General features: G+C 34.5%; 13 protein-coding genes across 13 annotated transcripts in view; 7 read left to right on the top strand and 6 right to left on the bottom strand.

Annotated features, from left to right (window-relative positions):
* Positions 1 to 1,262: 1,262 nt before the first annotated feature.
* On the bottom strand, positions 1,263 to 19,851 carry LOC144453402 (phospholipase DDHD1-like). Its single transcript, XM_078144687.1, has 15 exons — positions 19,684 to 19,851; positions 19,066 to 19,617; positions 17,473 to 17,637; positions 15,754 to 15,882; positions 15,220 to 15,367; positions 14,100 to 14,328; positions 13,083 to 13,348; positions 10,779 to 10,857; positions 9,926 to 10,075; positions 9,453 to 9,690; positions 8,772 to 8,884; positions 8,291 to 8,531; positions 5,966 to 6,106; positions 3,637 to 3,669; positions 1,263 to 1,423 (listed from the first exon to the last, which is right to left on the bottom strand). Exons 1-15 carry the CDS (start codon positions 19,781 to 19,783, stop codon positions 1,263 to 1,265), a joined length of 2,745 nt encoding a protein of 914 aa, XP_078000813.1. The 5' UTR covers positions 19,784 to 19,851.
* A 170-nt stretch (positions 19,852 to 20,021) lies between these two features.
* LOC144453542 (small integral membrane protein 12-B-like) lies at positions 20,022 to 22,355 on the top strand. Its single transcript, XM_078144854.1, has 2 exons — positions 20,022 to 20,421; positions 21,384 to 22,355. The coding sequence occupies exon 2, from the start codon at positions 21,391 to 21,393 to the stop codon at positions 21,667 to 21,669; it is 279 nt and encodes a 92-aa protein (XP_078000980.1). The 5' UTR covers positions 20,022 to 20,421; positions 21,384 to 21,390; the 3' UTR covers positions 21,670 to 22,355.
* Positions 22,356 to 24,516: 2,161 nt separating this feature from the next.
* Positions 24,517 to 25,613, bottom strand: LOC144446983 (uncharacterized). The gene is made up of 2 exons (XM_078136863.1): positions 25,561 to 25,613; positions 24,517 to 25,014 (listed from the first exon to the last, which is right to left on the bottom strand). Exon 2 carries the CDS (start codon positions 25,008 to 25,010, stop codon positions 24,555 to 24,557), a length of 456 nt encoding a protein of 151 aa, XP_077992989.1. The 5' UTR covers positions 25,011 to 25,014; positions 25,561 to 25,613; the 3' UTR covers positions 24,517 to 24,554.
* Positions 25,614 to 28,353: 2,740 nt separating this feature from the next.
* LOC144453307 (serine/threonine-protein kinase Nek2-like) lies at positions 28,354 to 35,187 on the bottom strand. The gene is made up of 8 exons (XM_078144562.1): positions 35,072 to 35,187; positions 33,801 to 34,018; positions 32,455 to 32,692; positions 31,632 to 31,714; positions 31,195 to 31,321; positions 30,537 to 30,754; positions 29,937 to 30,016; positions 28,354 to 28,613 (listed from the first exon to the last, which is right to left on the bottom strand). The coding sequence occupies exons 1-8, from the start codon at positions 35,165 to 35,167 to the stop codon at positions 28,369 to 28,371; spliced, it is 1,305 nt and encodes a 434-aa protein (XP_078000688.1). The 5' UTR covers positions 35,168 to 35,187; the 3' UTR covers positions 28,354 to 28,368.
* A 433-nt stretch (positions 35,188 to 35,620) lies between these two features.
* On the top strand, positions 35,621 to 43,734 carry LOC144443436 (ataxin-3-like). Its single transcript, XM_078132916.1, has 8 exons — positions 35,621 to 35,645; positions 37,209 to 37,257; positions 37,734 to 37,849; positions 38,706 to 38,836; positions 39,572 to 39,726; positions 40,146 to 40,430; positions 40,955 to 41,039; positions 41,569 to 43,734. The coding sequence occupies exons 1-8, from the start codon at positions 35,622 to 35,624 to the stop codon at positions 41,828 to 41,830; spliced, it is 1,107 nt and encodes a 368-aa protein (XP_077989042.1). The 5' UTR covers position 35,621; the 3' UTR covers positions 41,831 to 43,734.
* Positions 43,735 to 47,745: 4,011 nt separating this feature from the next.
* LOC144453532 (ectonucleoside triphosphate diphosphohydrolase 5-like) lies at positions 47,746 to 59,941 on the bottom strand. Its single transcript, XM_078144845.1, has 10 exons — positions 59,429 to 59,941; positions 56,916 to 56,995; positions 54,802 to 54,945; positions 51,769 to 51,880; positions 51,203 to 51,371; positions 50,591 to 50,655; positions 49,644 to 49,907; positions 48,807 to 48,863; positions 48,377 to 48,483; positions 47,746 to 48,003 (listed from the first exon to the last, which is right to left on the bottom strand). The coding sequence occupies exons 1-10, from the start codon at positions 59,763 to 59,765 to the stop codon at positions 47,935 to 47,937; spliced, it is 1,404 nt and encodes a 467-aa protein (XP_078000971.1). The 5' UTR covers positions 59,766 to 59,941; the 3' UTR covers positions 47,746 to 47,934.
* A 772-nt stretch (positions 59,942 to 60,713) lies between these two features.
* On the top strand, positions 60,714 to 63,779 carry LOC144453615 (large ribosomal subunit protein mL66-like). Its single transcript, XM_078144939.1, has 5 exons — positions 60,714 to 60,882; positions 61,402 to 61,433; positions 61,912 to 62,013; positions 62,757 to 62,880; positions 63,273 to 63,779. Exons 1-5 carry the CDS (start codon positions 60,714 to 60,716, stop codon positions 63,341 to 63,343), a joined length of 498 nt encoding a protein of 165 aa, XP_078001065.1. The 3' UTR covers positions 63,344 to 63,779.
* A 1,675-nt stretch (positions 63,780 to 65,454) lies between these two features.
* LOC144445986 (1-phosphatidylinositol phosphodiesterase-like) lies at positions 65,455 to 66,351 on the top strand. Its single transcript, XM_078135652.1, has one exon. It carries the CDS (start codon positions 65,455 to 65,457, stop codon positions 66,349 to 66,351), a length of 897 nt encoding a protein of 298 aa, XP_077991778.1.
* Positions 66,352 to 67,737: 1,386 nt separating this feature from the next.
* Positions 67,738 to 71,282, top strand: LOC144451866 (radial spoke head protein 9 homolog). Its single transcript, XM_078142782.1, has 5 exons — positions 67,738 to 68,078; positions 68,559 to 68,724; positions 69,554 to 69,683; positions 70,201 to 70,350; positions 70,735 to 71,282. Exons 1-5 carry the CDS (start codon positions 67,852 to 67,854, stop codon positions 70,893 to 70,895), a joined length of 834 nt encoding a protein of 277 aa, XP_077998908.1. The 5' UTR covers positions 67,738 to 67,851; the 3' UTR covers positions 70,896 to 71,282.
* A 2,058-nt stretch (positions 71,283 to 73,340) lies between these two features.
* Positions 73,341 to 74,418, bottom strand: LOC144453570 (histidine protein methyltransferase 1 homolog). Its single transcript, XM_078144891.1, has one exon. The coding sequence runs from the start codon at positions 74,304 to 74,306 to the stop codon at positions 73,371 to 73,373; it is 936 nt and encodes a 311-aa protein (XP_078001017.1). The 5' UTR covers positions 74,307 to 74,418; the 3' UTR covers positions 73,341 to 73,370.
* Positions 74,419 to 75,473: 1,055 nt separating this feature from the next.
* Positions 75,474 to 78,512, top strand: LOC144453808 (uridine diphosphate glucose pyrophosphatase NUDT22-like). The gene is made up of 4 exons (XM_078145168.1): positions 75,474 to 75,932; positions 76,575 to 76,798; positions 77,617 to 77,710; positions 78,266 to 78,512. The coding sequence occupies exons 1-4, from the start codon at positions 75,474 to 75,476 to the stop codon at positions 78,374 to 78,376; spliced, it is 888 nt and encodes a 295-aa protein (XP_078001294.1). The 3' UTR covers positions 78,377 to 78,512.
* Positions 78,513 to 81,597: 3,085 nt separating this feature from the next.
* LOC144449020 (bromodomain adjacent to zinc finger domain protein 1A-like) lies at positions 81,598 to 105,382 on the top strand. The gene is made up of 25 exons (XM_078139424.1): positions 81,598 to 81,937; positions 82,094 to 82,369; positions 85,326 to 85,472; positions 88,860 to 88,982; positions 89,321 to 89,408; positions 89,842 to 90,043; positions 90,299 to 90,531; positions 91,019 to 91,114; positions 91,504 to 91,642; positions 92,048 to 92,200; positions 92,983 to 93,084; positions 93,469 to 93,693; positions 94,278 to 94,443; positions 94,693 to 94,824; positions 95,477 to 96,554; positions 96,922 to 97,145; positions 97,806 to 97,966; positions 98,429 to 98,605; positions 99,212 to 99,459; positions 100,035 to 100,190; positions 100,239 to 100,303; positions 100,763 to 100,983; positions 101,310 to 101,660; positions 102,214 to 102,371; positions 102,646 to 105,382. Exons 1-25 carry the CDS (start codon positions 81,825 to 81,827, stop codon positions 102,925 to 102,927), a joined length of 5,316 nt encoding a protein of 1,771 aa, XP_077995550.1. The 5' UTR covers positions 81,598 to 81,824; the 3' UTR covers positions 102,928 to 105,382.
* Positions 105,383 to 106,508: 1,126 nt separating this feature from the next.
* LOC144453074 (beclin 1-associated autophagy-related key regulator-like) overlaps positions 106,509 to 111,805 on the bottom strand; it is a 10,069-nt gene continuing 4,772 nt past the window's right edge. Inside the window, exons 6-11 of the mRNA XM_078144351.1 lie at positions 110,946 to 111,096; positions 109,921 to 110,117; positions 108,875 to 109,025; positions 108,150 to 108,240; positions 107,941 to 108,026; positions 106,509 to 107,508 (exon numbers count right to left, since the gene is read on the bottom strand). Coding sequence (XP_078000477.1) covers positions 107,145 to 107,508; positions 107,941 to 108,026; positions 108,150 to 108,240; positions 108,875 to 109,025; positions 109,921 to 110,117; positions 110,946 to 111,096 — 1,040 coding nt within the window. The 3' untranslated portion in view covers positions 106,509 to 107,144. The remainder of the gene's footprint in view (positions 107,509 to 107,940; positions 108,027 to 108,149; positions 108,241 to 108,874; positions 109,026 to 109,920; positions 110,118 to 110,945; positions 111,097 to 111,805) is intronic.

Below are 111,805 nucleotides of genomic sequence, written 5' to 3'. Positions count from 1 at the left end.
TGGAACAAAATTTGACTGGTAAAAATCATAGACCCTGGATTCTATGTAAAACTTATGTAAATGAAAGATTAGAATACAATTATATTGTAAAAAAGTTCAAAATGTCTATGCTGTAAGTTTGTCACAGCTGATTTGATGTTGTAAGTTTGTGTTTTTATACTGTTTACCAATCTGAATGGTTTAAACTCATTCAAGTTGGTATACATAACTGTTCACTTGACCCTGAGTTCAAGTGAATTTAAATAGATTTCAAGGTTTAACAGCTATTAAAGGATTCAATGGAGCTATTGTAAGCTGACAAGAATTCCCTAACCATAAGGTATAATGACAAGAACAGACTAATATTCACCAATTTCTGGTGATTAATTTGGGTCTCAAGAATAACCTTTGAGTATTTAATTATTCAATTTCAAAGGTGTTTTAAAAGTGAGATGAAATGACAGGAATTTCATGTCAGCTAGTAAGAGTTGAAATCTGTACCAAAATATACATGTTTGAATGATCAACTGCACTGTGATTTTGTAAAATCTTGTAAATAATGGGTGTGAAATAATGTACTCTGTAGTACCAGTTTCAACATCTAATATGTTCTACTTGTAAATAACTATCAATGTAACTACAAATTTAAAACTACTGAAAAAGCCTACACTGTCAAAAACAAACAAAGTTACACTAAAAATATATAAAGCATAAAAAAACATACTCTTCCTGACTAATGCCTGTTTGTATTCTCTCTACTTGAAATAACCAAGGACAACTGACAAAAGACCTTCAATTCAAATTTCTTATTATTTTTTAGTACACTGTGTCATAAAAGTTCTCAATTTATGGTGATGATATGAGGGATATCAGAGGGAATAGATATCACAATATATTTCTTTTTGTTTTTGGTGTAAGTTCTGATTGAAAAATACAATTTCAGTATCTGATAAATTTAGTGACTTTTTATCTGTATAAGAGTTGTGGTCAATGATGATAAATATATTTGTATCTGACTCAATAAACTGGTCCCTGCAAACACATTTCATACCTATTAATGTTAAGACTGTAAGATACATCATGCTGCAATGGCCTTGTTTTTTTACATTGGCCTACGTGTGAGGAAGCCCTTACATGGTGTACCTTACAGACTACTATTAAACTTGTGTTATACAAATTCGATGTTGTACATACATGAAACATTACAGTTGCATGTTGTTTTAGATCAAAAGTCACATTCAGTGTTTTTCTGTTGTTACTGAATTGTTGGCATTTTGCAACTATCATGACTCCCAGGTGGATACGTATTCAGGATGCAAATGTGAGAGGACAAATAAGGCAACATCTGTTGATGTCCAGTAAGCAGTGTGTGATGTCACAGCTGATATGTAGGCATTCTCCATTGTTCCTTCCCTCAACTCATAATCAATGCGATGCTCCAGTTCTAATTGATGTTAGCATAGAGAAAAGAAAAAGATACTTTAATTGTCAGTGTGTATGGAGATGATGTCAAGGATGTATGTTGGTGAAGAACTATCATGATGTTTTAATGATTGGTTGCTGTCAAACATTATGGTTCCGTATATATATAATGAAATTCAAGGTGGGGGGGGGGGGGGTTACTCATAAATCATACCAACTATACTTCATTATTATAACTATTTATAATAAAGGCAAGCTAAGTTATTCTTCTTCAACTGTTTTCTAACAAATCAGAGTGAAACTTTTGAAATGCTTCATGTTATATCCAGATGTCCTTTAAAACATGACTGGGGGATTTAAGACCATAGCAAACTTACTGAGATGGGTTCAACATTATTTAGTACACATTCTTGACAAGTCTTGCCTTTTGGTTGTCATTCTTTTTAGTGTGATGTTTTGATACATTTGGGAACAAAAGTAGTTACAGGAAAAGACCTCTGTGGGAATTCATATAAAGTCAAAAATTAACACCCCAAACATAGTTACTCCATACTTGTCTTGAGTGGTCAAACAACTGAAAATACAGCAATTGTCACAACACCATTGAACTTATTCCCACACACACTTATGATATGTGTGACAAATGGTTAAACAACACCCATCAAGAAGGCATTGCTTGTAGATTTCATCAGAAAACATGATATTTGTCCATGTTTCCACCATCTTTATTATGCAGTCTCTCTAATCATGCACAATTCTATGTCATCTGTGAATCTGCTTAACAAGTTCCATGGTGTTGTGCATATATTACTGTAATTTACAGTTTTATGGAGGCTGACAAGGAAAGTAGAGTGTACTCTGACACTAAATTATGTATTACATATTTTGATTACATAATGATGATAAAACATGGTATTATTTTATGAATAATGATGGCAATTGAAAGACAGAATTATGGAAGAATTAGTCTCAAGCAGACAGAAAAGACATCTACAGAGATAGATTCAGCTGTTGGTTTATTAGTGACAGACACTTTTGCCTGCATCATGCATGGTCACTATTTTTAAGACAGATTCCTTTGGTTATTACTAGCACATGTACTCTTTCATCACTAGAAAAACTTTAATATTCACTTATCTATCACCAGATGCTACTTGTATTCAGACATAGAACACTGGTAGATATGTGTCCAAAATATGTGATTTTTTGTGAGGCTATTGAAAACAATGTCTGTGACGCTGTGAACTATTACCGCTCAAACAAAGTGCATGGGTACAAAGACATTTTTGCGGTTGTTGTGTCTCAGTAAACTTTTAACAGTAGACTCAGGAGACTTTCAAGCAAGGGTACATAGAAGGGACTTTTGTTGCTATTGTTGTACCTTCTCAATAAACTGTTTTGAAAATTTTGTGAGACTTTCAAAACAAGGCTACATATAAAGGAAGTTTTGTTGCTGTCGCATTTTCTAAACGGTTTTGCACTATTTGTGAGGTATTTCTCATCATAACATCACTCTATTTCTCAATGATTCGTGTTGGGTTGGGTCATCTAAACTTCTTGTATTTGTTTTTTTCTTTTTTGCCCATACGTAAACCAAACACATTAGATTTGTTGGTGATCTACACTGTCAATAGATAGTTTTACTCATAGAGCTTTCTATAACAGTTTACTTGTAAAGTCACTTCAATTACAGTTTTTACAACTGGCATAAATCAGTGAGTGAATGAGGTCACAAGCCTGGCAACATTGGAATGTATCAAATGTCACTACAGCTACACTGTACAGACAGCAAACTCAACATTGAGGGCTCCCTCCAACCTTCTGATGGTGAAAGAGTAACACTAATGCTGAGTGGACAAACTCGCCACTGGGGGCTCCTTTCTTTTAGTTGCTGCAATTACTGAGAGGTACTAGAAAATTAGATTTCTTTTCATATCTTTTGGAGGGTTTTGAGGGAGATGAATATCACAATTATACCATTGCGGTTTATTTCTCTATGATAGATATCTATTTAAACTTTTAAGGATAATCGATTGGTTTCTGTTCTTTTACATCGAAAGTATTTCAACACAGGCCTTTCTGAACATGATCCAACAAGACAAAACTATGAAAACTGAAAAATCAGGATAGGTGTAAAAAGGAAAGAAAAGAAGACAGGATAGATGTAGGAAGAGCTGAGCTAAGCTAAGCATGCAGAAAAAAAATGGGATTACATTAACTGTACTACTGAATTACCTTGATACAAATGGGCATCCTTGTATATTGAAGCTACAGGTGTACATTGAATGGATATGCAAATAAGAAAGAAAACATTGCAAACACGCACATTTTAAAATGAAATACAATATAATGGGATACTACAATACAACAACATAATTACACAATAATTATAGGGTAGGACTTATAGTTGGCATATTTTTATATACAAAAAAATGAATTTACCATAAACTAATGGTGTCTGGTGAAACTTTTAATAATGGTTTTTACTTAGATTCTGTGTATAGGACTAAACAAGATCGCTGCACTTCAGTAAAATTTCCTACAACCAGACTTAAATTCTACAGTGATAGGTCATGCCACTGCAACTCTCAACAGGTTGCTAATCATACTGTACCTCATATTGGAGCCTTTAAGAAACTACATTAAAGTGCCAGTGAGCACTAACAGTGGGTACTACTAGGCACTATGTAAAACTTGTTTATCACATCAAATCATGTCATGTCATGTCATGTCATATCATATCATATATATTTACTAGTTTGTTTTAGAACCAAACACTTATTGAAGAAAATCCAAAGAAGAAATGCAGTTTTCTTAATGGATGCAATAAAGATTCTATTCTATTCTATCATTTCATAAACTTGTCTGCCTTTTCAGGGTAAATATTCCATTTATCTAATTACATGGTACTTTAGTCATTAATATATCATTTCACCTACTGTTAAGTCAAGTAAAAATATGCCTTTTATATTTTCTCTTGTACTCTACATAATGCATGTTTTCTTAAACTAGGAATTTCAAGAGAACATCATCCTACAGTATACCACATATATATAACAGTCATATACGTATTATGAAAAAAATTATCAGGTGATGTCTTAGAAAATAGAACCTCAATATCTATTCATTGTTCTGAAAATATCTAAAAATTTGTTGACCATAGAACACTACACAAAAAAATTTGGCACTGTGCAAGCGATGCAAGTTATTTTGTATAGAGAGATAGCAATAAGTGCAGCATTATTGAAAACATCAACTGAGACTATGTAACATTCCATCTTTGTGTCGGCTTGACAGAAGTAAGCAAAATTTATAAAATGCAATCCCCGCTAAATGTAAAATGATGCATTAGTTTTGTGAGAAGCAAGAGATAACTTTGAGGACAGGTAATCTAAGAATATCTCATTTATTTAGTTATGTTAAACATGTTATCATCCAATATTCTGTTATATCCTTCCACCTCCTCCAGCTTGATTGTAATGTAATTTAATTTCTGTAGGGAGTACAACATTATCTGACAGTGAAGGCTCTCATCTTTATAACATGTAATGGGTTTAGACTCAGATGATCTTTATTCTTAAATTCAATCACTTTGGTATTTAAAGGAAGACAAAAATGGAATTGACTTGGAATAGGAATCATCACAGCATGGAAAATACTTCATCAACCTATTTAGTAGCTCAATGAAAATTCATGTGTGTTGGTAAATCATAATATCAAATTAAACTTCTGTTCCAAACACAATATTGAAATCTATTTAGTATTTGTAAAGAGTCTGTGGCTAGACATTGATGACACTTTTGTGTCTATCCTGACTGAAGTACTTTCTGCAGATAGTCAATAAAATTGAAATTTACATCTAAATGTTTTAGTTCCAGAGATATATGTAATATCTAATATATGTAATATCTAATCTGACCTACTACATTTCCTCAACAAATTTATCAAATTTTAATTCAAATGATGTTATCTTCTCATTTTTTTTTTCAATTTTACAAGGTTTTCGTTTCAAAATAACATATGAAATAAGTTTTTGTAAGCCATTATGCTTTTTTTTCCAGCCATTCTAGTTAACTCATTAAAATAAGATGCTGTTCATATATTTATAATTAATTTCCTTGATTGAATGTTTGGTTGTTGTAGGGAGGTACTGATTACCTTGACAACTGGAAACATACCGGTATATGTGAAATCATTAGGCTATTAAAGTATGAAGTAAATTTTGTTAGTCATCATTCTTTTGTTCAGCATGTCTAGCCAACTCATTAAAAGTATGATGCTGCTCAAATTTTTACATTTTAATCTCCATGATTGAATCAACTTTTCAGCAAGATGACACTGATTGCATTGAGAACAGGTAACATGTTTCTATTTGAAGTCATTGAATGAAATAAAGTCTTTGGCAGTCATCATGCTTTTCTTTAGAAAATTCATTTATATAAGACATTATTATTTGCATCTTTTTTTTTATTTGCATCATCTAATTGCAATGATTGAATTAACTTTTCAGCTAATTTGATATGATATAGCTTGAGGACTTTGTAACCATAGCAATTGTACTCACCAACACTTTCCATACTGACTGGGATTCCTTTCTCATTTCTTACTTCTCTTTCATCATTTGCTGCTATTTCTTTCATACTTTCCAACACTTGTAGTTCTGGATTTGTCTCATCTGTCTTCTTGGTAAATTTACTCCAAAAACCTGACAAAAATTAACACTACATTAATTCTTGGTAAAATTACTTCAAAAATCTGACAAAAATTAATGCTACGTTAATTCTTGGTAAAATTACTCCAAAAATTTGACCCATATTACAAATGTAACACTACATTAATACCATGATAATTCTATCATCAACAGTACACTATGACACAGATGGCAAAACTAAAAGTAGATGTTGTGTTTCCAATAACACCCTACAAAAATATGTATTGTCAGTATTTTTAGTTGTTTAAACTGTTTCTATTTTGGGGTTATGACATAACAAATAGGATTCAGTAACCTGGACACTATCATTCCGTGGCTTTACTAGATATGATTCATAGTCAAAATATTGTGTACAAATCACCATAAATGTCAAATCCTTCATATAATGCATATTTTAAATTCTGCCTCTTACACCTATTGTGAAAATTTTAACCAACGGGGAGGCATCAATTTAAGTTTATTTTCTCAAAACTTTTCATTTAAAAGTATTACCCCTTTTGAATTTATCCTATTTGATATAGTCAATCTCTTAATGTGCTTTCTAGCTAAATTCTTTTATTTTTTTATAGTGAATTCAATTTTAGTCAGTTGAATGTTTAGTATACATACTGCTATGAATTGGGAATGTTATCTTTGTGGTTCAGATAATAACATCCATGTCAACCTTCTCAATGATAAGGTGTGTGTATTACTAATTCACATATCAACCATGTCATGTCAAATTTAATTTTAATTTGACCTCATTCAAAAACAATATAGAAATATTACAATATTGATGATTAAACACTTTTTGAAAATATATGAATTCATATTCAGGAGTTTTCGACAGCAAAAATGTTGGTATTATTAAATCAAGAAACTGAATATGCAAACTCTGGTCTATAACTTACCTAAATGTGAATATAAATTATAGCATTAATATTTTTTTTTAATACAACTATAATATCAAAATAACAAAATTGACATGGTCATTTTTTTGCTCCACTGTTGTCCTTCACTGCATAGAGCAATTAATTATAGACATTTGAGTTATGGATAATTTTGTTAATCAATATTTATGATTGGCCACAAATTATTGTTCTATCTTTCCAGTCGGATTCACGTAATTGCTTTGGCAATAAACTGACATTATTATAATTTTTTGACAACGATGTAATGAGAAGTAGCAGACAGTAATATTATGTGCATTCACTTCTTTTGAATTTATGTGATAAATCACACAGCAAACATGTCTATATAGTGTGCAATTTACATACATCTATTTCCTGTCCTTGACACATAACAGCACTTGAAACATTTGTTTTACCATTTCAATACATTATTCATTGAAATTTATGATCAAAGGCAAAGAGCTACACACTGACAGAATCATTATCAAAAGATATAAAGAATTATTTCCTCATTTGTAACATCTAATGCTGTCCCAAAATGTACAAGCAAGCTATACACTGAGAACTTAAAACACATATTGCAATCGACAAGCATATATACACAGCAGGAAAAAAAATTCAATGCTGATTTCAAGAAATGTACACCACATTGCTACAAAAGATGAGATGAAAGTAAAAGATGAAGGAAACCAAAGTCTTGATATGAGGGGATGATTCATTATAGATTCCTGCAAATGAAAATATAATTCTTTGAACAGCAAAACCTAAAAGAACTGAAATAATTATGTGACACGAACTGAGTGTTATACAAAGAATAACAGAGTATGTAAATGTATAAACAAATATTATTTGTGCTGAAGGTTACAGTATTCTTTATCACATCTACCACTCACAAACATTCAATAAGTGTGTATAGACAACAAGGTACAGTGCACATTGTTTACAATATAGTAGAATACTTTATTTTCGTTTGGAGCAATATTTCCTATTTTTTGGCTCTCTGTTTTCAATTGCGAATTCAAGATGGATTTACCAACACCTTCAATTCATCTCTTCATGAGTCAATGAGTATAATCGCCAAGAAGATTTAAATAAACTGCAAGCAGATTTTGGTTTTGATGATTTTCAGTGAGAACTGAGGTACATTCCTTTGAAAATAAAGTATTCTACAGTGGGTACACTACAGCTGAAAATATTGCAGAGCAAGCCACACAAATACAAAAGACAACACAATATTAGACTATACACCAAACAGAGAACACAAGTGGAATTGTGTTGATTAGTCTACCTGTAACAGATGCAGAGATACTAGCTGACATTTCATCATAGACAGAGGAGAGGATGGGATAGGATGAACACTGCTTCAATGGACTACCATTGACAGTATACAGACTAGAAGCCACAGATCTCACAGGACTGATGGGTGATTTTTGTGGACTACTACTATCTTGACTAGCTGTACCAGGACTTGAAGCATTGACAGTGAAGAGACTAGAAGTGATAGATCTCAGCGGACTGACTGGTGATTTCTGAGGACTACTACTATCTCTACCGGTAGTCATTGCCACACTAGAAGCTAGGGATGTCTGTGGACTACTATTATCTTGAACTTTAGCAGGACTGGAAGAATTAACAGCAAAGATACTAGAAGCAACATATCTCACAGGACTGATGGGTGAGTTCTGTGGACTATTATCACAACTAGCTGCAGCAGGACTGGAAGAAGTTAGCTGACTGCTTATTATACAGTTGTGACTAGTGTTACAAACAGTGAAGGCAGTAGAGGTAGTAGAAGAGATGGCTGTATATGTGTTGTCAGGGTGCTCATAGTCATAGTATTCAGAATGGTCTACATCTTCTAGGTCAGAACTTGTCTCCTCGTCTTTCATGAATGAAGATTAGGATAAAAAGTTGGGTGGAAAATGATGGTTAGAATGCAATAAAGGTGTCAGACAAAGATACAGATCTATTATAACACACAGTTACTGAGATACAAAATCTATTATAATACACACAATATCAGTCACACACACATGCCATGCTATATATTTGACCACAATCCTTGTTGATATGAGACATTTAAATCTATCTATCTACATGTATCTACATGAGTTGCAAAAGTGCTAGTCAGTTAACAGTAAACATGATCAGTTGTCCTATTTGTGACTTGTCCTCCAAGTCATATTTTTTCCTATGTTCAGCTTCAGTGATAAGCAATACCTATATGTTTGTTTTGTCACCATCAAAGTTGTGTAATGCTAGTTTTGGGTATCTTCTGATTGACTGAGTGACTGACTATTTCTTTCTGAGTCTAGTTCTATGTTATCATGCTCTTACACTACTTTAGATGTGAGAAAAGTTATGTAATAAAATCACTTTCATTGTACGATGCAAAAAATTACTGAAAACTGTCTTAACTATTGAAATGTCATTCCTAATTTAGTGCTTACCTGATGATTTAGGAGATTTCTTGCTAGATGTATCGTCATGATTACTAGCTGCCAGCATGTCTGGCATCTCTATGCTTCCTCCTTGTGACTGCATTTCTTTAGGTTTATCCTTAGCGGATGGATATGCCATCATCATCATGCCTTCATACTTCTTTTGTTTGCTTGAGTCACTGGAGTTGATCTTCAAAGGCATTATTGTATGATAGTGTTTGATTAAAAGAGGTTCTATCCTATATGCCTGCAGAAAATCAGAAAATTACAACAACAGAGAAGAAATGTTATAGATAATAAATGTGGTTTAGCTCTGAAAACAGCACATCATCAAGGCACCAAATGAAAGGTTGTTGCAGCAAAAATATTAGGTTCTAATGTTGTTATCAAAATAAACAATATTAACTAAATTGATATTCACAAAAGTTAATACAGTTTTAAAGACTTTCCTAATATAAAACAACATATTCTCCTGTACTCACCACTGGGTCTGCTGGATGATAGATGTTAAAAAGTCTTTTACACTGAGATTTTGGAAGGATAATGTCTTGTTTGCCTCTACCCTGTGGACGTATTCCTCTCATTGATAGAAACACTGCCAGAGGGGAACCCAGACAGAACAGATTCTCAACCTGCAACAATTAACAATATTCATATTAGAAAGACTCTCATGAAAAATTACCTTCAATAATACTTTTTATAAACATAGTATAGAATCTGATCACCTTTTTTTCAGCAATTTTTCTGACTGAGAATAAAGTGCTACTCTCAAAATAAGTCTTTTCTTTCATGATAATCTTTCCTTCTTATCCATGCTCAATAAGATTAAAATCCGATGTAGATGTCGGCTAATCGTTCATTGCTATTTTACCTTCGTTATTTTGCCTGAATTGACCTTCTTGGTACATGTTTACATTTTTTAGCCTCATCGCCTCCTCTACATCTGAGATGGCACCCATTCAAACAAATTTCTACTCAGTGAGAGACACACAGCCGATCAAGTTGCGTCTTACTTGGGGTAGGTAGTTTTTTATTTTATTTTATTATATATTTTTTTCATGTGTGAGTGTCTAGTTTAGGTTTTCCATTGTTTTCCAAATGGTCTCTGTGTTGGTTATTTCTTCCTATCAGATGTATGGCCATTACAGTTGGAAGAAGAGTTTTAAAGTATCATTTTAAGTTGATGACAGTTTCCGCATCCACTATTTCTTGTGAGACTTCACAATTTCTGTGATTTTATTATTTTTCTCTTCAATACATAAAAATAAGTTTCGGATCGGCAGTGAAAAGCTTGTTGTCAAGTAACCGGAACCAAACAATTATTATATAACTTACTTTAAAATTGAGAATAGGCATTCTGGCAACAGCTGCAACTTGGTTGGTACTCAATAACTGTGATTCCAATTCATCCACTCTGAAAAAATAAATGACAAAGAATTGTGACATTGTCTGCACATACAGGTAAACCAGCGAGGGATTGCCAAACGACTATGTGTATCATGCACATTTTATGAGATAAGATTTAGAGAGATAAGAAAGAGGCTTCCCACAGACCACTCATTACAAATATAAACAACTCCACATTCCTGCCGACAAGCAGGCACTGTATGTGTACAGACATATCACTTGTAACTTTGAATCAATACACATGTATGTGTCAAAATCTGAACCTGTAATGCAATAACTTTCAATAGCTTGTTTGTTCCAAGGACGATGTCTGTGTGTCTGTGTATCAGTAGGGGTTGGTTGATGTTGTTTATATTTGTATTGAGTGGTCTGTGGGAAGCCAGTTTCTTATCTATCTAAATTGTTCTTAGGGAACATAAAATGTGTATGATACGCACAGTTGTTCGGCGATCCCTTGCTATTTTACCTGTATGATAAGATTGCTGTTCATCCACTCTCATATGCTTGAATTGATCAAAACAACACACTTATGTTGCGTAGTAATCTACATCTAAACAAGATTTTTACATGTCTCTGTCAATACAGTGAATTCAGTTTTCTGTCCACTGGAATTTGGTATGTGTTCTTTTTTTCTTGAAATAACTAAATAAAATAACTAAATATTACTTTTAAAAACTAAATACATATTTAACTAAATAAATGAACAAACATATAAAAAAATAAAATAAATGAATGAATGAATAATGAAGGAATGATTAAATAATAAATAACTTCAATGCAAAATAACAGTTACAAAGTTTGACTTTACAAAGCCTTCCTTGCATTGACATGGAAATTGATGAAAAATACATAATTCATGAACAAATTGGAAGTATGTAATCTGTTATCTGAAAATAAAATTAATTTCGATTAGTCAACAGATGTTTTTCAGGATATCAATTTGTATTGAAATTTCTAATAACAAGTGAAATGAGATGAGTATAAACTGTCCCTTCTGCTGGAAAATTCATTGTATTTCTTGCCTCAATATTAAGGAACCAGTAGTGAGATTAGCATTGACGTGATACAGTCCTAAAAGGTCATGATTATTTATTTATAGATGCTAGAAAGCTAAAATAACTGAGCAATCTGAGGTGAGATGAATCAGAATAGTGAACTCTAAAGACTACAATGAATATGAAGTAGCAGTGATTGATTTGGGCTGACATTTACATCTCTCTATAGACATATAAGGCCTGTGGTGAATACTAAGTGTGGTGTCCTGACTACTTAATTAATTATTTTGAAATCATATAGATTGTAACAGCTTTAAAGTAATAAATGTACCGGTGAGTATTAAGGTTGTGTGAGATGAGATCTAAAATAACATAGGCACTGAAAGCTTTACGGGGTATTATGAGTTAATCACGAAGACATTTATATTCATATAGCATTAACTATTGAATAATTCTTTATGGAGTTCAAGCATGCTAAAAGACATTTAGAGAAAGCGTTACAACGAATGTAAAATTTGAAATACGCTTTGTAACTATGACAGAACTCCTACAAAGAGATATCAACACATAATCATAACTGCAATACACATGATAATCTAAAGCTTGTGAAAATGTTAAAAATTTCATGTTTTCCATGAAAAATTGAGTAGTTTGAACAGTTTTCTGCAGTCTGTCTCCGATGTCTATTTGTTGGGTAACTAAATTTTCATTAAAGTATTATTACTGAAACAGTGTTAATTTTACAACATATAAACAGACTGGTATGATACACTATAAATACAATACACAAAGTGAGGCTATGAATATTATTATCCATTTTATAAAAAATCATACCCGAAATTAATCTGTCTGAGAAAGTAATTTGACTAAAATCTTAACCCCATACAGATGGTCTATTGTACAAGTACATACCAATACATGTACTCACATCTACTACAGATAGTTATTTCTGTTTTCTCATTAAACAGTCAAAGTTATGAGTTCTTGTACTTGACAAAATTTGGACGAGACAATCCTGACTACAAAAAGTGATGGATTAAGAAGAGAGACATAAGTATCGATTTCAAGTGTTTGAACTTCAGAGCATATGTGTGTACTTCACACAGTCTACATTATCAGATGTGTGTGTGCAAATAAAGAGACAAATCAATATCTCTAGTGATTAAACTTCAGAATTACCCTTCAGGGGCTTCACCTTTCATTTCCCAATGAAAAAAAGAAGATAACAATTTATTACCTTTTTCTGAGACTGTTGAGTTCTTGTGCAAGTGCTTCATGCTGTGGATCAAGTTCGTCTATATCAGGATGTTTCCCCTGTTCATGCATCAGATACTGGTCATATAGATGAATTGGATTCCATCCTGTGATGATGTCATATGTTATAACACTACCTAGAGAATGGGATATGACAGACACCTTGCCATTGTTTGCTTCAAACCCTTCATTTCTCTCACAAAACATTTTGTACAGTCGGTTCAGTTCTGATTGTAATCCTCGCACAATCTGAAATATAACATGACAATATCATGTTACAAGATAAATTCTGAGGAAAACTCATTTGTGTACATTTTATGGTAAACATTATATACTTCAGTCAAAAAGGCCTAAGGTGAGTATATCAAATGTTTGCGTGTGGGAGTGATGACATGTCTGATGATGACAGCAATAGCATGCACAGTAAACATTTATTCATGAATGACATGTCTTCTCATAACATCCTATCCACATCTGTAATCTAAAACATTATTCACATGTCTGCAAGCTATTTCATTTACATGTGTATGTAGGTAGATGTGGTAGTTTTACCAAAATTGCTTTTGAATGATAGACGGTACATAGAGGCAGAAGCTGGGAAGCCTTGACTTAAACATAAGATTTCTAAGTATGAATTATTAACATTATAAAAGATTATCTCTTCAAATCTTATAATAAGATACTATTTTTATAACACAGAAATGTTAGGTGAGTACATATTTAATGATGATTGCATAGACTTTTGATTGAGGAACAATTTTTCAACTTATATTCATATAAACTTTAAAGGAGTTCTACGTTTTACAATTCAAATGAAAATTTTGATGTGCATAGGATTTAAAAAAAAATTGATATAAAAATATTCAAAACTTTATATTAAAATGAATGTACCTTTTTATATATGTACATTATATTAATTATTCAGAATTTCAAATGATATCTTGAAAAGTTACCAAAAGTTTCATTGTAATATACAAGGAAGGCAAGGTTTAGCACCTACTTCAGATCTGTACAAAGGACCAGTATAGTACATAATATCCATTGCACTTGAGTTGAGAACAGCACGTAGACCTCTCAGTCTATGAGGTGTAACTGCCTCTACCATGTCACCATCCAACCTGAGTTTGGATCGCCACTCAACAGGCAGAAATTCTACCCTTTTAGTACACATGGGATCAAAGAGGCTTGGAAGATGTTTGTTGATCATTTTGTTGGATGTTGCTCTCAAACTGTACGGAAATGGAAAACATGGAATACACCTGAACTGGAGCAAGAAACTTTACAATCAAAGTGGGGGGTGGGTATATATCAGTTCCTACGTGCTACAACATAATGTGATTGTGATGAACCTTGTTAAATACTCTTGGAAACTTAGGTAAATTTTACTCACTTATTCCTCTCTTTTAACAAATAAACCCTCATTATTGTGACAATTTATGTAAGGACAATTCTTTTATACATATGAAGGTTTTAGTTCACATTTTGTTCCTTATGTAATATGTTTTATAAAGTTGTTGAAAACATGCTTTGGTAAGTGATAATATAAAATATCACCTGACAAATTGTCTACATCTTATAATGCATCTTATCCTAAGGATGTAGCCTTAATCAAATGTCCTTATCATGACGTTTGAAAAATGTTTATTGCAGATATTCAGTACAAGAAGAGAAAAGAGTTTGGGAAATTAGTTTGCTAAAATAATGTGCCCTATAATTTATGACTAAACTGAAATATCATGATTGTATTTGTTTGGATTAGGTACTAGACTGGAAATCAAGCAAGCTGATATTTTTATCATCTACTCAATGGATTCAAATCATGAAAGAATGGCATTATCCATTTCACATACATATTGTATGGTTATTTTATTCTAATAGTTTTTCTTCTTTATTTTCAGACATCAGTTTGCTGTCATTTAAGTGCATTTATACTCAGCAAGGAACATAGAAAAAGATGTACTTGGAATCTAATGTCACAAAACAAGGAAAATGCATGAAATAGTTGACAATGTAGTCCTTCAAACATGTTGAAGGCATACATGTATCAATAACATCTTTGTTTATATGATATTAAATTGTTTATAAACAGATGTCAAGAATGTACTTATTTTAATACTCACTCAGCACAACTCTTGACAATGCTGCTAGAATCCATCTTCTGACCAATACCATGAACAACAAACACTAGATGTGATATAGGAGGTGGTTTGTCATCTAATGCAGCTTCCAAACAATATCCACGCCTTAGCCTGGTACCACTAGATGAAGCTGATTATCAAATCAGGTGAAATACAAACGTAATCAATGGAAAATATGCTTTCATCAATTCGTATGGAAAAATTCTACATTGTATGTGTCAAAAAAACATCAAAAATCTTGAAATATTAATAGGTAATATCTTTCTACTTCACTTATATACCAATCCTAAGACATTTACATTTTTCTATATTGTAAATAGGACAACATAGAATAAATGTTAATGTGTACCGATGTAATATTTATGGAAGTAATTGCAAATTTCTCAAGTTGTACACGCATGTGAGAAATGTAAAACACACAACAAATCTAAGGGAAACACAAGAATTAATACTACATCCAAAGAAATATTTTATCTAGTAATTTCTGGTAAACTACATATTAAAAGTATGACTTACATTTTGATAATCCAAAACTAGTACCAATGGATCTGGCTAACTTGGATCTCGTAGTGTCACTGTACAGGAATACATCCTGTATACTGTTCCAGTCAACATGTGTATCTTTCATTTTGAGGTGATGAAGTACTGAAATTAAAACATAAACCAGTCATTATCTAAAACTGACATTATCTGACAAACTGCTATATGTCCAATTTTTTTATAAACAAAACAAAACAAAACAAAACAAAACAATAGGTTTGAATGTATGCATAATTATATTTACATGTTATTCTAATTCAAGTGTTAAAAGTTGGAAGTAAATATTGAATTTATTTTTATTATTAAAATCACTAGATGTCATCATTATTTTGTAACTAAAGGTGTCGATGAATAATTTTTGACAGAGTGGTATTAACAAAAATAGTCATTCAAAAAGCCTCCAAGAAAAACATTCATTCAAATGAAAATGACATTACTTTCTCTCAGAATTTGTCAGGAATTTGTAACTTCAGCGTACATATTATCTGCTTCATATCAGCTAGTCACAACAATATAGTGGTTGGTTATTTTGTCTAGATTCATAGTGTAATTTACATAATAGTCAAGCTAATTTTGTCGACCTCATCCCTGGTTGTATAACATTAAACAAGGTGGTACCAATCCATACAATTCATGGATTAACGAAGGACGCATGTATAGTGTACAAACTCATTCTGAATCGACAGTTATGATAAAAATTTCATGTTTAAGAAAATTACACCTTGTTGAATTATCATAATTATCAATGAGGAGTCAAAGGGCATATGAATTAATAGTAATGGAATTTATTCAAGGACTTTGATTAGAAGGAAGGCAGCATATGGTACCTTAAAAATAACCCTACATTAAGTCTGTTTGACTTCATTCCAGACAACCTGTTCTCATGCAATTATTAAATGCACCAGATGGACTGAAGTAATGGTACTTTGGTGAATTCAGAATGTCTATTTTATCATTATGGCTGTGATTGTCATGTGACAATAATCATTACACATTGTGTGTATCTTAAATAATCATGAATGTTATAACACATTGGTATTTTTTTTTTTAATTGTACATACATGTGGAAACCTATGCTGAGACTTATAGCAAGTTTTCATAAATATATATTTTCAAGTGAAAAAGCCCATATGAATAAAGTTTTATAATTTCTCATACCTGAAATAGCATTTTACCTCATGCTATAGGGTCAAAAATAGAACAAGATGGTTGACGTATTCTCAAGTGTACATAGCAATGTATGTGTAGTGCATGGAGTGGAAATTATGGTGTCACAATCAATCAAATTATTATTTTCATGATGCAACTATGTTTTAAAATTCTATTTCAGGTAATGAAAACTGTTTCTATTCATTTATTCATTTTCTATTTATCTTTTGATTTACTGCATTTGAGTCATTGTGTGATTTAGAACAGTTACATAAACTTTAGGGTTAAAGGTACACATTTTTAAAATGCATGCTTACACATGTTATCCAAGTATATCGCATACAAACATATTCATACATAGTGACAGTGATAGGGACTTAATTATTGAGATTGTTGCATAAGCAATGCAAATTAAGCTTCTTCATGATTGGTCTTCAACCAACTCTGTTTTTACTTTCCCCAGTAAAACTTACTTCTTGCGACTTATGAAAAAAATTTGTGAAAAAAATAATTTGCTTTTTCAGTGATAAGGCAGCAGACACTTACTTGGTTTATTTCCCTTTATGTTGAGTGTTTCAGGTGGATTATGCTTATTCTGTCCCCGAAATTTTTCAAGGTGTCCTTCTTCTATCCCATTTGCTAGACTTTCCTCTAAAGGTTGCAATGTTGCATCATAGAACCATGTTCCTCGCATAACATCAACTGCTTCAGCTAGACAACAATAAAACACAACTTAGATATGAATAAGCAATGATAAAAAGAATGACAAGAGTAGAATTGTGATGGATAACACAAATCAGCTTTATGTTATGGGGCCTAACTCTGAACTACCCCTAACCCTAAATATCATTCCTTTGTATAACCAAAGTTTAAAGAACATACATTGTAATAGTGATTCCTTCCACAACCCCCAACCCCGACTTTAGGACCACTTGCATATTGTCATTTTTGTTAAATTAGTTCAAATGTTCTAAAAAGGGCATGCCATTTCAGTTCTAAATGTAATATATCAGTACCCAGAGTACTATAATCTGGTATTAGGGCTGCAGGCTGTCTGAACTAAAATAATTACCATCATTCTGAACTAATAATGCAGAAATAAGTGAACCTGAACAGATAATTTTGAAATAAGAAAAAAAAATTGACACATTTCTAGACAAATTTAGTACATGTATACAGACATCTCAAAGTATTACTAAATTACATATCTGTAAATTAATAATGAATTGTTAATTTTTCATAATTGCTTTTGTCCATTGCTTTACTAGCATATATGTTATTGAATATGTGTATGTTCCCTACACCAGATTTAAGATACATGTTATGATGTACATATTTCTGGAAAGTTAAATATCACAGTAATTTTTTCCATGTACTATGTGTCAATATGCATTATAAGCTTGAACTAAAAAAAATAATAACAGTTTCATACCACATAATGTCTGCATTTTAAATTACTCATAGAATTACTTGTGTATATAGATAGAGTTACATTTGAACAACATTTGTGCAAAATTTCACTCAAATTACAGTAATATTGTATAACATCTTTCCATTTTCACCCTTCAGTTGTTTTTTGTAATGGTCAGGAAGCATACTTTACTCTACCATAAATTTTAAATGAATGAATGAATGATGGCAACAAATAATACAATGTGTGCTGTGTTGACTGAATACCATTATCAAAATTAATGAGACAGCTGAACAATTACACAAAATATGAAGAGTGAATGCAAAACTAGCGCCACAATCATAACGGTTAGAATTTCATCAATTATCTCATTTATCTTGTCTGCAACATCAGCTTACGGTAGCTTTAATATCAAAATACCATTAAATTTCATGACCATTTGCTATTAGAAAATACTTATATATAATCATAGCATTGATAGTGGAGTAAAAATATTATCTCTAAATTGCAAATAAATAATTAATTACATCAAGTATTAATATTAAAGTTGGCCGAGTCTGGTGGCTAGGGAGAAATTCCCTGCTCTAAAATATGTTTGAAAATATTATGCAAAGTATGCAAGTCAGCATACATAAAAATATGCCATTTGAAATTAACTATCAAGATATACAAAAAAATATATAAATAAATAAATAAAATTTTTTTTAGCTTGACTTCAATATACTCACCTTCCCAGTATATTGGGTAACATTTTTTCGAGACAACATCAACTTCATAAAGACCCCCTCTGACAATAATCATGTCAACATTGTCATCATTTTTTGCGCTATGAAAATGGATTTGTCTGTACTTCCATTCAATTTGTAATGAGTCATAACCAATAAAATGGCTCCATTTTCTATCTTCTTTCGATTCTCTGTAATACCAACGAACCTCACCGGCATTCAGGTCTTGCACTATGTCTGTAGGTTGTTGGAAATTGATTTTAGTTTTTGCCGGCAATTCAATCGAAGACTCTACTTCAGTATTTCTGTCGTCTGCTTTATTATCTTCCTTTTCTTGGTCTTCACCTTTCTCCTCACTCATATCACTTGGTTCATCTTTTTCAAGTTTTTCTTCTTCTTCTTCTTCCTCTTCTTCTTCCGTACTATCTTCAATGACAATAACATCATGTTCCGCTACTGCCTCCGATATTGTTAATTTCCCGGCCGCAACTTCTCGTAGTTCTTCCCCCTGCACCTCCACTTCAACGGGTATGACTTCGTCGTCATCATCATCGTCTACGATAACAACGTCATCACTGCTAATGCTATCAATTTCTTTGCACGGACTGCTATTTTCTCCACTGACGTCCACCTCCATCGTGGCGTCCGTTGATTCCATCGAGTCGTCCTGAACATAGTCATCTTCTCTGGTCGCTTGATCTCCTGGAGCCGGGTAATCCATCTTTCGTCTTAAATGAACTCAGGTATTCATTCCTACCCTTCCAGCACACACCCACCTGCTGATACCGATAATCGCGATCGTTCGCAAAATTTTATCCGTCTCGCGTATGTGAACTTTGACCCCTTATTGAAATCGCGTCGTGTGCGAGGTCTCCAATCATACACCTGCAGATGGCTCTAATATATTTTGTAAAGCTTTGTGTGAGAACAGAACAGTGTACAAACCATTTCCAGTTATATCTAGTTGGTAGAGGGTAAAGAAATCGAGAATATTGACATCGAAATGGAAAGTTTTATGTACGAGATTTAACGTGACTAGCATTTCTGCACATGCGCTCACGTTGTAACTTTCGTCGTGTGCTGCAATCCTGTAGCGTATTACATGTTATAAAGTGTACTATATATTTTTTAAAAGAAGCGTAGACTATTTTAATGGATGGTGGAAATACGAGTTTACTTGTCTCTGATTTCACGATTCGTGTTTATCATATACGTTTGGAAGTGGTGCGGGCTCTTTGACCTCTCATGAGTAATAACTACACCAAGTTGTGACCAAGACAACTCTGAAGTTTTACATTTGAATTCTGAGTCTTTACTGGTGTGCTGCTTTTAAATACAGTTTTAATTAGTTTGTGTATGGTAAGTGGAGTAGAAATAGTAAAACACCGTGACATTACTAATAGATCTATACTGATTTCATTCAAATTCATGATATGATTGTTATATTTACACTAAATTACAGGTGTTAATTAGTTAGTAGATATGTAAATTATTTAATATATATTATAATTTAAAATATTTCTTACTTACCCTCATCATGGTTCGTCATTACATTTTCCATCTTAATGCTCAGTGGGTCATGCACTGTGCATCTTCTGAGATGTTTACAAAGAGTTGACACAAAAATTAAAAGTTTTGTGTGTTTTTTCAAGCACCAAGTGTAATTTCACGGTGTATCTTGGTTTGATCTGTTCTCACATACCAATTTGCTTCACTTTCTGTCCTTTGCTTCTCAGTAAACATTCCATTGTGTTGACTGTGGGGTACCCCAGACATGGGCACATGACTTGGATGACAGTGATTTTACTGAACAAAAAGGGATAGAAAGAGAAGCAAATCAGTACAAGAGAACAGATCAAACCAAGATATACCTTTTGATTACAAATGATGCTTGAAAAACCAGAAACAATTTTGTGTCAAATTCTTGTTTGTAAACATCCCAAAACATATGCGCCCTGGAAGATACACTGCACATGTCCCCAGTGCTTTAAGAATAATCAATGTATGATTTAGTAATTGCAAAACTATAGTCAGAGGCAACACTGACCTGAGTACACCCCTCTTCAGGTCAAGTCCATGTAAAAGACAATAGCCGTGGCAAGATTAGGGGTATGTACTGAGTCAGGTATGTTTGGAGGGTCTGAGAATGGAGTCACGCTGACCAAATATACTTCAGAACTCGATCAAGTCAGAGTTGCCTTAGGCAAATGACAACTATACTAGTTTTATGTACTATCTATGAAATATATATCAAATCACATTTATTTAACTTAAAATGGAAATAATAATATTGAACTCTCATGCTTTCTTCATTACTCCAGCATCATCATGTGGCAGATAATATTGGCAGGTGCCAGAACATATGCACCGTACATCACATTCCCAGTTGCCCTTGTTGTGGGAGTTATAGGATACAACATTGAAAGTTTTATTCGAGGTGACAAAAATAAAGGACCACAGACAAACCAGATAGTAGAGAAAAGGGAAGAGAGGCAGCTGGAAGAACTAAGCAAAGATGATTTAACGCAAGTTTCGTCTCTTAAAGAGTACAAAGGCAACCCAAAATTTCTCTATGAGAAAACACTACGAGCTGAGAGAAAAGATTAAAAAGAACACACTTTGCACCAGTTAACAGTGGTTGGAATTGTCTATGTAAAGTCATATCTGGCATGAGAGACAGTTCTATGCTAGAAAAGCCAGAATATCAGTTGTTGGTGGTAACTGGATATTTGTGACCATGGGATGTATGGACTTTTTTTTTGAATAGTGAACAGAGATGTGACTCTTTGAGATTTGATAAAGTTATGAGACATGGATTGTGTGACCCTGAAATATTGACACCAGTTTTGCACTTGAAGGAATATGAAATTTAGCAACTTAATTATATTTGCAACAATTTTGAGCATTTGTTGAAATTATATTCACCACACAATGTAATGAAATGACATATCTAATGACTTATTTCCACAACAATTAGCGGAGTGAAAATGTGATTGCAATATTTTTCTGGCAAAAAAGTTTTCCAATAAGATATAAGTGGTAGAGAGCGGAACAGATGATAGCTTTGCAACATTCTGGTTTATGGTATGTTTTTAACCAAAGTCTGGATATTTCACAATATTCCAACTATGTTCACAATACTAAACCATATGTTCCCTTTCAGTGCTGTTAATTTGGCTATTTCATGTCCTGAAAATACACATGAATGTCAGCTAAATACTAGTATAATGTTGTTGCAATCCAGATGAAAAAATTGCCAAAAATTATAGGTTCTTTTCAGCCTGTGCATTTACTGCTGGAATTAGTAAATATCAGATAGTGACGTTCTCACCTTGTTGTGAATCTTGTCCTCATTCAACTGTGTAGAAAATTACCATCATATATAGTGGCTTGGTAATTTCTTTGACACTTTTAAAAACAAATAAAATAAAATGAAATGGTGAATGAAAATATTGTCATGATTTTTACTTTATTTCTAAATGGATATCCCTATTCCAAACCATTTCTATAAATCGTCACTGTATTTTTGTGAAACAATATCTGGTGTTTCCCTTTAGAAATACATTGATCATAATATGATACAGAAACTGGAAAATTACCAAAGTTTTGAGTAATATGTTGTACAGTTTTTGTTAGGGTTTATTGACATACAATACAAACCACTTCAGTAACTGATAGTTTTGGTTTCCATCGATTGTTCCTGAATGTAATACCATAGAAAATACTGATATGGTTTACAATGAATATGTTTCAGTTCATGTTTTGAAGTTGGCTTCATTTTGTAATTCTTCAGTATGAAATAGAAATCATAGTTCGCAGTAGTAGCGGCATGTGGATTACCCCTTTACCCTAGCGTGTTCAAAATAAGAGTGGCCAATGCATACTGTGGCTTGCAAACATTTGTAGAAATTTGTCACTCCTTTGATTCCACTGTATCATCATAAAACCACAAGCCTCTTTATGGCCTGTTGCATCAGAGGAAAAATTATACTCTGACTTGCGAGAATGATTCCACTCTTGCATTTACACATACCAAGTAAGGCAGGTGTACAGAATGATTCCACCATCGCATTTACACATACCAAGTAAGGCAGGTGTACAGAATGATTCCACCATCGCATTTACACATACCAAGTAAGGCAGGTGTACAGAATGATTCCACCATCGCATTTACACATACCAAGTAAGGCAGGTGTACAGAATGATTCCACCATCGCATTTACACATACCAAGTAAGGCAGGTGTACAGAATGATTCCACCATCGCTTTTACACATACCAAGTAAGGCAGGTGTACAGAATGATTCCACCATCGCATTTACACATACCAAGTAAGGCAGGTGTACAGAATGATTCCACCATCACATTTACACATACCAAGTAAGGCAGGTGTACAGAATGATTCCACCATCGCATTTACACATACCAAGTAAGGCAGGTGTACAGAATGATTCCACCATCGCTTTTACACATACCAAGTAAGGCAGGTGTACAGAATGATTCCACCATCGCATTTACACATACCAAGTAAGGCAGGTGTACAGAATGATTCCACCATCGCATTTACACATACCAAGTAAGGCAGGTGTACAGAATGATTCCACCATCGCATTTACACATACCAAGTAAGGCAGGTGTACAGAATGATTCCACCATCGCATTTACACATACCAAGTAAGGCAGGTGTACAGAATGATTCCACCATCGCATTTACACATACCAAGTAAGGCAGGTGTACAGAATGTAACAACTTGGGAATTGATTTGTTGTCCAATTGTCGAAAATGAAGACAAATTAACTTTTCAATAAACAACGCTTTTCAAGTCAGCTTAGACATGGGTATTAAATAGAGTAGAACTAGAAGGGCCCAATATATTGATGCATCATTTTAGCTGTATAGCCAGGATATCAGATCCACACAGGACTATACCTTCATAAAGATTTTATAGCTGCTTTGGTAGTTTTATTATGATTGATTCAGAAATAAATTTGCAACCAATTCAAACAAAATTTGACAGAAGTTTCTTTATTAGATTACAAAATTCTCCATCTTTAAATAAAGTGTTCTGAGATATAAAAGATCAAATTGTCTCGATCAAAAACATTCTGCAAGCATACAGAATGATGAGGACAAGCTCAGCAGAGTCAGTCTATTGTTTCATCTCTCCTGGTACTAATACTAAGTACTCTCTTAGTGAGGAAATAATGGAGAAGACATGTAGTTTGCTTTACCTTAACTAATGTATTAAGTATTGTATGTTGTAATTCATTTCTGCCAAAACTGTCCTCATCTACAAAGATACATGTCATCCAGATGATGTCATCAATGGGCAAAATGTAAACAGTTTTACTTTTAGTGCATTTAATATCTGACAGCAGTGTCTAAGAACCAAATCTTACGTTGTATATATTCAATACTTCTTATTATAATACGGTAGTCTGTCAACTGGGTCTGTAGAATTTAGAAGCTAAAATTTACAGCGTTTTGGAAAACTAAAATTCAAATGCATCATCATCATCATCATCTTCCTCCTCCTCAATCTCTGACTTTGAATGGTGAATAGTCATTGCACCAACACAAACATAACAGTTTCTTCCAAGAAATGATTTGTTAAAATATTTTCCAATATATGATTCTGCCTTTGTATCAATGTACATTTCTTCTGTGTCATACTGGAGTGTCTCACAAGACAGAGTACAATTATCACCTCTCAATTTCATGACATTTTTGATGAAGTTCTCTTTCTTTCTCTCATGATCAATGACTGTGATGTTTACAAAATGGGGTTCTTCATCAAAACAACACTCATGGTAACTACCCTTGGGTGCATCTGTGGTTTTTCCAATCAGTCCATATTGTTTCTTTTCTGATGTGATGAGAATTCCATGAAAATAACTACCATCTTCCAGAAAACATAGTGTTGCAATTCCATCAATGGTCTTTGGCATGATGCTGAAAAATATTAGAAATGTGTTGCTTTTGAACTTGTAAATCTAGATTCCCAAATAACAAAGTGTGTCTTGATTACAATAACAGCAACTGAATATAGATCAATTTAAATTTTTTCAAATTTGTCAAACATATATCTGCAGTTTCCACTTTCACAGAAAACTATTTGAAAGTCATCATCATCATCATCATCATCATCATCATCATCATCATCATCATCATCATCATCATCATCATCATCATCATCATCATCATCATCATCATCATCATCATCATCATCATCATCCAAAATGCCAAATATATGAAACTACAAATGAACACTACACATGCACAAAAAGTGGAATTTTGATACATATCTGCATCATACCATGATTTATTTAAAAAGTTGTATATAAAGTGTGTACACAATGTATTAAATTAAAGTTATAATGATGAACGAGAAAAAGCATCCTGATACTATGATCTGACGGCAGCTAGGGTGTCTTTTGATACCGTGTAAACATGCAAGGATACTTGAAAACTCTTTTATGGAACCAATGCCTTGCTTACCTGTCTAGTACTGTATTTCAAGTTCGCCTTGCCTAGCCTGTTGATAAACCACACAAACAGACAGCTGGATGTGGCAGGTCATAAGGTCAAAATCGTGCGCATGCGTACCTACTTGATTTGCGACAGGCAGCCATATTTGATTTGTTGAAGAGCTGATAGACCGAAAAGTGGCTGTCGAAGAATAGCCTGCAAATATCGTTTATTTGCCGTTGAACATTTCACAACTTCGGAGAAACTTACATAGGTAAGGCTTTCTCACGTTTTCATTCATAAATATCCTCATTACCAATGTTAAAAAACATTATTTTCGTGACATGATAGTTGATACATGTTGTTGGTGTGAGACTGAGAATCTTGGCTTGACAAGCGTGTCCAAGTGAATTAATCAGAAGCATGTTTTAATATTCTATCGATGCAGGACTTTAAAAGCATGTTTTAGTTGTACATGATATTATTGAGGTATGTGTTTAGCCATTGTATACTGTATTATGAATGTTATTTATGTATATAGCGCCACCAAGTGTCATCTTTTGAAACAACAAATACAATACCCATGTAATATGTGTATCATACTATCAACCAAAAATTGCTGTTACTAGCCCATGTTAATACCATGTCAGAAAACGAAAGGTATTGAAACAATCATCTGACTGTTTGTGTGTCTGTACACATCCTTTTGTTATCACCCACAACCATAAGACTTGGCCCACTGTGACAGTATAGGGCAAGTAGTCCAAGATGACAGGCTGACTGGCTGGAGTAAGCTTAGCTCTGGACATATGCACTATGATAATGCTGACACATCCCTGTTCCTCACAAAGGATCCTCCCGCAAGGAAAACGCAAGACTGTGCATTGTTTTCATGTGCAAAGATTTTTGGTAACAAGGCCACCCATACCCTTGCTATTGACTATAAACATGATAAAAAATACTGTAAATCATTAAATTCAACCTACATCTTGTCTATTGTCATTTCTTGTCTAATGTTCACTCGAGTTGCAAAACAGACAACTAAAAGTCATGCAAATAGACTAGCTCAATGTTTCCCATGCACACAATCTTGTGCACGTTTACTCTGTGGTCTTATCGTCCGATGGGGAAATCAAAATTCAAAATCCCTATTCTCCTGGATTCAAGGCAACTTATTCATTTGTACTGAAGTTGTCGATGAAACACTGACAATATATAATCTTGCAATGTACAAGTAATACTGATCTCATGATTTCATTAATAATGATGCCCAGGGAAATCATAAATCTTAATTATTGTCATGCTGAGCTGACTGATTAAAATGAAAGCTATTGTACATACTACCATTAGCCTTACACTCTAACTAGGTAATGGAGAACCTTAAATCAAAAATAAGTGCTTTTATGCAGGTTTGTTACTCAATCAGCAGTATTAAAGTTGTTCACAATTGACACTATAAGGCCCACAAAAAAATAATTGTTTCTGGTCATGACATTTTGTCTAAAGTGGTTCGTCAACATGAATTTTTTTTTTGTAATTGTCAAACCATCTACTATTTATGGCAGTTACTGTTCTTTTTTTTAGTACTTTAGAGCAAGTGTGTAATTTGCTTGTTCATGATTAGCGCTGCAGTTGTCTTCACTGAAGCAGCAATGAATGTAATGAGGGTTATTTGTATTATCCTCAGGATCTTCAGACTGCATGGGCTGGACAAACATGTAAAAAAAAATCAAGTATTTAAGTGTGCACACACAGTCACACTTACCACAAGCAATTCTTTTCTTTTTCGGCCTAGTGGTAAATAAATAAATGTAAAGCATTAAAGTCACTATTTTAATTCTTGCTCTGGTTTTACAGAGACAAGGGGCACTGACTACATTTTTTTCCAATGTAAAGTTACGGTTGTTTTGGGCATCGATTAAACAAGACAGTTTTATTCTTCAACAAATAACGTTAAAATGTGCTATGACTTGGTAAGATCATTCCAACTTGATGTGGTCGCTATACATTACATAATGTAAACAAGATATACTCAATAATTGAGAACACTCTTATATTACAGACATGGTTCTCCAGTTTTTCCAGAAGTGGTGGTGGGTGTCGATCACACCTATATTTGCAAGTTTTGGCTACTATCTGGATAGGAGAGAAGACCTAAGATTCAGTCGATTCAAGAACAAGTCAGTGTTGTATAGGAGAGAGTTAAAACCAGGCGAAGAAGCATGGAGGTAGTGAGAATCACCAAACGTGATGCTGCGTGGGTGTTACAAAAACAGTTAGAGAATGTTTGGAACAGTTTATAGTGGTTCATCTACAGCATGCAAGAAGGAAAGTTTCAAGAATTGAGGAGTTATCTAGATGATGCTGTTTTCTGAAGATACCTGGAATGAAGAATATCAAGGACTTGCAAATGTTTTGATTTATTGTTTTGTGTTTATTGGTTGATCTTGAAAAGCATTTAGTATATACAGGCACAAATATAAAATAGATTATACACATCAATACATTTTTGTACTCTTGATTAGAATTTCTCCTTATTCAGTAAATGTAAAGCAAGCTTATTAATCAGTAAATTTGTGTAATTAAAATTATTTGTCATCCTGATTCTTGCTTTTTTACACACAATACAAGTGATTTCTTTGTCCTGGCGCATCTTTTTCCTTCAACTTGAGTTGTACATTAATACTCCCGACGTTGTAAAAAACAAAGAAAACAACTTGAAAAAAATAATGGCAACTTTGGCAATACAGATATTACATGCAAAGAGCATATATACATTCTCATGATAAATATCACATTGTCATGAAGTATTTGTTCCTTCTCCTTCTGTCATTCTCCTCATCTCATTCCCAAGAGCTGCCTGCTTTTAATTCTGGAGGTAAGTTCAACATTTCTCAGTTCGAGTCCTCGCATTTTAGCCTTGTAGAGTCGATCCCTCAAGTCAATCATCTTGCAAAGTTTATCATCACTTTGCAAACTATCCTGGTGTAAGTCATTTTCTTTGCCCAGAACTGGATATCTTTTCATATTCGTCTTGTTAGAGTCAAGTCCAAAGCATGCTGGATGTATTTCTTCTGCGAAATCTGCAGTAATGGAGGAAAATAAGAGTGTTATGGAAAGTCATTTCTATTCCAAAAGTGTGAGTGTTTCAGTAGGCTTGTCACTTTTCAATGAACCAGTCACTGGTTGAGAACTATGGAATATATTGAGGGTATAAGACACATGGTTGGTATCTTTTCCCATTTGTTCCATTGTGGTGCTACAGCTCTAAAGCACAAGCTAAAATTAAAGAATTTGAATTCATCGTTTGGACAAGGCATAATTTTCAAATTGTAGTATACATTGAGCAGGTTGCAACACTGATGAATAGGAACTGATAAGCAAGGTGACAACTACTAAATTTGAGATCTGTGACAACTTCAGTCTAACTGATCAAGAACAGCTATGAATGGTAACTCAACAACCTATGGTGTTAGAGAGATTTTATGAAGGGGAGAACACATGGTTGTTCAGAACAGCATATCTGCCAGAAACATTCCATAACGTAAATCTTTTTTTGAAACCACATGTTACCATAGCATAATGTATCATATGATATGGGAGAATTGTCCAGTTATGATGTCCAAACCCAAAATATTGCAGCATCAGTCAACTGGTCCAGTCAAATTGGATAAATAAAGGAAGCATAAATTGTTTTTTTAATTTTTACATCTTTATTAGCATATATGCAAGTTAATTTAAGTACATGTTTCTAAACAAAATATTGAACAACATGACATACAACAAGCAAAAAACTGTAAGGTGACAGAACACAATTGAAATGAAGAAAAGGTGACAGAAAAGACATCTGTATACTATACATTCATCACATACTGTGACGCTGGTTGTGAAGAGAACATTTCACCAGGTCTGTCATACATTTAGCATAGTGTACATACAAGTAATGAGTTGTAAAACATTCTGGCCTGTTGCCATCAGAAATGAGTGATATGTACATGATCAAAGGAAAACATTGTAAGCATTCCTGAGTTCCTTTTCTAGTGTGTACACAGTACAATGGTTTGCGTGACTGTGAGGGCAGTCTTTATCATCAAATTTGACTAAAAATAACAGTCTATTACCTGTAAGCGGTTACATAAATTTCCTTGACATGGCATAGATTAATGTATATTATTACTTCAATATTTCAAAAACAAAATTTGTAACATTTTGCTGGCAACACAATTGGCATAGTCTATCAGTTTTTGTTTTTATGTTCATAAATGTGAAGTCATGCACTGAATACGAGAGGATATTTGCCATATTTCTAGTATGAAACAATATCTGTATCTAAACTTGGGTAAATTTTTTACTATTTTCTTTATCTTTTGGCATAACTTTACTATGTTTGTTTTTAAGAGCTGTACCTTTTTCTGACTTTAGTTCTTTGACACGGTTGTGCAGTCCAAGGTTGCTTGGATCCTTCAGTACACCAGATGCCTCCGCTCTGTAAAAGAAAACAACAAAAATTACATACAAGGAAGTGGAAAGGCACAATTTTATGTGTAGAGTATTTTGTTTCCAGTGTTTCCACTCCTACAAAATATCCTCCATTTTGGTCATTTGATTGTTTGCCCTTCAAAATTAATTTGATACCACATAGTAGTTCTCTGTATTTGTACTTCCAAGAGTGTAACAGCAGAAAGCACTGCAAGTGTGAGTGTACATGTATAGAATGACTGCATGCTCATTTTCATAAAGGTAGCAATAATGCTTTCAGTATTGCAAAAACTAATAGTATGTGTGCCTATCAATGGACATGATCACTGGTACATACATCATAATATGTAGACTTTCAATAGTAGACTGCAGCATATGAGCCAGGCTGCCTAAGCATGTAAAAGATCTTTAAATTTACATACTTGTACATATGTAAATATCGCTATCAGTTTGACAATGAATTTGGGCATCTTGCCAAAAATCATTCCTCCTTGGGAACAAAAATTTGACAGAATTTGATCCTTTACCTGGCAAGTCTCTCTTCTATAACTTTCTCTCTCTTGCACAGTTCCCTTTCTCTCCTCTCTAGTTCTTTTTCTTTGTCTTCAAGTCTTTTCTCTTTGGCACTTACAGTTTCTTCCCTACGTGTGAGTGAATCTCTTCTTTCAAGACTATCATGCTCTTTTTGTTTTGATGAAAGAGCTGGTAACCTGAGGAGTTCCTCAATACTGGGTCTCATGACATCCTGTAAAGAAATCAGTATGGTGTACAGATGTTTACAGTGTTATAACCGTAATAGCCAAAACCTATGGATTCTACCTTAAGCGGTTGTTCAATGGTAAACATTTCACTTGCAATGTATTTTATAATAAACTTTCTAAACAATAATATATACTTTATTGATCCCATGAGGGGAAATCAAGAAAGAGTCATCAGTTAAAATTACAATTCAGAAAACAATACAAACCTGATGTGGTCAAATACATGTATAGGTATAAAACATACTGTAGAATAAATAACAAACTCACTCAGCATTTAATTTCAGACAAACATAATTCATTTCATATTTTAGGCATATATTACATAAACTTGGTGTCATTATGAAACACAATTTTTGTCAAAAGTTCATAAACATACATATAACATCACCATAAAATTACAAAGGAAATAAAGGAGACTACTTACATTGACTTTCAACATATCAGAAATAATACCATTGAGTTCATTTCCATATTGAGACGGTATACGACGAAACTTTCCTTCTCGTATTCTCTCAGACAATGCTCTCTGGTTCAGAGCTGTAAATGGAGGACTATAAACAAACACAGGGAAATCATGGAATGATTTACGTGTAAACCTATTATCAAAATACTTTATCAATATATACACAATAAACTTTTTTGTAGAAATGCCAAATGAGAGGTATGTGGTTGATTTCAAAAATGGATTTCTTTTTTGAAATGAGTGGCATTGTTAGACTTCACGATAAATTACTAGTAGCAGTACATGTACTAGCAGTAGTACATTCATCTTTGACTCTAGTTTGTAGCAAACAATTTTGTCTTGTAGATATGAGGTGTATAACCCTAATATAAATGGAAATTGCATCAAACTGTCTTTACCTTAGAGCACATATCTCATACAGAAGACACCCCAAGGACCAGATGTCAGACTTATCATTGTAAGACAGGTGGTTTACTTGTTCCTATGAAAGAGACAGAGAAGGAATGACATTATTGTGGGTTTGTGCCATGATATAATTTCAACAATTTACATGTTTGAAGCTGTGGAAGTTGACATTGTGATACTAGTTGGTACTTCTAATGATAATGAATGATTTGGTTGATAACACATGAAGCCTTTCGAAGGTACATTCTCATTGGTTAGAAAATAATGGAATACATGTCATCTATTGCCTGCATTGATTATTACAATACAAGAAAATATAGTAGTTATATATATGTCAACCAGTGGGAGCCTTCTGATGATGGCTTAATTCATACCAGTCAGTTCTTGTAGTCATTTTCAATTAAGAATGATGTATACTATATAATAAATTTATGATAATGGTTGTAGTTTATCATTATTGAAATCTCTATCACCCCTAAGTATATATACTTGCCATAAAAGTATAATATGCAAATAGGACAGCATATGACTGCTACTTAATGTGTTGTTGCTTGTATATTATATGTATATATGTGTGTAATGACACAAAAAAGTTTTTTCATTGGCATATGGTAGACAGTTTATGGTTACATTTATATGAAATATTTGTAAGAAAATCTGAATAAATACATGGTAAAAACAAACACCCCCCCCCCCCCTTCAGTTTTTCTTTTTTCCCATTTTTGCATAAAACATGACATCAAAGTTTACGCCATGCATTTTTTTCAAATCCACAATGCAGCTTTTGTTAGTCTCAGGCTCTTTTCAAGTACTTACAGGTGACATGTAGTATGGTGTACCAACAAATGTTTTTGCAAAGCTTGTGTCATTACTGAGAACTCTTGCTAGACCAAAATCACCAAGTTTGACATTATGTTCTTTGTCAAGGAAAACATTTGCTGGCTTCAAATCACGATGTACAATAGCTCGTCCTTCTCTACGACGGTGACACTCCTGTAGAGCTAATGTCAGCTGTAGGAAAATCTTCCAGATAAAATCTTCTTCCAGATATTTCCTGAGTAGATGAATTCAATTTAAGTTTTAATGTATACACATCAACACACGGAAATGTCAGAATATATAGTACAACTGTAATATATATGTACTGTAATACACGCATACTAAAGTGAAACTGTATGTTGCTGTAGCTGTACATATTATGTAGTAACTGCAATTGCAATATTCTTTTTGTATGAGTTTCATTCTTATTTTCTTTCTTATGGTGTTGTACTTGCTGAATCATGTATGACTGCCAAGTGATCACTTCACTTCAGCATCCCACAAAATAATAATTTGTTTACACATGGACATCAAGTCACTGCATAAAGTGCATTATTGCCTAGTAAACAAGTAATTAAGTCATTTCGAAAAATAAAATCTTTTCTTGTAAAAGGTTGGTATATTTAAATATTTGGTATTTTCAAAAATTAATGAAAAGTGGTCAGAGTTACAATCACAAATTCTCAACATAGGATTTTGAAATAGGTACTACTAACAATAGATACATGCACCAGACGATGATAATACGACCCATTGGGTATATTACTTGGCATCACCTTGTCTTTACTAGATACAATATCGAGTCTGAAAAGTCTGTTTGACAATTAAAGCTCAGGATTTGTCTTTTTTTTGTTTTGTATTGACATCACAAAAGTCCTCAACAAAAGAAGTTTTGGTTATGCAATCTATTCTATCAATGTTCTGGCAAGCACACAATTTGATTCACTACAAAAGACTACAATGACATCCAGTTTCACAGTCCAAATACACAGTTTCACAGTCCAAAAGATTAGCAACTGAGGAACGAATGAAGTTGTTATAACTTGTTTACTAAGAGGATAGATGACTCTGTCATTCTATCATGGAACAACAGTTGCAGAGTCACTTGTCCTGCCCATGGAAAGCTATAGAACCTCAGAACAGAAAAATGTAAATGAGTGGATTGCTACAGTAGGCTAAATTTTTCCTCTTTTCAATCTTTGCGACACTTAGATATTGAACTGGCTTCACTTGCCTATCTTAGTGACATTTCTTAAACATCAGACAGGCCAAAGTTAATTACCTACATTTGTATCTTTAGTCAGATTTTTGAGACATTTAGATATGAAACTGACTTCACTTACCTATCTTTGCGACATTTAGATATGAGACTGGCCAAATCACCACCTTCACAATGCTCCATAATTAGATAAAGTTTGGTGTTGCCTTTATCAATGATACGATCATAGTATCTTACTATGTATTTGTGTTTCAGTTCTCGGAGTAAATTAACCTCAGATACCAACATCTGTTTTTCTGATTCTGTCATCTTCCCATAGTCCATCTCCTTCCATACCAAAATCTAATAAATTGACATAAAAGTCACATTAATTCATTATACTATTGCAATCAAATTTACATTGCATTATACAAGATATTTATTATCATATAATATGTAACTTTCTCTAGCAACTTATATCTTCACAATATTTAATAAAACCTGCTATGAGAGATTCATCTGTGTTTTCCTTGTTTACTCACTTTCTTACACTCACATTTGTGTACCAGAGGCTTCCATGGTTACGACTGTCATAAACAGTTTTAAAAAAACCACACTATATACATGTCTACAAGTATTGGTTTGGATTTACTTTCCTCTACAATATCTCATACTAAAACTAGTACCACGGATGTATTAGGGACTCCCTGATACATCCAGCTTAAGTACATAACAAGGTGAATGTCAAACCATACTATCTCATAATAATAATAATATCATATGTAATACATCCATGGTCAAATCCAGTTCAATGTTAGAACACAGACGGCTATTCCGAGCTCTTTTATGAATAACTTGTATAAATAACTTGGAAACTATCATGATAGCTACAGGATACTTCATATTGCCGATTTTATAGAGAAGCCTGTAGGATCAGGAGTAACTTGAATTACATGTAAATACAGAAAGTCCACCAACTTCAAAAATTTGAAAATCAAATAATATACACCAACAACGGCCATTTTAACCGTTTCTCTACTGTCTTCAATGCAAAGGGAAACTTTATCCCCGACAAAGAAGTATAACGGTGTCACAATGGATAAAATGAAAACAGATACATAATCACTCATTGTTTGTGGTACTGCAGTGTGACAAGTTCATTTACATATTTCGTTCCTTTTAAATTGATTAGCAAAAATCTGTATAAATGCCTACGGAAATATTTGACTATGAAATATAATCTAAGTTATCGTACACAGATTTCTTGTGGTTTTTAAACGATTGAATGACAAACGGTGTATCATTTTCGTGAAGGAAAGAAAGTCTTGGGTCAACGTTAATTTGTAACTATGCTATGTTTTGTCCTGGCATGTTGCAACGAAAACAGACAAGTTGGAAACAAAACAAAGTACTCACCTTTCCATCACTTTTTCGACGGATCTTTTTGCATTTTCCATAGGAGCCTGAGCCAATTGTATACAATTGCTCGTAGTTTTCCAGCTTGGACGGCATTTTCTCTTGTCTTCCTATCAGTATCTCTACGTCGTCGATAATCGAAACAGTTGTCCGGTTCGCTCAAATACGAGTTGTTTACCTTCCTACTGCACTGCACTCAATGGTCCCTAACCTAGGCCTTCACAGCTAGCACCGGGGTCCACCTTCTTACACTTGCTCCGGCTTCGATAATTCTGGAGTAAGGAAAAAGTTATGGGTACAGTATCCTAAGTGTGCATACAAAGACGTGGGCCACATACATCCGATATATAGCGTCAAATATTACAAATGTAGATGGCAATGACGAACGCTCCTGAGAAATGGCGATACTCACGTTGTCTGTGATTTTAAAATTCGTTCCATAACCCTGAGTGCTGATTGGCTAGTGACACGATAAGCTAATTTTTGATTGGTTTGCATTTGCATTTCACTAGGATGCTGGGAAAGCCGTATAGATGACGTCACTTTCAAGATGGAGTCTATCTTTCACGAAAAGGTAAGCATTTGTCAAAAAACTTCGAGTTTTGTCCGAACGAGAAAAAATTGTGACTCCTCTGTTAAAATTTGAATGACAAACAGAAAATGCCACTTCAGAGTCTTCATATGTGAAAATTGCTACGATGAAGTGAGGCATGGAATCAATTATTCAAGTAAATCATACGGACTCAGGTGTGCGAATGAAATCCTTGACAACTTAGCTTTGTGTGTTATGATCTTGCGAATGTTTACTACACTAACATGGTTAGAACGTATAATCAAAGGCGAGCAGATGACGACCTTTCAAGAAAGCTGAAGAGAATTTAGCTCCCCAATATTTGGCTTTGGCCATCATCTATGACTGATTTATATATATTCTGTGATTTTAGTATTTGTCGAATTGAAAATGTCCATGAAATAACGTTGTTGGTGATCGGAAATAAGTTCAAAGTTGCAGTGAATGTTCCTAGACAAATGTCTGCCCCACCCCTTATTTTTTTACCGACTATACTGTGAACCGAATCAATATCTAACCTTTTAAATTCTCGAGTTTCAAGGTTAAAAATGTAAAGATATTATGTCCAAGTTCCCCCCCCCCCCCCGATGACCAGTTGATAAAAGATGAAATGTAGACAAACATCTCAAAGTGGGACTAGGAGTAGTCCTGCTTACATGACGGTGCACGAGTCTGTATTACTGACTTGGGAGGGACAATTGTCAGAATCGAGTCCCGAATTCCTCCGTATGCAAGCAGGACTAGACTAGGAGTATCTATCGTTATTGTTGGGAAAGTGTTATAAAAAGTTGCTTTGATCATAGACCCTACACGTACTTTGATGCATCGATTAGTTTTGTAGGATTGGTGGTTTTTTAAATTAATGACATGCAACGTCATGCAAGTTATGTTTATAGTCAACAAGATGTCATTAAGCCTGTTATTCTTGATTGAAGCGGCATAGTTTACAGCCATGTGCAGTGAGAGATAATAAAGAAGTGTGGACAATGACAAGTCTATCAGTTTATCTGTAATTCCAGCTCTTCTGTTTAAACAAGGAAGGATATGAAATGCTGGCCAGTAAGGAGCATGGCTACAACATGTAACACTTATATAAGTTTATGAACTTTATGCTCTATCTATACCTGTAGTGGTAGCCTTTGAACATATAACTACACTGGAGTGCATCATATATGTGTAAACTGGAACAAGAAATGTTGGTTGTAAAAAGGAAATTATGTTTGTATTTAAGATTAACATTCACACTTGTTCTTTACTCTGTAAATTGACCTTAGCAAATATCAATAGCCATCAAAGAGTTCCACCCTGAAAAGTTTGAGCTCAGTTTCCGATACATAATTTCCTTGAAGTCCATGCTGTTCTGTTCTACTGTAAGGGAGGAACATAATTATTGTGATCAGCATGGGTCCAGGTCAACCTTTCAGTTTCTGCAAAGTATTCAAAGGCTACAAATTTCATAATGAGAATATGTGACTTTACTACACTCATTCTTATTGATATTGTTAGAATGGACACTATTTGTTATCATTACTTTATGGATTAACATTTATTTCATTTTCATGACAGCAAGAGGGGTCGCTTTGTGCCCAGCACTGCTTGAATGCTCTCCTGCAAGGTAAGAAAATCATCGTTTTATGACATAACGAATAAAGAGTATGCAGAATAATACTTCAGTGGACCCTAGCATATTAAGCTTTGTTTAAGATGAAGTTTTCATCACCAATACTACTTATAAAAATGATGATGATGTGTTAGACATACCGTTGCAATGGAAAGTTATCAGTTAGTGCAATTGGATAAATTATGCACATTTATGCAAAGCCTAAGATCAGATTTCAAATATATATGAGACATTGTACCAATCGTCATTTAATTCGTGAGTATGTGTTGTAATGCAATTTTTCCAGTTAAAATGTGTTGCACTAGCATGTCATCCACTGACAAACCTTACTAAAACTTGTCTAAATATCAAACCCTTCATAGAATATTATTTCAAAACTTGGTTAATATTGGTAAGATGGTTGTTTGTGCTGCTCTCAACAATTACAATACAGTATCCTCTATTTATCTCTTGCATTGTGTACTTGATAGGAGAGTATTTCACAGCAGTAGATCTTGCTTCTCTGGCAAGGGACTTAGATGATGAAGAGTTGAACAGAATGTCTGAAGGAGGTGTCAATTCACCAGAATATCTTAAATTTCTTGAGGTTTGTAAAATTCAAAGTTACTGGTACAGTCTTGTTTAGTCCAGTGCATTGTCTGGATGACTCAAATATAATTTTTGTTATAGATTCAATAACCCCCCCCCCCCACAACACACACACACACACACACACACACACACACACACATACACATACACACACACACACACACACACACACACACACACATACATACATACACATATACACACATACACACATCCCCCACCACCACCACCATCACCACTATATCTGGAGATGAGTGTAAGACAAAGATAAAGTTTTGTTCAGTTGTACATCTCATTTTTCACCTGGACTCAACAGTGTTTTTGTTATGAAGAGCGGTAAGCAGGTAAAATCTACCAGGGTTCCCCTGTAATTTTACTGGGGTTCCCAAACAAAATTATGGTAGATTTTATAGGAAATTCATCTTTTATTCCTTTCCCCCTTTCAGTTACCAGGGGTTTCCTTTAATAGCTAAAACACTGCTCATAGTCAGTAACTGTAAGTGCCTCCTCCTTCATAGTATATCTCCATCTGTAAGAAAAGTCTGAAGTGCTAAAATGAGTGACAATTGTTTCAATCCATCCGATTTGATGATAATGAATATTTGATATAATGCAAATGAAAAAAATATGTCTTACAATTTGCAAAGTTGTCAGCAGTGATAGTTTTAGTAATCTGCATCAGTGTTTGTTCAAATGGAACATTATATGATTTAACATTTCTGTTGTAATACCACATCTTCCATGTATTTAGAACAACCCATATCCAGTACAAGGCATTACATATTTTTGACTTGGAAATATGTCCAAAATTTATCATAGTAATTAATGAGTGACTGCTTTCCTCATTTCAGCAACCATCAGGAAACATGGATGATAGCGGATTTTTCTCAGTTCAAGTAATCAGTAGGGCATTGACACTATGGGCATTAGAACTTGTACCATTTGGTAGTGAAGCAGCTACAGGAGCTAGCATAGACCCAACGTAAGTATAATATTGGCAGTATAGCTTGCATATAATCAAAACTGAGTATACTCGGATGCAAAGAATTGTGGGATTATTTGGAGTTATGGTAATATCTACCTGTAATCTAGGATGATCTGAAGGATAGCTTTCCTGCAAGAATCTTGGTAACCAGCACTAGATTAAAAGCATATACAATGTATTTGATTCATCTTTGCAATAGAGTGATATGTACATAATAATCCATCATTTGAATCTGTAAGTGTACAAGTTCCAACTTCCCTATTGTGTTGATATGGGTTGTAGTCATTAACTTCTGCATCTCAGTGACATCCCTTCATGATATAAATATCTTAATTAAACAGAAGACCATGAATATGAGGCCAATACCATAACATGATGTAAAGCATATTGTCTACATTAGTTAGTATGGAATGACAAACAGTCTTCAAGTTCAAGTGTAACCATAGGAGTCAAGTATGCTTTTGTAACAACATTCCAATATTGCATAGTTTTGGGTCATTGTTCTCCTGTTTGTTAATAGATTGATATGAAGTGTTTTGAAATGGACATAGTTTCAGGCTAACTTTTCATATCTTATAATAGATAAAACAAATGTCTTCAGGATATGAATTTATTTTGTCTTTTTATTTTTTTTAAATTTAGAGAGCAACTTGAATATTCTGCTAACTTTACCAATACCCGTATAACATTTGTTTTAATTTTGCAATTGAGTACCCTTTTTCCATTTTTCAGGTTTGAGACAGCCTTTATATGTAATTATAGAGAACACTGGTTTGCAGTACGCAAATTGGGTCATCAGTGGTTTAATCTGAATTCTTTACTTGTGGGACCAGAACTTATATCAGATACATATCTTGCAATGTTTTTAGCACAACTACAACAAGAAGGTAAGTTGATCAGAACTTATATCAGATAAATATCTTGCAATGTTTTTAGCATAACTACTACAGCAAGAAGGTAAGTTGAAATGGACAAGTAAGTCATTGAGTGGAAGTCTTATGGTATTATGTAGCTTTCATTGAATCACTCAGCACAGAAGTTATCAGAATTGTCATTAAGTCACCTTCCAGTTAGTTGACTTATTTCTGTTTGCTTTGAAAGAATGAAAGCTAAAGATTGAATCGTAAATCAGTTAACGGAATCTTAGTTTTGTCGTCTTGTCTGTCACAAAGAAATGAACTATTTGTGACCCATTCAGCTATTCACTAAGAAAATTACAGAGATACAAAGAAAGTGGGAAGAAAGCAAACAACTATAATAAACAAGACTCCATCACTAATTGATTTTATCCATGTCTATCTTACAGGTTATTCTATATTTGTAGTAGTAGGTACTCTACCTGAGTGTGATGCAGATCAAATACTTCAGGTAATGACTGTCACACAGACACACAGACCAAAACTTCTTAGTGAACTTAAAAAGGAAAGCAATAAGGCCAGTACTAGCAGTTCAGCTTCAAGTTCATCTCCACATAAAGTCAACCTGAATGATTTACAGAAGGCACTAGAGGCTAACAGACAGTTTTTAGAACCTGATGATGAGAAGAGTGAAGAGGAACAATTAGAAGCAGCTATTAGACTAAGTTTAGAAGGTAGGTGTATTATGATTTACAGTACTCATGAAAACACTTGTTTCTCTCAGCCCATGAATTCCCCAATTCTCTGTCATGTTCTGTTTTGAAAATGTGATGTATTCAATGCAATGTGCTAATTATGCTTATTAAATCTTAGTTTGACTATTCTGGAACTGTTTTTGGTAGTATATGTAGACTTTCGCAGTAGATGTCTGTAGCGACGCCAGTGTTTGGTATTGTCAGAAATCTCCAAGAAACTGGGACAGAATTTTATGGTCCTTCTCATTTTAGGTATATTGTAAGTAACATGAAGCTTTATGATGAAGATGATTGTCTGCTGATGTTTGCTACCAGTTAACATCTACTAGTCAACTTTGAAATAATATTAGTACTGCAAAGCAAAAAATCATAACTTTGATAGAAAAAACAAAGAGCTCCATATATTGTCATTCATGCTATCACATGTCACACTTGTTAATTTTTCAATCAGGAGAGAGTTTGATCTGAAATAATCTACACCTTTATTATTTATTATTGTGCAGGTGAGGAAGAAAGCAGTAAACCAGGGTGCTCCACTGAGGTAGATGTAGATGAAGTCAGGCGGAAAAGACAAGAATATTTTGAAAGGTAAAAATATCAGAGTGTAGTGAAGGATAAGAGGCTATTGGAATGTCACTGTTTGTGTCCATTATGCCTGATAAGGGTTATCAGACTGATATTTTAAACACAGGATTTAGGAGTGAACATTAATTCATTTCCTTACTATTGTAGTATCAGTAGTTTACCAATACTCGCAGGGACAGTGGAAATATATATAGAATGTATCCAATACAATGAAAGAGCCCTCACTTGGGAAGGCTGACATTTTCTATAATTTTATAGTATAGTTTTGAGTCGTAAGAGTGATCTAATCTAAGGACAAACATTTCAGAAACATTTAGCTCAGTTTACAATGCAGGCATCGTACCTCAGTCATGCATAGTGGTAATCCAAATGGAAAAGACTCATACTCTAGGTAGGAGTTGTGAGGGTTTGCACTCATGCGTAAATGGGGCTTTAATAGAAGTTAGATTGTATAATGCAAAATAATCCAAAACACATTTGGTTGGTGGTACTTAACATTTGTGTTTTGGGTTTCTTGTCTCTCCTAAACCAGACAACAAGGACAACATCAACAGCAAGGAGGAGAAAAACTTGTTAAAGAAACCCATGAAAATAGTCCTAAGGACACAAAATGTACAGACTTTAATGAAGATGATCAGATTTGTGATGATTTTCAGGACTTTCAAGATGATGATAGGACATCTCAGGAATTTACTATCCAGGATACAAGCACTGAGGACACCAAAGCTGTCAGTGACATGACAGAAGATGAAATGTTACAGGCAGCTCTAGAACTGTCTATGAGAGAAGGATGAAATGTTACTTACAGGCAGCTCTTGAACTGTCTATGAGAGAAGGATGAAATGTTACTTACAGGCAGCTGTAGAACTGTCTGTGAGAGAAGGATGAAATGTTACTTACAGGCAGCTGTAGAACTGTCTGTGAGAGAAGGATGAAATGTTACCTACAGGCAGCTGTAGAACTGTCTGTGAGAGAAGGATGAAATGTTACTTACAGGCAGCTGTAGAACTGTCTATGAGAGAAGGATGAAATGTTACTTACAGGCAGCTGTAGAACTGTCTGTGAGAGAAGGATGAAATGTTACCTACAGGCAGCTCTTGAACTGTCTATGAGAGAAGGATGAAATGTTACTTACAGGCAGCTCTAGAACTGTCTATAAGAGAGAAGGATGAAATGTTACTTACAGGCAGCTCTAGAACTGTCTATGAGAGAGAAGGATGAAATGTTACTTACAGGCAGCTGTAGAACTGTCTGTGAGAGAAGGATGAAATGTTACCTACAGGCAGCTCTTGAACTGTCTATGAGAGAAGGATGAAATGTTACTTACAGGCAGCTCTAGAACTGTCTATGAGAGAGAAGGATGAAATGTTATGTTTTGTCATTATTCTATGCATCTTTTGCCAGAATATCAGAAAAAAGTATGTACACTGTATTTGATGTCATTTTGATATCAGTGTTATTAAGAAAGGAACATGTGAAGAGAGTGGAACTGATGTTAGCTTATTCTGCTTGATTTCCTGAAAAAGCCCAACCAAACTACACAACAGCTTACAAACTTCAATACTTGTGTCATATGCAAGTTTAACCATCTGACATTTCTTAAACTTAATGGCCGTCCAGTGTAATAAGAATTCAAATACGACATGACCAACCATGGCTTGCTGCCATAGCCATCACACTGAACTCCATGCAGTAGTTTGAGTATAACATACCAAATGAAATCTTATACAAGAATGGCTGGTTAGCCAAGTCAAATGTCACAACTTGACTCCAATGAGCTTACCATAATTTGACACATAAATACATAACTATGTCACTAGACATTTGATTAAAATAGATAGCCTTGCCATTTTTGGGGGAAATTTTTGCGAGCCTTGATAATCTTAAAAATATATATATATCCAACCTTCAAAACATGACATAGAATCAAGACCTTCAAGTATACCTATTTAACGTATTCGAAGGTTGCTTTAAGTATGGCATAAAGAGATATAATTACATATAGCAATCATCAAATAATGAGTTGTACAGATTATTAGACTTTCTCCACTCATTGACATACAGTGATCAAGATGAACTCCATCATACATGTATTTAGTGTGAATCTCAATGGTGACATGTGAAGCCTATAGAAATAATGTTTACCCAGGTGTTCAATACCACACTTTTACAACACTTCTGCTTAATATTATTCCCATGGCTTCACTTGTACGGTATGATTCATGATAGTTGTATTGTCAAAGGTTTTCCATCTATTTTCAGTCCTTGAAAACATTGAAGGTATTTCATGCATTGTAGTGTACCCCTACATGGCATTTGAATGGAAAACACATGGTAATACAAGATAGGTGAACATAATTGTGATCTTTATTCTGGTGAATGCTGTTATTTTCCATTGACAGCAAGACAGGATTCCATACTCAGTTTATGCAGGGACCAAAACATGACCAGTTGGTTCTGTGGTTGAACCAAATAATTCTGGTCAGAACTGTACTTGAAATTTTACAAAAAGTTATTCCAAGTTTGTTGCAGTCAGAGTTTTTTTTCATTTGACTACCACAAATCAATACATTGATTTGTCTGGAGGGTCTTTTCGAAGATTCCAGGGTTCAAGTTCATCTTTTCTTAACTAGTGAGGGTACACATGATTTTGTAACAAGGCATTTTACTCTATGTGGTGTGCTCGTTCACAATGCTGGATGCATCGTAATTTGTAAATAAACAAGTTTTCAATTTCTTGCATGTCTGAATTTAGTGTGATTGTTGACAAAGAAAAATCAGAGTTTAATACTCTTCATACTCATGATGATCATATTCACTTTCAAAAGTTACTGTTTTGTAATTCAGAAATGCCTACCTCTGTTGAAAGCATTCATAATGCCAAACCCATCAGACATCAGTTTAGGTGTTGTGGAGTCTTCTATGAAATGTGATTTTCATGAAGGGATGAAGTCTACTATGAAATATGATTTTTATGGAGGGGTGAAGTAAGTGCCATGAATTATCATTTCCATTGAGGGGTCGAGTCTCCTGTGAAATAATATTTCCATGGAGAGGTGGGGTCTAGTATGAAACCTTTCTTACCCTGTTTTAGGTACATGATGTTCATGGGGGGGGGGGGGGGGGGGGGAGAATGGAGACTTCTATGAAGCTTTTCTATGTTGGCATGTAGGAATAAGAACAAATCACCAGAAACCAGTTATGACATACATTTGAAGGCTTTATTATGTTATCAAAATACAGAGTCTGACCTTTATCTCTTTTCATAAAATCTCCATGAAACTTAGCACACATGATAATTGCACCCTAATAAGACAAATCATTAAAATGGACATGGAGATTAAAGTAAAGTAAAATGGAATATATAGACTTGAAATAATAGTCACAGTATCCAAAATTTTCAGAAAAATCTTCAAATATTTTTGTTCCATTTGGTGGGAAATAACTCAGATGCTATTCGCCAGAGCACGTTAATATTGTTGGACCACAACTGCAACATTTAATTTGCAGTCAAAATGATTCCAGGAAAGAAATGACAGTTTAAGAATATGAATACAAATAATTACATAATATGAAGTGAGAAAAGGAAGAACATTTGTTGCTATGGCTATATAAACAAAGTTACAAGACTTGTTTGTTGCCATGACTACATAAATGAAGCCAGGACAAGCAACATTTTGGAAGGGATGGAGTTGTGTTCTGGCAAGTTTGGTTAATTTGTTTCACATCCTTAAAAAGTAGCATACTAAAGTTGTGCATTGAAACGTGACAATTACAACTCGATGAACAGTTCATTTGTGTGATGTCACTGAATCATGGTATGCATTTCATTCTTGTAGTTTATTTCCCCCCCCCCCCCCCCCAAAAAAAAAAAAAAAAATCTCCATACTACAATGAAAACTGAACCAGTCGTCTTGATTATTCTGAACTGTAACTATTGGAAGCTGGTTGGTAAGTGTTTGTGTGGAATATCAAAATGGAATCAAATTATTTGCATACAACCATTTGTGCTTCACTGCCCTCATTGGCAGTATTTGACTTTCACATATACTTTATCTAGCTTAGCACCACTTCATCAAGAGTTATTACCTTTTATTACTTGTTCAATATCAGGTCAATGAATGTTTAGAACTATGCCTTTTCCTGTATCAAGACCAATATAATGCCATTCCACATCATGTGATACACAAACCTGCCTACATAGTGAACCTGGGTTTTAGAACTAAAAAATCACCAATGTATTTTTAATATTAAATCATGAAGAAGTACCATGGCTTGAATGCCAACAAGACAGTCAGAGAAATGTTATACTTGATATAATTAGATATATATATATAGTAAGTGGTTAAAAAATAAATAGGACAAACTTATAAAATAATGAGTTTGATGTGTAAACCATGTGCTATAAATAAATAGTATATATGAGGTATGGTAGTTACTCTGTTCACCGGCCTTATTCCGATAACCCCCTCTCCACTACACTACACCCCCCCCACCCCCCACCCCGGAATCACCACAGGAAGGAAGTACTAATTGAGATAAACTCTGTCTTTCCATAGTACAGCCAGCATTAAGTAATATGAGAAATGGTTCTAACCTCATGCTTTATCACTCATCAGAATTTCATGACAATTTCTCATGTGATGTATACAATCAAATAGGCATTGCCAGTTTCTGTGTGTGTGAAACATCTAAATGTTCATACAAAACTGTACTTATGTAAATTTGTACTATAATATGTCGGCAAAAGTTTTGACATTGACATGTATTTCACTGGAATGTAATTACTGCACTTTTGATGATCATTTGAAATATTGTTATGGTTACATAAGGTTCCTCTGATTGATCATCAAAATCTGCAGTCAAACAATTCATTATGATGGTAATATATATTTAAATAATACACATGCACGTTTCCTGTTGCAATACAAAGTTTTCTTGTTACTTGTTTATCTTTGTTTAGAGGTCGTAAATACTCAAATACAAATCCAAGTGCTTTTTGCTAATCTAGGAAATGCCCACATCATTGGACAGATATCCTGGAAGCATAAATTAGTTTGGGTACTTCACAAATACAAAACAATAAACTGCCTGGGAAAAGAACACTTTAAAACCTGACAAAATATACTTAAAATATACAAACATAGTTAACACTGTGTAAAGAGAAGTACCTTATTATAAAGAAATAAAATTAAAAAACTTGAACAAGTGCATTTCCTTAAAAAGATACCAAAGTGTCCAATATTTTTCTCCTTGGCAGCCTTGTTGCAGTGCATTATTACCACAAAATAAAATATTCATGAAAGCAAAATTAAAATGAGAAATCCATCCAAATTTCAGTAAGTTGTATTTAAATACCTTCATTATTATCTTCATTACTCCACAGGAGTATTTTCCTGTTACATTCCATACATATATTATGCTATATATTTTGCTTCCCTGTCTTTTCTCTAACAAAGTATGCTGTCATTTAGAGAACATACTGTGTCTACCCTGCACACAGCACAATATTTGTAACTTATATAAAATTCTGTTCCTATAGGTTTTTTTTTTTTTAGATCTTCAAGGTTTGCAGACATGGCGTGTGTTGTCATAAGAATGTTCCACAATATCCTCAACAAAACCGTTTTTTCATGCAAGAATTATCTTATCCCAGTTTCTTTTTTTTTCAGATTTGAAGTTTCATGTCAACAGTTAGAATACCAATGTCACAAACACAGAATCACAATCACCATATGAACACCTTGCCTCCTGCACATCCAAATATTCTAGCACATTCAAATTCACCAAGGCATCCTTCTTGGTGAATGTATCAAAATGCTGAGTGTACTTACAAACCGAAAAATAGAAGAAATTATTCAGCCAACTTTGATATTCACCAAATACATTGTTATCTGTGTTTTGCTTTGCTATCTCACTAACCACTTAATGGCAGATTAATATAGCTATGCCCCTAATGGCAGTTTTAATATCAGCATGCCTGTTCTTAGTTACATGATATTTGATTACATTGCTCTTGTGCTCATCTCAAAGACAGCACATTTACATATTGACTTCATTTGAATATAGTCAATTAGGCTGATGTACATTATCACTCCCCATTGGGACCAATCAATTTGAGTGTCTAATTTTAGAACATAGTTTGCCTTTGCTAGAAATACAAGTGGTTAGTAAGACAGTAAATCAAAATCAGAGATCATTGTGTAAACAGGCTAATATTGATGGAGTCATGTCAAAATATCAGGAAATAATGAAATATTGGTCAATACCACAAAACTGTAGAATCTATCTATATTAGTTTTGCAGCACCTGGAAATTTGACCATCATTGTTTTTTGAGGAAAGACTTTGCTGTTTTGAAGACATGATCACTATTCATGAAAGAACTTTGATTCAACCACCTAACACATTATTTTTCTTTTGGAAGAGTTCCGAGGTTTAAACATAAACTTATTTCAGCACCAGTTCCCATTGTCAAAAATGTGACATATTTTTTGACTGGGGATTTTGTACTCTATTGTGCATTGCACTTTTGTCAGAAATCGAAAAAAAACAACTAAATATTTCTCAATCTATCCTACTTCATATGATCTGCTGTACGACAGTTGAAGAAAAAAAAGAATAAAATACGGAAGTGTAGACATAAGTCAGATTTTAATACCTGACTGAATGCACCGTAGCAACAGACTATGGTCTAGCCTATATTTAAGGTCAAAGGTCATTTTCCAAAAAGAAAAATTCCCATGACTTCAGCCTTCCTAATATCCTATCACAAATAAATACAGTAGGTGAATTGTCTGATAATTGTCATCTACTGTCCTGCTGTTGTGATTAAATTACCAATGGTATTCATCATCTACTATGGTAATTGAGGAGATTGACAGCTGCTCCATCATCTACTAATTGAGGAGGTTGACGGCTGCTCCAAGTGCCCAACTCACTTCGACCTCATCTATTTGTTTCTGCAGCTGGAAAGATGTGAGGAATAAAAAAAAGGATAATCTTTTTGAAAAGTAATTTATAAATGCAATACAGACATTTGTATTGATGTTGAAGTCAAGGTTTTTATTTTGGGCAAGACAAAAAGAATGGGTGTCACAAAATACTAATCTATTGTTTGTTTATGCATATCCTGGTTTTGAGTAAACTGACAGAGACAATGACAGTATACTAGTAGTTAGGAAAATCAGATTACAGAACTTGCTTTATAATAATGGTTGATCCTGGCTCTATTGAGTCATTGTTTTGCCATCTGCAAAATACTTTATATTCAACCAGTGTTCATGGGTATTCATATAATGTTTTCAGTAAGAAATAGACATGTTAGTTGAGTACACTTACCACTAGTTGGGTATTGTCATGGAAACCAAATCCATCCCGCATAAGAGAAGCGATGTACACTAAATCCATACATAGAAATGCATTGCTTACTCTAGGGTCATTACATTCTGAAAGAAAATTTTAAACAGAGATGTTGGTCTTTCTACAAAGTACAATTCTCTGAACATGATGTTCTGTTCAATGAGATCACAGCACATTGTCCAATGAGGTAATACGATGAAGGTCTGTTCAATAAGGTAACACTATAATATTCTGTCCAATGAGGTGAAAGAATATGTTCTCTCCAACGAGGTGACAGTATATGTTTTGTCCAATGAGGTGACAGTATATGTTTTGTCCAATGAGGTGACAGTACACAGTACTCTATCACTACTTGTCATGTCTAGATACTACCCCCACCCCCTCCCACCCCCAGTACCTGTGTACTTACCTCTCTGTGCTATTAGATTGAGATCACTGACAATAATAGTCTGTGGCTCTTCTATTTCTACAAACAACAAACAAACAAACAAAATCAAATATATATTTGGCACATTAAGGAAGGATATGAAGGAAATATGAAAAGAATTGTTACCACAGTGACCATTCCTTTCCTACCCACAGAATAATAACAGACAATATTAAATTTATGTTCTGTATGTACCATCGGAATCTAAAATCCACATCCATTGGAGATTTAGAAAAATAGGTACCCCCCCCCCCCCAAAAAAAAAAAAATAAAGTCACTACATAGTAATGGTTTCCACCTTATGAACTTATGGAAACAAAATGGACTCTACCAATATTTCCCAGGGAGAAGGTTACATTTTAGGAGGAAAATCATGCAGATTATGGAGGCCTGCATTATGGCTGAGTATACTATCTCAAGACTTGCTCTCATTTAAGCCAAAACCAACCAATGTTACCGGTACTATTACTAAGCAGTTAGTGGCCAGCCATCTATGCAAGCACTGCACAGCAGAGACAAAAAGGGAGCTTGTAGGGTTATATAGATGCATTCTAAAGCTCGGTTGGCTCAGTACACATCTTGAAATTATAATTTTGTTGCAATACATGGAAATCCAAATGAAAATTATAAACACAAATAAATATAGAATGTGAAAGAGCATACTCACAGAAAAGGCAGGTTTGCTTGGCTGAGAAATCATACATGCATTGAAGAATAGTATAACTTAGTACCAGAGGTTGATGTGCATCAAAGCAAACTGCCATACAGTATCAGCATATAAACACAGGTCAAAGGTTAAACAAGAAACATTTGGCTTACCAGAAGTCTTACCTATGAACCCACTCTCTTCAATTTTTTCAACAATATATGAGAAAACATGGACTGGAACTGTTAAAAGTTCTGAGGGTTGGTGAACTTTGTCTCCTAAGAACTTTCGTGCTGTTTGATAACATTCATGGTATCGGTCTTCTACAGGTTCAAGTCCTTTGACTGTATACTCTACACCACCATACCACCATTCCTCCTCATGATGTAATGGTAAACATGGACTTGACAAAATATGGAATAATGGATTTTCTGGGTCTGGCAAGAACAATTAATCAATCAATCAATCAATCATTTCAATTGGTGGAGGTTTAATAAGTCAATACTTTACACACTGGCACGTTTGGTTAATCTGTTTTGACAGACAGGAAAAATAAATCTAAATCCAGATTCTTGTAGGAGTCAGGACACTTTGGTGTCTGTAAATATGAATTTGTCTGCATCTGTCTACCAACTGTCCTGACTCAGGACACCTACAGGAGATATCCTGAAAACATCACAAATTTGTTCAGTGTGTGAGCACACATGATTCCATAGTTTGGTGTCTGTATCAAAATGAACATGTTCTGAAAATGTCTTGCAACTGTTCTGACATAGGACAACTACAGGAGGTCTCCTGAAAACATCACAAATTTGTTCAATGTGTGCGCACACATGATACCGTAGTTTTTTGATATCATCCTGGATGTAAACACAAAAACCTCCTTTCTGAGGTAATGCTATAAACACCTGTGATAGAATGTCTAAATAAAGATATTATGTGACAGGAAGGGTATGACTGACACAAAATAATTGGTGGGTGACAGTTAGATATATCCTTTACCATAAATGTACACAGATAAATGATACTCAATACAAAACATAATTAACATACAAGATGTCTTGTGACCATTTAGATATCATAATGTATATTATACATTTTATCATCACATACAACATACCTGCATCCTTTTCCTCTGCTCCTAGCATGGCAAGTCTGGCTGCTTGTAGCCCAATACCTAAATAACTGTATAGAAAAATACAAAATAAACATTTAGTTAGACGTTGAGAATAGTTGTACCTTTTGGGGCTAACATTTGTAAACAGAAATAAAGTACATACATGTAACTAGAAGTGGAGAATGGTCATTGGTTATGGCAAGCATGTGTAAGCTGATGATTATGGGTAAGTAAACAGTATATATTCTTTTATCTGTATTACCAATTTGTACATTTAAATGAAATTCCCTTCAAATTTAGGTTTAGGTGACTCATACAGGTAACCTGACAATGACTGGTTACTTTTCATTGTTTTGTGTAATATCCTCTAAAATGCGAAATACATGTACTGTAACAATCTCTGGGACATGAAGAAACATGTTTGTAACTTGACACAATATTAAAATATCAAAAGTGGTTATATGAAAAGCATAATCCACATTTGATGTTGATGTTCCAAAGGCAAAGACGTGTCCATCTGCTATACCTCTGGTAAAGCAAGGATTTGATCAAACTTCATAGACTTTACAGAACACTGTGGTAACCAGTACATGACCGTGAGTAATGACTACCTACCTGTGTACATAAAGTACATATTTCCTACCAAAGATCTCTATTTCTTCTATGAAATCTTTTGGAGCTGTAGACATGGTTTGTGGATCCTGAGTTTCAAACACAACTTGAGAAGAACCTCCTCCCAAGTCAATACATGGAACGGAAGGAACATTTTCATCAAAAAAACTATCTGTAAAAGGCAACATATGAAAATGTTACAAATCTCTCTAGTATGATGGTTGAATGGTGTATTGTACTGCCATCTTAGACAACATTAGTCCGCATGATAAGTTAAATTATACCATGCAGAAACCAAGTTACTGTCTTTAATAAAAAATATGACCACTCTACGTCACAGGTGGAACCGGTTCTAACTTTTATACCACCTTAGGCTTGAGGTCATGACCTTTTATTTTTAGGTCATTGCCTCATTCCCAGATAAAGATGGCTGTTAGTCGTTGAAATATTAAAACACTCTGATATTTTGTTACACTGTTGATTGATGAAATTAAGTTTTTGTTTGTCCGGTATATCTGGCTGTATAGATTATCAACAGATAAATATTGCACTGAACAATTTATACTCACTCCTGAGAAAGTTGACTGTGTACCATATGTACATGCCTTCTGCTGTTCCATCCAGAATGGATACATCTTGCTTTGAAACGTTAAATGGTGAGTCATGAAGAAAAGTATATGTCTGAAAAAAATTGACAAAATAAATTTTAAAACTTTGAGAGTATGTTTTAGAATTATGATATTTTAGAATATTTTTTCCATCTAAACACCACTTTAAAACAGATCTCAACTGTTTTTTATACAAATCTGTTGAATGACTAACCATAAGAACTCTGTTCAATATACATGCATATGAATCAATGCTACAGAATATAAGTATGACTTTTGAAATCATTCACCATATATACCCATATGTTATTGAACCCCTTTATGTAAGACACATGAATAAAGAAAATTTTGAGGATTTTTTGTTCTTAAAAAAAATTGTAATTAAACAACATTTTGAAATAGCTTTCAATAGCATTTCTTCTTTGATTTCAATCACAATTGAAATAAAATGATGCAAAGATGTCTTGGATTGAGAAATATACATCCTAACCCTGTTTCATAATCAGAGACTATTATAAAAAATTCTATTCATCCACAAATTTGGTGGGAAAGTTGAAGTAATTACAGAACCACAAATTCTTGAAAGTAGGCTGCTTTTTTGAATTTAAGTACTTTTATCTTTTTTATACATGCTAGTGTGAAAATTGAGGCATTCACAAGTGAAAACACAAGTGACTGAGTTTGATAAAAATGCACAATTAAAACTTTATTTCCAATATTTCAACGTCTTCTTAAAGGTAAAAGGTGCATATCTGAGTTCTAAAAGCAAGCAGTAGTGAAACGATGACTGGTGACTGCCTTAATTTCTGCTACCATACTATGCAAAACATACACTGTGGTATTTTTCTGTGGCTGTTTTGTGCCATGTTAATAGCCCCTCGTGGAGTACTTGTCACAGGCACACAATCTGTAATGAGCAAATTTAATCATATTTTTTTGCAATATTTCATAAATTCACACGAAAAATCCACATCTCCACTATTTAGACCTAATGCAATATTCAACACATGTTGCAATTGTAAGTGTATTCAATGAGTTGGTAGATGGCACAGGTGACACCGTATAATGCATATGTGGCAAAGTATACAAATATACATGTATAACATAAATAACACTGAATTTTCAAATGTGTATCTATGGTGAAGCCAGAGCATATACAGGAGTACAATTTTTTTTCTCTATTCAGTCTATACAGCCCCTATGCACAGTTCTCTATATATTCTTCTAATTCATAGTGACTTATAAAGGTAGCTGGGCCATGTAATCCAAACTATGTATGGGTTTCATTATTTTGTAACAATCACATGTTTTCATAAACATTACTAACCATAGTGTAGTGAATTACATGAAATGTGTCTACAACTTCATTCTTATATATTTTTTGTACTACATTGTATATCATGTCAACAAAATAAACCGGAATTTCTGTATCGAATGTCCATATATGTAAAATTTAAACAATCCCCAAACAATAGTTGCCACAGCCTGACACCAAACTAATCTCCACCTGACCTTCTCATACTTTGTTTTGTTAAGATTTATACAAACAAACACATTACTGGTATTGTCACATGTTCATTCCTGAACTAGATTGAATATGAATTGAAACTGTTAAACATAAGGTCAAATTTATAACTTGTAAACTATAATTTCAATTATAATATTTCAACCAAACTGTTTTAGAAAATTCAAGTATATATGAATATTTTTACTTAGATTTTAGATTTAGATGTCATTGTGAAGTAAATCAAGAATGGAAAGATAAACTAAAATTACCATACATAAAAATTACTTTCCCCCACCTTACAAAAAACTGTCATGACATGTTGTCATGGTGACAGCTGTCAAAAAAGAAATATTTAAATCAGTAACACTTTTCAACATTTCAATCAAGGCAGGAGATAGCTATACAGTACCATACATGGGAATTACACCAGTATTTTAATAGTAAATGTATTTGTTTGCACTATTTAAATATGAATTATTTGTTGAAATACTATATTTCCCAATTAATTATTTCTATAGAATATCACACGGCATTCTATTTCAGTAGTATTGATTCAGAAGTTGTTATACTGCTAGACCAGACATATTGTGGGTAGGTAGGTAGGTAGGTACAATGTATATACCATTGTGATACATGTAAATATACAGGCCTCGGACATGTTACATTGGTATAATTTCACCAATATTCTTCATTTACACATAAATGAAACAAATCTACACGTTTACAGCAAACTGAGCAATTACATGTACATGTCATGTCTTGTCACTGACAACAGAGCAATCATTCTGGTTAATATATGACTAATCATTTCAACATAACTCTAAACATGAAATAATGGCAAGAGTCTAAAAATTGAATCATATATGTTTTGAGACAAAAGTAGTTATATTCTTGTTGTTTTCATAGTTTATTTTTTTATTTGCCAATCATATAATGCATATTTTTATCATGTGAAGTGCATTGAGATTTCTATGCAATTATGTAATGCGTTATACAAGAAATAAATATTATTAAATAAAATATTATTATTGTATCAACTTCTATATATTACTGCTCCAATATAGGTGTTTGAACCTAAGGACATTCTGTGTATGGGATGGGGTGTGGTGGGGGTGATGATAATCCACTTTATATCCAGAAGTACAAATGGCTATATTAGAGTTGTAATATTTTCATTACATGCCATGTGAATGTTTATAAGATGAAGAATGATAAATTTCTATCAGCTTTAATACATGTACCCGGTAATACCACAGTATAAGAGTATCCTGCAAAATTGTAATTTTTGATGATGTACTAAGTGTTCATGTATATTGTATGTATATTGGCCTGTATACTCTTCACCTGCCAAGCACATATCTCTGAAGTTACAAAACTAAAACAATAGCAAGGATACCACATGTCTATTGAGCCATGTAATAATACAAAATTGATATTGAAGGTTTGTTTCTCTTTCTTTCTTTTTTTTCAACTGTCATTGAACTTACAACTTCCAGCAACTTGTCTGCTTGATTTTGTGGTAACAACCTGAGTCCAGCTGTTGCTTTAAGTGCCACTGGTGTACTCGCCCATTTATATTCAGGTATGGAGTCCTTAGCAATGTTCAGTAAATGATCAAGGCCCTGGAGACACTGCAACATAACAAAAAACGCAAAAAACATATTTCATTTACTATTGACTGAAAACATGGGAAATCTAGTATTTAGAACAGCTTGATATAATAGAAATGAGATTGATAAGGATTTTTATCCGCTAATGACATATGATCCGACAACTTCAAACAATATTTTATAGTCGATATTATAGTTTACTTTTTCAAAATATCTCACTAGAGACTTGCCAAGGGGTATATTTCTGTAAAGCTGTAATTTTTATATTGTTGTATTTGACAGACAAGCCACGCTATATATCAAAATACTAACTATATTGTAGCTAGTGACATTTCAATATGTGAAGGTACGACATGTACATTTATAGCATCATTGCAAACTCTAAATTAACCTCTGAACTCTGAATCTTTCAGTCACAGCTGACACACTGCATGGAAATATTAAATTCTAGAAACAATATTTCATTAAGCACAAAAGGAAAATAGAATACAGACACATGTGTGGGTTTTATTGTTTAATTAAAATAATTCTTTATTTTAATATTATTACTTTTGTACATATACAGTAAATTCTGACACCCCCCCCCCAAAAAAAAAAAAGGAAAAAAAAAAGTACAATGGTACACATAAAGGACTAGCAAACTACGTCGTACACTGCAGGTAGAAATGAAATTAAGGAACCAATTTTCAAAATTCTATAATGTGCAGTGGTCTAAAACCAAATAAAATAAACTGATATTTCCCTCTGTTCAGCCAACATGAAATTTACACATATGGTCTGAATTTCAAATATCAAACGAGATGTTATATTTTATTTCAGCCTGTAGGCAAAACAGGTAAACTATGTGATTAATAACCATAAAGTATATACTGTTATTTCTACCTTGTTCTGCCATTAATCAAATCTCAAAATTAGTATAATCAATTGCATAAAAGATTTTACACTAAAACCAAACTTACTGTTGTAATAATTAATCGACATACACTGAGTTCACTTTTGCAAAATAGTTTTAAGAATTAATCAAACTATCAAAATTTATCAAAGTAATACTGTCAAACAACGATGTCTCCATGCTTCTAGCATGCTGTGCCAAATGCTATTAATCCAATTTATTTGTGTACTTTTCCTGTCTATAATGAGTTCGATTTGTACAAGGTATGAAGACTGTGGTCATACATGACATTGTTATTAATTCTGATCAAATAGTCTTTGGGAAATCAACCATTGAAAGGTAAAAGGGAAATAACTCAAATAACACAAATTTATTGACTTCAAAGAAGTCAGAAAGTTCTTCTTTTTTTTTGAAGATGGCTTATTTGTTTGTTAGACTGAAAGATCCATCTTTGTTTCCACTTTATCTGTAATATAATATGAGTGGCTACACACACACAGTGGATCTTTCAAGCTATCTGACAAGTGCATGAATAATGAATTTGTAAATAGGAGTCAACCTAATCATGCTACCACAAACTGTATATTCTCATTGGCTGATTTGATGAACCGACTCTGTGCTGTCTACTATAACAAACTACAAAACAATTAATTCTGTTGTAATCACCAGGTACACAATTATTCAAATGTAATATGTCACATTTTGTGAATATTACCAGAATATTTATCACACTATTATGTTACCGATTTCATCAATGATCCACAGACTATCCTAAATCACTGACAAATGTCATCACTATGGTAACATTACTATACAAATGTAGTTCATGGTGGGTAAAATCTGTCCATTTTCCCAGACTACTTTATCACATTTTAACTCTTTTGCAAAAAAACCCCCCAAAAAACCCAAAACACTACACATACACCAAGAAGAAATTTCCTTTTGTTGTCAAGGGAAATTGTACTCCCATCCTCTAGTGTGGGCAATTTTAGAGGGAAAGTATGCCATTATACAATTACATCATAGTGAGTATCACATACATGTACCCTGGTAAGGACAATTTGTAACAGAAATTATGTCATTACTGGCATATACTTACACCTGATGGATTCTCAGCAAATGCAGATAACCCTGGTTTAATTTGCTCAAACACCTCTTCTAGTAAATGCAAAGGTGAATCTGTTAAGAAAAGTCATACAACATTAAAAAAAATAATAAGTATTATCACAAACATAGAAAGCATGCCAATATAAGATAGCACATTTTAAATAACATTATAGATCTCTACATGTGGAACTATGATGTAAACAAGAAATATGTATCTACCTTGTGACATGGCTTTCAGTTGAACTCTGGTAGCAATATGTATGTTTTATATGACCCTTCTCTACACTGTGCTCAAAGAACTTTACAATTATTTGCCTCTGGCACAGACCACCTATAATGGCACAATGGCCGTGTATACTTCAACTCCCTGGGAAGCATACAATCCCTACTGCCTCTCTATTACTGTAAGCATATAGCATATAATCCTTAACAATGTATCCTCCATCCTATATGGTCCCCATTTGTACAGCTTGGTTGACTTGGTCTATGTCATGGTTCAAGAACTCTAACATTTCAGAAACAAAATGACACCAACAAAGCTTGAACTGGTAACCTGCAGATTCTGAGGGGCCATCATGACGACTAAGTAGCTACCAAACTATATTTGTTGGTATATAGTCTATATTTGTTGATACATGTATAATTGCCTAAACTGTGCTTTATAGTTTGTTAACAAAGTGTTAAATAGACTGGATCATTAAATTTGTAGGGTTATACACACAGTACCATCAATAACTAGCAGACAGGTTCACTAATTTAGAGGTTGGTATGTCTTTACATGTATTGTAACAAGCAAAAATTAACCAAAAAATAGCAACAATCTACTGAGATGTTGATTGCAATTACACATTTTTCATGTATAATTACAATATGAGTGTGTATTTATATGCTGATTATGCATTTATAATGTTATTTTGTATGTTTTTTATTCAAAATGTTCTTTAGAGTAACTGTATGTTTGAAGATAAGAATAATACAAATTGTTCAATATCATAAATATGTGATACATGGAAGAGCAGGATTCCAGAGATAGAAACCTGAGATATGTGAAAACAACCATTGCTATAAGTTGACAGAAAAATCCTACAGAAATGAAATTCATACTATGATTCCAACAATCATACTCTCTTAATGTAGCCACCCCCCTCCAAAATTTTTTTACATAATCATATGTAAATAAAATGTAAATTATCACATGACCACAACATGTGCATGATGATGCATTGCTTTCACTTAGCAACACAAATATATTTGCATAATTTGTCCACGAATAATTATAGTCTGAGGAGTTGTAATGGATGAAGGGACTAACTGGTGCCATCAAACAAAAATTTTCAAATTGTTATTTTCATTTCTAACATTACAATGTAATCAAGGCAAGCTGAGAAGACAAGGAGGTACAACCAGCTAACTATGCATCTTGTCAGTGCAGTAAAACCTAATAGAATAAGATAATCCTTGTAATATCACTATGTTTTTGATTCAATTTATGTAGTGTGTGACTTGAAATGGTACTACTTAGAAAGCCATACAATTCTAACAATATACCATATGCAGTTTCCAAGATATTGAAATACATGGTATTCATATATCAATTGAGCAAAAAAAATAACACTTCATTTTTGAGATTAATGCTTCTAAGTAAGACTTCTTTTCATGATTTTAAATTAAAAGTCGTCATTTTTTCCCCTTGTGATACAGGCCATACAATACAGAAAAAGAAAAGTATCCCTGGATATCACAATGCCTCATTTATAACACAGGATATGCCTCAAAACTAATACAATGATACAGAAATGTTACATATGGCAAAGGTATTATCCAGGGCAACTAATAAAACACCTTACCATCCGGTGAGTTCAACATATGGTACCATATAAATCTATATGATCAGCAGGAGCTCTGAATCATCATGTATATATGTATATGTGTACAATAGTAGTGGCTCACAAAATCTAATTTCATCCATTTCTAACATGTTCAGACAAAAGTTGGCTGAAATTATTATCTACAAGAATTTCCCAAAATAAGAAGGAAATCAATAGTAGCATGGAAGTATGTTACTTCCATGATAGTAGTTAGTAAGTAGAAAGAAGTCACTCTATAACCATGATTGTAACAACGCTGTAAATAAATTACACCAGAAACTGATAAACCATGACCTTTTTTTAACTTATCAAAATACCTTTACTGCAATCCTTACGAGAAGCAATTGAAAACAAGCAATCTATTTCCCTCTATAAATCCTTCTGTCTACTGTAAATATGTGTAGTAATTTGAGGACAATCATTGCAATTTATTTGCCATGCTGTATTTAGCATGTAAATATGAATCTCCAGGTTTATAATAAAACTTAGCAAATAGTTTTATGTTTGTGTTATACTGTTATATCAAAAATAAATTTCAAAACACACACAAGTAGTGCTCATTTACAACATGGAAGTTGAATCAAGTTTAGAAGGATATAAACTAAAAATTTGAGTTGTGATAACATTTGTCACCTACCTTTACTTGTTTTAGTGAAATGTAAGACATGGATTCTGGTGCCAGTGCTTCCAGCATCAAACATTATTCCGTATAGATCGGAATGGTTTGACTGTAAGTGTGGATTCGGGTAATACGGAGGCTGTATACTTTGTGTTTTGTAGTCAATATGAATTACAGGCATACGAGACTGTATGCCATTATAAACAGTTGTTACTACTATGAAAGCTGTGACTGCTATAATGGCTACAACACTGTAAATTTTAACATTGTACGTAGAGTTCAACCTCAGGACGTTTCTGTCCAACATGGTGATGGCATCCCTGATACGGAATAGTGATACGCTTGCAATATGCATGAGTGGTATATAAATTAGCAATAAAGAATATAATCCCTAAGAGTCCGTTCTGGTTGGTTGCTGGTCTCTGAGATGTCTCGTCAATATGCAACATGTGGTCCAGTATGAAACATTAGAATAATATCGAAATACAGATTCGAAAACAAAATGACGAGATTACAACGATATTACAGAGCAATCCAGCCAATCCTATTCGAAATCAACGATGTCGACAGCTGTCCCCAGGATTTGAGAGATTTCAACACTGGTGGCCAGGTACGTATGGTAACACACTATCGCTTGTATCAATGTATGTCGAGACGATGTACACAGGATCAGGAAAAGGTTAGAAACTGACCCGAATAATTTACCTCAGCGGTGCTGAGATGACGCTGAAAATGAGAATGTGCTACGCCCCGGCCTACAGCAATGAAGTAACTTTTGTTCACTTGCTAATTGTTTTTAGCATTGTTATGTTTATAAATACACGTTTTGAGTACACGTCACTGTACGACTGAGACGCCGTTCCCGAATTTGTTCACCTTTTCCTCTATCACAAAGGTCTTTACGGTGGTCTTGTAAACTTCCTGGGTAAGCGTTACGCCCTACACTGCGTGATAAGACAAATACTATGCGGTGGTGTAAACTCCCGGTGTAAACTTCACGTACACCGGCCACGGCCTCTACGCCACAACATACAACGCCTAATGCCAATGGCTTAATGTTTTCCTTCCGACGGGAGAAACTCCCTAGATTCGTGTTGAAGACATCAGTGCAAAAATGATATCATTTAGAAATAACGAGTATTTAAAAATCACGAAATGCATCCTACACGAAATGATACCGTGATGAAATCAATCAATATGAAATTCACAGCTCATTTGAAGACTTTTCTTTGTGGCAAGTAATGACAATTTTGAAAAGTTACTGTAAGTTACACAGTCTTGTCCCAGAAGGCATAGCGTCAAAATGGCTGCGCCCTGCATGATGTCGATTCGGAGATTTGCTACAGTGTCTCTACGATGGGGTAATTACCTATCAGGAAAGGAAAATGTCAGTAACTCTATAACACGCAATTTGTTTCCACAGCAGATTATACCGAGTTTTCAGCTCCAGAGAAGCGTTTCGTACAGAAAAGGTGAGCACTGTCCGCCGTGAAATCAGATTGTCACACTGCACATGGGTGAAAAAACCGGGTAGCTGGAAGTTGAACCATGGAGGTATCTCCCCTTTAATACACCTCCATGCTGGAACTACAGACCCTTCCACTGTCTGTGCTGGAACTAGTCTGGGAGAAAAAATCCTCATAATGATTTTCGTACAGTCGTAAAGACATGTCATCGACGATATATTTTACGGTATATAATTTCTTTTGTGTTTGCAAGAATGTGTTTACTCCTGTGCGTGTGTGATTACCCATGTATTTATGCCCATCATCATCATCATCATCATCATCATCATCATTAGTCCTGCTTCCATGACGGTGCACGAGTCTGGACAATTGTCAGAATCGAGTCCCGAATTGCTCCGTATGCAAGCAGGACTACATCATCATCATCATCATCATCACCACCACCAACACCACACACCACTACCAGAAATGTAGAAATGAAGAAAAAAAACCGTAACGTTTTTAATGTATTATATTTTTTTACAGTTATAGAAAAAAAGGAGGGAAATGTTACAACAGTAAGTTTTACATGTAGTATTTTGTAGAAACGTTTTCAATAACCTTTTGATTTTATCATCTGGTAATCTATTCTTTTATACTTTGTACATGCCAAAATTATATACATGTACTTTTTTTAACTGAACCCGTATACGTTTTTTGACTACATTTGTATTTACTTTGTGTGAATTCATTCCTCTGTCTGTTTTGTGTGTTTTGTATTATACAAAGTGTTTAATATATCATGTCAATTTATTATATATATGCTTCATTACTAATTTCTGTGTCTATGTCTGTGTCTGTAGGTTGTTTTTATTTACTCTACAATGTACTGAGACACAAGTGTAGATATAGGTTTTATAAGTGAGCCATGCATCATAATTAATACATCAGTACTGCTGAAATAATATTTGCAAGGACTTGATCTCACAGAAAGGTGATATGGAGGAACAACTTCTAAAATTTACTACCTTTTTGTACCCAATGTGTTGTAACTAGGTTGAAGGAATATACGTAGAAGACACCAGTAAAGTTTTACGAGATGAAAACCCACATGGTGCATGTCCTCTGTGTAGACTTAATAGGATGGTATCATATAAGGTAAACTGTATGGATATTTACGTATTAAAGAGGAACACCACTCCAGGAAATAGAGGCATTTTCGTAAAATATGGATTCTGGAGAGTCACTTTTACATCACCTTCAATAACTTGCAATTTAAAAAAATATCAAGTTGATCTTGTGTCTTTATAAGGTATCTTTGCTGTTGGTCATTGCATGGGAGATGTTTTACAGTGAAGGGAATAAGCACTCAGGAGTCAAGAATGATTGTTTTCTGCTGACTCTTGTGATGCAATGGCCCACAGCAAAGATACCCTATAAAGTCACAAGATCAACTTGATATTTCTCTGAACTTGTAGGTGATGAAAAAATCATAAAATGACTCTCCAGAAGCATAATTTATGAAAATGTCAAGCAAAATATGAAGATTAATTATATGACTTGCATCTTTGTCGTTTTAGCTTTGGTATTTATCAGATTTCTCATTTGTGATTTAACTGCCATTCTCACAAGTCAGAGTAGATGTATTAACTGAAGTAATGAAATATAGTATGAGGGACATCAGTTAAGTGCTGTCATACAGAGGCGAGTGCAATTATGTCAAAAAATAAAGTTTAACTATGTCATTAGAATTCAAAGTATATTTCATCAACACATAGGTATCTTTTCAAAAATTGTTTTAAACTAATTAAAGTGAAGTTCAAGGGTCACTGTGACACACTATTATATTTAGAACTCAATATCACACAAACCATCAACATTATGTTATTTGTTCTTTACAGGATGTGTTAATTTTAAAACAGTTTGTCAGAGAAGATGGCCAGATCTACCCAAGTGAAATCACTGGTGTGTGTCAGAAGCAGCATATACATTTACACAAAGTTGTTGGGCAAGCGTTTAAAGCTGGTAAGAAATAGCTATTAGTACATTTACATAAAGTTGTATGGAAAGGATATACAGCTGGTAAGGAAGGAACACTCTAGTTTTCCTATTAGCTTCTTGCTATAGGGCAACATTATACTTTATATTTGACCAGTAATCATAGGCTGATCCCATTCGATTTGCAAATTCACATGATGTGTATTTTCATGTCTACTTTTACCTGTAGAGTATTCCTCAGACTGTAGTGGCTTCAATCCTATATCTCTTGAACACAAAATAAAGTACATATGTACACAATACATTAGGCTGTAAATCTACATTTTCTTCACCCCAGTTGATATTTTCTAAGGAGAGCTTTGAATGTACCCATGATATACTATTTTGTACTGATCATATCATGTTTATCGTGTCTACAGGTCTACTGCCAAAACCTGCGCTATCGAAGGAGTCAATACCAAAACTAAAGACAACATACAACACTTTTTGATTACAGTATTTTTACTGCTAGTACATATAGTGACAGAACTATGTATAAGTGTTTGTAGGTTTTTTCTTGTAAGCCCAAATGGGAACCATACTTTTCAGTGTTTTTGCTAAAAAATTTCAACTTATATAAGATGTAGTCACTGAATCATGCATCATCACCTAATGCTGATGCACACACTACTTTACAATTTGTTGACAAACAAGTCATTAGATCCATACCTGATTCACAACTGTTTACATATGGACATCAAGCCAGTGTACACAGTACCATCAACAAAGAGGTAAAATACAGCTAACCAAAGGAAGGTTGGGTGTATTTTTCTACTGGCAAAAAACATCAAAAAAAGAGTACTGGAGCTTTGCTAAGTTTGCCTTTTTTTTGACTGAGTTTGTCTGTAAACTAATATTTTGACTGTAATCGTTTGTATTGTGTATGATATCAGGAATATTTCTATTGAATAAATTTCATTGATATAGAATTAATTTTCGTAACAAGTCTTCATTCTGTTATATTATGAAACCATGGTAACAATTTGCCTTTCATTGTGCCTGGTGGTCATGATGAGAACAATCGTGAACTCAGAAGAAGGCATATACCAACTGACAGTATGCTGCAGCTGAGTCATATGACAGAACCCGATGACGTATAAGTGCAAGTGTGACATACTCTGGGTATTTGTGCAAGTGCTTGCAGTGTTCTCTGCAGTGGTACTTTCATGAGCATTTTGAGTGAAAGTGCAGCAGAAAACACTGCAAGCCCAAGTGTTACTAACCTGATAAGATTACATACTCAAGAGAAAATACAAAAAAATATGATCTCTGTAGTCTACTATAATATTAATGTTGATGCATACTTTCTATGATATTACAATTTGTGTTCTGGCATTGTTAGAACTGTTTACATAGTAGGGAGTTCATGTACATTTTTTGGTACGTATGATAAATTGTCATCAGATCATTTATTGGTTATATTCCAATACCAGGTTTGAGTGCAAGTGATGGTGTATACATCAGTAAGTAGAATACTGTGAGTACCTTTTAATTTGCAGAAAAAAATTACATCCAAAAACATTTAAACTTGGCTTGTGCCCCTGTAAGTGCAACCATTAGTTCTTTACAAAATAAAGAAATACTTCCACAATAGATTGTTATCATGATGTAATTCATTTTTGTTGACATGTTTTAGTCCAGGCATTCATTTTGTAATGGTCATGTGAGAAAGATTGTATGTATTGAAAAAAGCTTGAAGTTTTAGACTGAGCAATGTGGCAGGGGGGGGGGGGGGCTGTGGGGGGGGGGTGCTTTACAGAAAACACTCATAAAAGCATAAATGATAAACTGGAACAAGTAAATGTCAACTTCATAAATATTTGGTAAATTGGACAAATTGTTCAGTAAAATATAGAGGTTATCTTTAGTTTCTCAAAAAATGAAATTGTGAAAATCAGAAGTTTCAAGTGTAGAAAGAAACCAGCACAGTTTAAAATTGGTTACGAGCTTTTTCATTGTATTTGTCTTAATATCAAGAAATCAGTATATATGTATACTATCTTGAATTCTATGGTATTTATTTTGCAAAGGACAGCTAGATTCAGTTAACACATAAAATAATATATCAAGACACTTAAAAATCCATACAAAAAATGCGAAGAAAAACAGTATGAGTGTGCACGAACTGTCGCACCATCTCTCCACTTTGATAGTCTCGCTGCCAGACTCGTGACTATCGTCCCTAAGCTCTGTATACCGAGTGGCTTAGCCGCGAGAAGAGAGGGACATTTGTAAATATTGACGGATATCCCTAATGTCTGATACATTACTTCCGCGTTGTATTGCGGCGTTTAGTACAGGGTGCAAAAGTCACCACAATGTTTACCCGTCGTGAACGGTTTGATCAGGTAAATTTGGATTCGACTTTAGACTGTTAGATAGACCAAACGGATATCTACAATAACTGAACCACGAAATCGGCCGTTAGGTAGAATGTAAGATACGTCGTGACGTTAGGGGTTGGCCGATGTTTGAGGGCGCCCGTCAAGGCGTACCTTACAGACTAGCCATTAGGATGCAGTAACTGTTACGCCAGTAAGTATCATAACACAACTATATGATATGGGTATAAACGGCAGTTCTACAAGGGCGACAAGTTATAGTAGCTCAAAATGGCCAAAGGTGGTGCATCCAAACTGGATGTCGAATCTATCCGACGATTTGTCAGTTGCCAAGTTGTCCATTCCTGGCACTCATGACACGATGAGTTTTTATGGCGGTGCGTCGACACAGTGTCAAACCTGGCCATTGAAGAAGCAACTAGAAGCTGGTGTTCGTTTCCTGGATATCCGATGTCGACACTATCACAACCAGTTACCAATACATCATGGTATGTTTTACCAACATGCTCATTTTAGAGACGTCTTAAAAGATGTTCTGGCATTTTTGGACGATCACAGGAGTGAAACAGTTCTGATGCGAGTGAAGAAAGAACATACAGATAAAGGCAATACAGAAGAATTTGCTACTAGTATCAAACTACAATTAAAAGAATACTTTGGTGATACATGTAGCCGAATCTGGAATGAGAACAAAATACCAAAACTTGGTGAAGTGCGAGGGAAAGTTGTTGTTTTGAAAGAATATCACGGCGACTTCCCAAAGGGAATACAATATAGTTGCCATTCTACTAATCAGCTCGTGGTTGCAGACAAGTACAATGTGCCAACCCTATTCCACCTGAATTCTAAGTGGGAGCATGTGAAAAATGCACTTACTGTCGCACTGCAATCGAAAGAACAAAAAATACACTTGACTTTCAGCAGTGCTGCAGGTATTGGGGCATACCCGGACATCATTGCGTTGAGAATAAACCCCAAATTATTGAATTTACTCCAGAGTCAAGAAATACAAGTAAACCCTAGACATTGGGGAATGATCGCTATAGACTTTCCAGGAGAAGACCTCATTCAAGAAATAATTTATTCAAACAAAACATTTAAGGATGAGAACACTTAGACTAGGTCCAAGTTATGGCAAACGTTTCATTGACAACTTTACGGCCAGGCAGTCAAACATTGCAATGTCGTGAGATGTTTTGAATTTCAGGAATGCATGAAACTCCATAAATGTTGTTGGGTGTTCAACAAATTTTATTGATATTATATATTAATTACATTTGGTACTTAGGTAGACATTAGATATGGTACTAGGTAGTGATACAAAGAGTAACACTGAAGTAAAGCACTTTCTCTATGTGCTACACTCATTTTTATCATTCATATCAAGTGTAAAAGTATACTTTTTCAATTGGTATAATTTTATAAGCCTTGCATGTGGCCTTTGTAATGTGGTCAATTAGCAAATGAAACAGTATACTTTCACATTCGATATGAATGCTATAAATGATTGTGGTATATACAGAAAATGTTTTACTTTAGTATGAGTTGTACTAGTATTTCACTATTTGTAACACTGTACATATCTTCAGAGCTCAGATGAACTTGCAAAAATATAATTGCCTTGTACAGAAAATCAATGGATCAATTAATGGATCAATCAATCAATCAATCAATCAATCAATCAATCAATCAATCAATCAATCAATCAATCAATCAATTAGTTCTTGTTTGAATAGACATGGCCTCAGGTTGCACTTGAAAACTTCAAGTTTGTCCATAGACCTGTGGAGCATCTATGGTTTGTCCAATGATGTAGAATTCACAAGGTTCAGAAGCAGAAATGAATTTACATTTTATAATTGTTGCAAATTTGTTGACTTATAGCGAGTAATTGAAAGGACTGGAGCATTTTTAAGATACTAGGTGCCTTTGAATATTTACAATAAAATATTGTCTTTTCATTTCATTTGAAAAATATGGCTGTTTATTTTCGGAGTGACTTACATACATACATACATACTCACACATACATACATACACACATACATACATACACACACACACACACATACATACATACATACATACATACATACATACATACATACATACATACATACATACACACACACACACATACATACATACATACATACATACATACATACATACACACACACATACATACATACATACACACACACACACACACACACATACACACACACAATAATAACATGGCAAAAAATAAATAAACCATTGTCTTTTTATCTTTTAAGTATTCCTTTGGCCTTATGATAGTAGTGGTCTATTAGGCCTGATATTTAGATTATTGTTTATGTAATATGAAAATAAAACTGCTTAAATTCTAAGAATTACTCTGTGTAGTTCACGTCATGTTCGTCACTGAATTCAAAACAAAATACTGGTTTCCAACACAATGCCCCGCACATGGTTTAGCGCCCTCTATAGCCGGACCTGCGTTCGTGGTCGGGCATGCGCAGTCACCTTGACGACGATACAACCAAAACACCCTCGTCGCGTCTTCAACAGCACTGTTCTGTTTGTACATCCGTAACATTTACTGTTTCAGAGATTGTTATATTTAATTATTAGAATGGATTCAGAAGGTTTTCATCTCAACATCAGTTACGTCGGTAGCAGTGGCGTCGTTTTAAGTCCAGAGAAGAAAGCAGCCTTAGAAACCTCGCTCATCATCCTCCAGAATCATCACAAGTTCAACAGAATATTTTTCTGGGGCAAAATCGTAGGTATCAAAGATGATTATTTTATCGCACAGGGCGTTGGGGATGATGAAATGAGAGACAGAAAGACGCTCTACAGGTAAGTTATGTCAGCAACATTTCAAAATGTTGCCTTGTATCCTTGTATTGTCCAAATTTCATAGTTAAGTAAATGTATGTTATCTTACAATGTTACGTCTGAGGACGTTTCTGCCAGGAAGCTACTGTGGTATTGCACACTCAACTCAAGTGAAGTTGACTGAATTTGGATGCCAATGATAGTTATGTAAAAAACAACTCTTAAATACGTGTTCTTGGATGTAAACTTGTTTCTTTCTTATTCAACCTCTAAGCTTTCTTGAAGTAGAACTCCCTAGATTAGTAAACACTAATGTTCATTAATGTTATAACCACAGTCACTCTATCACTGATATTATAGGATTCAGGAACTGAGATTATAACTTATAATACAAGTTGACAAAATCGAAATTATATTGACATACCGTAGTATGCTAGTTTACAGAAGGTACTTATGAATATTACTAAACAAGATGTTTTCCTTTCTTGCTGCTACCCATAGTCTTGACTGTGTTACATGGGGTCTACTGCCAGAAGCCACACAGGCCATGAGGGAGCAGTGTTCACTAGTGAAAGGTCGTTTCACTGGAGACCCATCGTATGAATATGAACACACAGAAATTAAGAGAATTGGTGAGGGAGAAGATGCCCAGGAAGAAGAAAACACAGTAAGTTTCATACACATACTTAGCACAAAACACACACACACATGTACACAGACACAAAACAGTCAATACTGCACTGGCCCATATTTTCCACAAAGTGACACACATGCTATGCTACACTTCTTTTCAGTTAGTGTAAAAATATATTCATAGACAAACTTTCTTTCAAATGATACAGATAAGCAATACATCACTGTTGGGCTTGGTAGAATACTAGTAAGAACACTATAGCTAGGTTACTGTTATAACAAATGATGTTTAATCATATGAATACAATTTTCTTGTACCAACAACAGAACAGCCTGATTCATCGTGTTAGACTAATAGATTTGTTGTTTCCACTGTAGCAAGTTGTTACACCAGCTCGAACAATGACAAAGTTTTCAATGTAATTCAATGTTAGTCTTAAAATACAGACATTTGTGCCATGCTATCAACCAGCACTCCTGGTTTAGAAGCCTGGTAGGGCTGAACAACTTGACATTTCTTACAGTCTAATGTGTCCTCTGTTGAAAGAAAACACTTTCTGTTGTGGGTCAAATTCATAAAAATTGATTTCCTGCGAGTCAGTCACGGTCACCACAAAGTAAGGGGTAAAGAAACACAAAAAATTGTCGTCGGTCAAAGGGGTGTCAAATTGGCTTGGAGAGCATATGCTTGGGGATTTGAGAGTTGTGATTTTTGATGGAGAATATACAAAGCAGTGATGTACACAATAAAATATCTTTTGTACTAGTTGACAAAATGATTTAAATCAAAGATGTCGATGAGACAGTTATGTAGTATATCAAACAACAAAAACAAACTGAATATGTGTCTTTGATATTTTCAGATAACAATCAAGGAGGAAGACCGCCTTGCATCAACAATAACTCAAATCGATGAAGATGTCGCTATTGTTCCTAGAGGTGCATATATCAAAACACCTCATGATACAATTATCAGAAATCGTAGTTTCGCAGGTAAGGCTATACAGTTGATTTGGGATGTACATGTAATAATATATCAAGAACATTGTGTCACATTCATATGTGATGGCAAGAGATTCATATTTAATTCATGTTTAATTTTTGGTGGTTGATCAGTAATACAGTGGATCAGTCTTTCATCCTGCTGTCCATCACTACCAAATTTAATATACATAGATTTTATCAAATGTTTGTGAGATTCTGATCGAAATTTTTTTAAATGATGAGAGAATCACATGTGAAAATGCGTGAGACATAAGAAAGGTAGAAAGAATTAAAGGAAACTGCAGATGTAATTGAGGTGTAATAAATTGATATCTATACTCCTCCTGTATGGCTACAAGGACACAACCATTTGTAGGACATTGCACTTATTAAAGAAATAGAATTTGTGCATTTTGTAAGCGAATGTTTCTGATTTTATCTGCCAGTTCAGTAGATTACCAACATACCATTACTGTTTTGTTGTCACAGTCTCACTAATTGTTTCTTTGTTTATGTACATTTTCAGGTCTCCAGATAACAGAGGCAGTAAAGTTTTCCTCTTACTTCCATTTCCGTGAAGCTCTCTTACTGAAAGAGAAGTCTCTCTTAGATAAAGCAGACTTGGACAAAGCTATTGATTTCCTTGACGCCATTGATGAAGATATCCCCAAGTCAAGTGAGTACTTTGTCCTGTTGGCTTGGTTACATGTCATTTTAGCATTTCTAACACTATATTTAAATTAATACACATTTGTGTTGACTATTTTGATTTCCACAGTAAATGGAAATGAAACTAACTTTCTGTTTGTTGCAGCAAACAAACAACAAACCTATAAAATGTTTACTTCATTAAGTTTGATTTTATCATTATACATTTCAGATATTACCATTTGTTAAACCCTTATTGACTTTCAGTGCCAGTACATCAAGAAGACTGGCCAAGTTTCTATAAATTGTTAGTGGGAGAAGTTGAAAAGTACTGCATACATGTTGTAATATTATTCTTGTGGGCAAGAAATGGTTAATTATATACTAATAATGAATTTGTTTGTGATAACAGGAGCCTGGAGTTTGCAGTGTGAGCGTGGCAGTGGATTGGTAATTCTCCGTAGCTTATTATGGCAAGGCCTTACTTTCTACCATGTGCCAGGAACAACCAAACACGGATATGTTTATGTCGGTACTGGAGAATTAAACAAAGATCTCCCATTTATGCTCTAAATATCTGAAAACAAAGCGAATACCTGTATAAGGACTGAGGTGTCTAACTGAGACATGTGACATTGGACCATGAATTTGTTCTTTTTGATATCAACCACAACCCTATATTTATCTTCAAAGAACGCTGATAACCCATTACATACACTGAGTCTACATATTGTACATTTCAGAAAAGTCTCTTTTTTTGTGAGTTTTATGTCAATTATTGTAAATACCATGAAATTTCCTATAAAAGTGACATACTTATGATTTATTCATCCTAATATCAAATCTCTAAATTCTACTTTGTAATAAATATTGTAGATATTGGTAGTTTATAGGTGTTTAGTTACTGCAATGTTCATTATTAAATTTTATGAATAAAACAAAGTTTTGGTGAAAGTGGAATTTCCAGTCTTGTTTAATTCTGTCAATGATCAGAATTAAATTTCAAATATATGATTATTTTGGATGGCATGTGAAACATTAGCCTGTATAATACAACAATACATGTCATACTACTCTGTCAGCTTGCACTCGCTGATTTGAGACAGCTGGTAGGACTGAACAACATGGTGTCTCTTACTGTCTAATCAATTACAAACAATTGTACTCAGATTCGGGTTCTCTGACATTTGATGCTCTGTCTTTATGAGTTATACCTGTACAGTACTTTTTTGCCATTGTTGCATTTTGAAGATGTATATGATTTATGCCCATATGACAAGTATTGTTTTATAATGATCATATTATATATGTGTTTGGTTTTTTGTATAGGATACGAATGTTTCCTTTCAAAATTCTAACAACATATGCACATCAAAAGAAATATTTAGTAGTCAATAATTGTTCATTTGAAGGCAGGTTTTGGGAAGTTTGACATACTAGTATGTAACTTGTCTTGAAGAAAGGTAAAACCAGAGAAAGGTGCAAGAATCTTGCATCATAATTTTGCAGAACTTCAAAAGTTAAATGAAAATCATCATAGCAACTGCCTAAAATGACTGTGATGATTTGCATAAAATAAATAAATAATTCTTGCAGTCTGAGGCAGGAACACCCCTTTTATTAATGGTGACCTGCAAAATAAGGGCCACTCTGAACACAATGAAACAAGAACGAAATTGTATTGGTATATAAAATACACAAACAGGAAAATTATTTCTCCCAAACCCTGCCTAAAAGGGGAGGGATGGGAGGGTCGATCAAGATGACTGGCTATTAAACTTGACTGGCAACCAAAGTGATGAACTAGGTCAAAGTTCAATAACTAACTAATTAAACCCTTTGAGGGCGCTCCATTCTCACTTCCTCAAATGGTCACATATACAAATCTATTCTACATTAATCTTTCCCCCCATTTTTCAAGAGACCTCAAGGTATACAACAACTATTCACTCTGAGGCTGAAGCAATGAGGCATTGAGTTACTGTACTAGATTGATGGTGTGTGTGTATGTGTATGTATGTATGTATGTATGTGTGTGTGTATGTGTATGTATGTATGTATGTATGTATGTGTATGTATGTATGTATGTATGTATGTATGTATGTATGTATGTATGTATGTATGTGTGTGTATGTGTATGTATGTATGTATGTATGTATGTGTGTGTATGTATGTATGTATGTGTATGTATGTATGTATGTATGTATGTATGTGTGTGTATGTATGTATGTATGTGTATGTATGTATGTATGTATGTATGTGTGTGTATGTATGTATGTATGTGTGTGTATGTATGTATGTATGTATGTATGTATGTATGTGTATGTATGTATGTATGTATGTATGTATGTGTGTGTATGTATGTATGTATGTATGTATGTATGTATGTGTGTGTATGTATGTATGTATGTATGTATGTATGTATGTATGTATGTATGTATGTGTGTGTGTGTGTGTATGTGAGGGGGGGGGGAGGTGTTAGCCAACAAGACATGACTTTGTGAACTGCAACACTGCACTGTCTTACTCTTAGTCTATGTACAAGATACACAGTAACATTGCTGAAACAAATCAAATTTGTAGCCAAATTAGACAAATAGCAGACAGCATAATGTATTCCTCAGTTACAGAATAAGTCTAAATACAAAGTTTTGTTGTCACTGTATCTTACATTTCATTGAATATGAAGCCAAAAGACAGACAGTCTAGCCAAGTATTCCACTCTCGGTTCAATCACGTACACTTGGCTATGGGTATATCACACATGCACGCATTCAGAAATGATTGTACCTTTCAACTAACATCAAACTAACATATTGTCCATATTTAACATCACATCATCTCATGATTTCTCACTGACATTCTTCATAGGACATTGATACACAGTAACTATAATTATACATTCAACAATGTGTTTGATATTCCACTTTTATTCCAAAAAGTTTTTTTTTCTTTCAAATGTACATCCATGGCAATGATAGCAAAATGACGATAATGTTTTAAATTCCTTTCAAAAGTAAACATCTAAAAATGACAATTTGCAGAGAGTTATTTCCTCTTCATCATCAATATTTCCCTTTGGACTCCTTCTGTGTAAGTTTTAACAACTTCTACCAGGAAAATTCCTTTCTTTTTTATCAATTCTTCAAACATTCTAGTTCCCCCACCAACGCCAAAATAATGTGTCTTTGCAGCCAGGTAAACAGTTCCTGTGGATTTCAAAAGAGAACTCATGATACTATGCAGACTGTCATGTGAATCCACATTATAAATCGTCTCTGATGTTAAAATGATGTCAAATTTGTTGTCATCTTCATTTAGTGTTTTTGACAGCATGTCTTCAACTTGTTGCCAGTCTCCTGACATAAATTTGCACCTTAGAGGGCGCCCTGTCAAAGTTTTACAGTTCAGGACAACATTGGGAATTGTCACTTCCTGAATGACTTCTTCATTGTAATCCTGGAATATTACTTCAGCTTCATGCAGCAAGGCAAATATTCCCGGTAATCCAGCTCCACATCCCAGTTCTAGAACTCTGGTATCCTGGAAATTGATGCTGGAATCTTTAAGAAATTCCACCAAGTCCAAGGAACATTCCCAGATTTTCAGTCCTCCTTCATATACATTTGGCAGTAAATCTGAATTATGGGAAATAACTTTCACCAAATGACTCTCTTTTTTGTCTTTCAATTTCATCTCCACATTCTCAGAATCTATGACTTCAAATTCAACATGTCCAGTTGTCAATTTTTGTACTTGTTTCTCTTCCAATGTCAACTCTTGAACCTCGGGAAGAAGGAATTCTTTCGCAGTGGCGTGGCCATCACTTGTTTTTAGTTTCTTACGAGTACTTGTTTCTTCATCTTTCTGTTCACCTTTAGCTTGGTCGTTGGTATCGCTGATATCAGTACGTCGTTCATGATCCTGTTGGTTCTTCTCTGGTTCCGAGTTTTCTTCAACAACAAAGCCAAATTTAAAATCCATCGTTATGAAAAGTCGAGAACAGCCACACTGCTGCTAATATAGAAAATCAATGGTGTAGTAACATGCTACACGCGACACGATAAACTCGCAGAGCTACAAGGTTCTCGGCCTGGTTCTCCGCAACGCGTTAACGTTCTCTGTCTGTGGCCCGTGTAAGATAGCGCCCTCTCGCGACACTTTCTCGGGTGTGAGGTTGGTGGCGCCCTAACGATATCAGAATTCCTTTAAAACTGATAAAAATGCTATATATCATGCACCAAATCAGTCCATTTTCTATGTCTGGTATCTTTTATTCATATCATGGCATCTGCTCTCCAAAATGTTTCCATGTGTACCTTCCTTTCGATTTATAATGATGTTTGAGATTTCTTTCTGGTGTTTCCAGTACAGTTTTATACTCAGTACACTTTGAAGAGCAAAAAATCCTCAACTGTACCAATGTTCTTTAAGAAATTAAAATCTGACGAAAATGTGTGATGTTCTTACACTTTAGCGTGGTATAATTTATTTCAGCTTTATTCCACAAATACATTTTATCCATGATTAGTGTAGTCAATTTAGTGGTACATGCGTACCTTTTCCAAATTTTTGTATTTGAGAAATGTTTCTCATAGAGTGAAAATACTGAAGTATTATATAGTAGCTTTATATTTTGACATAGATATTGACAAAATTTGACACATTAACAATGCAAGGTGTATTTCTTCAGGGGGATTTTATTTACACGTTGTACCTCAACAAAAATCTTTACAATAATTATATCAAGTGATTGTTGATTCAGATATGGATCAACATCTCTATCAAAATATTGAACACAGATCGGATAAATGTACCCATGAAAAAGGTGCTTTCTCTTCCATCAGATTACCATGGTTTTTTTTTTTTGGTTTTTTTTTTGCAGTCTTTTTGGGGGGCAAAATTGTACAGTATAGCGCCCTCACGGGCATTGTGTATAATTATCGCTAGGTGGCGCTCTGACGTCGTCAGCTAGTCACAGATGTCAACCTCTACTCTATTCACAGATTTGAATTACTAACCAAGTTAATAGTGGTGGAATCTGTTCATTGCCACGTAAACAGTGTTATGCAGTTTTGATTCAACATGCTGTGACTTCACTGCTTTATGCACATTTCGTAAAGAAGGTTGAGTCAGTTCGCATGCATGGCTATGGATCCGGATATTAATTTGTGGTTCACCTCCAATGGAATATCCAAATCAAATGTACGAGTTGTGTTAGGAGACCAATTCAATCGGAAAGTGTTAGACACACACGAGACAAACATTGAAACAATTTGGGCCAAACGTGTTGAACAAAACCCCCGGCTTTTCAACGGATCTAAGTTCAGATTAGATTCGGCAAAATATGAAAATAACGGTGTGACTTTAAACTTAGGACTGACTTGTTACAAAGATTATCTGGGAACGAACTGGTCACCAGAAGTTAAATCTCTTCACAAATACGGTGTCAGAGATTTTGAAAACTCTCAGGTCTATCTGTCTGATCCTGCTGGGGTTGGAGCTTTGGTACAGACAGTTGATGACTATGTAATGTTTATGAGACGAAGTGATAAAGTGGGGGAAGCACCAGGATTGTGGGATGTACCAGGAGGTCATCCAGAGCCCGAGGTAAAATATTATCACATCATCTCAAAGTATTTTGTGTGTGTGTGATTTCTGTGTGTTGGTTTGTTTTTTGTTATCATGCAATCAGTTGTAACTGTCAAATGCCATCATTGCCATGGCGTCATCATATTCATCATAACCATTGTCTTCATCTTCCTTTCATCATTGTTGTCTTTATTGATATTGTCATTCTCCCCCTCCTCCTCCTCCTCCTCCTCCTCCCCCCCCCACTGCCATCATCATCTTCATCATCATCACCATCATCACCACCATCACCACCACCACCACCACCACCACCAACACTACTACCACCACAACCATCATCATCGTCATCATCACCACCACCACCACCACCACCACCACCGCCATCGTCATCATGTCATGTTTGACTTGTCAACCTATGAATAATCCAGCATGTGATTTATTGTCACTGTTCTCAAGAAGAAAAATAAGTGAATATTTGGTGAAACTAATAGTTAATTAAATGTATATATAATTATAGAAAGGAAACTTGGAAAACATTATTATGAAACTCAAGTACATTGTAGTGTGTGTCTATCTTTCTGTAACACTTAACAACAACACATTTTCTGAGATTATACTGGGGAGATTATAGTATCCAATTTTGCCGTGTTCTTCTTCCAGGAATTGCTTGCCTTACTTGGTAAGGATAAAAAATTAGATATCAAGGAATTTTCCATCTCTGAATTTGGTCCAGATGATGTTGTAGAAGAAATTTTTAATTCCATCCTGAGAGAAGTACGAGATGAAATCAACATTCCAATGAAATACCTAAGTGAACCGGTGTTGCTAGGTGTGGCTGGTAACAACACAAGTGCAGGACGACCAAGTATGGAGTTCTTTATCAGGTGATGTATACTATCACAGCTGTGTTTAGCAATTTAGCAGAGGGATTGTCATGAATTGGCTGTTTTTGTGAGATGGTTTTTGTAGAGGGTTGTTGATTTATCTGTGACTATTGACTTTTACATCTAAAACAGTTGATTTAGTCTAGTTCAGACTAACAAGTAGCTATTATCCATTTGTGTTGTCCAGTATTAGACCAAAGCCAATCACATTTAAATAGAGCTTTGATGAATTAATTAACTAACAAGGTCACCAGAATCACTAGTCTCTAAGGTACACCATAACGGGGCGCCCTCACACATCAGTCGTTTCAAAGCAGGCCAGTGAGGTCAGAGGGACATGATATATCTTAGTGTACAGAAGTCATTTAAGGACATTTAGATAGCTTAGTATTGACGTTAAAAAGTGGTGAGAAAAAGTGTCAACTGGCTTCATAAGACAGTTTACCATTTATGCTGTGTATTGCATGGATTGTTTGTCAAAAGTGACTACTAAGAACAGATCACCATCATGTACGTGTGGCTGAAACTTGATATAGAGTATTCTACTTGTGAAAATAAACCACAAACAAATAAACAAAATACAACCTGGATTATCTACCAAACAGAATGTTCACAGGGAATACTTAGGATCTTTCTAAATGAATCAGAACATGAAACACTTTTATTCTTGCTGGAAAATCTTTCCACATGATAAAATGGTTAACTACTAGATGTGAAAGACAGGCATGGTGTGAGATGTCATATAGTTATATAGTTAATATGATTCTGATCACATTTAATTCATCACCACTCTAAAATAATTCATGTTGTCTCTGCAGATGCAGTCTGAGCTCCACTGAGGTCAATGACCTCTACTCCTCAGGTGGGGCAGAGGCTGAAGAATCCACCAATCTGAAACTTGTTCCAATACAGGTTGGTTTTTGAAAACTTTTATAACCACTAATACATGGTTTATTAAAACAAACTGTGTGACCAAAATAAAATGGTCAAATTGCTTGAGTTTACTTATCAATAAAATAAACATGTTAAGAAAAACAAAAACAATCAAGTCCTAAAAGTCTAATAATAAAATACACAGTACAGTGATTAAAGTTGTTTGTTTGTTGTGTGATCTCTCCTAATCAAAATAATTGTATTCTTTGACAGAACTTGATTTCACAATATTTTTGACAATTCAAGCAGCATGTATATAAGGGGAGGGGACACATGACTATATAAACAAAGGGTTTGTGTATGGAGTTTAGGGGCAACCAAGTAATTATGGTGGGGGGGGGGTACACCCACTCATACTTCTTTCTTCTTGATTACATTGTATTTGTTGTCTTCTGCCATCGTACAGCTAAATCTGATTCTTGTCAAAGTTGCCTTCATATGTTTTTTTTTTCATTCTGATTCATAGGTAATATTCTCAGTGAAGTATTAATATTTTAAGCAAGGATAACAATTTGACTTCTTTCCTTATTACAGGAAGTATTTGATCTTCACAACAATAGTATTTGGAAAGGAATGGCGCCCTCTGCCAAGGGATGTGTGAAATTATTTCAAGCATCAAAGGAACAGAAGCAGCAATCTGACTAAGAAAATCAGTCAAGCTAACTTTTCCATGTACAGACAACTGAATTATTAGTTGACAGACAGTGAGAGGCATACAGACAGACAGACAGACAGACAGACAGACAGATTAGACAGTGATGAAAGTAGCTGGAACTAAATCAACATAAACTTCACCACTCCTTCATTTTATGTAATAGTTTGTATATTATGTTAAACATTGATTGTGTTTCAAAGATCCTGGTCTTTGTTATAACATTGATGTCATCTTAGCATAGGTATTGGTATTTCAAAATTCAAGACCTCAATGTCATCTTAGCATAGGTATCGGTATTTCAAAATTCAAGACCTCGATGTCATCTTAGTATAGGTATCGGTATTTCAAAATTCAAGACCTCGATGTCATCTTAGCATAGGTATCGGTATTTCAAAATTCAAGACCTCGATGTCATCTTAGTATAGGTATCGGTATTTCAAAATTCAAGACCTCGATGTCATCTGAGCATAGGTATCAGTATTTCAAAATTCAAGACCTCGATGTCATCTTAGCATATGTATCAGTATTTCAAAATTCAAGACCTCGATGTCATCTTAGCATATGTATCAGTATTTCAAAATTCAAGACCTCCTATCCATAATACCTGCAATATGAACTCCTCTGGATATGACAGGTAGATATAGAAATATATAGAAAGGTTTGATAACAATCTGATTAAAATCTGATCAAGGAGAAGGCTTGATTTACTTAATTTACCATATTTCACATCTACCCTACCTGTCCTGTATGTTCTATTTTGTTTATACCGTGGTTGATCACCTTACCCAAGGTATAAATTTAGAGCTTTCTCCTGTAATCAGATTTTAATGAGATTGAGTTTGCTCAGAACAAATTGTAATTGAGTTTACACAGAATTACATGATATGATGTGTCAATTCTTATAGTAATTGAAGAGTGTATCTGTCAGTGGAGAGTAGGTTATAACTACAATGAATGAAAGGTAGGCCACTGAAACATACACAAGTGGAATGCCTAAGTTATAATGTATAAAAGTCTTTTCTATTTTTACAAATTAATAAAAAGTAATAATAGCTGTCTTCAACTTGGTTGATGTTAATATCTTGTCGAGGTTATTTTATTCAATTGCGTTTTAATCTCAACAAACAAGAACTGCATAAACTGAGTAGTTATTGGAACATGTCCAGTGATTTCAACTGAAATGTACACCTCTGTGACTGCCGGAATAAAAAAATGTTACTTTTACAATATTGTAGCGGCATTTTTTTTCAAGTATGAAGACTTAATTTGACATGTAGTGAACATGCCAGGAGGTATATTTGTGAATAATGGCATTTTAAATAAATAATCCAGGGTAGCAGAGAAAACAAGAATAAAAGATGAAGATTTTATTTGAGACACTGCCAAGGATGTTGAACAGTGGACCAAATCAATGAGTGTCAGTACAATTTTCTTCAAGTTAGGGAGTTGTTTTTAGGGATAGGAATAGGGTTGGACTCCCTAGCATAAACACTATTTGTACAGTCACCGCTCTACATGTGTGTCAAGATACTTAGTCAGTTTTTGGGATACCCTGATATGACAGACCATGTATGACTTAATTTATGCTGCATAGTTATTGGTAATCAGGGTTCCTAGTTTTCATATGATAATATACTAGTTATTTCCAATATATACCTTTTGTAATTTCTACTATGGCTAGATGGGTATGTATGGTTTGGAAGGTATTTACATTGTAATATTATCTGAATAAAAAAAATCAGAGATTATGATTGATGTGACCTCTTTATCTATCAAATTTGTTGTCCAACATTTAGTAGCTGCTGTACAGCAGAATACAAAGCTGATTGTTGTTGACGTCATGCATTTTGTTATGGCAAGACAATATGATCATGATAATTTCTTATGGAAACTACTGAAAAAATACAAGTGAATACTTAATTATTAAGTGTTCACTTGTATTTTTTCAGTAGTTCTCATAAGAAAAAGACAGAACCTAACAACGTTAAAACTTAATAATTGAAAAGCATAAATGGTTAAGAAAAAAAAAGGTTTCGCCAAGTACTAGTAATGTGACATTCCATACTGATTTGTGTAACTGGCATCTAAATCTGACATCAATATTGACTGATGATCATTCAGATCACTGTGTATAATGCTGTTTATAATATGTCGTTGAGACAGTCAAAACACCGAGTTTGGGTTTTGTTGTGTTGTGTTGTGTTGTGTTGTGTTGTGTTGTGTTGTACGTGTTGTGTAGTGTAGTGTAGTGTTGTGTTGTGTTGTGTTGTGTTGTACGTGTTGTGTTATGTTGTGTTGTGTTGTGTTGTGTTGTGTTGTGCTGTGTTGTGCTGTGCTGTGCTGTGTTGTGCTGTGTTGTGCGGAATGGGTAACAACATAATGGCATACCATATATATACTGAAATTGAAGACCCTCGATACCACCACGAGTGTTACAATCAACAACTGACACACTTTTCAAATCAATACACCTCACAGTACTTACTGCCCTATTAATTTCCATCCTAAAAAAGTGTAAATAATACTATCAATGTATCATTCGTCATGGCTACCAAGTCTAAAGTGTCATCCAATTATTTGTGAATAAATGTAAGTACATTGATGTATTTATCACATAACTGGCAAATGACCTTCTAAAAAATTGATTTGTCTCTAATGAAAACACCGGAACATCAGCCTCAGCAGGTATAGTGCATACGGGTTCTATGCGCTCCAGAAGCGAAACCCATCTAAAGTATCATATCTATTTAAAAAGTAGTTTTTTAAGTTATATATATATTTCTATAAACTTTGGAATAGGCAAATTTAAAGCGTCGTTACTTTCTGAAATACCAAAACAGTCTTATTCACGAACTGGGTACAGTGCTGACTCGGTGAGTGCGTTCACTGCCATATCTGTCAATCAAAGGGCTGAATTGACCAATCAGATAGCTGAATTCACGCACTGTCCCACCCCTTCACTCACGTTTCTTGCACTCTCGGCAGAATTTTGCTTACATTTTCTTTTCAAACTTTCATAATAATTGACACCCGCTAATAAAATTTGACGAGATAACAGAAAGACCTGTGTCACATAACTTTGGAAAGTTTGATGAGTGTGCGATTATGCACATCGCCGTTAGAGTGGTTCAAATTACCCCTATGTCTAGCAATCGGTGTTGCATATCACGGTCACTCCGTTGTGCATATCATCATTGGCACACGATTTTCGTTCATCTTTTGTGAGGACGCGGACGTCAGCCGGAGTTGGCTTGGAATTTCGCGTGGAAATTCCACACGTTCATGTCCATAACCTTACCTAACCCAAACTTAAAGTTTCATACTACACAGTAATGACTGTTTAGTGGCGAATTTGGTGTATCTGTGGTGTTTTTAGACCATTTACAAATCGTGTTCTTTCTTTCATTGTTTCCCTCCTAAAAATTTGGTTCGAGAGATATGCCTCTTCTACACCGGAAGGAGTTTGTACCTCTTAAACCACCACCGGATCTACGATCTGACGAAGAATTGTTCTTCTCTAAACTAACCGAGGAAGTGTTCCGAGACTATGAGTAAGTATCTTGGCCCAAATTCTAGCGTAGTGAAATTACTACAAGTTCATTCATTCTAGTAATGTTATCGACCAATGTGAGTCCAGTATGGAAAATTGCGCCATTTTTATTTTGCGTAAGTGACCTCGGCTTACGGTCCCTGTTTTCTCTTTCTAGTGCTTTCTTCGAACGCACAATTTTGTGTAGCAGCCTGGTATGGAGTTGTTCTATAACTGGACGGTCTGGATTGACTTACGAGGAAGCCATAGAATCGGAGGAGAGGGCCCGTAGACAGCTCGCTGCCTTCCCTGGCTACCTGGAAGTACCGGTGCTGTATCTCGCCACATTGACCCGTCGTGGGAGATTGGCTGATGTTTGCGATGATGTCTTCGTTTTCGCCAGGGATAGATATTTTGTCGGAGAAATAGTCGAGGTTTACAGTGATGGATCACGGTAAGAACCACACGTGGTTAGCCCCAAGTATCCCAAATATTCGATGTTTATGATTTTGTTGACTATATGAGCACACGGAAGTCAGGTAATATAGGAGAAATATCGGTACACCTCACGTGAAATGAGTGTAGCATGTGAGGTTTTGATGACTCTTTCATAATGTCGTGGCCATTGTTCTGTGCCTGTGTAATCCAAACTAGCACTTCACTTCCGTTGGAAAGCCCAACACTGAATGACTTGCCCAGGTTTAGTCGGTTTCACTAGAATTGCTCTCAAACATCTCATCCAAGGACAAATAAGAAGATGGAGAATTTCAAAGAAGTAAACGTTTAACTTTCTAAAGATGACGATACATAAACAGGTGTCCTATACAATACATTACACAGGTTTGAAAGCATCATTAAAATATAACTGTTGTGAAGTTGCATCCCCAAATTTTGATATTTTGTTTCCATGACAACTGACACATTCTCCTTGACAACAGTGAAACAACCTAAGTTTCTGAGAAGTAATGGTGATGTATGTGTTTTCTGTGGATTGAAATACTTGTTTATTTTTTTCAAAAAACTGGTGTAACGCAAAAATGCATATAAATCGAAAAAATACAGTAATTTTAGAATTTACCAGAATTCAGGAAGTATTGAATGTTCTTTTACTTCCTGGAAAGAAAGTGTGAGGGTAAGGGTTTCCATAGCAACAGAACATATATATGAGTTAAAAGTAATTAAAGGCAAAGAAACACCACTTGTACAGTTATTACATTAGTTGAAATCTTTATAATGTAGCCGTTAATTTCCTGTTAAAACAAAGTTAAGATCTTTATTACTTAACTAGTACCCATGTTAGTGTAGTGCCCTTTTGTGTAGAATGTCTTGTTAGAATTTCTGGTCTTTAAGAAAATCTCACATGAAGAATGCAATGGTGTACCATGTTCAAGCCATTTTAGTCAAAACTTTTTTGTATTTACGTTAAAAAAAGACAAACTACCCCCATCTAAACACCAGTGGCTTTGGCTCCATCCCTAGCCACCAGGGGATCACTCTTGTTCACATCTTTCAAATACCATTGCAAATAGTGAATATTCAATTTTAATCACTGTAGTACTGTAGTAATAATTGACTGATAACAATTAGGTTGAATAAGAAGACACTTTTCATTATTGGTCCATTATTATTCATTACCTCAGCAGTATGATTTAATTTGTTATCCTCTTTATGGACTGGGTGGTATAGGTGAAAGTCAGTGTGAAAGAACAATGAACTGTACTGTACAGCCAAGTTATCTAAAAGTTACATTTTAGGCTGTAATTATTTGATCATATTATAAGTTGTCAATATAATAATCAGTATGCAAATTAGCAATGGGATGGGCTAAGAGCTGCAGTGGTCATACAAGATATTTTGAAGAACACATGTCTAATTTTAATATCAATATTTCTACTAAGTTGGAATGGATGCCTACAATTTAATGATGTATAATAATTATTTATTATGCAAATTAGTCCGTAATATGCAAGTCAGTTAGAACATCTGTAAGATATGTGTCAAGATATCATATCCATTATGTGAAGTGAGGTTCCAAAAAAACCCACTGATAATATTATTAATTTGTACATATCATTGGTTATGCAAATCAGCCATGTTGTGTGAAAGTGGCATCCATCAGACAATATGAGGGCATACATCGTGTCATCAATATCTTCACAAAATTAGATAAAGTTCAAACCAAACATTGATGATCTATTAGTGTCATCTGATAAATATAAATTATGCAAACTAGTTATGTAATATGCATGCCACAGCCCTCACATCTATATTCATAATATCATTATGTATCCACCTAGTTATTTATTATTCCATAAAATGATATTCTCAAAATATTTTCATATCAAGATATATCATTAATTATGCATCACATCTTGACTACATGACACGGTATCACAGTATATAGCCTCCAAGTTATTTTCTAGTATTCCAATTTGTCATGGTCAAGAAAAATGATTAATTATGCAAATAAGTCATGAATATAAAAAGCAACATTAAAAAGATGTAGAGAATTCATTCGCTTTGTTATCAATAATGAATGTATTAAGTGACACAATTTGAAATCATTCAATTTTTTGGAAAATACTAATTCAAAAAAATCACTAATTATATGAATATATAAGCAGTGGTCTGATCTCTCCAATATATAAACTGTATATGTTATGTCATTAATGTCTAGTAAATGACATAGAATTCTAATTAACTTGTAAAGCCATATTGCTTAATGACTATATTTCATTGATATGCAAAATTAGTTCATTAGCATGCACTTATCTAGCCTGAAAACAAATCAGGTCTCTATGTATAGCCTTTACCCTCAAAGAATGTACAAGATTTCAGTGTCAATTGGGCTAGCTTTTTTTTTGTATATCAACTTCAAGCTATACTGAATGACAGCTTGGTACTGATCTACAATATTCTTAAATATGTTTATTGGGTCAGTTCTAATTACTTAGTAATGTTTTGTCTGTTCAGGTTGACATGCTTTGTCAAAGTGTCTGTTTGCTGGCTTTACTATGTAGTGGCAATGATGTGATTTTAGAGATTATGTAATTGTATGCCACCTTGTCTCTAGGCTAGCGGTAAGGTCAGCAATAGGACAGACTGTCAGTCTGAACAGATGAAACATTACTCATAAGTAATTAGACAAGAACCAATTATTACGATCTGAATTATTATCACTTGAAATTATACATATAATAACCTATCTGATCTTGACACTTTAAAAATGTACCTTGTTTACATCCCATCCCATACCACAGTTGTACTTCAGAATTTTTGTTCTATTTATCAGTGGTTAGTGTGTGTGTGTGTGTGTGGGGGGGGGGGTTAATGTGTATTCTTATTGAAGTTTTAACATAGATCATGTTATCACTGTCTGATATAATTATTATATTTCCTTTTCATTGCAGTGAAACTTGTAAAATCTTGAAGGTGATACCCCCGCAGTCTCAGCATCTATCCAATGGTATTGAAGAAATTGACTTGACTGCTGATGATAGTGATGATGATATCGTCGTTCTAAATTTTGCCAAGTCAAAGGACAGTCCTAGTACAAGGTAAGACATGTCAGTCTGGGCTGATACTGAGTTTATGAGGCCCTCAGTGTTAAACACTACAGTCTGGGCTGATACTGAGTTAATGAGGCTTTCAACCTTAGAGTTGGACACTACATTGTGGGCTGATACCAGGGGTTTATGAGCCTATACAGTCAAAGTCTGAGTTCAATGTCAGTCTCACAGGATTGCCATCTAATGTGAAAGTTGTCATGATATCAAACATACAATATTATACCATACACGAACCAAGTTGAACAATAAATGGAATATATACTCTGGTTGTTCTATGTCATGACTCCAGTGCATGTCTATGTCACTGATTTTGCTGTTTTTGAAATTTGAAATATGAGTCAAAACATTCAAAATTGCCCATTTCCTTCCCTAAGTTTTCTTTGACATTACTGGCATTATATTGTTCTCCAATATTTTCCTTCGTTCAGCCGGAAAATACTTGTGACCTAAGGGTTGTCATTTTGAGTCGCTAGACGAGTAGTGACAAAAGGCCCTTAGGTCACGAGTATTTTCTTCCGTTGAACGAAGAAAAATATTGAGGAATACCATCTAATTATAAGATTCTGCCTGGATCAGTTTCTAACGTTCTGTTGAACCATACAACATAAAAGGGGAGTTTGGTAATAAGAAAATGACAAACTCTGGCATATCACTGTTGAGATTCAATGATATTGTACTGATAATGATAATGTATAAAACATACAAAATGTCAACTCTGGATTCATTTGGTAAGATATATAAGTACAGTGCTGCTGTATAACCAAAGATGGCCACCTCCATATACAGGGGAATCTGTAAGCAAATCCTATACTTGTCAATTGTATGCACCCATCTAGTCTAAAAAATTAAATTTTGTTGTGTTTTATTAAATCACACCAAGTACACAACATAGAGAAATGTACTGTTATTGTTATTGTTAATTATATTACAACTTGTATGTGGCCCCTTTTGTAGGTCATGATCTGGTACCTGGATAACGAAGGTTGTCAGTCGTCAAAATATTGTGTTGAATATTTTACTATGCTGTTGGTTGGTGGAATTATCTTTTGTTGAGAGGTCTTTACACCAAATTATTTGAACAAATCAAGAGTAGATTTCAAAATCCTTCTGTATGTCCATGAGACAGTTGTATTTCTGTTGTGGTTTGCTATGCTTTTTGCGATACACAATTTTATCTAAAATGTTGACAGGTTTTATGTTATACTAGACGGGGAAATTCAAGCTGTTTGTATACCATCTCTAGTTGGAAACCCTTGAGTTCAGACTGTTGGTCTATTTTTTGATATCACAGGGAACATTATGTTGATACGTAGATAATATATTGTTTACTATACACTAAATGCTGCTAGTAGTACTGTAAACCAAGGCCATACACAGTACTTCCATACAAACTTTTGTGACAGTCTTCTCTGTTCATTGAATGCAGTAGTATGGTTGACCTGTATCTTCTCTGTTCATTGAATGCAGTAGTATGCAGTAGTATGGTTAACCTGTGATGCACTGATAGTATGACAGTGTTGTCAATATTTGCATAGTTTCATCCTGAGAAATATAGAAGCATAGAAGTTCCCACCTACTTTATGATAACTGATGTTTTCATTTGTTTGTACTTGTACACAAAAGAGAAGGGAACATCAAAGTGTGTGTATCATACCAAGAAAACCAAACAAATGATTATACCTAAACAAGTTTTCAAAAAGTATTCCAATTTGCCACCCAGACATTTGAACTGTTGTGGAAGCTGACGGGAACAGAAAAGAACTCAACTGAATTGCTGTTCATACAGTTAATGTATGTTAATATCCCAATTCTTGTCAGGTTTACAGAATCTCCCATCAAACTTGTCAAAATAATGTAATGTAATGTTATATGGAAGTCTGCGAGATGGGACTTGACAATGACTTGAATGCGAATCAAGAGCAGAAACATACTGTTGGAATATCCATAACAACTATTTGATAAAAATATTAGAACCAGGACTATAAAGGGAAATATTTGTCCTATAAAAGACACACTGCGCAAGAATTAAAGTCTCCCACAAAAATAGTATCATATGAAAGGAGTACATGACTCCTGAAATAGCCAGCCATTGAGATGAAACTGTTCCAATTACAATGCTCTGTGTACTAACTTGTTACTTGCTGTGACCTTTGACCTCACTCCCCGAGACGACATAATTCAAAATATTAAGTGGACACTTTGTGTTGATTAGATTGGTGGTGTGTTAGTTGTAGTGCCAGTGAGGTTATAGGAATTAGCTGTCAGCCCTTTTATGGAGTTTCAGAAAAAAACAGGTCAATTCATAGAGATGGAAATGACTATGTGTTATTGTTTTATGCTATTGCCAGTAATCTTGCATAACACACACATTGATCATTATATTGTAATGGTTATATAAATGCATGTTTTGTCTGTTTACAAATGTACAAGCCACAATAATTTTCTTTCAAACTGGGAGTTAGTATGTAATTTTCTAGTTCTGATATGACCAACAGAAGAGTGTGAAAATGGGTTGAATTGTTGTAATGCTACACTATACCCGGTACAGTTTATGATATATGCCCAGTTACCCAAAAATGTTGAAAATTTGAGATGAGTAATACTAAAATACACAGTTGCATTGTTATAATATGTTATGCATTTAGATTTTGAATAGATTTGAATTGAACAATGCATTCTATTGAGATGCAGACAGATCTGTTATTAATCTGGGATTTTAGAGGTCATCAAATCTTGCTTCAGATAGGAAAATATACAGTTTATCATTGTGTTCAAAAATTGTGAGCGGAAATTATCAGGTGATACTGCTTCCATCATTGCTTGATTCCTTCCCAGTAGTGCTCCCTGTCACTGTTTCTGACAAAAGAGTACATCCGTATCTGTCTGTAAAACACCACTATGACAACCACCTTTATGTTACCTAGTCAATGAAACCATTCTAAGTATAAATGCACAAGTAAGATATGTAAGGAAAACTGAATCGACAACTATTGTCATCAGCCACAAGCTATCGATGAAATATATGTACATGTAAATATTTGCTCTCTATCATTCATGTCCCTTTTACCCAGATTTGAACAAATTCTTTTATTGTCTAGTCTAGTGCTATCCTACATTGAATCTCAAGATCTCTATTAGAGATGAGTCGAAACCACATTAGTATCCAGACTAGTTATTTTCCTAAAACAGCTAGACATGCCATCTCAACTTGCTTGTAATCTGTGATCATAATATGGCTATTATTGTATGAATTTCAAAAGTTTGGCCACATAATTATATTAGGAGTTTTGTGTATGTTGTGTTTTTAATGTGTGATGTCCATTGTGTAGTAGTAAACAGACTGAAATATTAGTGTTGTTGTTTTCTCTTTGACAGCAAAGGTTCCAAGTCACAAGAAACTGCTACTATTGACCCTGACCTTTACAAGTACCATGTCATACCCATTGAATCAGATGATGACAGTGATGAAGCATTTATTGTGTCGGCTGAACAAGTCAGGTTTGTACACTCTCTATAGTTTCATTTATTGTGTCTGCTGAATAAGTGAACATTGAGTGAAATCTTATATTAGTTGAAATCCCCCATTTTAATCCAAGTATAAAAGTAGATGTGTTTTTAGTTACATCAGTCTTTTGATATTGCCTCTAAGGCAGATGACATGCTAAGACTGCTTGCATGAATAGATATAACAGTTCATAGTTCAAATGATGAGTACCAGCAGTGTAAGTTTTCTGTCTCTTTTCATTAATATTGCTATTCTTAGTCTATGAAACCAATTGCATCACATTAAAAGAAACACACTGATATCACCTATTGTGTATTGTTTTCTACTGTAGTCGAAAGAAGGGCCTATACACACGTGAAAAGAATAAACTATTCTTGAAACAGCATTGTGAGATTCAGAGAGAATTCTGGATGGTCAAGGTATGTATTTAATGAATCAGATTGTTTGAAAGAGAAGTTCAAGATTAAATTCATTTCTCTGGACATGTCACGTAGGAAAACCCTTCATCAGTTCCGTATAATGTTTACCCTTGTTCCTCTTCAATTTATGATGAATTTTAGCAGCTCTTTGCAACCATAATCAGGGTTTAAAATCTTGAGCTAAACTATGCAAATTCTGTTTTTTATTGTTGAATCTACAACTGTTAGCCTCATCTGCATAATTCATTATTTACAGGAAGATGGTTAAACACACCCTACATTGATTGCTTACAGAAATGTCAAGAAAAAAAACCCCTAGATTTAGATGCCATGTAAAGACTACATGACATGGAAATGAATCATTCTGGCCAGACCAGGAAATGTGTTATGGAAGAAAGTAGTTTTATAGATATTTTAAACTTCTTGTTTCCAGCCAAGGTATGTGAAGAAGTATGGTTTGGCAGAAAGGCAATTCAGTGAATTTTTTGCTGGGTCACTGCCAAACTTTGCAAATTCGCCAACAAAGAAGATACGGAGGGAGAAAAAAGTTGATGTTGAAAAGGAAGAGAAGAAGAAAAGAAAAAGAAAAGAAAAAGAAGAGGCAGAAGTGAAGAAAAAGAAGAAGAAGAAGGAAGGTGAGTGGAAGCCATAACTTCAATGAATATGTAAATTATCTAATTATATATGCGAGCAAGACTGAATTATACCAAATAAACAACTAGATCAGTACAAGTTTGATTGATTTGTCATTCATGTGAATTAAATATGCAGACTGAAAGTGAACCATTTTAGTGTGATATTTTAATTAGCCATTTAAGTATGCAGTCTTGTCAAATAATGAAACTATTTTGTGTGCAATTTTATGTGGAACTGATCATTTTACCCTACAGGCAAGGAAAACTTAGAGGAAAAAGATAAAATGAAAAAACCCAAACTTACTGCAGAAGAAAGAGCTGCAATCAAAGAAAAACTTACCATGGAAAAAGCTGCTGTCAAAGAACAAAAAGCTCAAGAAAGGGCAGCCATCAGAGAAAAGCTTGCTGCAGAGAAAGCAGAAATAAGAGAGAAACTAAGAAAAGAAAAGGAGGAAGAAAAGATGAAAAAGAAACTGGAAAGAGAAGTGGTGAGTGTACAGATTTGTAATAAAATTTAATTCAGTATCATTGATGGGCTGACCATGAATGCCATTGTGTATCTTATTGAGGTCAGCCCCCCCCCCCCCCCCCCCCTCCCACCACACACACACATAATAGTCAGGTACAGGTCATGGATATGAAAGTGTTATCACATTTTGATTGGCTGACCACAAATGCTATTATGACCCTTAAAGAGGGTCAGCCCCTGCCCACTGACAGGTCAAGTCAGTGTCACTGCTATTAAAGTGTCAGTACTCTTTTGACCACAAATGCCATTGTGTGCCACCATGAGGGCTTGTTGCCCCTCTGACATTGGTAACATTAGCTTACAAACAGTCAAAAGAACAGTATATCCGGGGTGTACTATATGATATAGTATGTATCTTTTCCAAACTGTCACGATTCTGTTGCTTTTCAATGAATCAAAATCAGATGAAGTAAACTTACAATAATTTGTTGTTGTGTATTATCCAGGAGAAGGAAAAGAAGAAAGAGGAGAGGCGTATTAGGGAAGAGCACCTGAAGGAATGGAGCAGAGCAAGAGATGATTTGGAATGTGATGATTTAAAGGTATGTCTTATATAAAATTATATGTTGCTTTATCCAGTATAGGTCTAAACCCTCCAAATAAAAATCATCAATTCAAACCTAATTTTGGATGTGTAGGGGGTTGTGAGAATTGATGTAGAATGTGAACAGTCATAGATGACATAGTAAGTGGTTTGTGCATTCTTTGTCTGTGTAAATTCTCATCAATTATATTCAACTTTGGTACAAATTTAGATGGTAAGTTATATTGTTCATACAGCCCTCGTCAGCCTTTCTGAGAAGGATGAGAGGCTGATGAGTAAGAGTGCCCTGACATATCTTATAGACTAGAGTACAATTTTGAATACAGTGTAGGGAATATTGGCATTACTCTGTTTTTAATTAGTTTTGTTTTACTGTATATATTATAGGAACTACCCACTCCAGTACCCATACAAACCAGCCTACCCAATGAGTTGTTTGGTGAGACTGTCATGCTGCTAGAATTCTTTCATATATTTAGAGAACTACTTGGGACAAGTGAAGAATTTCCTGATGGAATTACTCTAGGTAAGAATGGAGACTTGAATTTTATACTTGATGTTCAATATGTACTGTCCAAGTACATACATGATATCATTCCTCACACACACACTAATGGTCTGGACTTTTTTTCAGTACTGTAGATGGTGATACTGACTTCTGTACTTGTTGGTTGGAAGCCATTTATGACGGAGTAGACATATAGTGTCTGGTTTTTAACGGGATACCACGTAAAATGCAATAGTTTGGAGTGTAATTTTCACTTCCTCAGGGGGTGCTCAGAAATCACTAAAAGGTCTAGTGTCCTTGTTACCTCATTCAGGGAAAACACTAAAACATAATGTTACATTTTGAAATGTAGCTACCATAATAAGTGATATGATTGGACAACTACGTTCACTACCTCCTAATGTCAGTCTTTTTCATTTACAGAGTATGTAGAAAGGGCGCTGACAGAGGTAGAGTTAGATGGACCTCTGTTTGAAACCGTCAAATTCTTGTTATCAGCAATATTTAAAATGCAGCTTGAGGAAGAAGAGGATGAAAAAATTGACCTGAAGGAACAAGGAGTAGAAGAAGCAACAGGTAGACTAAATTATGAATTTTGTCTGAAAGGGTGCCCTCTAGTGTTAGAATGTTTCAGTGACCGAGATATTCTTTGGACGGACATCTTGAAATGACATCTGTATTAGAACAAAAAGATGGAAACAAACATAAATGACTTTTGTATTCAAATGAAATGAGGTGTTTCATGATCGTTAGATGTTTCACTCTTAGTTAGTTTATAAAATTTCAGTGTCATTAGGTGAATATTTGCTATTGTCCTCACCAGATGATACATTAGGTTTTTTTCCCAAGGTTTTCAAAATATGTAAAAAAAATAAAAAAATAAAAAATAAAACAAATAAAAAAAATTTGCACTCATTATGTGAAGTAAAAATTGAAATGTTATCGCCAAAGATAAATTGTATTTTAAATAATTAGTTATCATAAATTTTAACAATTCAACAATAACATAACCTTAGAATTTAGAAAACCAACAACCATATGTCTAAAGTATTTAGTGGTTTGAATTGACCATCCATAAACACTGATTCGATTAAATTATTGAGTCGGGAATTTACCAGGGTAAATATACCACAGACAGAATATATAGTATCCAAGTTAAAAAGATACTGCTGTCAAAAATATTTTAAAGTATGTTTATTGCATTATGTTGTAGTGAATCACCAAAAGTGGGATGATGAAGCTCTAATATATTGTTAGTACGTATAATCATATCAGTCTGTGGATAGTTTTTAGAAACATTATGGTGTGATGTAATCTCAGTTGGAAAGTAAAAGTGTAATCTTTTTTGTCATTATTAGCCACAGATCTTCTAGAAACTCTGGATGAAGATATGGACCCAACCTACAATGCAGTGACTGCAGCAGCAACAGTAGCTGCAGCATGGCCACAGTTACATCAAGGTAATATGCTAATGTGAAATTAAAGATCTGTAATTCTTTTGAGTGGCTTGTTTGAAATGTCAATACAAAGGTCCTGACAAAATATGCAATATTCAAGGGTACTAGTGAAGCCAGGGTTTTCACTTAGAAAAGTGTACGGAGAATTGGCATATCTGTTTGCTCTGTAAATGTTAACCATGCCATCAAATTATCTTAATTAACACAAATTTTTAAAATTGAAGCGAATTGTACTGTTACAAGTTGGAAAGGTAAATCTGATGAAACGCTCATTGCAAAAGCTTGTTGCACTCAAAAGAAAGTGATTTTGCATGTAGTTGGGTAAATCTGGCAACATACAGAAAACAGACATGTAATTCAATTCATTATTACATTCATTATTCATAGGCTGTAAACTGAGAGAGCTAACACTAGATGCCTACACTGTGTCTGAAGTGTTGAGGCTTCATTTCCTATCCTCTGGTGCTAAAACTAACACAACAGATGCCAAGTATCGCTATCAACAAAGAGGTGGTTACACTCCCCTGGATGATGCCGGATTAGAATTCCATATGCAGGAATCAGGAATACTGAGGAAAATGACAGCTGGGAATATATATGATCTGAATTGTGGTCAGTAATATTCATTTGATGAATTCTTGAAATTTGAAAATTTATAATCAGTAACAAAAAGTTGTTGTTTGAATGTAAGTTTGAAGTTTCCTTCCTTCCTTTATTCTCAAATCATCTGAAGATTTCCTCAAATGGGAAGAGTTAGAGAAGACCCCTTCCCTCATCTATCTGTGCTTAAAGAGAAGTTGCATCCCCATTCTACTGAAAACCTGCTAGAGTTATTGTGTAGAATTTTGACTTTGTTATGCTATGTTTTAAATGCATTGAAATTCATACATTTGATATCTGTGTTCACTTCCAGATTTGTTGACAGATATATCAAATATACATTTGTAAACCACAAATTGTAAAGTAATTTATGAATGGATTCAAGTGAATAATTTATACATGTAATTTAGGACATCACAAATAATAATAAATATGATAATAATGGTAATGATAATGAAAATATCAACTACTCCCTGAAAAGAAACAATGTTCATTTATAAAAGAGGAAGTTTGTTTGTTGAAAAGTGCAAGACACAAGAGACAGTAGCAAGTCTGTTAAAAGTGTATGTAGTGAAGTATTTATGTTTGTTTCACAGCTGAAAAGTTGAAAATCTTGACAGCATTGTGTGGACAGTTACTTACTTATGTGACAAGCAGAGATTTCATTGAGGATAGTTTTGAAAGATGGAGAGCTTCTAGACGAGAGTGGAAAGAAAACCAGGCAGCAGAACAGAGAAGGGAAAGGGAGGAAGCATCAGCAAGGTAAGAGTAGAAACTAGACAACAGTGTCTAAGTTTACAGTTGGAACAAGATATTTGTAAAGAGAGAAATGGTGTTTAATCAATTTTGTGATGATTTTTTGTGACACATAAAATGTTCATACATGATGTTCATTACATTTTGTAAAACCTATAACATTAACTGTATTGACAATATCAGGACTGTATGATTGTTATAAATGTTAATAGACAATAAGTCTAACTAAAATGACAATCATTTTGTGTTTCCCAGGTACAAACAGAGACAAGAAGAAAGAGCCAAAGAGAAGGAGAAAGAGAAGGAAAGAAAACTACAGAAACAAAGAGATAAGGAAGAAAGGTTACGGAAAGAAGAACAAGAGAAATCTGGCAAGAAAGGAGAACAGTATGTGATGATTAGTTTCATATCAAAACAAGAATTTAAGAACATCAAACTACCTGCCATTAAACAATGGCCATTGTTACTATTATGGTTTACTTTTGTTTTTGTTTTTTAAATTCTGAAAAAATATGAACATTTTAATGTTTTGGGGTTTGCAGTAAAAAGTATGATAATTTATACTCAGGACAGTGCACATACATTTGATAACAGGACAATTGTACATGAAAATGTATTCTCTTAGCCAGCGTTATTTGTTGATAGGCATTGCAATTTGGCAAATTTGTCTTTTATGTGAATTTGGTAGTTTTCTGGTTCAGTGTACCGACTGAGTTTACAGATTGGACTAACTGATTGATGAATTTTGCTGAAAACAGTAACTTGGATAGTGTTGACACTGATTTGCAGTGTAGACTGAGAAAATGATGATACCCAGAAATAGTTCACATAGATGATATTGAATACTTGACTGGTAGAACCCTTGATTCAGCTAGGGTCTAACCACCAGTTTTTGATATAGTTAACAGTTGACCTTCTTTTCTATGTGTGTTTAACCTGGCAATGTGTGAATATGAAGAAAATAGTGGAGAAGATTTATATACACTCCAGTCTCTTTCACACCAATTTTAAACTTTATCATTGTTAAATTTTCCATTAGAAACACAGAAGGTAAAACTGGAGATGAGAATGAGAAGATGGACACAGATGAAGAAGGAGAAGAAAAGATGGAGAGGAGACAAACAAGGAGGAGGAGTAAAGAGGAAGAACAACAACCAGAGGAGGAGAAAATGGATGTGGAAGAAAGTCAGGAAGACGGTCCTATGAGTCAAGAAGATAAACTAGAATTGAAGAAAAAACTTGCTGAAGAAGAGGCCAAGAAAAAGTCTGAATATTTTAAGAAAGACAAGGAATTGTTTGAACAGATGATAGAAAAGTGTACCCAATACAATCTAACACCACTAGGACTAGATAGAATTTATCGACGTTTCTGGAGATTCCAAAGTATTCCGGGATTATTTGTAGAACATGACATGGAATATTTAGATAAATCCGACCTCAAAACAGTACCTCAAAACTTAGAATCCAATCCATTCCAACCTTACAACGTTACTCAGGGTAAAAGGTCAGCAGGTGATGGACATAAAGCTGATGATAGTATTGACTGTGATACCTCCACAGCCAGCAACAAGGAAAACCAGGAAAATGAGGTGGAAATGAATGATGGAAGCTCAGAAGTCCGGGAAAGTAGGACTGTATTAAATGAAAACAATTCTGTTGGCCAGTCAGTCAAAACAGATCCTGAGGAACAAACTGAAGTTAAAGTAGACTTAGAGAATTTTGACCCCAGTATGCTGAACACAGAGCATAGCAGCTGGTCTTTTTACCCAAAACAAGAGGATGTGGAAAGACTTATATATACATTAAATCCTAGGGGATTTAGAGAGGGTGCCTTAAAAGATGCTTTACTGCAGGACAAACAGGGAATCCTTAACGGTGTACAAAACTGTCCTGCTGACATGCTGCTTAAAACTAAATCAGAACCTATAGAACCCAAAGAAACTAAATCTGGTAAACCAAAGCAAGTTATTGTCAAATTGAGTGGCAAGAAAACGGGACTTGTATCTGAGGGACATGCTGATTCCTCACCTGGATCAGAAGCACTGGAATTGAGTCTTCGTGAACAGATGTTAGATCTAGAAGAACGGATATACACAGGTTCACTTGGACATATTAAGGTAGATTTTGAATTGTTAATGAGTGACGTACAACAATTATGTCTAAGTATATGTTTGGAAAGTGACTTTGTTGATATATATTGTATATATAGCTTTTCAATGACTAGGTTTCAAGACTTATTGCATTCAGTTATTACTTGTATATCACTCACCTTTCAGTTTACAAATTTTCTTATTGCCTTACTTTAAAAACTTGACACCATTATGATTATTCATCCAATTCTTTATAAACATACAGATTTAGAGAAAAGTAAAATAAACTGCCTTTATAGCACAAGAAGTGATACTGTGGGTAAAGTACGCTTGTAGTTTTAGAGTCTTGCCAAATTTCACTAACCACAAATGCTACCATTTGAACTTTGAACAGGTTGAAAGTCGGGCTAGTTGGATCAAAGCTATTGAGAATGGTAGTTTTGACATGCAATGTAAAGAAATCACATGGGGACCATGGTGGCAGAGACATCAACTAGATGACAAGCAGTTAGCTAATGATAATATGGATATAAGTATATCTGAACCAATGAATGTCAGTATAAGTGAAGACTCTACAAAGGGAGAACAGACAACACCACCAGTCAAACATAAAGACAGGTATGTGTCCTCTTACTAACGATTACCGGGTACAACACCAAATCAGACGTAAAGACAGGTATATCTTCACTCAGTCATGATTACAACACAGAAATTTTAATGTATTTGTACAGGAGGCTTTGAAAGAAATCTCTATGTATTGTAAGTGTAAGACAAAAAAAACCCAGCCAGCCATGTACAAACTTTTATACTAGTTTGTACACAGCTGAGTGTTAGTTTGGTGTGATAATCTCCAAGATGATAAGACGTAAAGCAAATAGTTCCTGTAACTGATGCCTTGGTAATTATAAGTTTAAGGGTGTTTTTATTTTACTAGATAAGAGGAGAGAGAAAATATATACAGCTGAAAGAGAAAACTAGCCAGGAAAAGAAGAAAAAATTAGTTTTATATCACCACAAAAGTCAGTTAGTCAGTAATCGATTGATCAATCAATCACTTGCATGCCTGCTGTCCCCTGTGTGTACATACTTGTCATGATAGACTATGCAATTGCATGCCTGCTGTCCCCTGTGTGTACATACTTGTCATGATAGACTATGCTATTGCATGCCTGCTGTCCCCTGTGTGTACATACTTTGTCATGATAGACTATGCAATTACATGATAGCTATTTGGAGTTTGATCCATGTCATTACTGTTTGTATGTGTATACATTGCAGGGTATCAGAACTAAAGAGATCAGAAACACCAGTAGGCTCAAGTAGTGGTTCTACACGATGTAGTACACCAAACCCAGAAGATCAAGTTGTCAGAGATTTAGCTTGTGCTGTGCTTCAAATTGCACAGGGAATGGAACCTAAGTATTTGAAACCACCACTAGGTAAGTTGGCAGGCAGGTTTGAAAGCAAAGAAGTTATCTTCATTTGGTAGTTATGGAATGTAAAACAACATTTGTCCTGGTACATACTTTTTTCACTTGAAATCACCTTTGTATGGAAATGTTGTGCTTTCTTCACCAACTGAAAGTCAAATATACTGCCCTCACAGTCGGATTTGTTGTTCAACCAGCTACATAGTAAAATAAAATGGACTTTTTTACAAAGTTTTTTGTACAAACATTGGTTCACGTTTTTCATGGTTTTGTAAATCATAGCTGTTAATCACTACCCCCAATGTTAGCATTCAATATTTACGCAGTCTAAATACGCGTGTACTTCATTTGTAAGGGGTCACATTTTCTCTATAATGAGTTCTTGGGTGTTACACATGGAATTAGTTATAGTGATTCAAGGAATAACATGTGATAGTTCATGGAGTAAGCTGAGTTTGTCTGTCTTTTCAGGTGAAGATGATGCTAGAAAGAAGGCCAAACAGAAGGCAGCCCAAGAAGCAGCAGTGAAGGAATTCCAAGCAATGGTGGCAGCTAGTAAGAAGAAAAAGAAGAAAGATAAGAAAAAGAAAGATAGTAAAGAGGCTGAGAATGATAACAATAGTAGTGATGAAGAATCATCATCTTCAGGTTGGTATAGATGTAGTTTCCTTGGTTCAGTTTGGTATAGATATGGATTCCTGATTCTTGGAATAGCATTGTCATCATCAGTCCTATAGATATCAGTACAAACCTTTTATGGTGTCTGTTTATCAATGAATAAATCAAACAAACAATATATAAATCTCAGGTTTCCACTGCCACGTAGAGTTCAGAGACACTGTAAAGTTAGAAGACTCTCAAGAATAGATAAGGTACTAGCTGTAGGTCCCAATGTTAGTTTATTCCAGATATGTGGCACAACATATGAGAAGGCACGTCAACAATATGACGCTAAGTTAAAACTGGGTTCATGTTGATGCAATAAACATTTGACAATTGATCAAGAGTGTACAGGGAGTTGACTCCATGTGAAGTAGGACAGGGAAAGTGCATTCAGAGATTTGTATGTGGTGTATTTGAGTTTGAATTTAAGTCTGTACAGTACTGGTAGCCAGTGGAGCTCCTTAGGAATCCATGTTATGTGATCATATATCTTGGCCTGCATGATGATTCTACTGCAATTTAACCCATTCTTTTTCCATAATAATAATAATAATAATAATAATAATAATATTAATGTTATTTCATATTCAGATGAAGAAGAGCCTTCAAAGCCTGAGAAGACAGTGTATGAACGGTGGGAGGAATCCCTAATGGCATCCACAAGTTTGGCTCAAGTATTCCTACACATGGCAACATTAGAGGCATCTGTTATGTGGTCCAAATCTATTCTCAATACAAGATGTCGGATATGTCGCAGGAAAGGAGATGCTGAGCGTATGCTTCTGTGCGATGGTTGTGACCGGGGTCATCACATGTACTGTCTGAAACCTCCAGTCAAGGTAAGGTTCACAGTGTAACATGGTACAGAATATGACAGTTTTCTATGCCAATATTTAGCCTGCAAAGTTAGCCAAAGATATGAGAAGTTACTAAGTAGTTTTCCCAGGTGTAGCTGAAATTGTTTTAATATTGTAATTTTACCAGAAAGATCACTTGAGCTTGAGAGAGAGAGAGAGAGAGAGAGAGAGAGAGAGAGAGAGAGAGAGAGAGAGAGAGAGAGAGAGAGAGAGAGAGAGAGAGAGAGAGAGAGAGAGAGAGAGAGACAGAGAGACAGAGACAGAGAGACAGAGACAGAGAGACAGAGAGAGAGACAGAGAGAGAGAGACAGAGAGAGAGACAGAGAGAGAGGGAGGGGGGGAGGGAGAGGGGGGTTCTCACAAGTAGTAGAAGAGATTACTTTTTCAATTGAATGGTTAGTTTGTGTGCATTGTGAGAAAATTAGAAGTTAAAAAGAAATGTCATTGGTATAAAACTTACACATAACATAACTCTGAAAACTACATTTGAGTTCAGTAATGAGTTTACATCAATCTGTAAAGATGACTGACTGGCTATTCAATGTTGTTGTTCTCAGTCAATACCAGCTGGAGACTGGTTCTGTGTTGACTGCCGACCCAAAGTAGTGAAAAAGAACCAAAGACGAAGGAGGAAATCCGTTCTTGAAGAAGAGGAAAGTGATCAGGAAGAATCATCCTCATCAGAAGAAGAACAGTCTGAATCTGAAAGTGAGGCGGCGGAAGATGAAAGTGAAAGTGAAGAAGAAGAGGAGGAGGAGGAGGAGGAAGAAGAAGAAGATGATGATGATGATGATGATGATAGTGATGAGAGTGATTCAGATGTGAGGTACTGCAACTTTTCATTCTTCATTAAGTTTAAATTTTAATTTACCATAATACTGAGACAGTCAGTAGGCATTGCTTCCTAACAGGCTGTGTTTCAACTGATTTGTGGTATGTCAATGTTACTTTATTGTTAGACATGACATAAACATGTCCACACACATGTACACCAAAACATGACTTCCACTACCCAGCATGGAGGGGAAGCCACACAGTTTTGGTGTACCTGTGTGTGTAAACATTTCATGTTTAATATATGTAACAATAAAGTTAGATTCAAATATTGTGTTTTGAGAAGCTACAGTACCCAGTGGCTATCACAGTCTGGCTATCATTTAAAGACTGTTGACAGTACATATCTAGTTTATAGTTCATTCAATTTTTCGTTCTTATTTCGACTAATATGTGTCAGGTTTATGAAACCACTATAATTTCTTACATACGTGTTCTTTGTATATTGTAGCTCTGATTCTGAGTCTGATGAGGAGAGTGATAGTGAAGATAGTCACAGTGATGAATGTGCTAAATGTAATAAAGGAGGCCAACTTATACTATGTGATAACTGTCCACTGGCATATCACTTGAAATGTGCTAATCCACCACTGAAGAAGATTCCATCAGGGAGATGGGTCTGCCAAATATGTAATGAACAATCTAAGAAGGCACCAGGTATCAAAGTCAAGGGTAAGTGTTCTGCTAGACATCATGTGTGGACACTCAACATGATTAGAAATCTTGTAGTCGCTCTCAGACTGATTAGGAAATATATGTCCATTGGCCGTTGAAACTCATGCCACTGTACCAGACAGCTGTGTACAAGCTACTTATTACAGGCCGAATCCTGTTTGTTTCTTAAATATGGAGTGCATAGACTGATACCGTATAGATGTATTAATGTTAGTTTCACTGTGATCCGTGCGGTAGTAGCTAGTAGCTAGACATTAGTTCTGTACTTATCGATTGATATTATTTGAGTCATACATTATCAGTTTCATTGCCTCTTTGTTCAGGACCAATCAAATCCAAGTCTGGAAGGTCTACTCCAAGTTCAGTAGCTGGAGGTAGCAGCAAGCAAAGAAACCGAAGTCAAGAAAGATCAACAAACTCCAAAACCAAATCTGCCAAAGCTGCTGCAGAATCAGATAGCTCATTTGATGAAGGGCGTAGTCCCCGTGGTGGCAGTGGTCGTGTCAGCAAACAATCGACAAAGAAAACACCATCAGATAAATCAAGTGGGAAATCTAATGAAAGACAAGGTAGGAGTGGTAAACGTGCAGCTGATAGGTCTGTATCACCACCAAAATCTAAAAGTCAGAAAATCAAGAAGACATTACCAAGGAGGGATTCACAGTCTTCTGAAGGTGAGATTATGACATGGTTTTTTAGTCATCTGCAGTATGTGGTCATAGAAACTTTGCTATATGCCAAAATCAGTCACAAAAACAAATAAGTTTATCAGAATTCTTTCCTAGAAGGCTAAAGCCTATTTTCTTTCAAATAGATACACATCTTGGTAGCAGTTGAGTTGAAATGTTGAGGAATTTGAGAGCGTTTTATTCCTATATTGTGAAATTTATGGATTTTTTATTTCCTACAACATCCATTCCAAAGTACCACTGCCAGTAACATCTTCTGTATTAGAGTTGAATAACATGATAGATGAATAAGTTTTAATTTTGAGAAAGAAAACATTCTCCATTGGTTGTCAAACTCTCTCTTTCATCTCAGGAAACAAGGTGTGATTTTGTATAGAATTTCCATAGCTGTGTGTTTAATTGTGATGGAATCTGTTTTGAAAACACTGTTACTTCTTTGTGTTTGCCTATTAAATGTAACTTACCCAATACTCTCAAGGGTATCATAGATTTCAGAAACCTTATGTACCATGTCAACATTTATCTCTTTTTTTTTAAGACTCTGTGGCTTCAGGCCCCTCTAAGCGCAGATCAGCAATCAGTTCATCAAGGGGCAGTGAATGGTCCAAACAAATGAAATTGTGTGAGCAGCTGTTAGGAGAACTTATCAGACACAAAGATGCCTGGCCATTCTTACAACCAGTCAGTAAGAAAATGGTAAGTCACTAGTCAAACCAACTAAACAAACTTTATACTTTTTTTTGTTCTGTTGTAAATTCTTAGGCTGTTCTTTGTTTTCCAATTCAATTATGACTACAATTTATATTTGAAATATTGAAAGTTGACATTATTGTTGGAGTAAATAAATAGATTTTATAAACAACTAAGTCACCTGGCGTCCTTACTGGTAAATTTCCCATCGTAGGCAGTTTAAGACATTATCAAGAAATGTTAACAATAGTACCATGTGACTTTTGGCTTATAATTGCAGGCACCAGATTACCACCTCCTTGTCAAGAGACCCATGGATTTGGGAACCATGAAAGTCAAATTCAACAAGCTAGAATATGGCACCCCAGCTGAAATCATTGCAGACATTAAACTCGTGTTTGCTAATTGTGAGCAGTACAATCAACCTGCTTCACAGGAGTACAAAGCTGGCACCAGACTCTCGTCATTCCTTGAAAAGAAAATGAAAGAACTTGGCATTGACATCAAAGTGAAAAACAAATCTGCTCTTGAGGAAAGAAAGAAGAAAAGGAAAACATTCTAAATATTAACGTTGATTTTTTTTCCTCTTGCATATCTGTATGTAAATATTCATTTTGTATAGGCAGTGATTTCATATAACAACTTGGAATCAGTTTGGAAAGCAAATCTTTTGGTTGGATTTACAGTGAATAAGAACAACTAGTAGTCAATATTTCAATAACCCAGTGACTTACTAACTATATGACTTACAAATACCTTATCTGTAGAAATGAGAGAGATTTCATAAAAATTGAAATTTACAAATCACGTTCTGTTCTATCAAAATCTGTGCTTTAATTTTGTGGTTGAATATCTGAAAGACTTGGTGTACACCTTTATATGGTACCCCCCCACCCCCTCTATTGTTTCACTGCCATCAGAAAGTGAAGTCTTGCTTTAACGCTTTTGTAATCTCAAGCAATGTGAAGGAGACTCTAAAATTAAGGTTAGGGGCACTCGATATAACTTTTTAAATATTTACTAGCTTTATCCTGTGTGAACACTGGCACCAGTTTCTCTTTTGCCGTGATCTCTACATTGCGTTCTATTACTGTACTAAGTTATTAGGTTGCATTGACCCTAGGACTGAGTCTGTCCTTGGAATAACTTCATACCACCCCTATGTGAAAATTTTGTTTTTGATATGTGCTCTTGCTTTCTTGTTAAATTATAGATTACTATAACAGACAGTTGTATATCATTTGGAGTGTGTAATCATTGAGGGAACAAATTCCCAACAGTAGTCTGTCCATTGTTAGAGAAGGAGTGTACACTGATTTATCAGAAAACAAGACAATCATCAAAAATATATGAGGGATGCTGTGACAAGTGAGGGCACTATAGTGGTCTAGTATCGTATTGTATAGTGAGTCGAGGATTTACTGATGAAAAGCAACAGATCGATGTCATTGCATATATGTTCAATGTCATTGTGAGAAGTCTTTTTGTGAAAACAACAACAGATTGGTGTTATTGGAAACATGTTCAATGTGATTGTCATATAAGAAGTGACTCTATATTGGTTGTATGCCAGAGACATTGCATTGTTACTCTAACTAGAGAACAAAATCAGATTGCTTTGAAATTTGAATTTATGGAAATGTACTGTCAATAAATAGCAGCTGATCTCAGGTATTAAACTTGGTACAACACATAAACTGTGTTTTGATTTAAATTTGATTTAGATTTGATTTGGATACAAGACATAACTGTGACTTAGATTTGATTCGATTTGGTCAAGATCTATGCAATGATAATGTTCTGTACAACAAAGACTGCCATTATTTATTGCATCATGTGCACTGAATTTAATTTTTAATTCATCCAGATTATGCTAGGATATGATTTAAAAGACCTCACATTACCTGTAGTTAAATTTGGTAGATTGTTTTGATTGTGGAGAATTGGCAAAAGCAGTGATCATGACAACATAAATACTATCACCTCCAACCCCAATAAATTCATTAGAGAGATGTGTAATTTATTTTTCATATAATAGAATTCTCATGAAATTATGGGGGATGGGGTGATATTTCTTCAGTCGTGGTGGTAAAGTGAAAGTGATGCCAAGTATTCGGTTGCTATAATTGCCTGTTTCATGTGTTTCAAGTTCACATTTTTTTGGGTAGGAATTTTATGTTTCATAAATTACTCTTCAGCACAGTAGGAAATTGGTAGCTTAGCACTAGTTTTTTTCCCTCAGCAATGGGTTTTCACTCGTTATGCATTTTGGTATTACTACTCTTGAATTTTTTTACTCATAAACCATTTTCTAGCTCTTTGAAAGATAAAGTAAGTGTTTTCACTGTGTTGTATTACCAGTATATCGTAAAACATTTCTTTAAAAAATGTGTGACTATTTTTGTTGATGTGTTGAATAGGCAAAAAATATATTGTTTGGACCAAAAACATCTGACTATCGGTACACAAAAACTGAGATGTATTGAGGTGTATGGAAACCAAATGTGATACTGTACAAGGAATATTGGTTTGTAAAAAAACCCTGAAATAATGTGACTTTGGTAAGGGTAATATTAATGTGGCTTTATCATTTCCAAAGTGGACATTTTTTGTCCTCGCACACCCTTGTCTCAACAATCTTTCTGCTAAATGCGCTATGCAAATGTAGTACATTTGTATTCCTGATGGCCTTGTTATGGTGAATGGTTTCTAAATTTATTGAGAAATAAGTGTTTTGTCTTCAACTTTCCACCTTTTCATAGCCAAGTGTGTAGACATGCAGACTTTTGTTATCATAAAACTGTTTTCTAAAGAGTTTGTATGGTGTTTTTTGGTACATCACTTAAAAGGTTGCATTTTTGTGTAAGAAACACCATGAGGTATACTTTTCATGACCAAGGTTCTGTTTTAGTGGTTGATTTTTTTGCATTTGACAATTGGATTTTCTCACAGTATTAGCACATTTGAAGGACAAAGAGGGTGAAATTTTGTACACATGTAATGAACTAATAAATTATTAGCACTGTACTTGGCTGTTGTCAATTTTATTTTTAGTAGATAGTCTCCAGTATCATAGCTTACATTGGAACACTTATCTTCCACTCACACGATGCTGACATCACCTATTCATGTGTATCTAAATTGTCCCAGTTACCTTCACACACAAAATACTGACATCACCTATTCATGTGTATCTAGAATTGTCCCAAATACATTCACACAAAAAGCTGACGTTGAATCAATGTGTATCTGAGTTGTCTCAGTTTATACTCGCACACAAAATGCCAACATCATTAAATGATGTGTATCTTAGTCATCCCAGGTACCTTCAATATTAAGGTTTCTTTATTTTTAGTCTGGTCCCCTGCCTCCTTTCTGCCGCTGCTGGCACTACACTCACGAAAAAGTGAGTGAGTGTAGCGCCAGCAGCGGCAGAAGGAGGCAGGGGACCAGACTACTTTATGCTCAACTAGACAATATCCTGATAAGCAAGTGTGTGTGTGTGTGTGTGTGTGTGTGTGTGTGATGGGGTTTTCATTCATATTACTCATACTTTACAAAAAATAGTCTGCATGTCCTCTGGTTAATTCTAGAAATTCTAGTAGTAATCAAAGAATATTGCATACCATTTGACACTGATAATTTCAAGTTACATACAGGAGGCTGTGGCATCACCATCTAGCCATTTTCTCCTTCCAATCTGACCATAGAGGACATGTATTTTTCATTTCTTTTTGTGTCAGTGTAAAAATTCAACTGGGTCAAGATAAAAGAGAAATGGCCATCCTTATAAAGATAACAGTGCGAGAAGCTGGCTATGTGAAAGTCTAGTTGTACAATGTGATATATGAATGTGTTGTTATGAAGTCTTTCCTACCACGCACAAGAAAGTTTAAGAGTAGTTGTACTACCCCAGACACTTGTCTTGAAATAAAGACATTTTTACAGACAAAACTGCTATCAAATTCTACCACATAATAAAGTTACCAACAGTTGTACAGACTGTGACAGCTGACAAGTGAAACGAAAGTGCACTTTTAGAGAAGAAACTGCTGTCGTCAAGTCCTACAACACACAACAAAGTTATCAGTATTTGTACACATTATGATAACTGTCCACTGGAATGAAGACACACTTTTACAGTACAAAGCACAACTTGCTTTATTCGCAATATAATACATTCATTTTTGACTATTTACAGAGAATTCTTCCCCAAGTTCTAGTCATTTTCCGAATACACAACGCCTGCTTCACAGAATAGAACAAACAGAATTATAAACATGGCATAAGTGAGAATGTAAGCACCAGAAGAAAAGGATTTTTTTTTAAAAAACTGTAAATGCATGCACCGGCAAAGCTTACATAAAACTCACAGCATGAAGTGTTGGCAATAAAATTACCTGGTCCCTTCGATAGGAAACTTGTTTTCTTTGCTAAGCTTGGTGGACATTTAACAAACAAACAAACAATCATATACAATTCTAATGACAAGAAATAACATATGCTGTACAAACTGAATGGTGTTAATTTATCCCTGGATATGTGAGCATATAGTATTTACAAAGATAACATCTAACAACTGTACACCAAAAAGTTGACAAGTCAATTAAAATAAAATGGTTACTGGCCCAAAGTAAATGGTTCGACTGAATGGTCTTTCCAGCCCATACGTATATTCTTCCATAATAAATGTCTCACTTTAAAAGGTTCTGGAAGACCTCAAAAGATAGCCATAGAAACAACAAGTTGTAGAAGTGATTTAAAAGAGTCCATTCCATGTCATGACTTCTTCTCTGGTGTCGCTGGACTAGATAGTCCTGTTGTACTTGTTGCAGCACGCCATAGAGATGCAACAGAAGCAGCAGCTGATGACATCAGACCCCCAGCAGTGCTTGGATTGGCAGAAGCTGTCGGTGTAGAATCGTGATGTGTCATTTGAGATGGTGTTGTTGATAGGTATGTGTCACTTGTTCTTGTTGGCACATCAAGAAGTTGCCTTGAAACTGTTTCCCAGTCTTGTCCAAAGTCAATGTCATCTTCACCAGAACTGTCATGGTCACTATCATCTGAGTATCCATAATACGGCACAAGTGATTCCTCAACTGATTGTACTAATTCAGCATTGACTTCAAATGGTCCACTCCTGAACAATGTCATCATAAAATAGACATCACACATCGTCAAGGTGCATCAAATATACTTAGTAGTGCAAATATGACATTTACATATTATTACATTTAAATGTGATAAGGAGTCAGATAGTTGAAAGTTCAACTTAAAGCTACACATGTGCATGAAAAACTGAAATGGAGTCACTTATTTGAATCAACAATAGTTTCCTCAAAATGCATACATGGATTGACACTGGAAACTCAAGCTGTTGTTGTATTCAATAACTACTTAATGTAAGTAAACTGGAATAATAGCACCCAGTCACATGTTCAGTTAAATATGAGATTAGTCCATAAATGTTTAACATTCATGCATGTCTCTCCTTGTCAGTATTTGTCCTACATCACTGATCAGCATTTAAAACTGAGAATATATGATGAGTTTGTTGTTTTACACTACTCACCTGCCAAGTTGACTGGTTTGAGGATTGAGACATATCATTAGATTCCGTAGAGTGTGAGATGGATTTAAACATTCTGGGTCCACAGTCTGTGGGTCAAGTGATATCAATAAACAGTCTTGGTTAAAGTATCTATATTACTTCTAATATCATAAACTTCATATTTCATCATTTCAAAGTTTAAGTTCAATATTAATATTGATATAACGTACCTGTGTAAAGCAAACATGTAGAATGTTAGTGTTCAGCTTAGCTACAGCTCTGGAAAATGATTTAGGTGATAGCTCCTTGCCACAAAACTTGCTGCAAAAAAACAAAGATTTGGTATGACATCAGAAGAAGATATGTCTGATACTTGCATAGTTACAAAATCTTCCACATCAAGTACCATCGTATACAGCAATATATAAATTAGCCTCACATAAGGCAATCCTACTATACATACTTCTGGCATCTAGTAAACCCACATACAGGATAAGTTCTGGACATTATTTGGAGAGGATGGGCTTGTTTCAGAGGACATCCTATTGGTGTCCCAATCAGACATTTCAACACCAATCCCTTGTAACCTTGTAACTACTACCTAAAGTTAGAGGTCAGTGCCCTTTTCTAGTTCTCATATACCAGACAAGAATTTGAGGGTATACCCTCAAATTCTTGTATTCTAGTTCTATATTCTAGTATTATTCTAGTATACGTATTAAATACTACACTATTATACTATGTATCAAGTAATTAAATTTTTCATGAAAACAGTTGTTTCAATTGTATTTATTTCAATATCACAGACTCATGTTGTAATTCAGATAAAATCTTGATACAATTAAGTGTTTTCAATGACCATCATTTTTACACCAGTAGATATTCATTGAACAGAAGTAAGAAAGGTGATGATGGACGCACGTTTCAATTCTGATAGAAAACACAGAATAGTTACCTGTAACACAGCTTCTCTGGTAGATTGACTCCTAGATAAAATGTTAGTACTGATAATAGTTGTGTAGTGTATGATAAGGCAGCTGACATAGCATTTCCTGGGTTTCTCTGACTCATCTCTGAGTTTGGACTTGCTGGCCTTGTACTTTCATCTGCATAACGAAAAGCATAGTATTATCCAGTATTATTTCTATTTCTTTTCCTTATCTTGAATAGTATCTTGATGAATAAATATATGACATTAGCCTTCACTGCATTGAGGCTGTAGTACACTTGGACAAGTAGTACATGTACAACTGCCGACATCAGACAGTGGACAATGGACCCTAATACAAATAGGCAAAAACAACTGGATTGGATTAATAACACTTGGCACGGCATGTTGGAAGTACAGAGACTTGTATTACATTTCATCATTTGATAAGAACAGCTGTATGGCCTCTTTACATAATAGTTAACTTTCACAAACAAATTAAAAGTTCCCCTGGTATTTCATACACATATAAAGAGGCCATAAAACTGTTCTTATCAAACCATGAAATGTAATACAAGTCTCTGCTGTTCCAACCTGCTGTGCCAAGTGTTATTAATCCAATTCATTTGTATACTTTCCTTGTTTGTAACAGGTTCCGTTTGTTGACAGTCTGATGTTGGCCTTTACATATCAATGTACCTTTTGCAAAATTGTACTGGTATGGAGTAACTCATATTCAGTTTGGAGTGAGGCTCATGACCTCAACATGTACAGGGTACATAAGTCAAAAATGCAGAAAAGGTTAAAGTCTCGCAATTTCAACTTTAATGTCACATCTCTGCAAAACTTGAATTTTCTCCCAACTACATCTGCCAATTTGAACAATCATAAAATTAACACTTTTTATTTTACTTGTGAAATATCTCATTTGATATGTAACTTGTGTTTATCTAACAACATTATCGAGATGCTGTTACTGCTGCAAATGAAATATATGATTTGATCTGTGTGTGTGTGTTAATCTTACAACATAGACACTGTTCTTGTTACAAGTGAAATGAAGATATACTTACACCATGCTGTATATGCAGAGTATTCTCCATCCCCTGGTAAGGTGGCTTCAGGTGTGACAATTGTAAACTGTGTTTTACTGTGATTACCAGTGTAAACCCACTTGCCATGAATGTATGACATGTGTTGTGCCTCTGTCAACTCAACGACTGCACTAGATGTTAAACTGTGGCCATTACCATTATCACTTTCTGCCTCTCTACAGAGTATCACACAGAAGATGTACAACATTAGGCTACTCTCACAATATTTATAAAACCACATGATTTCACAACAGTTAAAAAGTATAAATTTTAAACTAAATCACTTTGAAGTCTCACATTTATCAAATTTTAACCAAATCAATCTGACTTCTCACAAAATGGATATTATATCTGATCACAAATAAAAATATTAAACCAGATATTTATCAACCTGACTTCTTAATACATATTGTATGATACTAGTGTATTATAATTCTATTCCATTCTAAAATTACACTATCATTGTTAGTTTTGTCAGTGTTTATAAATCTCTCTATCTTCTTCAATCTGTGTCTATTGTTAGAGTTGACAATTGTAGTACAATAGTAGCCTAGAATTCTATTTACAATTTTTCTATATACAATTTTTAATACAATAGTAGCCTAGGGACTAGGCTATCTAGCTTGAAAATGTCCAATGATTCACCAGATCAAATGAGCCAAGATGTTGCATCAGCTAGCCAAGTCTCTGGGATAGAATGGTCACAATGAATGATATGAATGGCCACATTTCAGAAAGTACAACAAATGAAATTTGTCATCAAAAAGAAGCACACAAAACATCACTCACACACAAAAAAATGAACAATACAATATTTCCCATTGTTAAAATTTGAATATAAACCAGCATTGATCATTGTGATGTTGGCAGTATCACTGTTCCACTTAATTCATAAATGATACTCTTTATGACTGAGTGTAATCTGTGATCCTAAACTGTAGCTTACTCTTTTCACATGTATGCACTATTCAGAGCTGAGTTGATTTTAAAGCACTGTAATTTACCCTTCTTCTTCAGGCTCTGCTTCCTTCACTTCAGTGACTCGAAATATTGATTTCATTAATTCTTCAATTCTTATCCTACGTATAAGACAAAGTTGATCTTCTAAGCGTTCCTTGGTGTCTATACTCTTACTATGGTGTTGTCTACTTTGATCTGTGGAGAAAATTATAGACACACATGTGACACAGATATGTTTGTGTAAAATTCAACACTAGAACAAGCAATCATGTAAACAGTGTGTATAGGGTTGACTTCACAGAGATGATCAAAGACCAAATACCCCCACCCCATTCCATCCCATCCCTACCACCTGATACTATTAATCAGAGGATCAGAATGAAATCTACCTCACTGAATTACGTGAATGTCTTTACAAATACAAATCCTACACAAACATAAATTAATTGTATCAAGAAGTCGAATGTGTTGGTTGCCAAATGTATAAACTGGTGTTACTGCTGTAATGTTGAGTAGTACTGGTATTCCTATATTATAGTCAAGCATGAGACTTCCCTATTTTAAAAACAATATTATTTTATTTAAATCAAATTTTCAGATACATACACACATACATGATGCGCACAGCATTATTATATGCAGATATATAGCTGTGAAGTGAACAATACAACTTAGCTTTTTATGAGACAAGTATATATAAATTCAATACTGCCATTGCTGACAGAAGTACATGATTCATTGGTTTATATCCAGACTCAGAAAAGCAGACACGATTTATTTAAATACAGTTCTATGTATACATCTGTAAATTTAGAAGTATCCACTGGGGTAAATATCAGAGCAGGACTGAATTCGTGTCTTCATTTCCCTAGCTCTATTTACACATGTGTACAAATGTACTAAC

Source organism: Glandiceps talaboti, chromosome 2 (genome assembly GCF_964340395.1).
Source record: "Glandiceps talaboti chromosome 2, keGlaTala1.1, whole genome shotgun sequence".
NCBI classification, from domain to species: domain Eukaryota; kingdom Metazoa; phylum Hemichordata; class Enteropneusta; family Spengelidae; genus Glandiceps; species Glandiceps talaboti.
The sequence above is the reverse complement of the archived record's forward strand: the minus strand, read 5'-3'. Positions and strand labels throughout refer to the sequence as shown.

Excerpts from the sequence above, each read along its gene's own strand:
- LOC144453307 (XM_078144562.1), bottom strand. The coding sequence starts at position 35,167 with ATGCCGTCCAAGCTGGAAAACTACGAGCAATTGTATACAATTGGCTCA. Across the intron at positions 34,019-35,071 it reads GTCGAAAAAGTGATGGAAAG|ATTTTGGTATGGAAGGAGAT; the intron begins GTGAGTACTTTG and ends TCAATTTATTAG. Across the intron at positions 32,693-33,800 it reads TCTAAATGTCGCAAAGATAG|GAAATATCTGGAAGAAGATT; the intron begins GTAAGTGAAGTC and ends TCATCTACTCAG.
- LOC144453532 (XM_078144845.1), bottom strand. The coding sequence starts at position 59,765 with ATGCATATTGCAAGCGTATCACTATTCCGTATCAGGGATGCCATCACC. Across the intron at positions 51,881-54,801 it reads CAGACAAGTTGCTGGAAGTT|ACATATACTTTTCTTCATGA; the intron begins GTAAGTTCAATG and ends AATTTTTTTCAG. Across the intron at positions 51,372-51,768 it reads CACAGTCAACTTTCTCAGGA|ATAGTTTTTTTGATGAAAAT; the intron begins GTGAGTATAAAT and ends TGCCTTTTACAG.
- LOC144453615 (XM_078144939.1), top strand. The coding sequence starts at position 60,714 with ATGGCTGCGCCCTGCATGATGTCGATTCGGAGATTTGCTACAGTGTCT. Across the intron at positions 60,883-61,401 it reads AAGCGTTTCGTACAGAAAAG|TTATAGAAAAAAAGGAGGGA; the intron begins GTGAGCACTGTC and ends ATTTTTTTACAG. Across the intron at positions 62,881-63,272 it reads TGGGCAAGCGTTTAAAGCTG|GTCTACTGCCAAAACCTGCG; the intron begins GTAAGAAATAGC and ends TCGTGTCTACAG.
- LOC144453542 (XM_078144854.1), top strand. The coding sequence starts at position 21,391 with ATGTGGCAGATAATATTGGCAGGTGCCAGAACATATGCACCGTACATC.
- LOC144445986 (XM_078135652.1), top strand. The coding sequence starts at position 65,455 with ATGGGTATAAACGGCAGTTCTACAAGGGCGACAAGTTATAGTAGCTCA.
- LOC144443436 (XM_078132916.1), top strand. The coding sequence starts at position 35,622 with ATGGAGTCTATCTTTCACGAAAAG. Across the intron at positions 35,646-37,208 it reads AGTCTATCTTTCACGAAAAG|CAAGAGGGGTCGCTTTGTGC; the intron begins GTAAGCATTTGT and ends TTTTCATGACAG. Across the intron at positions 39,727-40,145 it reads AGCACAACTACAACAAGAAG|GTTATTCTATATTTGTAGTA; the intron begins GTAAGTTGATCA and ends TCTATCTTACAG.
- LOC144453808 (XM_078145168.1), top strand. The coding sequence starts at position 75,474 with ATGGATCCGGATATTAATTTGTGGTTCACCTCCAATGGAATATCCAAA. Across the intron at positions 75,933-76,574 it reads GAGGTCATCCAGAGCCCGAG|GAATTGCTTGCCTTACTTGG; the intron begins GTAAAATATTAT and ends TTCTTCTTCCAG. Across the intron at positions 77,711-78,265 it reads TGAAACTTGTTCCAATACAG|GAAGTATTTGATCTTCACAA; the intron begins GTTGGTTTTTGA and ends TCCTTATTACAG.
- LOC144449020 (XM_078139424.1), top strand. The coding sequence starts at position 81,825 with ATGCCTCTTCTACACCGGAAGGAGTTTGTACCTCTTAAACCACCACCG. Across the intron at positions 100,984-101,309 it reads ACCAGGTATCAAAGTCAAGG|GACCAATCAAATCCAAGTCT; the intron begins GTAAGTGTTCTG and ends CTCTTTGTTCAG. Across the intron at positions 102,372-102,645 it reads AACCAGTCAGTAAGAAAATG|GCACCAGATTACCACCTCCT; the intron begins GTAAGTCACTAG and ends TTATAATTGCAG.
- LOC144451866 (XM_078142782.1), top strand. The coding sequence starts at position 67,852 with ATGGATTCAGAAGGTTTTCATCTCAACATCAGTTACGTCGGTAGCAGT. Across the intron at positions 68,725-69,553 it reads CCCAGGAAGAAGAAAACACA|ATAACAATCAAGGAGGAAGA; the intron begins GTAAGTTTCATA and ends TGATATTTTCAG. Across the intron at positions 69,684-70,200 it reads CAGAAATCGTAGTTTCGCAG|GTCTCCAGATAACAGAGGCA; the intron begins GTAAGGCTATAC and ends GTACATTTTCAG.
- LOC144453570 (XM_078144891.1), bottom strand. The coding sequence starts at position 74,306 with ATGGATTTTAAATTTGGCTTTGTTGTTGAAGAAAACTCGGAACCAGAG.
- LOC144453402 (XM_078144687.1), bottom strand. The coding sequence starts at position 19,783 with ATGGATTACCCGGCTCCAGGAGATCAAGCGACCAGAGAAGATGACTAT. Across the intron at positions 8,532-8,771 it reads CTACCTCTACTGCCTTCACT|AAATCACCAGTCAGTCCGCT; the intron begins GTTTGTAACACT and ends AGTAGTCCTCAG. Across the intron at positions 1,424-3,636 it reads GGATGCCCATTTGTATCAAG|AACTGGAGCATCGCATTGAT; the intron begins GTAATTCAGTAG and ends AACATCAATTAG.
- LOC144446983 (XM_078136863.1), bottom strand. The coding sequence starts at position 25,010 with ATGCCAAAGACCATTGATGGAATTGCAACACTATGTTTTCTGGAAGAT.